This window comes from Phyllobates terribilis, unplaced genomic scaffold, assembly GCF_046119375.1.
Source record: "Phyllobates terribilis strain yellow unplaced genomic scaffold, ASM4611937v1 Scaffold_134__1_contigs__length_4944459, whole genome shotgun sequence".
Classification (NCBI taxonomy): Eukaryota; Metazoa; Chordata; class Amphibia; order Anura; family Dendrobatidae; genus Phyllobates; species Phyllobates terribilis.
Window position 1 is genome coordinate 2,253,029 of NW_027362894.1, and position 141,299 is coordinate 2,394,327.

Genomic DNA, 141,299 nt, shown 5'->3' on the forward strand with positions numbered 1-141,299 from the left:
TAGGGGAAGGAGGAAGAGGAAGTGGAATCCTCAGCAGGGGTGGCCGGGGTGGGGGGGGATTGGACAGGGGTGGCAGGGGGAGGGATCGAGAGAGGGGTGACAGAACTCTTACCCTCCTTTGACTTTTTCTTCTGCTTCGGAGCTGCTGGGACCGTCGCTGGGGCTTTGGCCACCGACTCCTTGACCGCTTTGGCCTTGGTCGTCTCGGCCTTGGCCGCTGGGGCCTTGGTCGTCGCGTCCTTGACCTTCACAGGCCTGGTCGTCGGGGCCTTGTCCTCCGGAGCTGGGGTCGTCGCAACCACCGATGCCCAGGATCTCTCACGCTTGGGGCAATCCTTGTACAGATGAGCCGCCAGCCCACACAGGTTGCAGGACGTCTTCTTCGGGCAGTCCTTCGAGCTGTGTCCCGTCACTCGACAAATCCTGCAGGCATCCTCCTTGCAGTTCTTCATCTCGTGGCCGTTCTTGCCGCATCTCCTGCAGTTCCGCGGCATGTCCGGGTAATAGATGAGGCCGTAGGAGTTGTCCAGGGAGAATGTCGGGGGCAGGTGCCGAAGTCCGTCTGAGTACGCCAGGTCCCTGTGAAGTCTAACGGTCACCGACCACTTACCTGTCCAGAAGCCGAGTCCATTCAGGATGTGAGAGGGTTCCTTCACAACCAAACAATAGCGTCTCAGGAAGGTACAGATGTCTTGGCCTGGGGTGTGCGGGTTGCGCATGGAGACCGTGATCCTCCTTTCGTCCCTCTGGATAGGGCAGCTACCTGTAAAGGCAGAGAAAGAATTATCCGGTCCTTTTGCGCTTACCATTTCCCAGAACCTCCTGCAGGTGTTCACAGTGGCGAAGGTGACAAAGAAGATCCCCGTCAAGAAGGTCTGGATGCTGAGGGTGTCCGACCTGGAGAAGCCTCGATCCAGCAGCATCTTCTGGCAGGACACGTCCGAGGACATGTCCGGCACCCTCCCATCCACTTCCTTCAGCTTCAGGGCCACCGTCTGCCGCACACATGGCTCCAGGGCTGGAGCTTCGTGGCGGGGCTTCTGGGGTCCCTTCTGCTGGCCAGTCGTGGAGGCAGAGTCCTTGGGGTCAGAATCGGCTCCTGGCTGGGCCCTCCTGGCTGTCCCCTGCTCCAGGCTCTTCTTTTCGGCCTTCCTCGCAGCGCTTGCCATGGCTTTCCTCCTGCAGTTACTTCTTGGAGCTGGATCTGGAACTCTTCCCGGAATGGGTGGAGCTATGCAGATTCTTCTCCCGTCGTGTTCTGGACAAATTCCCCGAAAGGTCTTTGTCTCGATGATTTTCTTCCTCGAAGATTCCACAGGACAGCCCGATTCTTCTCCGAGTCTTCGTCTTCTTCTGGATTCTTTAGAGCTTCTTCCTCCCACCGATATCCGCCTTCCTTCTCCGATGTTAGCTGGGCTCCGAAGCTCTTCTCCTTCCGAGTTCGATCGCTCTCGTCAAGTGTAGATCGTAGCTCTTGTGTTCTTAAAAGAACAGATACTACACTTGATCTTAGCCAAAAGGCCGAGAAGCGATAACCAGAATTGGTTTCGAACTACGGAGCCACCCAAGGATCCTGAAGAGTCCATTTGTGGAGATGAGCTCCTGGACTCCCGTTAAGAAGACATGTTGTCAACCTCTAGATCCCTTACATGCCTGCACTTTTCGGCTTGCTGCTGCTGCAATCCACGCGTTTTAGATCTGCATAACTCCACCTCTTTAAACACAGCACCCTCACCCCCTGCTGTTCCCACCCGCCTCAACACCGTTGGAAGGGAGGAGAACCAATTAAGGCCGGGGGGTGGGGTGGAACGAGCAGCTGTCTACCCTTAGCAGGAGGGCTGCTGATTACTTACCTCTCCTGCTGCTGCTGGCTGTCCAGCAGCAGACTGAAGGTGGCTGCTGCTGTGCGCAGGTATATAAAGGCTCAGAGCCTATTATGACACGCGCAGCCAGCGTTCCATTGCCACATTCCATCTACTGCAGGCAGGATACCTGGCTGGCTGAATGTCGCTGAGAAGCTCACAGAGACCGCCATAAGCAACAGTTTAACAGAATGCCACAGACTAATCAACCAAACTTTTTGGGTTGGGTTCTCTTTTATAGTCTGCAGGCATTAATTGAAAGAAGTCAGTGTTCCAGCAGAGGGAGACAACGTTTCAGAAAAGGCATTGTAGCAAACCAAAAAAGAAATTTTAAGCGCAGCAGAGTAACCAGCGCACATACCTGTTAGCTCAGGTGAGTTTAAAAGGCTGCTGTTGATAACAAGGGCATTTGCTAAATAGATGGTGTGTGTGCAACAATATACTGAAAGGTCAATTATATTGTGCAGCTTATCTCACCACTAGTGTTGAGCCACCCCCGTAGTGTTCGGGTTCGGTTCGGTTCGTCGAACACCGGGATGTTCGAGGAACTGTTCGTCGAACTGTTCATCGAACACCTTAGAACACCGTCGAACACCGTTAAAACCAATGGCAGGCAAACAAAAACACATAGAAACACATAGAAAACACCTGCAAAGGTGTCCAAAAGCTGACAAACTGCTCAGAAGACACTCTCTTTAAAAAAGCCGGCCGGCAAATTCAGCAGCGGCATACACCGGTACCCGACAATTTAGACAAGAAGGAATAGAGCATCACACATAGATTAGATAGATAGAAACATGTCAGTAACACATATAAGAAGCACAGTGACAGTGTTGGTTACTGCACTTGTCATTTAGTGTAAAGGATTTATTAAAAAAAATATTAGTGTTTTCATGCACCGTCTCTTTAAAAAAGCCGGCCGGCAATTCAGCATCTGTACCCGACAATTTAGAACAGAAAGAATAGAGCTTCACACATAGATTAGATAGAGAGAAACATGTCAGTCACATATATAATAAGTACAGTGATAGTGTTGATTACTGTACTTGTCATTTAGTGTAAAGGATTTATTTAAAAAAATAATAGTGTTTTCATGCACTGTCTCTTTAAAAAAGCCGGCCGGCAATTCAGCAGCTGTACCCGACAATTTAGAACAGAAAGATAGAGCATCACACATAGATTAGATAGATAGAAACATGTCAGTCACATATATATGAAGTACAGTGACAGTGTTGGTTACTGTACTTGTCATTTAGTATTAAAATAAAGGATTTATTATTAAAAAAATTGGCGTGGGGTTCCCCTTAATTTTAGGCTCTAGCGGAGGTTAAGCAGACGGCTGGGGCAGATGTTTGAAGCCTGGGAAGGGGGTAATACCCACGGAGCTTCCCAGGCTACTAATATCAGCCCCCAGCTGAATACATAGCCTTTACTAGCTATTAAAATGGGGGACCCCCCCAAAAAAATGACGTGGGGTCCCCCCTAATTTAATAGCTAGCAAAGGCTAGGCAGACAGCTGGGGGCTGATATTAATAGCCCAGGAAGGGAGCCATGAATATTGGCCCCCTCCCAGGCTAGAAACACCAGCCGTCAGCCGCCCCAGAAATGGCGCATTCATAGGATGCGCCAATTCTGGCACTTAGCCTCGCTCTTCCACGCTGCCCTGGTGCGGTGGCAGGGGGTAATAGGGTTGGGGTTGATGTCAGCTTATAATGCCAGCTGACATCAAGCCCAGGTTAGTAATGGAGTGGCGTCTATAAGACACCCCCATTACTAACCCCATAGTCAAAGTTAAAAAAAACACAAACACCCAGAATAAAGTCCTTTAATTGAAATAAAGACACAATCCTTTATTGTTCTAAATTAAACCATACTTACCATCACGCCCATTCCAGCTGAAGCCAACGATCTCCTGCAATAAAAGAAAAATAATAAAGCAACCTCATCCTTACCTTTCCATGGTTCCCACGACAGCTTCAGCTCTGCTACATCGAGATGACAGGCTGGACCGCAGCAGAACGCTGCCATCCAGCCTGTCATCCCGCAGACACTGAGAAGCGCAGGCTTGCTTGCGCTGCTCAGCGTCTCTCTGTGACGACATCCAGATGAGCCGAGTTCATGTCCAATGAACTCGGCTCACCTCATGCACGTCACTGACAGCGTGGGAAAATTCTCACGCTGAAGCGCTGATTGCAGGAGAATTTTCCCACGCTGTCAGTGACGTGCAGGAGGTGAGCTGAGTTCATTGGACATGAGCTCACCTCATGCACATCACTGACAGCGTGGGAGAATTCTCCTGCACTCAGCACTTCAGCGTGAGAATTTTCCCACGCTGTCAGTGACGTGCATGAGGTGAGCCGAGTTCATTGGACATGACCTCGGCTCATCTGGATGTCGTCACAGAGAGACGCTGAGCAGCGCAAGCAAGCCTGCGCTTCTCAGTGTCTGCGGGATGAGAGGCTGGATGGCAGCGTTCTGCTGCGGTCCAGCCAGTCATCTCGATGTAGCAGAGCTGAAGCTGTCGTGGGAACCATGGAAAGGTAAGGATGAGGTTGGTTTATTATTTTTCTTTTATTGCAGGAGATCGTTGGCTTCAGCTGGAATGGGCGTGACGGTAAGTATGGTTTAATTTAGAACAATAAAGGATTGTGTCTTTATTTCAATTAAAGGACTTTATTCTGGGTGTTTGTGTTTTTTTTAACTTTGACTATGGGGTTAGTAATGGGGGTGTCTTATAGACGCCTCTCCATTACTAACCTGGGCTTGATGTCAGCTGGCATTATAAGCTGACATCAACCCCAACCCTATTACCCCCTGCCACCGCACCAGGGCAGCGTGGAAGAGCGAGGCTAAGTGCCAGAATTGGCGCATCCTATGAATGCGCCATTTCTGGGGCGGCTGACGGCTGGTGTTTCTAGCCTGGGAGGGGGCCAATATTCATGGCTCCCTTCCTGGGCTATTAATATCAGCCCCCAGCTGTCTGCCTAGCCTTTGCTAGCTATTAAATTAGGGGGGACCCCACGTCATTTTTTTGGGGGGGTCCCCCATTTTAATAGCTAGTAAAGGCTATGTATTCAGCTGGGGGCTGATATTAGTAGCCTGGGAAGCTCCGTGGGTATTACCCCCTTCCCAGGCTTCAAACATCTGCCCCAGCCGTCTGCTTAACCTCCGCTAGAGCCTAAAATTAAGGGGAACCCCACGCCAATTTTTTTAATAATAAATCCTTTATTTTAATACTAAATGACAAGTACAGTAACCAACACTATCACTGTACTTCATATATATGTGACTGACATGTTTCTATCTATCTAATCTATGTGTGAAGCTCTATTCTGTCTGTTATAAATTGTCGGGTACCGCTGCTGAATTGCCGGCCGGCTTTTTTAAAGAGACGGTGCATGAAAACACTATTATTTTTTTTGATAAATACTTTACGCTAAATGACAAGTACAGTAAGCAGCACTTTCACTGTACTTCGTATATATGTGGCTGACATGTTTATATCTATCTAATCTATGTGTGAAGCTCTATTCTTTCGGTTCTAAATTGTCGGGTACCGGTGTATGCCGCTGCTGAATTGCCGGCTTTTCATGTTTCACTGTTGGCACTGTTCCCATCGATTTGGGCAATCACTGTAATGCCACAACCACCATGGCTGTGGCATTACAGTGAGTGGCAGACAATCCCTGCATGATTGGTGCTCTAAATAGCGCCAGACATGCAGGACACGCTTCTGGTGCACGAACAGTTATCGAACATAACCTCGAACAGCCGAATTTTTTGCAAATCGTTCGGGTTCGTCGAACAACTCGAACACCGCCCAAAACAGCTCGAATTTGAGATTGGCGAACAGTTCTAGTCGAACACCGCTCATCTCTACTCACCACCTGTAGTTAGTTAGGTGAAAGCTCCAAAATGCTTGCCTAATATGTCTGTTTATCCAAAAGGAAGTAAAGAGGGAGAGCTAGAAAGATAGCATTGCGTTACATTACATGGCAATGCAATGCACAGTTGCTGAAGTTGAACCAAAATGAGCTTGTCATCTGGCTTCTGCAACTTTGAACATGAAAAATCCAATGAGGAGAAGAAAAGCAAAGCCAAAGAGTCCATCCCAAAATCCGACAAACAAGCAAAATGAACAAAAAACATTGAATTCAATACTTTCTGATTTTAGAAACTGCATTAAAGAAGGGGTGCACCGGTCCTGGAGATACTGCAATACCAGGTCAATGCGTGGAGTGGACAGAGCAAGCTCTTTTTCCATCTCCCTGTTCTAAAAATCCATTTAATATATGGTCCCCAGATAGGGGACGTATCAGATATTAAACTGATAAGAACAGATACTACACTTGATCTTAGCCAAAAGGCCGAGAAGCGATAACCAGAATTGGTTTCGAACTACGGAGCCACCCAAGGATCCTGAAGAGTCCATTTGTGGAGATGAGCTCCTGGACTCCCGTTAAGAAGACATGTTGTCAACCTCTAGATCCCTTACATGCCTGCACTTTTTGGCTTGCTGCTGCTGCAATCCACGCGTTTTAGATCTGCATAACTCCACCTCTTTAAACACAGCACCCTCACCCCCTGCTGTTCCCACCCGCCTCAACACCGTTGGAAGGGAGGAGAACCAATTAAGGCGGGGGGTGGGGTGGAACGAGCAGCTGTCTACCCTTAGCAGGAGGGCTGCTGATTACTTACCTCTCCTGCTGCTGCTGGCTGTCCAGCAGCAGACTGAAGGTGGCTGCTGCTGTGCGCAGGTATATAAAGGCTCAGAGCCTATTATGACACGCGCAGCCAGCGTTCCATTGCCACATTCCATCTACTGCAGGCAGGATACCTGGCTGGCTGAATGTCGCTGAGAAGCTCACAGAGACCGCCATAAGCAACAGTTTAACAGAATGCCACAGACTAATCAACCAAACTTTTTGGGTTGGGTTCTCTTTTATAGTCTGCAGGCATTAAATGAAAGAAGTCAGTGTTCCAGCAGAGGGAGACAACGTTTCAGAAAAGGCATTGTAGCAAACCAAAAAAGAAATTTTAAGCGCAGCAGAGTAACCAGCGCACATACCTGTTAGCTCAGGTGAGTTTAAAAGGCTGCTGTTGATAACAAGGGCATTTGCTAAATAGATGGTGTGTGTGCAACAATATACTGAAAGGTCAATTATATTGTGCAGCTTATCTCACCACCTGTAGTTATTTAGGTGAAAGCTCCAAAATGCTTGCCTAATATGTCTGTTTATCCAAAAGGAAGTAAAGAGGGAGAGCTAGAAAGATAGCATTGCGTTACATTACATGGCAATGCAATGCACAGTTGCTGAAGTTGAACCAAAATGAGCTTGTCATCTGGCTTCTGCAACTTTGAACATGAAAAATCCAATGAGGAGAAGAAAAGCAAAGCCAAAGAGTCCATCCCAAAATCCGACAAACAAGCAAAATGAACAAAAAACATTGAATTCAATACTTTCTGATTTTAGAAACTGCATTAAAGAAGGGGTGCACCGGTCCTGGAGATACTGCAATACCAGGTCAATGCGTGGAGTGGACAGAGCAAGCTCTTTTTCCATCTCCCTGTTCTAAAAATCCATTTAATATATGGTCCCCAGATAGGGGACGTATCAGATATTAAACTGATAAGAACAGATTTTTTTTTTTTTTTTTTTTTTTCTTTTTTAACCAAATCAGATAGGCCGGAGCATAAGCTCAATCAAATCGACTTACAAAAGCCTTTCATTGACACTTAGCCTTTCATCACACTTGGTATATAATCAAAAATAAAACCAAACCTTATCATCAGGTACATTATACACTACTAATTAAACTTTACCAAAAACCTCCACTTTTTAAACTTCCAGATCCCTTCAGCATCTATAATACTTCCACGTTCCTGATCCCAGAGGTATATTACATACATGCGTGACAGAATCAATCTCAAACATTCATTAACTGACATTTTCTTCCTTTTAAAAACTAACAAATTCCTCGCATCCCACAAACTTTCAATTACACACACCACCAACAACCATAAAATCCTATCCTTAATTCTACTACATGCACCCATCCCAAACATAGCAAGTTTCCAATTAACATACTTTACACCCACCAATTCCTTGCAAAGTCCCCCTATACCCTTCCATACATCATATGCAAAATCACAATCCCATACCATATGTCTAACATGCTCTCTCAAACCACATCCATCCCTCGGGCATACCTCAGATTTAACTAAATCCCTCTTCTTTTGCACATCTCTAACAGGCAAAATGTCATGCAATATCATCCAAGCGATATCTCTCTGTCTGTTAGTCACACCATCTATACTTAATTTTCTCCACATCTCGGTTACTTCCTCCCCTCTCAACCCATTGATATTACATACCACCTCATGCTCACGCACCATCCTAATGACTTTCTTCTTTTGCCTAAAATCACTCATGTTAACGGACAACAAATCATACTTCCTTACAAATTTCTCAACACAACCATACCATACAGGACACTTAAAAGCAACAGGCACTCTAGCATCCCTTTTGACCCACTTTAAGCCATAAAGCATCCATCCAGCCGAATACTTCATCATATAAGCACACTTATTACTTTTCCCTAGAACCACCACCACCATTTTCACGTAACTAATCCCTAAAAAGAAATCAATATTTGGAAAATCCAAACCACCATTTACACATAACTTATAGACATATTCCCGTTTCAATTTCTCCATGCGACTTCCCCAAAGAAAATTAAAGATGAATTTCTCAGTTTTCCTAATTTTCTTAAAAGCAGCAGGATATACATTCGCAACAAACAACAAAATAGGCAAAATAACCGCCTTAATAATCAGAACTTTCCCAGTCAGAGTTAATTCTCTCATTCGCCAAAAATTCAACTTGCGCACCACTCTCACCCCACAATGTTCCCAACTCTCATTTCCTTTCAAATCATCATTAAACTTAATCCCAAGCACCTTTATTGCACCATCCTCACACCTCACACCATCCATCCGTTCATTCCTCTCACCAAAACATTTAAAGGAACTCTTAGTCCAATTGACCTTAAAAGCTGAGACACTACAAAACAAACTTAATATCAACCTTGCCCTACTCATCGCAGCCATATTCCCACTCACAATCACTACATCATCCATGTAACCTAGAATTCTCACATCCTTTCCATTACTCCCAGGAATCATCACACCTCTCATAACCTTATCCTTCCTAACCATACACATCAACACTTCAATCACACTAATAAACAAAAAAGGGGACATAGGGCACCCCTGACGCACTCCTGATTTAATTCTCACTTTCTCACTCAACCACCCATTCACCAAAAATTCACTTGAAACATTACAATACAAACTCCTAACACAGTTTACAAAATTCCTGGAATAACCCATCTTAGACAAAACCTTAAACATAAAGCTATGTGACACACGGTCAAAAGCTTTTTCAAAATCAACCGAAAACAACAAACATTTCTGCTTACGACTCATACAATCTCCAATCACATCACGCAACAACACCAAATTTTCAGTCATACTTCTCCCAGGCACTGCACACACTTGATCTTCATCCACCACACCGCCAATCACTTCCCGCATCCGGCTAGCCAACAATTTACTAAACACCTTATAGTCTGCATTCAAAAGGGTGATTGGCCTCCAATTCCCCAAATCCTTTTTATCACCTTTCTTATGAACCAAAACCACCATCCCATCTCTCATAGATTCACTCAACATATTCTCCGTGAACATAAACTGGCACACCTCCAATAAGTCATTTCCCATCGTGTCCCATTCCTTAACATATAACTCCACGGGCAGTCCATCCTTCCCAGGTGTTTTATTCTTACTCGCAGACATCACCACTTTTTTAACTTCATCCAACACAATTACATCATCCAATATTTCACGTTCATCCTCACCCAAACAACCTTCTAAACACCCCAAAGCATCAGTCAACATCCTATCATCAACCCATTTTTCCCCATACAACTCCTTATAAAACAACACCACCTCCTGCATCACATCCTTCCCACTCACACACACCCCATCACCATTCACCACCTCATCCATATCTACTTTCTTCCCAAAAACTTTTTTGAAAAAAAACCTTGTGCATTTCTCATTTTTCTCCAAATGTTCAATCTTAGAACGGTAAATAATTTCTTTCCCTTTACCCTCAATATATTTCTTAATCTCTTCTTTCACTTGACACATCAAAACATCCACATCCACTCCAATCATCCTTAACTTCCTCAGCCACTCCAGTCTAGAGCTTAAATCATTAAATTTTGCTCTATTCATTGCTGCTTTCCTCCTGCCCCTTTTTCTAAAGAAAAAAAAACAATCTCACTCTTCATCCAGTCCCACCACTCAAGCACATTCCTGTAATCACTTTTTTTATCCCTCCACCTAACATACATTCGCCTAAAATCACGCATGATCCTATTATCTTCCAGCAAACGCACATTAAGTTTCCACACGCCACCACCATATACAAAGGAAATCTTACCTTCTAGACGTGCCCTCAAACACACATGGTCAGAGAAGGGAACATCTTCCTGCTGGAAATTCCTACAAATAACATTTTGTGAAGAAAAGAAGATACGGTCTATTCTAGACTCTATGCCTCCCCTGTCGGCCTTATAGGTCGCAGGAGGTGGATTACCTAAAAAAACTTCCGCAGCATCCTGTAAGGAAAAATCCGCCACAAGACTCTTGAGTCTTTTACCTGTAACATCCATCTTATCCCCCTCCGTCACACAATTGAAATCTCCAACAAAAATTATTGGCATTTTGCCAGATAAAAAAAAACATAATTTCTCAAAAATTTCCAGCCTCTCCCCTTTATCTATTGGTGCATACATATTTACCACCCTAACCCTCCACCCCCTACAATTTAACTCACATATTACACACCTCCCCGCCTCCACCACCATGTAACTTTCTATCTTAACACTATAACCCTTCACCAAAACACCTACCCCACAATTTTTATTACATACAGAACCAGACCACACACTTTGACCTAAAGGCCATGCATTTTCACTTAAGGGATCGGAGATCCCACACTCCTGGACACAGTATACGTCCGCATCCAAGTTGCTCAAGTAGTCCAAAATTGCCACTCTTCTCGACTCAGATTTAATCAGCCGAACATTTAGCGACAAGATGCTGAGAGCAACTTGGGCACCCATCTATTAATTTGATGTGGCAGGTCACGACAACATGCCCACCTGTACATCATCCTAACCCTTCTGGGGGTAGGACGCTGGACGTGCAGATATCGTAGTTTGTGCCTTCCCCCAAAAAAGACACATCTTGGGGATCGGATGCAGTAGGGTACACCCGGGCTGGACTCACACTGCAGTCACTTAAAGGGGAAAAGGATGGTTCAGTTTTCTTCTTTTTCTTCACTGAAGCGCCTCCATCTTCATCTGAACTATAATCCCGCCGCTGGGGGTCAAAGTCCCCCTGACATCCCTCCTCCTCAAGGTCAGAAACGACATCGCTCCAGGCCACATGCGGTGTTCTGGTCAGATCAGACTCCTCTTCCCCCTGCAATGTAACCATCATGTCTGGAATTTCAGCCTCCAGATCCTCCACCGGGGCCACTTCCATGCCTATGCGATCATCAGTTATCGTCTCAGACTCACTGACATCTGAAGCCACAGACGCGGCCCTCTGCACCGGTGGCTCAGGTGCCAGCTCCATATTTCCTCTTACATTCACACGAACCAGTTCTGGAAAAGCAACCCGAGCCTCCTCCTCATCCAGGAAAGCCAGAGTAGATATCGGAGCAGTCGGAGTTGGAGCAGTCGGAGTTGTAGCTGTGGGTGCAGGAGATTCATTTCTTCTCCTTCCCCTTCCCGCTGCCCCCGCATATGAACCAGGATGGAATATACAGTCTCTGAAGGCATGCCCCTTCTCTCCGCAGAGGTTACAGACTATTTCATTTTTGCAATTATTGGAAGAATGACCCACCTCATTGCACTTCCTGCAAATAATCTGTCTGATGTCGCATGCTTCCTGAGTATGGCCATACCTCCTACAATGACGACAAAACCTGGGCGCATTGGGGAAGAACAGGTAACCCCGCTCACTCCCAATGGAAAAATTTGATGGAGGATAATGTATACCCCCTGGTTCATCAGGACTTTCCCGGAACTTGACCATGAAACGATATTTACCGGTCCATAGTTCCTCCTCATTCATGACTTTTACTGCCACCTTGGTAATATAGCAGTGCCTATTTAGAAAGGCATAAATCAAAGCCAAGTCCACATGTGAGTTGTACATGAAAACAGTCAAAGGTACCTCTTTGGAGCAATACAAGATGACAAAAGTCAGCCCATCCAAATATTGATTGTCCAGATTCTTTTTCAAACAATCATAGAAATTGTTGCAAACAGCCATAGAAGTAAATACAAGATTATACTTGCTTTTGAATTGCTGGAGGCACAAGATTTCTTCCTTCTTCACTTCAAGGAGTCCAAACAAAATCTCCTTCACCACGAAGCTGAGGGTAAAGATTCCTTCTTTGCCTTCTTCCACATCAATCTGGATTCCAAACTTCACTCGAGCCTCACCGGGCCCAGCGTATCGAATGCGTCCCATTATCGCTAGTCGTGTCTACTGGCCAACTCCTTATAGCAGCAAGTGGCTTAAGCCATAAAATGGCGATGCCACAGGGCCAAGAGTTAACGCACAGACAGCCAAATGACTAGACCCATTACAGATCTGAGCCAAAAGGCCGAGAAGCGATAACCAGAATTGGTTTCAAACTACGGAGCCACCCAAGGATCCTGAAAAGTCCATTTGTGGAGATGAGCTCCTGGACTCCCGTTAAGAAGACATGTTGTCAACCTCTAGATCCCTTACATGCCTGCACTTTTCGGCTTGCTGCTGCTGCAATCCACGCGTTTTAGATCTGCATAACTCCACCTCTTTAAACACAGCACCTTCACCCCCTGCTGTTCCCACCCGCCTCAACACCGTTGGAAGGGAGGAGAACCAATTAAGGCGGGGGGTGGGGTGGAACGAGCAGCTGTCTACCCTTAGCAGGAGGGCTGCTGATTACATACCTCTCCTGCTGCTGCTGCTGCTGGCTGTCCAGCAGCAGACTGAAGGTGGCTGCTGCTGTGCACAGGTATATAAAGGCTCAGAGCCTATTATGACACGCGCAGCCAGCGTTCCATTGCCACATTCCATCTACTGCAGGCAGGATACCTGGCTGGCTGAATGTCGCTGAGAAGCTCACAGAGACCGCCATAAGCAACAGTTTAACAGAATGCCACAGACTAATCAACCAAACTTTTTGGGTTGGGTTCTCTTTTATAGTCTGCAGGCATTAAATGAAAGAAGTCAGTGTTCCAGCAGAGGGAGACAACGTTTCAGAAAAGGCATTGTAGCAAACCAAAAAAGAAATTTTAAGCGCAGCAGAATAACCAGCGCACATACCTGTTAGCTCAGGTGAGTTTAAAAGGCTGCTGTTGATAACAAGGGCATTTGCTAAATAGATGGTGTGTGTGCAACAATATACTGAAAGGTCAATTATATTGTGCAGCTTATCTCACCACCTGTAGTTATTTAGGTGAAAGCTCCAAAATGCTTGCCTAATATGTCTGTTTATCCAAAAGGAAGTAAAAAGGGAGAGCTAGAAAGATAGCATTTCATTACATTACATGGCAATGCAATGCACAGTTGCTGAAGTTGAACCAAAATGAGCTTGTAATCTGGCTTCTGCAACTTTGAACATGAAAAATCCAATGAGGAGAAGAAAAGCAAAGCCAAAGAGTCCATCCCAAAATCCGACAAACAAGCAAAATGAACAAAAAACATTGAATTCAATTCTTTCTGATTTTAGAAACTGCATTAAAGAAGGGGTGCACCGGTCCTGGAGATACTGCAATACCAGGTCAATGCGTGGAGTGGACAGAGCAAGCTCTTTTTCCATCTCCCTGTTCTAAAAATCCATTTAATATATGGTCCCCAGATAGGGGACGTATCAGATATTAAACTGATAAGAACAGATACTACACTTGATCTTAGCCAAAAGGCCGAGAAGCGATAACCAGAATTGGTTTCAAACTACGGAGCCACCCAAGGATCCTGAAAAGTCCATTTGTGGAGATGAGCTCCTGGACTCCCGTTAAGAAGACATGTTGTCAACCTCTAGATCCCTTACATGCCTGCACTTTTCGGCTTGCTGCTGCTGCAATCCACGCGTTTTAGATCTGCATAACTCCACCTCTTTAAACACAGCACCTTCACCCCCTGCTGTTCCCACCCGCGTCAACACCGTTGGAAGGGAGGAGAACCAATTAAGGCGGGGGGTGGGGTGGAACGAGCAGCTGTCTACCCTTAGCAGGAGGGCTGCTGATTACATACCTCTCCTGCTGCTGCTGCTGCTGGCTGACCAGCAGCAGACTGAAGGTGGCTGCTGCTGTGCACAGGTATATAAAGGCTCAGAGCCTATTATGACATGCGCAGCCAGCGTTCCATTGCCACATTCCATCTACTGCAGGCAGGATACCTGGCTGGCTGAATGTCGCTGAGAAGCTCACAGAGACCGCCATAAGCAACAGTTTAACAGAATGCCACAGACTAATCAACCAAACTTTTTGGGTTGGGTTCTCTTTTATAGTCTGCAGGCATTAAATGAAAGAAGTCAGTGTTCCAGCAGAGGGAGACAACGTTTCAGAAAAGGCATTGTAGCAAATCAAAAAAGAAATTTTAAGCGCAGCAGAGTAACCAGCGCACATACCTGTTAGCTCAGGTGAGTTTAAAAGGCTGCTGTTGATAACAAGGGCATTTGCTAAATAGATGGTGTGTGTGCAACAATATACTGAAAGGTCAATTATATTGTGCAGCTTATCTCACCACCTGTAGTTATTTAGGTGAAAGCTCCAAAATGCTTGCCTAATATGTCTGTTTATCCAAAAGGAAGTAAAAAGGGAGAGCTAGAAAGATAGCATTTCATTACATTACATGGCAATGCAATGCACAGTTGCTGAAGTTGAACCAAAATGAGCTTGTAATCTGGCTTCTGCAACTTTGAACATGAAAAATCCAATGAGGAGAAGAAAAGCAAAGCCAAAGAGTCCATCCCAAAATCCGACAAACAAGCAAAATGAACAAAAAACATTGAATTCAATTCTTTCTGATTTTAGAAACTGCATTAAAGGAGGGGTGCACCGGTCCTGGAGATACTGCAATACCAGGTCAATGCGTGGAGTGGACAGAGCAAGCTCTTTTTCCATCTCCCTGTTCTAAAAATCCATTTAATATATGGTCCCCAGATAGGGGACGTATCAGATATTAAACTGATAAGAACAGATACTACACTTGATCTTAGCCAAAAGGCCGAGAAGCGATAACCAGAATTGGTTTCAAACTACGGAGCCACCCAAGGATCCTGAAAAGTCCATTTGTGGAGATGAGCTCCTGGACTCCCGTTAAGAAGACATGTTGTCAACCTCTAGATCCCTTACATGCCTGCACTTTTCGGCTTGCTGCTGCTGCAATCCACGCGTTTTAGATCTGCATAACTCCACCTCTTTAAACACAGCACCTTCACCCCCTGCTGTTCCCACCCGCCTCAACACCGTTGGAAGGGAGGAGAACCAATTAAGGCGGGGGGTGGGGTGGAATGAGCAGCTGTCTACCCTTAGCAGGAGGGCTGCTGATTACATACCTCTCCTGCTGCTGCTGCTGCTGGCTGTCCAGCAGCAGACTGAAGGTGGCTGCTGCTGTGCACAGGTATATAAAGGCTCAGAGCCTATTATGACACGCGCAGCCAGCGTTCCATTGCCACATTCCATCTACTGCAGGCAGGATACCTGGCTGGCTGAATGTCGCTGAGAAGCTCACAGAGACCGCCATAAGCAACAGTTTAACAGAATGCCACAGACTAATCAACCAAACTTTTTGGGTTGGGTTCTCTTTTATAGTCTGCAGGCATTAAATGAAAGAAGTCAGTGTTCCAGCAGAGGGAGACAACGTTTCAGAAAAGGCATTGTAGCAAACCAAAAAAGAAATTTTAAGCGCAGCAGAGTAACCAGCGCACATACCTGTTAGCTCAGGTGAGTTTAAAAGGCTGCTGTTGATAACAAGGGCATTTGCTAAATAGATGGTGTGTGTGCAACAATATACTGAAAGGTCAATTATATTGTGCAGCTTATCTCACCACCTGTAGTTATTTAGGTGAAAGCTCCAAAATGCTTGCCTAATATGTCTGTTTATCCAAAAGGAAGTAAAAAGGGAGAGCTAGAAAGATAGCATTTCATTACATTACATGGCAATGCAATGCACAGTTGCTGAAGTTGAACCAAAATGAGCTTGTAATCTGGCTTCTGCAACTTTGAACATGAAAAATCCAATGAGGAGAAGAAAAGCAAAGCCAAAGAGTCCATCCCAAAATCCGACAAACAAGCAAAATGAACAAAAAACATTGAATTCAATTCTTTCTGATTTTAGAAACTGCATTAAAGAAGGGGTGCACCGGTCCTGGAGATACTGCAATACCAGGTCAATGCGTGGAGTGGACAGAGCAAGCTCTTTTTCCATCTCCCTGTTCTAAAAATCCATTTAATATATGGTCCCCAGATAGGGAACGTATCAGATATTAAACTGATAAGAACAGATTTTTTTTTTTAATTTGGCTATCCCCCACATGGGGATAAAAACCGTTTATTTAAAATTTAACAAATTACAGAAATAAAACCATTACATCCACATTACACTTTCGGGACTTCAAAGAAAAATAAAAATTCCATCACAGCAAATTTTACAAGACGTCAAATATTCCATAGGTTAAAAAGCCATTTTCCTGCCAACGTTACATTCTTTTTCCTGTCCAATAAATAGTATATGTACATTTCACTTTTACAAAAGGCTAAAACATCATCTATTGGTAACATTTCATGTTTAAAAACAGCAATATTTCTAGCATTCCAGAGCGCTATCTTGGCACAATTCACTGTCTTCCACGCCATTATTTTTTGGTCCATTGTTGGGCATTCCAGAAGACCATATAACACTGATGCAAAATTAAAGTCCTTGAGGTCCACCATTTTCTCCAGCAGGGGGATTAATCTTCTCCAGAACTCTTTAGCAAAAGCACAAGTCCATAAAAGATGCTTCACTGTCTCTTCTTCTTGACAACCTTCTCTTGGGCAGATGGCAGACCTCACAAAACCTCTTCTGTACTGGAATGCCCGGCAAGGAAGACAGTGGTGTGCGCAGCTCCAAGACATGTCTTTCTGTACATTAAAAAGATAAGGGGCGTTAATCATTTTCCATATGTGTACAGTTTTGTCATCATCATAACGTTCAATATCACACAACGTCACATCAGTACTAATTTGTTTGAGTAGTGTCTTGCTGTTACATAGATCCCCTGTCTGTTTCTTATTCAAATTAAAATCAAGAATAATTTTCTTTAAAATCTCATAATGTGCAGGTAGGTTAAAAGCATAAGGAGAGGATAAAACCGTTTCAAACCAACCAAACCTTCTCATGAGAAAACCAGTGTTAAAACGCATAAAATAGGAAAGGTAATTATCTTTAAAAAGGGTTTTAAAACAGAAACAGAAAAAATGTATTAAAAGAAACTTATCTAAAACAGGGAAATCTTTCCCACCTTTAACCTTTGGCTTTGTCACAATTTCTCTTTTGAGTTTCTCCATTTTTGAGCCCCAAAAAAAGGTAAAACATACTTTTGTAATTCGTTTCAACAAATTTGTAGGAGGGGGGAACACCAAACTAAGATATAACAGGATAGGTAATATCACCATTTTTACAATCAGAACTTTACCTTCCATTGACAGCTTTCTCATATTCCACATGCAGATTTTCTGATTAATTTTCTGTGCTGCCGCATCCCAGCTATTAAAACCATTATTAGATTCATTAAAAGAAACACCTAAAATAGTAATGGAATCTGTAACTGCAATTGGTACATCATGTAAACTCATCCCCCCGACATTTAAAATTTTACATTTAGTAAGATTAATTTTAAAACCGGAAACTGTACAAAAAGACTGAATTTGGCTTATCGTTTTTTGTATTGAAGGTACATCACATCCAAACACTGCTACATCATCCATATAGCTTACAACTTTAACTTGTAGACCGTTCCCTCCGGGTAAGGGTACTCCACATATTTGCTTATCCCGGCGTATTGTACATAAAAGGGGTTCTATAGCACATATAAAAAGCAGGGGGGACAAAGGGCAACCCTGCTTCACCCCTGATTTTAAAACTACCTCTTTTGTTTTAAAACCATTAACTAAAATCTTACTCGTACAATCATTATAAAAAGCTTTAAGAGACAATAAAAACCCACCCGGAATGCCCATTTTTTCTAAAACTTTAAAAAGATAAAAATGAGACACGCGGTCAAAAGCTTTCTCAAAATCCACCGCTAGGATTGACATCTTTGTCTTTCTGGTTTTTACATCTTCAATACAATCTTTCACCAGGTTTAAATTGTCCCAGATACTACGCCCAGGTACCCCGCATACCTGATTTGCATGAATTACTTTATGTATCACTTTTTTCAACCGATTTGCACAGATCTTAGCCATAATTTTGTAATCACTATTTAAAAGAGTTATCGGCCTCCAGTTTTTAAGATCCGTTTTGTCACCTTTTTTGTATAGTAGTGATACCTCACCTTTCTTCCATGAGTTGAGTAAAACCTTATTATTAAAAACTTCGGAAAACAAATTAAACAAATCATCTTTTAAAATATCATAAAAACTTATATAAAACTCTATGGGGATACCATCAGGGCCGGGCACTTTACCATTTTTAAAACTCTTCATGGTTTCTAAAATCTCTTCCTCACATAGAGGTTGGGATAAAAAACTTTGGGCATCAGCATCTAGGGTGGACTTGATCTCCCCCAGGAAAGTGTGTATTAAATCATGGTCTACAGTTTTTACATTAAAAAGATCATTAAAATAGACATTTACCTTATCCAATATAACGTTGATATTATTATCTCCATCTATGTTATCAATTATTGTTTTCGCCTGTTTGTTTTTCTTAAAAAAATACCTGGAACAAGTCTCATCCTCTTCTACGTGTTTTACCTTTGAACGAAAAATCAGTTCTTTTCCTTTTTGTTCCAACCACTTTGAAATTTCTCCTTTAAGACTCAATATATCATTACCTACATCCAGACCATTGTCTTTGAATTTGTACAATGTCTGTAACCTGATATTAAGAAAATTATAGATCTCAAACTTTTCTTTAGCTTTTTGTATGCTTTTCTTTATAAAGAAATCTTTAATGCTTATTTTCATTCTATCCCACCAGGAGCTAAAAGAAATATTGGGGTTTTTCCTTTTTCTACAGTTTACATAAAACTCAATAAAATCCGATAAAATTTGTGGATCTTTTAAAAGGGACACATTCAATTTCCAAGATTTCTTACCACATTTCTTCTTTCCATTAATCCTCACTCTAAAAGATAAAACCTTGTGATCTGAGAGAATATTAGTTAAAACTTCACATTTCACTGGCAGTATTTTTTCTGAACCTAAAACAAAATCTATCCTGGAGCTACATGTAGAATTGCTCCAGGTGAAACCAGCGTCTATAGGGCTATCCTTGTTACATTCTTTATACACATCAGTTAATTTACAATCATTTATAATATTGCTTAACATTCCAGACGTTTTGTCATAATTTCTACTCACGGAACCGGAGCGTCGGCTTTCGCCTTTTAAAATACAATTAAAATCACCTGCCAGGATAAAAGGTTCTGAAATGTTAATAAATAAAGGTAAAATTTCCAGCATATCAGCCCTTTCATTTTTATCAGGTGACCCATAAAAATTTAAAAACTGCCATCTTGTCCCATCAATAAAAGCCTTAACTAAAAGAATACGACCCGGTAAAATATCTTGGATAAAATCAATAGACACATTTCCCTTAAAAAGTATAGCTACCCCGGCTGATCCGGTTGCATTTGATCCAGACCAGACCGATGGACCATGTTTCCACTCTTCCTTATATTTTTTGTAAGAAATCTTATGAGGGATATGACATTCTTGTAAAAAGAAAACAGAAGCTGTAAAACAGGTTAAAAAATGTAAAACAGTAGCTCTTCTGGTCTTGGATCCTATGCCTCTCACATTGAGGGAAACACCACTAATGTCAGCCATCATAACAAATGGTTAGGAAGAAACAAAAACTGGACTTTACCTATCCGATGGACGGATCAGACCACTTGGACTTTCACCAACGCCCTCTTCTGAATCCACCGTTATCAAAGAGTCTTCATCATCGGAGAAGGAACATTCACTTAAATTAAGACCCGACGCTACTGGGGTGTAGCTCGGAAGGATATTGTGAGAAAGGTTACACTGGGTCTCCATAGGCTGACCATTTAGGTCCTCGTCAGGTGGGTCTCCGAGAGGCTCCGCACTCCCCTGCTGACCCGCAGAGGGTCGTAACACAGGGGCAGGCTGCGCACATGGCGGAGCCTCAGAGTCCCCGGAGGCAGCCAGGTTCGGGGCCCCACCTGGGGCAGCAGAGCCCCGGGACCTCGGGATTCCAGAGTCTACACCCCCGTGAGGGGATGTATCCATCTCCTCCCTATTAGCCACCTCCACGGAACCATTCTTTTTCTTATTATGAGACCTCACCAAATGCCACGTACCGCCCTCGCTCTCGTGAGACCCAGTGGGAATTTTGGGCTCGGTGTCAGCCTTTTGGCGTTCTTTTTTGGCCTTACCGACCGCCCCTTTATGATCTTTCTCAGCCTTCCTTTTAGCCTCCTTATGGTCTTTCAGCCAGCTCCTGGGCTCCTGTGAGTTACCTGTCATTGACTCGGAGGGATTGTTACTAGTCGAAGCGCCCTTATCACCTCCCGAGGCTCCAGGTTGCTGTTCCTCCTCCTGAGGGGTGGTCTGATTGGCCCGTCCATTCCCGGATGTCTTGGACTTCTCCTTTTGTTTTTGTTCATCCTCTCTGAACCTGTGAGGGCAAGAAAAATAGAAATGACCAGGTGTCCGACAAAAAGAGCATTTTTTTTCATTTGGGCACTCCTTTGTGTCATGTTCAGTACTGGCACAATTTCTACAAGTGGCACCACAACTATCCTTAGAGTGCCCATAGAGACCACAATACCTACAGAAAAGTGGCATTCCTGAGAAAAAAAAATCCCCATTAGTTTGCCCTATTTTAAATCGAGATGGAGGAAGTCTCACACCTCCAGGGAATTTAGGGTCTCTTTCACATTTTACTAAAAACTTCCATTTTGAGGTCCAGATGTTAAACTCATTCAACACTTTCCCAATCAATTTCACACTTTTAAAATAAACTGACAAAAAGGAAATAACCTCTGGTGCTGTTATGAAGGGTGAGAAGATTTTCACAACCACCATCTTTACCTCATCCAGGACGTGCTCGATGATCTGAATCCCTTTTAGACCAGGGCTATTTTCTACCGACTTAACTCTGGACAAAACATCTTTGAAAATACCTTCGCCAGTAAAGGTTACATCATAATCTCCACGTCGAGGATAATCCTGGATAGAAAGGATTTCGTTGGTTCTGACGTGGAGCAGTTTCTCAAGCACGTCCTGGACTACATATCCCAGATTCCGCATATCGGAACCACCAGCCGTAAAGCGGACCCTTATGGTGTTCTTAAGCCTCGCATATAGAGGCACGAGGTTGGGGTCAACCTCCATGGTATGGCGCAACAAAATGCAAATTGCAACCGCCTGCAATCTGCGCCTTCAGAGCTTTGAGATAAAGCACCTGAAGGCTGGGGGATCGCTGCCCGTTACCCTAGGACTAATCCCTCTCCCTAATAGCAGCAGGCAGGTGAAGCCCACCGAAGTGGACGATCCTGCCAGGCCAAGGAGAGGGGTACCTGAGTGCCCTTCAACTGAAACCTCCTGCTGTGAAGCACTTGGTCTCAGCCAAAAGGCCGAGAAGCGATAACCAGAATTGGTTTCAAACTACGGAGCCACCCAAGGATCCTGAAAAGTCCATTTGTGGAGATGAGCTCCTGGACTCCCGTTAAGAAGACATGTTGTCAACCTCTAGATCCCTTACATGCCTGCACTTTTCGGCTTGCTGCTGCTGCAATCCACGCGTTTTAGATCTGCATAACTCCACCTCTTTAAACACAGCACCTTCACCCCCTGCTGTTCCCACCCGCCTCAACACCGTTGGAAGGGAGGAGAACCAATTAAGGCGGGGGGTGGGGTGGAACGAGCAGCTGTCTACCCTTAGCAGGAGGGCTGCTGATTACATACCTCTCCTGCTGCTGCTGCTGCTGGCTGTCCAGCAGCAGACTGAAGGTGGCTGCTGCTGTGCACAGGTATATAAAGGCTCAGAGCCTATTATGACACGCGCAGCCAGCGTTCCATTGCCACATTCCATCTACTGCAGGCAGGATACCTGGCTGGCTGAATGTCGCTGAGAAGCTCACAGAGACCGCCATAAGCAACAGTTTAACAGAATGCCACAGACTAATCAACCAAACTTTTTGGGTTGGGTTCTCTTTTATAGTCTGCAGGCATTAAATGAAAGAAGTCAGTGTTCCAGCAGAGGGAGACAACGTTTCAGAAAAGGCATTGTAGCAAACCAAAAAAGAAATTTTAAGCGCAGCAGAGTAACCAGCGCACATACCTGTTAGCTCAGGTGAGTTTAAAAGGCTGCTGTTGATAACAAGGGCATTTGCTAAATAGATGGTGTGTGTGCAACAATATACTGAAAGGTCAATTATATTGTGCAGCTTATCTCACCACCTGTAGTTATTTAGGTGAAAGCTCCAAAATGCTTGCCTAATATGTCTGTTTATCCAAAAGGAAGTAAAAAGGGAGAGCTAGAAAGATAGCATTTCATTACATTACATGGCAATGCAATGCACAGTTGCTGAAGTTGAACCAAAATGAGCTTGTAATCTGGCTTCTGCAACTTTGAACATGAAAAATCCAATGAGGAGAAGAAAAGCAAAGCCAAAGAGTCCATCCCAAAATCCGACAAACAAGCAAAATGAACAAAAAACATTGAATTCAATTCTTTCTGATTTTAGAAACTGCATTAAAGAAGGGGTGCACCGGTCCTGGAGATACTGCAATACCAGGTCAATGCGTGGAGTGGACAGAGCAAGCTCTTTTTCCATCTCCCTGTTCTAAAAATCCATTTAATATATGGTCCCCAGATAGGGGACGTATCAGATATTAAACTGATAAGAACAGATACTACACTTGATCTTAGCCAAAAGGCCGAGAAGCGATAACCAGAATTGGTTTCAAACTACGGAGCCACCCAAGGATCCTGAAAAGTCCATTTGTGGAGATGAGCTCCTGGACTCCCGTTAAGAAGACATGTTGTCAACCTCTAGATCCCTTACATGCCTGCACTTTTCGGCTTGCTGCTGCTGCAATCCACGCGTTTTAGATCTGCATAACTCCACCTCTTTAAACACAGCACCTTCACCCCCTGCTGTTCCCACCCGCCTCAACACCGTTGGAAGGGAGGAGAACCAATTAAGGCGGGGGGTGGGGTGGAACGAGCAGCTGTCTACCCTTAGCAGGAGGGCTGCTGATTACATACCTCTCCTGCTGCTGCTGCTGCTGCTGCTGGCTGTCCAGCAGCAGACTGAAGGTGGCTGCTGCTGTGCACAGGTATATAAAGGCTCAGAGCCTATTATGACACGCGCAGCCAGCGTTCCATTGCCACATTCCATCTACTGCAGGCAGGATACCTGGCTGGCTGAATGTCGCTGAGAAGCTCACAGAGACCGCCATAAGCAACAGTTTAACAGAATGCCACAGACTAATCAACCAAACTTTTTGGGTTGGGTTCTCTTTTATAGTCTGCAGGCATTAAATGAAAGAAGTCAGTGTTCCAGCAGAGGGAGACAACGTTTCAGAAAAGGCATTGTAGCAAACCAAAAAAGAAATTTTAAGCGCAGCAGAGTAACCAGCGCACATACCTGTTAGCTCAGGTGAGTTTAAAAGGCTGCTGTTGATAACAAGGGCATTTGCTAAATAGATGGTGTGTGTGCAACAATATACTGAAAGGTCAATTATATTGTGCAGCTTATCTCACCACCTGTAGTTATTTAGGTGAAAGCTCCAAAATGCTTGCCTAATATGTCTGTTTATCCAAAAGGAAGTAAAAAGGGAGAGCTAGAAAGATAGCATTTCATTACATTACATGGCAATGCAATGCACAGTTGCTGAAGTTGAACCAAAATGAGCTTGTAATCTGGCTTCTGCAACTTTGAACATGAAAAATCCAATGAGGAGAAGAAAAGCAAAGCCAAAGAGTCCATCCCAAAATCCGACAAGCAAGCAAAATGAACAAAAAACATTGAATTCAATTCTTTCTGATTTTAGAAACTGCATTAAAGAAGGGGTGCACCGGTCCTGGAGATACTGCAATACCAGGTCAATGCGTGGAGTGGACAGAGCAAGCTCTTTTTCCATCTCCCTGTTCTAAAAATCCATTTAATATATGGTCCCCAGATAGGGGACGTATCAGATATTAAACTGATAAGAACAGATACTACACTTGATCTTAGCCAAAAGGCCGAGAAGCGATAACCAGAATTGGTTTCAAACTACGGAGCCACCCAAGGATCCTGAAAAGTCCATTTGTGGAGATGAGCTCCTGGACTCCCGTTAAGAAGACATGTTGTCAACCTCTAGATCCCTTACATGCCTGCACTTTTCGGCTTGCTGCTGCTGCAATCCACGCGTTTTAGATCTGCATAACTCCACCTCTTTAAACACAGCACCTTCACCCCCTGCTGTTCCCACCCGCCTCAACACCGTTGGAAGGGAGGAGAACCAATTAAGGCGGGGGGTGGGGTGGAACGAGCAGCTGTCTACCCTTAGCAGGAGGGCTGCTGATTACATACCTCTCCTGCTGCTGCTGCTGCTGGCTGTCCAGCAGCAGACTGAAGGTGGCTGCTGCTGTGCACAGGTATATAAAGGCTTAGAGCCTATTATGACATGCGCAGCCAGCGTTCCATTGCCACATTCCATCTACTGCAGGCAGGATACCTGGCTGGCTGAATGTCGCTGAGAAGCTCACAGAGACCGCCATAAGCATCAGTTTAACAGAATGCCACAGACTAATCAACCAAACTTTTTGGGTTGGGTTCTCTTTTATAGTCTGCAGGCATTAAATGAAAGAAGTCAGTGTTCCAGCAGAGGGAGACAACGTTTCAGAAAAGGCATTGTAGCAAACCAAAAAAGAAATTTTAAGCGCAGCAGAGTAACCAGCGCACATACCTGTTAGCTCAGGTGAGTTTAAAAGGCTGCTGTTGATAACAAGGGCATTTGCTAAATAGATGGTGTGTGTGCAACAATATACTGAAAGGTCAATTATATTGTGCAGCTTATCTCACCACCTGTAGTTATTTAGGTGAAAGCTCCAAAATGCTTGCCTAATATGTCTGTTTATCCAAAAGGAAGTAAAAAGGGATAGCTAGAAAGATAGCATTTCATTACATTACATGGCAATGCAATGCACAGTTGCTGAAGTTGAACCAAAATGAGCTTGTAATCTGGCTTCTGCAACTTTGAACATGAAAAATCCAATGAGGAGAAGAAAAGCAAAGCCAAAGAGTCCATCCCAAAATCCGACAAACAAGCAAAATGAACAAAAAACATTGAATTCAATTCTTTCTGATTTTAGAAACTGCATTAAAGAAGGGGTGCACCGGTCCTGGAGAAACTGCAATACCAGGTCAATGCGTGGAGTGGACAGAGCAAGCTCTTTTTCCATCTCCCTGTTCTAAAAATCCATTTAATATATGGTCCCCAGATAGGGGACGTATCAGATATTAAACTGATAAGAACAGATTTTTTTTTTTAATTTGGCTATCCCCTGCAGAGGGATAAAACCGTTTATTAAAACTTTAACAAATTACAAGCATAATTAGACAAATACCAAACGTTAAAAGACAAATGAAATTTACAAAACAAAAAAATACAAAGATTTTAAATAATTAGGTTCCATTGGTCAACAAGCCATTTTTTGGAAATATGTACATTCTTCTTTTTGTCAATTAAATAATAAGTATACATTTCACATAAACATAAACTTAAAACATCATTCACTGATAAAACATCTTGTTTAAAAATAGCAATGTTGCGCGCTTTCCAGAGAGATGACTTGGCGCAGTTCACTGTCTTCCAAGCCATTGTGTACTGGTCCATTGTGGGGCATTCCATAAGTCCGTATAGCACAGTTTTATATGTAAAGTCCTTGAGGTCTGCCACCCTTTCCAGTAGGGGGAGCAGTCTTCTCCAGAAATCCTTTGCAAAATTACATGTCCATAATAGATGTTCCACCGTTTCCTCGTCTTGGCATCCGGTTCTTGGGCAGATGGCAGACCTCACAAATCCTCTTCTGTATTGGAATGCCCGGCAAGGAAGACAGCGGTGCATGCAACTCCAAGCCAGATCTCTCTGTTCATTAAAAAGATAAAAAACGTTAATCATTTTCCAGATAGACATAGATTTGTCATCATCATATCTGTCAACATTACATATTTCCTCACTTTTACGTATTTCTTTATTTAGTTTCTTACTATTTCTTAATTCCTCTATTTTCTTAGTCCCTAAATTAAAATCAGACACTATTTTCCTTAAAATCTCATAATGCGTCGACAAATTAAAAGCATGGGGCACAGATATATTAACTTCATACCATCCAAACTTTCTCATAAAAAATCCTGTATTAAAACGCATAAAAAAGGACCAATAGTGATTCTTAAAAAGGGCATTAAAACAGTAAACGAACAGATGGATTAAAAGAAACCTATTAAAATCTGGAAAATCTTTACCACCTTTTACTTTTGATTTCATCACGATTTCTCTTTTCAGCTTTTCCATTTTTGAGTTCCAAAAGAAGGTAAAACAGGTTTTGGTTATCTTTTTTAAAACATTAACAGGCGGGGGGAAAACCATGCTAAGATACAATAAAAGAGGTAAAATCACCATCTTTAAAACCAATACTTTACCCTCCATTGTAAGTCTCCTCATGTTCCACATACATATTTTCGTATTTACTTTCTGTGTAACTGTTTCCCAACTATTATAACCATCATTATTTTCAGTGAATGATATACCTAAAATGGAAATGGATTCGGAGACATTAATTGGTACATCACGTAAAATCATCCCCCCAACACTTAAAATGTTACACTTATTAAAATTGATTTTAAAACCAGAAGCTAGACAAAAGGATTGCACTTGATGGAGAGTGGCCGTAAGTGATGGTGCATCTGTACACAAGACCGCCACGTCATCCATGTAGCCTACAACCTTGGCCTCCAAACCACCGCTTCCAGGCAGAGGGACACCGCATATCTGTTTATTTTGGCGTATTGCACATAACATTGGTTCCAGTGCACAGATAAACAGTAGGGGGGACAGAGGGCATCCCTGTTTCACCCCTGACCGTAAAAATACCTCTTGTGTCTTAAAACCATTCACTAAAATCTTACTTGTACAATCCTTGTAAAATGCTTTAAGCGATAGTAAAAACCCTTCTGGTATGCCCATTTTCTCTAAAACTTTAAAAAGATAAAAGTGTGAGACACGGTCAAATGCTTTTTCAAAATCAATAGATAAAATCGCCATTTTCCCCTTTCTGTCTTTCACATCCTCAATACAGTCTTTCACTAAATTCAGATTGTCCCATATACTGCGCCCCGGCACCCCACACACTTGATTAGAATGAATAACTTTGCTGATGACTTCTTTTAGACGATTTGCACAAATTTTAGCCATTATTTTATAGTCACAATTTAAAAGTGTTATTGGTCTCCAGTTTTCTAATTTTGATTTATCGCCTTTTTTGTATAGGAGGGAGACTTCACCTTTCTTCCAGGAATTTAATAAAACCTTATTATTAAAAACCTCAGTAAACAAATAAAACAAATCATCTTTTAAAATATCATAAAAACATACATAAAATTCTATTGGGATGCCATCAGGACCAGGGACCTTTCCAGTTTTAAAACTTTTAATAGTTTTTAACACTTCTTGTTCCGTTAAAACTTGGGATAAAAACTCTTGGGATGCGGGATCTAAAACAGCTGTTAGTCCTTGCAGCGAATCATCCATTAATTTATTATCTATATTTTTTCCATTAAAAAGATTAGAAAAAAAAACCTCAACTTTACCCAGCATATTTTTTATATTATTCTCACCATCTATATGGTCAATTATCACTTTTTCTTTTTTATTTTTCCTAAAAAAATATCTGGAACACTTTTCATTTTCTTCTATATGTTGTACTCTAGAACGAAAAATTATCTCTTTTCCTTTTTGTTCTAGCCATTTTGAAATCTCTTCTTTTAAGTTTGAAATATCAAGTTGTACATCTATCCCATTGTCTCTGAGCTTAAATAATGTTTGTAGGCGGGTATTTAAAATTCTATATTCTTCATATTTTTCTTTGGCTCTACATATACTCTTTTTAATAAAAAAGTCTTTTATTTTTACTTTCATTCTATCCCACCATACACTCATAGTCTCATTTGTTTTTTTCCCTTTTCTACATTTCCTATAAAACTCAATAAAATCTGATAAAATCTGCGGGTCGGTTAAAAGGGATACGTTCATTTTCCAGCTTTTCTTACCACATTTTTTGTTGTCATTTACTTTTATGGTAAAGGATAAAAGTTTATGGTCTGAAAATATATTAGTTAAAACTTCACATTTGGCAGGTATTGTTTTATCTGAACCAAAAATAAAATCAATCCTAGAGCTACAATTAGCATTGCTCCAAGTGAAACCGGCGTCCTCTGGGCTGTCACTATGACACTCTTTATATATGTCTATCAATTTAGCATCTTTGACTATATCATGTAGCATACCTGAGGTTTTATCGTGGTTCCTGCTTACAGAGCTGGAGCGCCGGTTTTCACCTTTTAAAACACAATTAAAATCCCCTGCTAAGATAAAAGGTTCAGAGTTATTAATGAATAATGGTAAAAGATCAAGCATTTCGGCTCTTTCATTTTTCTCTGGGGATCCATAAAAATTTAAAAACTGCCATCTAATACCATCAATAAAAGCTTTCACTAATAAAATACGACCTGGTAAAATTTCCTGAATAAAATCAATTAAAACGTTCCCTTTAAAAAGTATGGCTACACCCGCTGATCCTGCAGCATTCGATCCGGACCAGACAGATGGCCCACACTTCCACTCATCTTTATATTTTTGATATGACATTTCATGTGGGATATTACATTCTTGCAGAAAAAATACAGATGCAGTAAAACACGTAAAAAAATTAAAAAGAGCAGTTCTTCTCGTGTTAGATTTTATGCCTCTCACGTTGAGGGAAATACCTTTGAGTTCAGCCATCATTAGAAAATGTAAAAATTTTACTTAGGTAACTAAGAGCAACGGATTTACCTGTCCGATGAACCTGATCAGACCACTGGGCTTGCGCCTCCCTCCTCATCTGATAGTATCGTCACGAGAGTCTCCGTGGAGGAGGAAAGATTACCACATTTATATAAACCCGACGCTACACTGGCATAGCTCGGAGGGCTGGCTGGCAGGACCCGCTGGGTCTCCATTGGCTGGCCATGCAGTTCCTCATCAGGTGGGTCCCCGAGGGGTTCCGCCGCCCCTGTTTGACCTGTAGAAGGTCGTCCTATAGGAGGAGGTTGCGCACAAGGCAGAGCCTCTGACTCTTCAGAGGCAGCAAGATCCCGGTCCCCACCTGTAGCAGCGGAGACCGAAACCCCTGAGGGTCCAGCGTCCACGTCCCCTTCTGGAGAAGTGTCCATCTGTTCACCTCCTGCTGCCTCCTCCGAACCACCCTTTTTCTTTTTCTTAGGACCCACCTTTATCCACTCAGCGCCCTCAGCCCTAGGAGACCCAGACTGGGCATGGGCTTCTGTGTCGGCCTTTTGCCGGTCCCTTTTGACCTTACCAGTAGTGCCCTTCTGCTCCTTCTCAGCCCTCCTTTTGGACTCCCGCAGGTCCTGCAGCCAGGTTTTGGGATTTGGTATTTTACCTGTCATAGACTCTGGAGACACTTCACTATTTGGTACGCCCTTATTGTCTCCAGAGGCTCCAGGTTGTTGTTCCTCCTCCTGAGGGGTGGTCTGATCTTTTGGTCCTTGGTCGGACGTCTTGGACTTCCCCTTTTGCTCATCTTCCCGAAATCTGTGAGGGCAAGAAAAATAAAAGTGACCTGGAGTCTGGCAAAAACTGCATTTCTTTTCCTTAGGGCATTCTTTTGTCTCATGTTCTTCACTAGCACAATTTCTACATGATACATGACAGTTTTCTTTTGAATGACCATAGCGCCCACAGTTTCTGCAATATTCTGGCATCCCAGAAAAGAAGAAATCCCCATTTGTTTGCCCAATTTTGAAACGGGCAGGGGGGAGCCGTATACCACCTGGTGTATTTGGATCTCTTGTACACTTCACAAGGAATTTCCACTTAGATGTCCATATGTTATATTCGTTTAATATCTTCCCAATACATTTAACACTTTTAAAATAAATTGCTAGAAATGACATTACTTCTGGAGCAGAAACAAAGGGCGAAAATACTTTTACAATAACCAGTCTTACCTCATCCAGGACGTGCTCAACAATTTGTATCCCTTTCAAAACAGGACTATTTTCAACTTTTTTAAACTTTTCTAGTACATCTCTAAAAACACCTTCTCCGGTGAATGTGATGTCATAGTCACCTCTTCTGGGATAATCCTGGATGGAGAGAATTTCATTCCTTTGTACGCCAAGAAGGTTCCTGAGCACGTCCTGGACTACATACCCTAATTTCCTCATATCCGAGCCACCCGCCGTGAAGTGAACTCGGATAGAGTTTTTTAGCCTCGCATAAAGAGGCACGAGGTTAGGGTCAACCTCCATGGAAAAACGCAACAAGGTTGCAAATTGCAGCCGCTTGCAAACTGCGCTCCCAGTGTTCTTGCAGCGAAAAACACCTGGAAGCTGGGGGATCGCAACTCGTTACCCTGGGACTAAGCCCTCTCCCTAATAGCAGCAAGCAGGTTAAGTCCACCAAAGTGGACGATCCTGCCAGGCCAAGGAGAGGGGTACCCGAGTGCCCTTCAACCACAATCTCCTGCAATAAAGCACTTGATCGTAGCCAAAAGGCCGAGAAGCGATAACCAGAATTGGTTTCGAACTACGGAGCCACCCAAGGATCCTGAAGAGTCCATTTGTGGAGATGAGCTCCTGGACTCCCGTTAAGAAGACATGTTGTCAACCTCTAGATCCCTTACATGCCTGCACTTTTCGGCTTGCTGCTGCTGCAATCCACGCGTTTTAGATCTGCATAACTCCACCTCTTTAAACACAGCACCCTCACCCCCTGCTGTTCCCACCCGCCTCAACACCGTTGGAAGGGAGGAGAACCAATTAAGGCGGGGGGTGGGGTGGAACGAGCAGCTGTCTACCCTTAGCAGGAGGGCTGCTGATTACTTACCTCTCCTGCTGCTGCTGGCTGTCCAGCAGCAGACTGAAGGTGGCTGCTGCTGTGCGCAGGTATATAAAGGCTCAGAGCCTATTATGACACGCGCAGCCAGCGTTCCATTGCCACATTCCATCTACTGCAGGCAGGATACCTGGCTGGCTGAATGTCGCTGAGAAGCTCACAGAGACCGCCATAAGCAACAGTTTAACAGAATGCCACAGACTAATCAACCAAACTTTTTGGGTTGGGTTCTCTTTTATAGTCTGCAGGCATTAATTGAAAGAAGTCAGTGTTCCAGCAGAGGGAGACAACGTTTCAGAAAAGGCATTGTAGCAAACCAAAAAAGAAATTTTAAGCGCAGCAGAGTAACCAGCGCACATACCTGTTAGCTCAGGTGAGTTTAAAAGGCTGCTGTTGATAACAAGGGCATTTGCTAAATAGATGGTGTGTGTGCAACAATATACTGAAAGGTCAATTATATTGTGCAGCTTATCTCACCACCTGTAGTTATTTAGGTGAAAGCTCCAAAATGCTTGCCTAATATGTCTGTTTATCCAAAAGGAAGTAAAGAGGGAGAGCTAGAAAGATAGCATTGCGTTACATTACATGGCAATGCAATGCACAGTTGCTGAAGTTGAACCAAAATGAGCTTGTCATCTGGCTTCTGCAACTTTGAACATGAAAAATCCAATGAGGAGAAGAAAAGCAAAGCCAAAGAGTCCATCCCAAAATCCGACAAACAAGCAAAATGAACAAAAAACATTGAATTCAATACTTTCTGATTTTAGAAACTGCATTAAAGAAGGGGTGCACCGGTCCTGGAGATACTGCAATACCAGGTCAATGCGTGGAGTGGACAGAGCAAGTTCTTTTTCCATCTCCCTGTTCTAAAAATCCATTTAATATATGGTCCCCAGATAGGGGACGTATCAGATATTAAACTGATAAGAACAGATACTACACTTGACCTTAGCCAAAAGGCCGAGAAGCGATAACCAGAATTGGTTTCGAACTACGGAGCCATCCAAGGATCCTGAAGAGTCCATTTGTGGAGATGAGCTCCTGGACTCCCGTTAAGAAGACATGTTGTCAACCTCTAGATCCCTTACATGCCTGCACTTTTCGGCTTGCTGCTGCTGCAATCCACGCGTTTTAGATCTGCATAACTCCACCTCTTTAAACACAGCACCCTCACCCCCTGCTGTTCCCACCCGCCTCAACACCGTTGGAAGGGAGGAGAACCAATTAAGGCGGGGGGTGGGGTGGAACGAGCAGCTGTCTACCCTTAGCAGGAGGGCTGCTGATTACTTACCTCTCCTGCTGCTGCTGGCTGTCCAGCAGCAGACTGAAGGTGGCTGCTGCTGTGCGCAGGTACATAAAGGCTCAGAGCCTATTATGACACGCGCAGCCAGCGTTCCATTGCCACATTCCATCTACTGCAGGCAGGATACCTGGCTGGCTGAATGTCGCTGAGAAGCTCACAGAGACCGCCATAAGCAACAGTTTAACAGAATGCCACAGACTAATCAACCAAACTTTTTGGGTTGGGTTCTCTTTTATAGTCTGCAGGCATTAATTGAAAGAAGTCAGTGTTCCAGCAGAGGGAGACAACGTTTCAGAAAAGGCATTGTAGCAAACCAAAAAAGAAATTTTAAGCGCAGCAGAGTAACCAGCGCACATACCTGTTAGCTCAGGTGAGTTTAAAAGGCTGCTGTTGATAACAAGGGCATTTGCTAAATAGATGGTGTGTGTGCAACAATATACTGAAAGGTCAATTATATTGTGCAGCTTATCTCACCACCTGTAGTTATTTAGGTGAAAGCTCCAAAATGCTTGCCTAATATGTCTGTTTATCCAAAAGGAAGTAAAGAGGGAGAGCTAGAAAGATAGCATTGCGTTACATTACATGGCAATGCAATGCACAGTTGCTGAAGTTGAACCAAAATGAGCTTGTCATCTGGCTTCTGCAACTTTGAACATGAAAAATCCAATGAGGAGAAGAAAAGCAAAGCCAAAGAGTCCATCCCAAAATCCGACAAACAAGCAAAATGAACAAAAAACATTGAATTCAATACTTTCTGATTTTAGAAACTGCATTAAAGAAGGGGTGCACCGGTCCTGGAGATACTGCAATACCAGGTCAATGCGTGGAGTGGACAGAGCAAGCTCTTTTTCCATCTCCCTGTTCTAAAAATCCATTTAATATATGGTCCCCAGATAGGGGACGTATCAGATATTAAACTGATAAGAACAGATACTACACTTGATCTTAGCCAAAAGGCCGAGAAGCGATAACCAGAATTGGTTTCGAACTACGGAGCCACCCAAGGATCCTGAAGAGTCCATTTGTGGAGATGAGCTCCTGGACTCCCGTTAAGAAGACATGTTGTCAACCTCTAGATCCCTTACATGCCTGCACTTTTCGGCTTGCTGCTGCTGCAATCCACGCGTTTTAGATCTGCATAACTCCACCTCTTTAAACACAGCACCCTCACCCCCTGCTGTTCCCACCCGCCTCAACACCGTTGGAAGGGAGGAGAACCAATTAAGGCGGGGGGTGGGGTGGAACGAGCAGCTGTCTACCCTTAGCAGTAGGGCTGCTGATTACTTACCTCTCCTGCTGCTGCTGGCTGTCCAGCAGCAGACTGAAGGTGGCTGCTGCTGTGCGCAGGTATATAAAGGCTCAGAGCCTATTATGACACGCGCAGCCAGCGTTCCATTGCCACATTCCATCTACTGCAGGCAGGATACCTGGCTGGCTGAATGTCGCTGAGAAGCTCACAGAGACCGCCATAAGCAACAGTTTAACAGAATGCCACAGACTAATCAACCAAACTTTTTGGGTTGGGTTCTCTTTTATAGTCTGCAGGCATTAATTGAAAGAAGTCAGTGTTCCAGCAGAGGGAGACAACGTTTCAGAAAAGGCATTGTAGCAAACCAAAAAAGAAATTTTAAGCGCAGCAGAGTAACCAGCACACATACCTGTTAGCTCAGGTGAGTTTAAAAGGCTGCTGTTGATAACAAGGGCATTTGCTAAATAGATGGTGTGTGTGCAACAATATACTGAAAGGTCAATTATATTGTGCAGCTTATCTCACCACCTGTAGTTATTTAGGTGAAAGCTCCAAAATGCTTGCCTAATATGTCTGTTTATCCAAAAGGAAGTAAAGAGGGAGAGCTAGAAAGATAGCATTGCGTTACATTACATGGCAATGCAATGCACAGTTGCTGAAGTTGAAGCAAAATGAGCTTGTCATCTGGCTTCTGCAACTTTGAACATGAAAAATCCAATGAGGAGAAGAAAAGCAAAGCCAAAGAGTCCATCCCAAAATCCGACAAACAAGCAAAATGAACAAAAAACATTGAATTCAATACTTTCTGATTTTAGAAACTGCATTAAAGAAGGGGTGCACCGGTCCTGGAGATACTGCAATACCAGGTCAATGCGTGGAGTGGACAGAGCAAGCTCTTTTTCCATCTCCCTGTTCTAAAAATCCATTTAATATATGGTCCCCAGATAGGGGACGTATCAGATATTAAACTGATAAGAACAGATACTACACTTGATCTTAGCCAAAAGGCCGAGAAGCGATAACCAGAATTGGTTTCGAACTACGGAGCCACCCAAGGATCCTGAAGAGTCCATTTGTGGAGATGAGCTCCTGGACTCCCGTTAAGAAGACATGTTGTCAACCTCTAGATCCCTTACATGCCTGCACTTTTCGGCTTGCTGCTGCTGCAATCCACGCGTTTTAGATCTGCATAACTCCACCTCTTTAAACACAGCACCCTCACCCCCTGCTGTTCCCACCCGCCTCAACACCGTTGGAAGGGAGGAGAACCAATTAAGGCGGGGGGTGGGGTGGAACGAGCAGCTGTCTACCCTTAGCAGGAGGGCTGCTGATTACTTACCTCTCCTGCTGCTGCTGGCTGTCCAGCAGCAGACTGAAGGTGGCTGCTGCTGTGCGCAGGTATATAAAGGCTCAGAGCCTATTATGACACGCGCAGCCAGCGTTCCATTGCCACATTCCATCTACTGCAGGCAGGATACCTGGCTGGCTGAATGTCGCTGAGAAGCTCACAGAGACCGCCATAAGCAACAGTTTAACAGAATGCCACAGACTAATCAACCAAACTTTTTGGGTTGGGTTCTCTTTTATAGTCTGCAGGCATTAATTGAAAGAAGTCAGTGTTCCAGCAGAGGGAGACAACGTTTCAGAAAAGGCATTGTAGCAAACCAAAAAAGAAATTTTAAGCGCAGCAGAGAAACCAGCGCACATACCTGTTAGCTCAGGTGAGTTTAAAAGGCTGCTGTTGATAACAAGGGCATTTGCTAAATAGATGGTGTGTGTGCAACAATATACTGAAAGGTCAATTATATTGTGCAGCTTATCTCACCACCTGTAGTTATTTAGGTGAAAGCTCCAAAATGCTTGCCTAATATGTCTGTTTATCCAAAAGGAAGTAAAGAGGGAGAGCTAGAAAGATAGCATTGCGTTACATTACATGGCAATGCAATGCACAGTTGCTGAAGTTGAACCAAAATGAGCTTGTCATCTGGCTTCTGCAACTTTGAACATGAAAAATCCAATGAGGAGAAGAAAAGCAAAGCCAAAGAGTCCATCCCAAAATCCGACAAACAAGCAAAATGAACAAAAAACATTGAATTCAATACTTTCTGATTTTAGAAACTGCATTAAAGAAGGGGTGCACCGGTCCTGGAGATACTGCAATACCAGGTCAATGCGTGGAGTGGACAGAGCAAGCTCTTTTTCCATCTCCCTGTTCTAAAAATCCATTTAATATATGGTCCCCAGATAGGGGACGTATCAGATAATAAACTGATAAGAACAGATACTACACTTGATCTTAGCCAAAAGGCCGAGAAGCGATAACCAGAATTGGTTTCGAACTACGGAGCCACCCAAGGATCCTGAAGAGTCCATTTGTGGAGATGAGCTCCTGGACTCCCGTTAAGAAGACATGTTGTCAACCTCTAGATCCCTTACATGCCTGCACTTTTCGGCTTGCTGCTGCTGCAATCCACGCGTTTTAGATCTGCATAACTCCACCTCTTTAAACACAGCACTCTCACCCCCTGCTGTTCCCACCCGCCTCAACACCGTTGGAAGGGAGGAGAACCAATTAAGGCGGGGGGTGGGGTGGAACGAGCAGCTGTCTACCCTTAGCAGGAGGGCTGCTGATTACTTACCTCTCCTGCTGCTGCTGGCTGTCCAGCAGCAGACTGAAGGTGGCTGCTGCTGTGCGCAGGTATATAAAGGCTCAGAGCCTATTATGACACGCGCAGCCAGCGTTCCATTGCCACATTCCATCTACTGCAGGCAGGATACCTGGCTGGCTGAATGTCGCTGAGAAGCTCACAGAGACCGCCATAAGCAACAGTTTAACAGAATGCCACAGACTAATCAACCAAACTTTTTGGGTTGGGTTCTCTTTTATAGTCTGCAGGCATTAATTGAAAGAAGTCAGTGTTCCAGCAGAGGGAGACAACGTTTCAGAAAAGGCATTGTAGCAAACCAAAAAAGAAATTTTAAGCGCAGCAGAGTAACCAGCACACATACCTGTTAGCTCAGGTGAGTTTAAAAGGCTGCTGTTGATAACAAGGGCATTTGCTAAATAGATGGTGTGTGTGCAACAATATACTGAAAGGTCAATTATATTGTGCAGCTTATCTCACCACCTGTAGTTATTTAGGTGAAAGCTCCAAAATGCTTGCCTAATATGTCTGTTTATCCAAAAGGAAGTAAAGAGGGAGAGCTAGAAAGATAGCATTGCGTTACATTACATGGCAATGCAATGCACAGTTGCTGAAGTTGAAGCAAAATGAGCTTGTCATCTGGCTTCTGCAACTTTGAACATGAAAAATCCAATGAGGAGAAGAAAAGCAAAGCCAAAGAGTCCATCCCAAAATCCGACAAACAAGCAAAATGAACAAAAAACATTGAATTCAATACTTTCTGATTTTAGAAACTGCATTAAAGAAGGGGTGCACCGGTCCTGGAGATACTGCAATACCAGGTCAATGCGTGGAGTGGACAGAGCAAGCTCTTTTTCCATCTCCCTGTTCTAAAAATCCATTTAATATATGGTCCCCAGATAGGGGAAGTATCAGATATTAAACTGATAAGAACAGATACTACACTTGATCTTAGCCAAAAGGCCGAGAAGCGATAACCAGAATTGGTTTCGAACTACGGAGCCACCCAAGGATCCTGAAGAGTCCATTTGTGGAGATGAGCTCCTGGACTCCCGTTAAGAAGACATGTTGTCAACCTCTAGATCCCTTACATGCCTGCACTTTTCGGCTTGCTGCTGCTGCAATCCACGCGTTTTAGATCTGCATAACTCCACCTCTTTAAACACAGCACCCTCACCCCCTGCTGTTCCCACCCGCCTCAACACCGTTGGAAGGGAGGAGAACCAATTAAGGCGGGGGGTGGGGTGGAACGAGCAGCTGTCTACCCTTAGCAGGAGGGCTGCTGATTACTTACCTCTCCTGCTGCTGCTGGCTGTCCAGCAGCAGACTGAAGGTGGCTGCTGCTGTGCGCAGGTATATAAAGGCTCAGAGCCTATTATGACACGCGCAGCCAGCGTTCCATTGCCACATTCCATCTACTGCAGGCAGGATACCTGGCTGGCTGAATGTCGCTGAGAAGCTCACAGAGACCGCCATAAGCAACAGTTTAACAGAATGCCACAGACTAATCAACCAAACTTTTTGGGTTGGGTTCTCTTTTATAGTCTGCAGGCATTAATTGAAAGAAGTCAGTGTTCCAGCAGAGGGAGACAACGTTTCAGAAAAGGCATTGTAGCAAACCAAAAAAGAAATTTTAAGCGCAGCAGAGTAACCAGCGCACATACCTGTTAGCTCAGGTGAGTTTAAAATGCTGCTGTTGATAACAAGGGCATTTGCTAAATAGATGGTGTGTGTGCAACAATATACTGAAAGGTCAATTATATTGTGCAGCTTATCTCACCACCTGTAGTTATTTAGGTGAAAGCTCCAAAATGCTTGCCTAATATGTCTGTTTATCCAAAAGGAAGTAAAGAGGGAGAGCTAGAAAGATAGCATTGCGTTACATTACATGGCAATGCAATGCACAGTTGCTGAAGTTGAACCAAAATGAGCTTGTCATCTGGCTTCTGCAACTTTGAACATGAAAAATCCAATGAGGAGAAGAAAAGCAAAGCCAAAGAGTCCATCCCAAAATCCGACAAACAAGCAAAATGAACAAAAAACATTGAATTCAATACTTTCTGATTTTAGAAACTGCATTAAAGAAGGGGTGCACCGGTCCTGGAGATACTGCAATACCAGGTCAATGCGTGGAGTGGACAGAGCAAGCTCTTTTTCCATCTCCCTGTTCTAAAAATCCATTTAATATATGGTCCCCAGATAGGGGACGTATCAGATATTAAACTGATAAGAACAGATTTTTTTTTATCGAAAGCCCGAATTCGTGTACAAAACCCGAGTGCGCTTAAAAAAGTGACAAGTGCCACAAAAAAAGTGCACTAGGATGCTGGTCTTCTTGAAACCCTCTCCAAAAGGAGAAGGGTCCCCCAAACCATTCCCCGTCCCTCCGAGCCAAAAGGCCACAGCGAGGAACAGGGACAAAAAGCCACCTCCAGCAGAAGCCAGAGGCGACCCAATCTTACCCCCAGCACCTGCCCGAGTTCTCACCCGAGCAAGGCACTGGGAGCCAAAGACTGTGCTCCCCTCCCGGAAGAGGGGAGCCAACAACGCTCTCCTCCCGAAAGAGGAGAGCCAGGGGGGTTCAGGGGGGAGCGGAACCTGATGGCCACACACTCCCCCCCTAGACCTGCCAAGAGAGGAACCCGTAAGGGAACCGCATCCCGACAAAATCCTAGTAGGACGTGACACACGTGAATAAGTGGACACACAGTGACAAAGAAATTAAATAAATAGTGAAGGTTTCACAGTATAATACTGCCCGGACCTTCGACCGGTAATTAAAAAATTCCCCATCCTAAGGCCAGAAGGCCCGGAATAAGGGTGTGTGCGAAGAAAGAAAATTTGAAGTGCTTGTGCAAATGTGCCATAAACTCAAGTGGGGTTCCCAATCCCAGTGAGTTAAGGCACCCCAGGGTCACCACTCCTGGGGCACTTCACACTTCGGGCTTTCGATCTTCCCCGGCCCAATGGCGTCGATCCTGGGGGGCCATGCTTTCCACCAGATGACTATATTAGCCATCTGGCGTACTAACAAGCGCCTAAACCCCAGTGTGCATAATGTATCAATCTACTAGGGCGGCCAACATCCAAAACCGCCTTTTCGAAAGATACTACACTTGATCTTAGCCAAAAGGCCGAGAAGCGATAACCAGAATTGGTTTCGAACTACGGAGCCACCCAAGGATCCTGAAGAGTCCATTTGTGGAGATGAGCTCCTGGACTCCCGTTAAGAAGACATGTTGTCAACCTCTAGATCCCTTACATGCCTGCACTTTTCGGCTTGCTGCTGCTGCAATCCACGCGTTTTAGATCTGCATAACTCCACCTCTTTAAACACAGCACCCTCACCCCCTGCTGTTCCCACCCGCCTCAACACCGTTGGAAGGGAGGAGCACCAATTAAGGCGGGGGGTGGGGTGGAACGAGCAGCTGTCTACCCTTAGCAGGAGGGCTGCTGATTACTTACCTCTCCTGCTGCTGCTGGCTGTCCAGCAGCAGACTGAAGGTGGCTGCTGCTGTGCGCAGGTATATAAAGGCTCAGAGCCTATTATGACACGCGCAGCCAGCGTTCCATTGCCACATTCCATCTACTGCAAGCAGGATACCTGGCTGGCTGAATGTCGCTGAGAAGCTCACAGAGACCGCCATAAGCAACAGTTTAACAGAATGCCACAGACTAATCAACCAAACTTTTTGGGTTGGGTTCTCTTTTATAGTCTGCAGGCATTAATTGAAAGAAGTCAGTGTTCCAGCAGAGGGAGACAACGTTTCAGAAAAGGCATTGTAGCAAACCAAAAAAGAAATTTTAAGCGCAGCAGAGTAACCAGCGCACATACCTGTTAGCTCAGGTGAGTTTAAAAGGCTGCTGTTGATAACAAGGGCATTTGCTAAATAGATGGTGTGTGTGCAACAATATACTGAAAGGTCAATTATATTGTGCAGCTTATCTCACCACCTGTAGTTATTTAGGTGAAAGCTCCAAAATGCTTGCCTAATATGTCTGTTTATCCAAAAGGAAGTAAAGAGGGAGAGCTAGAAAGATAGCATTGCGTTACATTACATTACATGGCAATGCAATGCACAGTTGCTGAAGTTGAACCAAAATGAGCTTGTCATCTGGCTTCTGCAACTTTGAACATGAAAAATCCAATGAGGAGAAGAAAAGCAAAGCCAAAGAGTCCATCCCAAAATCCGACAAACAAGCAAAATGAACAAAAAACATTGAATTCAATACTTTCTGATTTTAGAAACTGCATTAAAGAAGGGGTGCACCGGTCCTGGAGATACTGCAATACCAGGTCAATGCGTGGAGTGGACAGAGCAAGCTCTTTTTCCATCTCCCTGTTCTAAAAATCCATTTAATATATGGTCCCCAGATAGGGGACGTATCAGATATTAAACTGATAAGAACAGATTTTTTTTTTTTTTTTCGAAAGCCCGAATTCGTGTACAAAACCCGAGTGCGCTTAAAAAAGTGACAAGTGCCACAAAAAAAAAGTGCACTAGGATGCTGGTCTTCTTGAAACCGTCTCCAAAAGGAGAAGGGTCCCCCAAACCATTCCCCGTCCCTCCGAGCCAGAAGGCCACAGCGAGGCACAGGGACAAATAGCCACCTCCAGCCGGAGCCAGAGGCGACCCAATCTTACCCTCAATACCTGCCCGAGTTCTCACCCGAGCAAGGCACTGGGAGCCAAAGACTGTGCTCCCCTCCCGGAAGAGGGGAGCCAACAACGCTCTCCTCCCGAAAGAGGAGAGCCAGGGGGGTTCAGGGGGGAGCGGAACCTGATGGCCACACACTCCCCCCCTAGACCTGCCAAGAGAGGAACCCGTAAGGGAACCGCATCCCGACAAAATCCTAGTAAGGACGTGGACACACGTGAAAAAGTGGACACACAGTGACAAAAAAAAATTAAATAAATAGTGAAGGTTTCACAGTATAATACTGCCCGGACCTTCGACCGGGAATTGAAAAATTCCCCATCCTAAGGCCAGAAGGCCCGGAATAAGGGTGTGTGTGAAGAAAGAAATATTGAAGTGCTAGTGCAAATGTGCCATAAACTCAAGTGGGGTTCCCAATCCCAGTGAGTTAAGGCACCCCAGGGTCACCACTCCTGGGGCACTTCACACTTCGGGCTTTCGATCTTCCCCGGCCCAATGGCGTCGATCCTGGGGGGCCATGCTTTCCACCAGATGACTATATTAGCCACCTGGCGTACTAACAAGCGCCTAAACCCCAGTGTGCATAATGTATCAATCTACTAGGGCGGCAAACATCCAAAACCGCCTTTTCGAAAGATACTACACTTGATCTTAGCCAAAAGGCCGAGAAGCGATAACCAGAATTGGTTTCGAACTACGGAGCCACCCAAGGATCCTGAAGAGTCCATTTGTGGAGATGAGCTCCTGGACTCCCGTTAAGAAGACATGTTGTCAACCTCTAGATCCCTTACATGCCTGCACTTTTCGGCTTGCTGCTGCTGCAATCCACGCGTTTTAGATCTGCATAACTCCACCTCTTTAAACACAGCACCCTCACCCCCTGCTGTTCCCACCCGCCTCAACACCGTTGGAAGGGAGGAGAACCAATTAAGGCGGGGAGTGGGGTGGAACGAGCAGCTGTCTACCCTTAGCAGGAGGGCTGCTGATTACTTACCTCTCCTGCTGCTGCTGGCTGTCCAGCAGCAGACTGAAGGTGGCTGCTGCTGTGCGCAGGTATATAAAGGCTCAGAGCCTATTATGACACGCGCAGCCAGCGTTCCATTGCCACATTCCATCTACTGCAGGCAGGATACCTGGCTGGCTGAATGTCGCTGAGAAGCTCACAGAGACCGCCATAAGCAACAGTTTAACAGAATGCCACAGACTAATCAACCAAACTTTTTGGGTTGGGTTCTCTTTTATAGTCTGCAGGCATTAATTGAAAGAAGTCAGTGTTCCAGCAGAGGGAGACAACGTTTCAGAAAAGGCATTGTAGCAAACCAAAAAAGAAATTTTAAGCGCAGCAGAGTAACCAGCGCACATACCTGTTAGCTCAGGTGAGTTTAAAAGGCTGCTGTTGATAACAAGGGCATTTGCTAAATAGATGGTGTGTGTGCAACAATATACTGAAAGGTCAATTATATTGTGCAGCTTATCTCACCACCTGTAGTTATTTAGGTGAAAGCTCCAAAATGCTTGCCTAATATGTCTGTTTATCCAAAAGGAAGTAAAGAGGGAGAGCTAGAAAGATAGCATTGCGTTACATTACATGGCAATGCAATGCACAGTTGCTGAAGTTGAACCAAAATGAGCTTGTCATCTGGCTTCTGCAACTTTGAACATGAAAAATCCAATGAGGAGAAGAAAAGCAAAGCCAAAGAGTCCATCCCAAAATCCGACAAACAAGCAAAATGAACAAAAAACATTGAATTTAATACTTTCTGATTTTAGAAACTGCATTAAAGAAGGGGTGCACCGGTCCTGGAGATACTGCAATACCAGGTCAATGCGTGGAGTGGACAGAGCAAGCTCTTTTTCCATCTCCCTGTTCTAAAAATCCATTTAATATATGGTCCCCAGATAGGGGACGTAGCAGATATTAAACTGATAAGAACAGATACTACACTTGATCTTAGCCAAAAGGCCGAGAAGCGATAACCAGAATTGGTTTCGAACTACGGAGCCACCCAAGGATCCTGAAGAGTCCATTTGTGGAGATGAGCTCCTGGACTCCCGTTAAGAAGACATGTTGTCAACCTCTAGATCCCTTACATGCCTGCACTTTTCGGCTTGCTGCTGCTGCAATCCACGCGTTTTAGATCTGCATAACTCCACCTCTTTAAACACAGCACCCTCACCCCCTGCTGTTCCCACCCGCCTCAACACCGTTGGAAGGGAGGAGAACCAATTAAGGCGGGGGGTGGGGTGGAACGAGCAGCTGTCTACCCTTAGCAGGAGGGCTGCTGATTACTTACCTCTCCTGCTGCTGCTGGCTGTCCAGCAGCAGACTGAAGGTGGCTGCTGCTGTGCGCAGGTATATAAAGGCTCAGAGCCTATTATGACACGCGCAGCCAGCGTTCCATTGCCACATTCCATCTACTGCAGGCAGGATACCTGGCTGGCTGAATGTCGCTGAGAAGCTCACAGAGACCGCCATAAGCAACAGTTTAACAGAATGCCACAGACTAATCAACCAAACTTTTTGGGTTGGGTTCTCTTTTATAGTCTGCAGGCATTAATTGAAAGAAGTCAGTGTTCCAGCAGAGGGAGACAACGTTTCAGAAAAGGCATTGTAGCAAACCAAAAAAGAAATTTTAAGCGCAGCAGAGTAACCAGCGCACATACCTGTTAGCTCAGGTGAGTTTAAAAGGCTGCTGTTGATAACAAGGGCATTTGCTAAATAGATGGTGTGTGTGCAACAATATACTGAAAGGTCAATTATATTGTGCAGCTTATCTCACCACCTGTAGTTATTTAGGTGAAAGCTCCAAAATGCTTGCCTAATATGTCTGTTTATCCAAAAGGAAGTAAAGAGGGAGAGCTAGAAAGATAGCATTGCGTTACATTACATGGCAATGCAATGCACAGTTGCTGAAGTTGAACCAAAATGAGCTTGTCATCTGGCTTCTGCAACTTTGAACATGAAAAATCCAATGAGGAGAAGAAAAGCAAAGCCAAAGAGTCCATCCCAAAATCCGACAAACAAGCAAAATGAACAAAAAACATTGAATTTAATACTTTCTGATTTTAGAAACTGCATTAAAGAAGGGGTGCACCGGTCCTGGAGATACTGCAATACCAGGTCAATGCGTGGAGTGGACAGAGCAAGCTCTTTTTCCATCTCCCTGTTCTAAAAATCCATTTAATATATGGTCCCCAGATAGGGGACGTAGCAGATATTAAACTGATAAGAACAGATACTACACTTGATCTTAGCCAAAAGGCCGAGAAGCGATAACCAGAATTGGTTTCGAACTACGGAGCCACCCAAGGATCCTGAAGAGTCCATTTGTGGAGATGAGCTCCTGGACTCCCGTTAAGAAGACATGTTGTCAACCTCTAGATCCCTTACATGCCTGCACTTTTCGGCTTGCTGCTGCTGCAATCCACGCGTTTTAGATCTGCATAACTCCACCTCTTTAAACACAGCACCCTCACCCCCTGCTGTTCCCACCCGCCTCAACACCGTTGGAAGGGAGGAGAACCAATTAAGGCGGGGGGTGGGGTGGAACGAGCAGCTGTCTACCCTTAGCAGGAGGGCTGCTGATTACTTACCTCTCCTGCTGCTGCTGGCTGTCCAGCAGCAGACTGAAGGTGGCTGCTGCTGTGCGCAGGTATATAAAGGCTCAGAGCCTATTATGACACGCGCAGCCAGCGTTCCATTGCCACATTCCATCTACTGCAGGCAGGATACCTGGCTGGCTGAATGTCGCTGAGAAGCTCACAGCGACCGCCATAAGCAACAGTTTAACAGAATGCCACAGACTAATCAACCAAACTTTTTGGGTTGGGTTCTCTTTTATAGTCTGCAGGCATTAATTGAAAGAAGTCAGTGTTCCAGCAGAGGGAGACAACGTTTCAGAAAAGGCATTGTAGCAAACCAAAAAAGAAATTTTAAGCGCAGCAGAGTAACCAGCGCACATACCTGTTAGCTCAGGTGAGTTTAGAAGGCTGCTGTTGATAACAAGGGCATTTGCTAAATAGATGGTGTGTGTGCAACAATATACTGAAAGGTCAATTATATTGTGCAGCTTATCTCACCACCTGTAGTTATTTAGGTGAAAGCTCCAAAATGCTTGCCTAATATGTCTGTTTATCCAAAAGGAAGTAAAGAGGGAGAGCTAGAAAGATAGCATTGCGTTACATTACATGGCAATGCAATGCACAGTTGCTGAAGTTGAACCAAAATGAGCTTGTCATCTGGCTTCTGCAACTTTGAACATGAAAAATCCAATGAGGAGAAGAAAAGCAAAGCCAAAGAGTCCATCCCAAAATCCGACAAACAAGCAAAATGAACAAAAAACATTGAATTTAATACTTTCTGATTTTAGAAACTGCATTAAAGAAGGGGTGCACCGGTCCTGGAGATACTGCAATACCAGGTCAATGCGTGGAGTGGACAGAGCAAGCTCTTTTTCCATCTCCCTGTTCTAAAAATCCATTTAATATATGGTCCCCAGATAGGGGACGTAGCAGATATTAAACTGATAAGAACAGATACTACACTTGATCTTAGCCAAAAGGCCGAGAAGCGATAACCAGAATTGGTTTCGAACTACGGAGCCACCCAAGGATCCTGAAGAGTCCATTTGTGGAGATGAGCTCCTGGACTCCCGTTAAGAAGACATGTTGTCAACCTCTAGATCCCTTACATGCCTGCACTTTTCGGCTTGCTGCTGCTGCAATCCACGCGTTTTAGATCTGCATAACTCCACCTCTTTAAACACAGCACCCTCACCCCCTGCTGTTCCCACCCGCCTCAACACCGTTGGAAGGGAGGAGAACCAATTAAGGCGGGGGGTGGGGTGGAACGAGCAGCTGTCTACCCTTAGCAGGAGGGCTGCTGATTACTTACCTCTCCTGCTGCTGCTGGCTGTCCAGCAGCAGACTGAAGGTGGCTGCTGCTGTGCGCAGGTATATAAAGGCTCAGAGCCTATTATGACACGCGCAGCCAGCGTTCCATTGCCACATTCCATCTACTGCAGGCAGGATACCTGGCTGGCTGAATGTCGCTGAGAAGCTCACAGAGACCGCCATAAGCAACAGTTTAACAGAATGCCACAGACTAATCAACCAAACTTTTTGGGTTGGGTTCTCTTTTATAGTCTGCAGGCATTAATTGAAAGAAGTCAGTGTTCCAGCAGAGGGAGACAACGTTTCAGAAAAGGCATTGTAGCAAACCAAAAAAGAAATTTTAAGCGCAGCAGAGTAACCAGCGCACATACCTGTTAGCTCAGGTGAGTTTAAAAGGCTGCTGTTGATAACAAGGGCATTTGCTAAATAGATGGTGTGTGTGCAACAATATACTGAAAGGTCAATTATATTGTGCAGCTTATCTCACCACCTGTAGTTATTTAGGTGAAAGCTCCAAAATGCTTGCCTAATATGTCTGTTTATCCAAAAGGAAGTAAAGAGGGAGAGCTAGAAAGATAGCATTGCGTTACATTACATGGCAATGCAATGCACAGTTGCTGAAGTTGAACCAAAATGAGCTTGTCATCTGGCTTCTGCAACTTTGAACATGAAAAATCCAATGAGGAGAAGAAAAGCAAAGCCAAAGAGTCCATCCCAAAATCCGACAAACAAGCAAAATGAACAAAAAACATTGAATTTAATACTTTCTGATTTTAGAAACTGCATTAAAGAAGGGGTGCACCGGTCCTGGAGATACTGCAATACCAGGTCAATGCGTGGAGTGGACAGAGCAAGCTCTTTTTCCATCTCCCTGTTCTAAAAATCCATTTAATATATGGTCCCCAGATAGGGGACGTAGCAGATATTAAACTGATAAGAACAGATACTACACTTGATCTTAGCCAAAAGGCCGAGAAGCGATAACCAGAATTGGTTTCGAACTACGGAGCCACCCAAGGATCCTGAAGAGTCCATTTGTGGAGATGAGCTCCTGGACTCCCGTTAAGAAGACATGTTGTCAACCTCTAGATCCCTTACATGCCTGCACTTTTCGGCTTGCTGCTGCTGCAATCCACGCGTTTTAGATCTGCATAACTCCACCTCTTTAAACACAGCACCCTCACCCCCTGCTGTTCCCACCCGCCTCAACACCGTTGGAAGGGAGGAGAACCAATTAAGGCGGGGGGTGGGGTGGAACGAGCAGCTGTCTACCCTTAGCAGGAGGGCTGCTGATTACTTACCTCTCCTGCTGCTGCTGGCTGTCCAGCAGCAGACTGAAGGTGGCTGCTGCTGTGCGCAGGTATATAAAGGCTCAGAGCCTATTATGACACGCGCAGCCAGCGTTCCATTGCCACATTCCATCTACTGCAGGCAGGATACCTGGCTTGCTGAATGTCGCTGAGAAGCTCACAGCGACCGCCATAAGCAACAGTTTAACAGAATGCCACAGACTAATCAACCAAACTTTTTGGGTTGGGTTCTCTTTTATAGTCTGCAGGCATTAATTGAAAGAAGTCAGTGTTCCAGCAGAGGGAGACAACGTTTCAGAAAAGGCATTGTAGCAAACCAAAAAAGAAATTTTAAGCGCAGCAGAGTAACCAGCGCACATACCTGTTAGCTCAGGTGAGTTTAGAAGGCTGCTGTTGATAACAAGGGCATTTGCTAAATAGATGGTGTGTGTGCAACAATATACTGAAAGGTCAATTATATTGTGCAGCTTATCTCACCACCTGTAGTTATTTAGGTGAAAGCTCCAAAATGCTTGCCTAATATGTCTGTTTATCCAAAAGGAAGTAAAGAGGGAGAGCTAGAAAGATAGCATTGCGTTACATTACATGGCAATGCAATGCACAGTTGCTGAAGTTGAACCAAAATGAGCTTGTCATCTGGCTTCTGCAACTTTGAACATGAAAAATCCAATGAGGAGAAGAAAAGCAAAGCCAAAGAGTCCATCCCAAAATCCGACAAACAAGCAAAATGAACAAAAAACATTGAATTCAATACTTTCTGATTTTAGAAACTGCATTAAAGAAGGGGTGCACCGGTCCTGGAGATACTGCAATACCAGGTCAATGCGTGGAGTGGACAGAGCAAGCTCTTTTTCCATCTCCCTGTTCTAAAAATCCATTTAATATATGGTCCCCAGATAGGGGACGTATCAGATATTAAACTGATAAGAACAGATCAGGTTTCAACATAATTTATTAAGTGCGTAAAAGATGGTTTACAATCAAAAACAACAACACAAACAGTACATTATTAAAACACAGAATTCCACCCATAAAAACCCCATATACGATTGGCATCCCTCCTCCCAATACATTTGACATCCCTTAAGTAATAAATATACATCTGGCTAAAAGCAATTTTAAGACAATCCTTCACAGAAATAGCATCACGTTTAAAAAGTAAAATATTGCGTGCCTTCCAAAGGGCGTCTTTAAAACAGTTAATCATACACCAACATATACAATACTGTTGAGGGGTCGGACATTTAAAAAGGCCATATAAAACATATTCATGGTTAAAATCTCTTAAACCGCAAGTCCATTTTAAAAGAATCCCAACTTTGTGCCAAAGTTCCTGTGCAAATGGGCAATTCCACATAAGGTGCAAGGTGGTTTCGTCATTAACACATGAGTCTCTGGGGCATTTGGCTCTGGCCACCAGGCCTCTCCTGTGTTGAAACTCTCTGGTGGGGAGGCACTGGTGGACCACCATCCATGCGATGTCCTTATGTCCATTTGCTAAGAATTTCCCGAAGACATTCTTCCAAACTTGCTTCGATCTCTCTTCTGAGAAATTTACTATGGGGGTCACATCTTCATTCCTCCTCAGAAAAGATAAAAGCTTCTTGCGGTCTTTAAAAATGTCCATATTAAAATCACCAAGGCTATAAAATCGAACAGTCTTTTCTAAGATTGCTTGGTGTTTGGGGGGGCATAGTAAAACAGGGGAATTCAACGACAACTTGAACCATCTTTTAAAAATCATCCCACAAGTATATTTTAAAAAATAACTTAGCGCACTATTACCATTAAAATGTTTGAAACAAAAGCAGAAATAATTTAAATACAAATAAATATGTAAGTCGGGGACATCCCTTCCGCCGTTCATTTTATTCTTCCTCATTATTTCTCTCCTTAATTTTTCCATTTTGGAGTTCCATAAAAACATAAAGATCATCCTAGTCATTTTTTTAATTAAAACATCAGAGGGGGGGTACACCATAGCTATATACAGTATGAGGGGTAACAACACTGATTTTATAATTAAAATTTTCCCCTCCATTGTTAGGGACCTCAAACCCCAAAATGATATTTTCTTTGACATTTTTTCTATGACATTCTCCCAGCTTTGAGTTCCCACATTCTCCTCGTTAAAAACAACTCCAAGAATTTTTACATTGTCTCGTTTTATAGTGAGCTGCGGGAGTTGGGCGGTGTCCCAGGATCCCAAAGTCAGACATTCAGATTTATTTAAATTAAGTTTAAAACCGGATGCCTGGGAAAAAAAATCAATGCGCAACACCGCCCTCCGGAGGGAAGCAGGGTTCACGCACACAACCGTCACGTCATCCATGTAGCCAAAGACTCTCACATCACTGCCACCTCCGCCTGGAACAGGAACCCCTCTAATCACTTTGTCTTTCCTTATTGCGCTCAGCAGGGGCTCCATGGCGCAGATGAACAGGATGGGCGACAAGGGGCATCCCTGCTTCACTCCGGACTCAAGGGGAACTCCATCTGTTAAAAATCCATTAAGAGAAATTTGACTAAAACAATTTTTATATAAAATCTTAATACAATTTAAAAGCATATTAGGGATACCCATTCTTTTTAAAACTCTAAAAAGAAATCTATGAGAGACTCTATCGAAAGCTTTTTCAAAATCTAGGGCTAAAAGAGCTACATTTTGACCCCGGTCTCTGGAATACCAAATTACATCCCTTAATACGTTTAAAACCTCTGAAATACTTCTGCCTGGTACACTACAAACCTGCTCAGGCTGGATTAGTTTGGCAATGACACTCCTGAGCCGGTCTGCAACCACCTTAGCAAGTACCTTGTAATCAACATTTAGGAGAGTTATGGGTCTCCAATTCGCTAGAGTACTGCGGTCACCTTTTTTATATATCAAAGACACCACTCCTCTCCTCCACGAAAATGGCAACTGTTCACAAATAAAAACTTCTTTAAAAAGCATAAAAAGGTCCTCTTTTAAAATGTCCCAAAAAGTAAGGTAAAATTCTACAGGTAGTCCGTCACACCCAGGTGCTTTACCCTTAGAGAAACTTTTAAAAACATAAAATAATTCCTCTAAAACAATATCGCGTTCTAAAAACTCCTGGTCTGTAAAATTTAACTTAAAATCGAGATCATTAAGAGCATCAGATAAAAAGGACTCATCTATACACTTTTTACTAAAAAGATGCTTATAAAAGTTAAAAGTAGCATTCAACATTCCCTGCATAGATGTTTCACCCTCTAGATTTGTGATCACTTCTCTTTTATCCATGACTTTTTTGAAGAAGAAGCGAGAGCACTTCTCCCCCTCCTCCAAGTGCTGCACTCTAGAGTTAAAAATAATCTCTTTCCCCTTTGTGTCTATGCAGTTCTGAATTTCAGTTTTTAGGCTAGCAATATCATCTCCCACCTCCACCCCTAGCTCTTTGAATTTAAAAAGTGTTTGTAGTTTGGTGTTAAGATCACTAAAACATCTTTTTTTCTCTCTAGCTTTACGTCTCCCTGCTTTTATAAAAAACATTCTGACTTTTTTTTTCAAATTTTCCCACCAGGTTACCATAGGGGCATCAGAAGGATTTTGTCGCCGCCAGGCTTGATAGGCTTTACCAAAGTCTTGTCGAATCAGAGGGTCCTCCAGCAGGTAAGTACTTAGACGCCAGAGGCCCCTGTTGACCCTCTGTTCATCCCGGTATTCTAGATGCACCTCCAAGCCCTTATGGTCAGAAAATATATTTGATGTTAAAACACATTTTACAGGGTTAAAATCATCTGATAGGAAAATAAAATCGATCCTGGAGGACACCCCTCTTCCGGACCACGTATAACCAGGGTCCGTCGGCAGGAGTGACCTCCACGCATCGCATAATTTAAAATCAGTTATAAAATCTTTCAATAGATGACATGACTTATCCAATTTGCGTAAAGGGTCACCCCCTGCTCGTTGTTCACTAGCACAAAGACAATTAAAATCACCCCCTACGATCAGGGGAGATGACCCAGTACAGTACAATGGCAATATCCCAAATAAATTAATTCTCTCTTGCTTATCAGGGGGGGCATAAATATTCATTACACGTAGGGTAAAACCATTAAATTTAAAATGCACTAAAACCACTCTGCCTGGTACTATTTCTGTGACAGCATTTATAGTAATATTTCTCCCACGACAGAGGAAGCCCACCCCCGCTGACTTGTTGTCATTGGAGCCAGACCAGATGGAGGGCCCCAGTCTCCAATCTGTCTTGATATCATTATAATTTAGTGCATGTTGTATCCCGCATTCCTGTAATAAACATATGTCAAAGTCAGTGGTTTCTAAATACTTGAATAAAGCAGCCCTACGAACTGGGCTCTTTAATGACCTCACATTCAGTGAGACAAGTCTTAATGTGGGCATTCATAGGTCAGGGTGGTGGATCTTCCATGAGGACACCTGACTCAAAGCCCTGTATATCAAATTGCTCCAGGACATCCGGGCTAGAGGACCCAAACGACTCGATATTCTGTGAGCCGGCGGTTGCCCCCTCGTAGGTCACGGTTCCCAGCCACATTCCAGGAGACGCTGGGGCTTCGACATTCCGTCTCTTTTTCGGGGCAGACTCCACTAGGTCACTGGTGCAGTCCTCCTCTTCCTCCACCTCCTCCAGGGGGGGAGACTGGTCCATCAGGACAAGATCAGCAACACAGATTTCCTGATGTTCGCCACCTAGAAGCAAAGCCCCCTCATCTGGCTGGCTAATCGCCCTGGAAGATCCTGAGGCCATCGCTGCATGGTCCCCTGTAGCCAACCGCACAGGGGCACCACCCTCCAGCCCAACAGGATCGGTATCGGGAACCATCGATACGGAGGATACCCTCCCAGAAGGAGGACCCCCCCGCTCCGGTCCATGCGAGGTCCGCCCATCGTTAAGGGACTTCGATGCAGGTGCCGCCCCAGAGGGGCCTCCGGCTCCCTGCTCCATCCCAGCCTTCTCGCCCTTCAAACCGCCCTCCGACGCCGGCCTGCCAGTGAAGACCGGTGGGCGCATCGGCTCAGCTTCAGAAGATGCAGCTTCTGCGTAGGTCCTGGTCCTGGTCCTGTTGGGGCATCCTCGGAACATGTGCCCCACCTCACCGCAGAGATTACATTTCCTCCCAGTGGGACAGTCCTTCATTAAATGTCCGTAACAGCTGCAATTATTGCAGCGGTCTACTTTCCTGCCCGTGCAGGACGTTTGGGTATGACCCATTTGTCCACAGTTCCTGCAACATACTGGCATTCCAGGATAAAATAAGTAGCCTCTGCTCTTACCGATTACGAAGGTTGAGGGAGGGTGTAGCATTCCTCCCACTCCACTAAGGTCCCTCTTTAGACGGGCCATATACCTTCTCTTGCCGCACCAGAAGCCTACCGCGTTCTTCACAGTACCCAGGTATCTCAGATCATCACAATAGCGGGTAAGGTAGGTCGAGATGTCTGCAGCTTCCACAAAGGGGTTCGGGAAATGCACCACGATGGGGATCTCGTCATAAGCATACAAGAGACAAAAGGTTAGTCCATCCAATTCATCTAAGTAGTTTTTCTCGTTTACCTTTTGTACGAGTTGCTGACAGCATCCCTGGCTCTTGAAGGTGATGGTGTATGTCCCCTTGTACTCGTTGTCCTGGAAGCAGAATATGTCTTCCCGCCGAAACTCCAGAACTCCAAGAAGAATCCTATGGCAGATGTAGTCCAAATTCTTCTCCATCCTCGATGCTGCTCCAACTTCAATCCTCACGGTGTTCCGCATCCGGGCATCACCCGATGAATATGTGAGCGTTGCCGGCATCCTTCACTCAGGAACGTACCGACTCTTCTCTCTGAAAGGCGCAAGCCTTCATGGGATCCCTTCCCGTTGCTCCCGGACTAATCCTTCCTCCCAATAGCAGCAGGGGGGTTAAGTCCCTCCGAAGAGGAACGATCCCCCCAGGCCGAGAGAAAGGGTACCAAGAGCACCTCACAGGCAAGACCACACAGCCAAAAGGCCGAGAAGCGATAACCAGAATTGGTTTCGAACTACGGAGCCACCCAAGGATCCTGAAGAGTCCATTTGTGGAGATGAGCTCCTGGACTCCCGTTAAGAAGACATGTTGTCAACCTCTAGATCCCTTACATGCCTGCACTTTTCGGCTTGCTGCTGCTGCAATCCACGCGTTTTAGATCTGCATAACTCCACCTCTTTAAACACAGCACCCTCACCCCCTGCTGTTCCCACCCGCCTCAACACCGTTGGAAGGGAGGAGAACCAATTAAGGCGGGGGGTGGGGTGGAACGAGCAGCTGTCTACCCTTAGCAGGAGGGCTGCTGATTGCTTACCTCTCCTGCTGCTGCTGGCTGTCCAGCAGCAGACTGAAGGTGGCTGCTGCTGTGCGCAGGTATATAAAGGCTCAGAGCCTATTATGACACGCGCAGCCAGCGTTCCATTGCCACATTCCATCTACTGCAGGCAGGATACCTGGCTGGCTGAATGTCGCTGAGAAGCTCACAGAGACCGCCATAAGCAACAGTTTAACAGAATGCCACAGACTAATCAACCAAACTTTTTGGGTTGGGTTCTCTTTTATAGTCTGCAGGCATTAATTGAAAGAAGTCAGTGTTCCAGCAGAGGGAGACAACGTTTCAGAAAAGGCATTGTAGCAAACCAAAAAAGAAATTTTAAGCGCAGCAGAGTAACCAGCGCACATACCTGTTAGCTCAGGTGAGTTTAAAAGGCTGCTGTTGATAACAAGGGCATTTGCTAAATAGATGGTGTGTGTGCAACAATATACTGAAAGGTCAATTATATTGTGCAGCTTATCTCACCACCTGTAGTTATTTAGGTGAAAGCTCCAAAATGCTTGCCTAATATGTCTGTTTATCCAAAAGGAAGTAAAGAGGGAGAGCTAGAAAGATAGCATTGCGTTACATTACATGGCAATGCAATGCACAGTTGCTGAAGTTGAACCAAAATGAGCTTGTCATCTGGCTTCTGCAACTTTGAACATGAAAAATCCAATGAGGAGAAGAAAAGCAAAGCCAAAGAGTCCATCCCAAAATCCGACAAACAAGCAAAATGAACAAAAAACATTGAATTCAATACTTTCTGATTTTAGAAACTGCATTAAAGAAGGGGTGCACCGGTCCTGGAGATACTGCAATACCAGGTCAATGCGTGGAGTGGACAGAGCAAGCTCTTTTTCCATCTCCCTGTTCTAAAAATCCATTTAATATATGGTCCCCAGATAGGGGACGTATCAGATATTAAACTGATAAGAACAGATTTTTTTTTTTTTTTATCGAAAGCCCGAATTCGTGTACAAAACCCGAGTGCGCTTAAAAAAGTGACAAGTGCCACAAAAAAAGTGCACTAGGATGCTGGTCTTCTTGAAACCCTCTCCAAAAGGAGAAGGGTCCCCCAAACCATTCCCCGTCCCTCCGAGCCAAAAGGCCACAGCGAGGAACAGGGACAAAAAGCCACCTCCAGCCGAAGCCAGAGGCGACCCAATCTTACCCCCAGCACCTGCCCGAGTTCTCACCCGAGCAAGGCACTGGGAGCCAAAGACTGTGCTCCCCTCCCGGAAGAGGGGAGCCAACAACGCTCTCCTCCCGAAAGAGGAGAGCCAGGGGGGTTCAGGGGGGAGCGGAACCTGATGGCCACACACTCCCCCCCTAGACCTGCCAAGAGAGGAACCCGTAAGGGAACCGCATCCCGACAAAATCCTAGTAGGACGTGACACACGTGAATAAGTGGACACACAGTGACAAAGAAATTAAATAAATAGTGAAGGTTTCACAGTATAATACTGCCCGGACCTTCGACCGGGAATTGAAAAATTCCCCATCCTAAGGCCAGAAGGCCCGGAATAAGGGTGTGTGCGAAGAAAGAAAATTTGAAGTGCTTGTGCAAATGTGCCATAAACTCAAGTGGGGTTCCCAATCCCAGTGAGTTAAGGCACCCCAGGGTCACCACTCCTGGGGAACTTCACACTTCGGGCTTTCGATCTTCCCCGGCCCAATGGCGTCGATCCTGGGGGGCCATGCTTTCCACCAGATGACTATATTAGCCACCTGGCGTACTAACAAGCGCCTAAACCCCAGTGTGCATAATGTATCAATCTACTAGGGCGGCCAACATCCAAAACCGCCTTTTCGAAAGATGCTACACTTGATCTTAGCCAAAAGGCCGAGAAGCGATAACCAGAATTGGTTTCGAACTACGGAGCCACCCAAGGATCCTGAAGAGTCCATTTGTGGAGATGAGCTCCTGGACTCCCGTTAAGAAGACATGTTGTCAACCTCTAGATCCCTTACATGCCTGCACTTTTCGGCTTGCTGCTGCTGCAATCCACGCGTTTTAGATCTGCATAACTCCACCTCTTTAAACACAGCACCCTCACCCCCTGCTGTTCCCACCCGCCTCAACACCGTTGGAAGGGAGGAGAACCAATTAAGGCGGGGGGTGGGGTGGAACGAGCAGCTGTCTACCCTTAGCAGGAGGGCTGCTGATTACTTACCTCTCCTGCTGCTGCTGGCTGTCCAGCAGCAGACTGAAGGTGGCTGCTGCTGTGCGCAGGTATATAAAGGCTCAGAGCCTATTATGACACGCGCAGCCAGCGTTCCATTGCCACATTCCATCTACTGCAGGCAGGATACCTGGCTGGCTGAATGTCGCTGAGAAGCTCACAGAGACCGCCATAAGCAACAGTTTAACAGAATGCCACAGACTAATCAACCAAACTTTTTGGGTTGGGTTCTCTTTTATAGTCTGCAGGCATTAATTGAAAGAAGTCAGTGTTCCAGCAGAGGGAGACAACGTTTCAGAAAAGGCATTGTAGCAAACCAAAAAAGAAATTTTAAGCGCAGCAGAGTAACCAGCGCACATACCTGTTAGCTCAGGTGAGTTTAAAAGGCTGCTGTTGATAACAAGGGCATTTGCTAAATAGATGGTGTGTGTGCAACAATATACTGAAAGGTCAATTATATTGTGCAGCTTATCTCACCACCTGTAGTTATTTAGGTGAAAGCTCCAAAATGCTTGCCTAATATGTCTGTTTATCCAAAAGGAAGTAAAGAGGGAGAGCTAGAAAGATAGCATTGCGTTACATTACATGGCAATGCAATGCACAGTTGCTGAAGTTGAACCAAAATGAGCTTGTCATCTGGCTTCTGCAACTTTGAACATGAAAAATCCAATGAGGAGAAGAAAAGCAAAGCCAAAGAGTCCATCCCAAAATCCGACAAACAAGCAAAATGAACAAAAAACATTGAATTCAATACTTTCTGATTTTAGAAACTGCATTAAAGAAGGGGTGCACCGGTCCTGGAGATACTGCAATACCAGGTCAATGCGTGGAGTGGACAGAGCAAGCTCTTTTTCCATCTCCCTGTTCTAAAAATCCATTTAATATATGGTCCCCAGATAGGGGACGTATCAGATATTAAACTGATAAGAACAGATACTACACTTGATCTTAGCCAAAAGGCCGAGAAGCGATAACCAGAATTGGTTTCGAACTACGGAGCCATCCAAGGATCCTGAAGAGTCCATTTGTGGAGATGAGCTCCTGGACTCCCGTTAAGAAGACATGTTGTCAACCTCTAGATCCCTTACATGCCTGCACTTTTTGGCTTGCTGCTGCTGCAATCCACGCGTTTTAGATCTGCATAACTCCACCTCTTTAAACACAGCACCCTCACCCCCTGCTGTTCCCACCCGCCTCAACACCGTTGGAAGGGAGGAGAACCAATTAAGGCGGGGGGTGGGGTGGAACGAGCAGCTGTCTACCCTTAGCAGGAGGGCTGCTGATTACTTACCTCTCCTGCTGCTGCTGGCTGTCCAGCAGCAGACTGAAGGTGGCTGCTGCTGTGCGCAGGTATATAAAGGCTCAGAGCCTATTATGACACGCGCAGCCAGCGTTCCATTGCCACATTATATCTACTGCAGGCAGGATACCTGGCTGGCTGAATGTCGCTGAGAAGCTCACAGAGACCGCCATAAGCAACAGTTTAACAGAATGCCACAGACTAATCAACCAAACTTTTTGGGTTGGGTTCTCTTTTATAGTCTGCAGGCATTAATTGAAAGAAGTCAGTGTTCCAGCAGAGGGAGACAACGTTTCAGAAAAGGCATTGTAGCAAACCAAAAAAGAAATTTTAAGCGCAGCAGAGTAACCAGCGCACATACCTTTTAGCTCAGGTGAGTTTAAAATGCTGCTGTTGATAACAAGGGCATTTGCTAAATAGATGGTGTGTGTGCAACAATATACTGAAAGGTCAATTATATTGTGCAGCTTATCTCACCACCTGTAGTTATTTAGGTGAAAGCTCCAAAATGCTTGCCTAATATGTCTGTTTATCCAAAAGGAAGTAAAGAGGGAGAGCTAGAAAGATAGCATTGCGTTACATTACATGGCAATGCAATGCACAGTTGCTGAAGTTGAACCAAAATGAGCTTGTCATCTGGCTTCTGCAACTTTGAACATGAAAAATCCAATGAGGAGAAGAAAAGCAAAGCCAAAGAGTCCATCCCAAAATCCGACAAACAAGCAAAATGAACAAAAAACATTGAATTCAATACTTTCTGATTTTAGAAACTGCATTAAAGAAGGGTTGCACCGGTCCTGGAGATACTGCAATACCAGGTCAATGCGTGGAGTGGACAGAGCAAGCTCTTTTTCCATCTCCCTGTTCTAAAAATCCATTTAATATATGGTCCCCAGATAGGGGACGTATCAGATATTAAACTGATAAGAACAGATACTACACTTGATCTTAGCCAAAAGGCCGAGAAGCGATAACCAGAATTGGTTTCGAACTACGGAGCCACCCAAGGATCCTGAAGAGTCCATTTGTGAAGATGAGCTCCTGGACTCCCGTTAAGAAGACATGTTGTCAACCTCTAGATCCCTTACATGCCTGCACTTTTCGGCTTGCTGCTGCTGCAATCCACGCGTTTTAGATCTGCATAACTCCACCTCTTTAAACACAGCACCCTCACCCCCTGCTGTTCCCACCCGCCTCAACACCGTTGGAAGGGAGGAGAACCAATTAAGGCGGGGGGTGGGGTGGAACGAGCAGCTGTCTACCCTTAGCAGGAGGGCTGCTGATTACTTACCTCTCCTGCTGCTGCTGGCTGTCCAGCAGCAGACTGAAGGTGGCTGCTGCTGTGCGCAGGTATATAAAGGCTCAGAGCCTATTATGACACGCGCAGCCAACGTTCCATTGCCACATTCCATCTACTGCAGGCAGGATACCTGGCTGGCTGAATGTCGCTGAGAAGCTCACAGAGACCGCCATAAGCAACAGTTTAACAGAATGCCACAGACTAATCAACCAAACTTTTTGGGTTGGGTTCTCTTTTATAGTCTGCAGGCATTAATTGAAAGAAGTCAGTGTTCCAGCAGAGGGAGACAACGTTTCAGAAAAGGCATTGTAGCAAACCAAAAAAGAAATTTTAAGCGCAGCAGAGTAACCAGCGCACATACCTGTTAGCTCAGGTGAGTTTAAAAGGCTGCTGTTGATAACAAGGGCATTTGCTAAATAGATGGTGTGTGTGCAACAATATACTGAAAGGTCAATTATATTGTGCAGCTTATCTCACCACCTGTAGTTATTTAGGTGAAAGCTCCAAAATGCTTGCCTAATATGTCTGTTTATCCAAAAGGAAGTAAAGAGGGAGAGCTAGAAAGATAGCATTGCGTTACATTACATGGCAATGCAATGCACAGTTGCTGAAGTTGAACCAAAATGAGCTTGTCATCTGGCTTCTGCAACTTTGAACATGAAAAATCCAATGAGGAGAAGAAAAGCAAAGCCAAAGAGTCCATCCCAAAATCCGACAAACAAGCAAAATGAACAAAAAACATTGAATTCAATACTTTCTGATTTTAGAAACTGCATTAAAGAAGGGGTGCACCGGTCCTGGAGATACTGCAATACCAGGTCAATGCGTGGAGTGGACAGAGCAAGCTCTTTTTCCATCTCCCTGTTCTAAAAATCCATTTAATATATGGTCCCCAGATAGGGGACGTATCAGATATTAAACTGATAAGAACAGATACTACACTTGATCTTAGCCAAAAGGCCGAGAAGCGATAACCAGAATTGGTTTCGAACTACGGAGCCACCCAAGGATCCTGAAGAGTCCATTTGTGGAGATGAGCTCCTGGACTCCCGTTAAGAAGACATGTTGTCAACCTCTAGATCCCTTACATGCCTGCACTTTTCGGCTTGCTGCTGCTGCAATCCACGCGTTTTAGATCTGCATAACTCCACCTCTTTAAACACCTCACCCTCACCCCCTGCTGTTCCCACCCGCCTCAACACCGTTGGAAGGGAGGAGAACCAATTAAGGCGGGGGGTGGGGTGGAACGAGCAGCTGTCTACCCTTAGCAGGAGGGCTGCTGATTACTTACCTCTCCTGCTGCTGCTGGCTGTCCAGCAGCAGACTGAAGGTGGCTGCTGCTGTGCGCAGGTATATAAAGGCTCAGAGCCTATTATGACACGCGCAGCCAGCGTTCCATTGCCACATTCCATCTACTGCAGGCAGGATACCTGGCTGGCTGAATGTCGCTGAGAAGCTCACAGAGACCGCCATAAGCAACAGTTTAACAGAATGCCACAGACTAATCAACCAAACTTTTTGGGTTGGGTTCTCTTTTATAGTCTGCAGGCATTAATTGAAAGAAGTCAGTGTTCCAGCAGAGGGAGACAACGTTTCAGAAAAGGCATTGTAGCAAACCAAAAAAGAAATTTTAAGCGCAGCAGAGTAACCAGCGCACATACCTGTTAGCTCAGGTGAGTTTAAAAGGCTGCTGTTGATAACAAGGGCATTTGCTAAATAGATGGTGTGTGTGCAACAATATACTGAAAGGTCAATTATATTGTGCAGCTTATCTCACCACCTGTAGTTATTTAGGTGAAAGCTCCAAAATGCTTGCCTAATATGTCTGTTTATCCAAAAGGAAGTAAAGAGGGAGAGCTAGAAAGATAGCATTGCGTTACATTACATGGCAATGCAATGCACAGTTGCTGAAGTTGAACCAAAATGAGCTTGTCATCTGGCTTCTGCAACTTTGAACATGAAAAATCCAATGAGGAGAAGAAAAGCAAAGCCAAAGAGTCCATCCCAAAATCCGACAAACAAGCAAAATGAACAAAAAACATTGAATTCAATACTTTCTGATTTTAGAAACTGCATTAAAGAAGGGGTGCACCGGTCCTGGAGATACTGCAATACCAGGTCAATGCGTGGAGTGGACAGAGCAAGCTCTTTTTCCATCTCCCTGTTCTAAAAATCCATTTAATATATGGTCCCCAGATAGGGGACGTATCAGATATTAAACTGATAAGAACAGATACTACACTTGATCTTAGCCAAAAGGCCGAGAAGCGATAACCAGAATTGGTTTCGAACTACGGAGCCACCCAAGGATCCTGAAGAGTCCATTTGTGGAGATGAGCTCCTGGACTCCCGTTAAGAAGACATGTTGTCAACCTCTAGATCCCTTACATGCCTGCACTTTTCGGCTTGCTGCTGCTGCAATCCACGGGTTTTAGATCTGCATAACTCCACCTCTTTAAACACAGCACCCTCACCCCCTGCTGTTCCCACCCGCCTCAACACCGTTGGAAGGGAGGAGAACCAATTAAGGCGGGGGGTGGGGTGGAACGAGCAGCTGTCTACCCTTAGCAGGAGGGCTGCTGATTACTTACCTCTCCTGCTGCTGCTGGCTGTCCAGCAGCAGACTGAAGGTGGCTGCTGCTGTGCGCAGGTATATAAAGGCTCAGAGCCTATTATGACACGCGCAGCCAGCGTTCCATTGCCACATTCCATCTACTGCAGGCAGGATACCTGGCTGGCTGAATGTCGCTGAGAAGCTCACAGAGACCGCCATAAGCAACAGTTTAACAGAATGCCACAGACTAATCAACCAAACTTTTTGGGTTGGGTTCTCTTTTATAGTCTGCAGGCATTAATTGAAAGAAGTCAGTGTTCCAGCAGAGGGAGACAACGTTTCAGAAAAGGCATTGTAGCAAACCAAAAAAGAAATTTTAAGCGCAGCAGAGTAACCAGCGCACATACCTGTTAGCTCAGGTGAGTTTAAAAGGCTGCTGTTGATAACAAGGGCATTTGCTAAATAGATGGTGTGTGTGCAACAATATACTGAAAGGTCAATTATATTGTGCAGCTTATCTCACCACCTGTAGTTATTTAGGTGAAAGCTCCAAAATGCTTGCCTAATATGTCTGTTTATCCAAAAGGAAGTAAAGAGGGAGAGCTAGAAAGATAGCATTGCGTTACATTACATGGCAATGCAATGCACAGTTGCTGAAGTTGAACCAAAATGAGCTTGTCATCTGGCTTCTGCAACTTTGAACATGAAAAATCCAATGAGGAGAAGAAAAGCAAAGCCAAAGAGTCCATCCCAAAATCCGACAAACAAGCAAAATGAACAAAAAACATTGAATTCAATACTTTCTGATTTTAGAAACTGCATTAAAGAAGGGGTGCACCGGTCCTGGAGATACTGCAATACCAGGTCAATGCGTGGAGTGGACAGAGCAAGCTCTTTTTCCATCTCCCTGTTCTAAAAATCCATTTAATATATGGTCCCCAGATAGGGGACGTATCAGATATTAAACTGATAAGAACAGATTTTTTTTTTTGATTGAATATATCTTTTATTAGCACAAAAAATAAGTTAACAGACAGTGTACAGTGCCGCAGCCCAGTACACACAGAATTCTACATCATATTTACATAGCATGAGGATACGACGCACTAACTAGACACATCACACCCCTATGCTACACAAAACACTCAATCTGAAAGAAAAAGCATGTCAATCAATACAGTACGACGAACCGTGATAAGGGATGGGGATTGGGAAAAAGGGGATGGGGAGGGGAAAATCACAGGCCCGAAGCTTTATTGAAAGACAAGACACATAAGGGGAGAGGGGGAGGAGGGGTTTAGTCCTCGTCCTCGTCCTCCGGACCGTCCATGATGGAATAGTCTCTGAGCAGGCTGTGGATCAGCCTGCGGCAGTCCTGGATGGACATCCTCTCCCTCCTCAAGATGAGCCGGTTCCTGGCGACCCAAACGGCATCCTTGAAGCAGTTCATAAGGCGCCAAGCCTCCTGGATGGCTCCGACGGTATGAACCCCAGGGAAGAGTCCGTAAAGCACAGAATGGTGCGATAGGCTCGCCCTGGGGACAGAGTTCCTCCAGTCGTCCTCAAGTGCAGTCAATAGGCGCTGTGCAAATCCGCAGTCCCAAAAAGTGTGCAAAGATGTTTCCTCCACGAAGGGGCACCTTGGGCAGTACCGGGTCTTGCACAGGTTCCGGGCATGCATGAATGACCGGACGGGCAGTCCGCCCTGAATCGCCATCCACGACAAGTCCTTGTGCCCGTTGGTCAGCCTGTCAGACGACACATTTGTCCACACAGTCTCCAGCGTGTCCTGGTGAAGTCCTGTGATGTTCTCCACGTCATCCTTGGCTCTGATTAGCTTGTGGATAGTTTTGGGCTTCCACAAGTCGGGCTTGAGTCCCTCCAGTTGATGCTCCCCCACAAATCGAACGACGTCTCCGTAGAACCATGGCGTCGTCCAGTTGTAGGGGAAGGAGCTGTCCCACTTGTCCCAGCCGAGTCGCCTCCAAAGAGGAAGCAGGAAGAAGCGAGACATGGACCTGCCCGCGGAGCCATTCTTGACTTGCAAAGTCCGGCGGACACAATCACACACAAAAGAGGATCGCAGGAGGGTGGGGATATCTGGAACGCCCTTCCCACCCTTGAGAGGCTCCTTGTACATGACGGCCCGCCTGACTCTGTCCATCTTGGATCCCCAGACAAAGTGAAACACTGTCCTGGTAATGGCCCTGCACACAGTGACGTGTGGGGGCCAGGCCTGCGCCGTGTACTGCAAGACGGGCAGGACCTCATTACGCAGGATGAGTGCCTTACCCTCACAAGTGAGGTGTCTGAGGCTCCACAGTCCGATCCGTTGCTTCACCTTGGCCAAGCGTTCTTGCCAGGACTTGAGGGCCGCTCCTTCCTTCCCGAACCAGACTCCCAGCACCTTGAGGAAATCCGGTTGAATGTTGAAGGGGAAGGGGGCGGAGGAGGCCGGCTGCCAATCCCCGAAGAGCATGGCTTCCGACTTCCTGCAGTTGACTTTGGCCCCTGAAGCCCGGCCGAACCTCTCACACGTCTGGACGAGGGCGTCGACTGAACCACGATCAGCGCAGAAGACGGTGACGTCGTCCATGTAGAGCGAGCACTTGACCTCGTGTCGTCCCGGACCCGGTGCGGTGATCCCTCTGATCTCTCCATTCTGCCGGATAGCCTCTGCGAAGAGTTCTATAACACAAACAAAAAGAAGAGGTGATAGAGGGCAGCCTTGTCTGACCCCAGAGAGGACAGGGAAGGGGTCAGTCTTCCAGCCGTTCACCAACACCGAGCTATGGATATCAAAATACATCAGACGGACATACGAACAAAACATGTTACGCAAACCTAACCGGTGCAGAGCTCGGCCCATGAACTCGTGGGAAACCCGGTCGAAGGCCTTCTCCTGATCCAAGGAGACCAGGGCCGCGTGTGCGCGGCGGACCTTGATGTACTCGACCGTGTCCCGCACGAGAGCGAGGCTGTCTGCGATGCGACGTCCAGGGATGCCGCAGGTCTGGTCCGGGTGGATGATCCGTCCGATGACCGTCTTAAGTCGTGTCGCCATCGTCTTGGCCAGGATCTTGTAGTCCACGTTGAGCAGAGTGATGGGACGCCAATTCCTCAGGTCGCACCTCTCTCCCTTCCGCTTGTACAGGATCGTGACCATTCCTTCCCTCAAAGATGGAGGCATTCTACCCTCCACCACCATCTCCTCGTACAGGTCCAACAGGTCCGGACAGATGAGGTCTCCCAGCGCTACATAGAGCTCCGCTGGAAGACCATCACTGCCCGGGGTCCTGCCGGTCCTAAAGGATTTAGCGGCAGAGAGCAATTCGCCCACCATCAGAGGTTTGTCCAAGGCTGCCGTGCCTGCAGGATCAAGATGGTTAGTGATACCTGACAGGAACTTATCAGCAGCGTCGGGGTCGGTAGTCTTGTGGGAGTAGAGTTCGCTGTAGAAGTCGCTGACGACCCTCATCACGTCCTCCTTCCCACGTCGCATGTTTCCGCTCTCGTCTCGCAGCTCGTTCAGGGGCGTGTGACCGGCATGAAGTTTCCTGAAAAAGAATGAGTTACATTTCTCACCCTTCTCCAGATTCTCCACTTTGGAACGGAAGATGATTCGCTTGGACTCCTCCTCAAAGTGCCTTTTCAGGCTCTTCTTGGTCTCCTCCAGCTCCTCCCTCACGTCCCAGCCGCAGTGAAGAAGGTCCTGCAGCGACCGCAGCTCGCGCTGCAGCCCTCTGAAGTCCCTCCTCTTCTCACACGCCTGTTGTCGACCCTTGGCCTGAAAGAAACAGCGAAACTCAAGTTTAACATATTCCCACCAATCAGAGACTGTTTGGAAGCTACCCTTGTAGGACTGCCACATTGCGTAGGCTGCTCTCAGCTCCTCCACGACTTCATCCTGAGCCAGCAGAGCACAATTCAGCTTCCAGGAGCCGGGGCCGGACGGAAAACCGTCGCCGAGGACACCTTGTAAGTGAATGGCTCTGTGGTCGGAGAAGAAGCAGGAGACCATCGAGTGCCTACTCTGCCTGACTGCCCGAGAGGTGAACACAAAGTCAATCCTGGAGCGGAGTGAGCCATCGGGTCGGCTCCACGAATAGTTCGTGGAGCCTCTCCCCATGGAGCCCACCACGTCCTGAAGAGAGGCCTCGGTTACCATCTCGATGAGCAGCTTGGACGTGATGTCCAACTTGGCAGATGTGCCAGAACTACGACCGTCCTCCTCGATGGGGCAGTTGAAATCCCCGGCCATCACTAAGGTCCTGGTGGTGGCAAGCTGAAGCCGCAGGGTCTGGAAAAGCTCCAAACGCTCATTCTTCAGTGGGGACGCATACACGTTGATGAACCTGACAGGTTCTCCCGCCCAGTTGCCATCTACAACAAGAGCCCTGCCGCAGATGAGCTCCTGGACGGACTCAAGCGTGAATGCGCCCCCCCTGATCAGAATTGCGACCCCCGCAGACTTGCAGTCACCCCCACCGGACCAGTAGGATGGACCGTGGGACCACTCCCTGGCCAGATGTTTGAAGGACCTAGAGGAGGGAAGGGAACATTCCTGCAACATATAAACATCACACAACTGGGAAGTAAGGAAGGCATAAATAGTCTGACGTCTGAACTTGTCCTTGATGCTCCTGACATTAATGGAAAATAAGTTAATATTAGCCATCATGTAGGGAAAAAAGAAAAAGTTAGCGCAGGCAATACACCTTAGTTACCACTCCGGTCGGGTGGTCCCTCGTCGGTGTTGACTGCTGGTGACGGGATCACCAGCAGGCCCTCTTCCTCCATCTGGTCAAGCAGCGCGGCCTCGATCTCGGCGACCACCAGTTCCTCCTCTTCTGGCTCGGCCACCAGGGTCTCAACCATGTGCTCCATCTCTTCTGGCTCAGGGAGGGTATCCTCCTTTTCGCCTACGAAATCCAGAATCTTCTTTTTGGAGGATTCAGTAGCAGGGCTGTCCTCCACCTTCCTCTTTCCCCGGGTTGGAACTGGGGAGACAAGAAGGGGAAAATCCTCCTCGGAATAGATAGCGGCGGGTGGAGGAAAGGTTAATTCCACCGCTACCATGGTCTGGGGAGGGAGAGTGGCTGCCGGGGCAGGGGAAAGGACACCTGCTGAGGAGTAGGGGAAGGAGGAAGAGGAAGTGGAATCCTCAGCAGGGGTGGCCGGGGTGGGGGGGGGATTGGACGGGGGTGGCAGGGGGAGGGATCGAGAGAGGGGTGACAGAACTCTTACCCTCCTTTGACTTTTTCTTCTGCTTTGGAGCTGCTGGGACCGTCGCTGGGGCTTTGGCCACCGACTCCTTGACCGCTTTGGCCTTGGTCGTCTCGGCCTTGGCCGCTGGGGCCTTGGTCGTCGCGTCCTTGACCTTCACAGGCCTGGTCGTCGGGGCCTTGTCCTCCTTAGCTGGGGTCGTCGCAACCACCGATGCCCAGGATCTCTCACGCCTGGGGCAATCCTTGTACAGATGAGCCGCCAGCCCACACAGGTTGCAGGACGTCTTCTTCGGGCAGTCCTTCGAGCTGTGTCCCGTCACTCGACAAATCCTGCAGGCATCCTCCTTGCAGTCCTTCATCTCGTGGCCGTTCTTGCCGCATCTCCTGCAGTTCCGCGGCATGTCCGGGTAATAGATGAGGCCGTAGGAGTTGCCCAGGGAGAATGTCGGGGGCAGGTGCCGAAGTCCGTCTGAGTACGCCAGGTCCCTGTGAAGTCTAACGGTCACCGACCACTTACCTGTCCAGAAGCCGAGTCCATTCAGGATGTGAGAGGGTTCCTTCACAACCAAACAGAAGCGTCTCAGGAAGGTACAGATGTCTTGGCCTGGGGTGTGCGGGTTGCGCATGGAGACCGTGATCCTCCTTTCATCCCTCTGGATAGGGCAGCTACCTGTAACGGCAGAGAAAGAATTATCCGGTCCTTTTGCGCTTACCATTTCCCAGAACCTCCTGCAGGTGTTCACAGTGGCGAAGGTGACGAAGAAGATCCCCGTCAAGAAGGTCTGGATGCTGAGGGTGTCCGACCTGGAGAAGCCTCGATCCAGCAGCATCTTCTGGCAGAACACGTCCGAGGACATGTCCGGCACCCTCCCATCCACTTCCTTCAGCTTCAGGGCCACCGTCTGCCGCATCCATGGCTCCAGGGCTGGAGCTTCGTGGCGGGGCTTCTGGGGTCCCTTCTGCTGGCCAGTCGTGGAGGCAGAGTCCTTGGGGTCAGAATCGGCTCCTGGCTGGGCCCTCCTGGCTGTCCCCAGCTCCAGGCTCTTCTTTTCGGCCTTCCTCGCAGCGCTTGCCATGGCTTTCCTCCTGCAGTTACTTCTTGGAGCTGGATCTGGAACTCTTCCCGGAATGGGTGGAGCTATGCAGATTCTTCTCCCGTCGTGTTCTGGACAAATTCCCCGAAAGGTCTTTGTCTCGATGATTTTCTTCCTCGAAGATTCCACAGGACAGCCCGATTCTTCTCCGAGTCTTCGTCTTCTTCTGGATTCTTTAGAGCTTCTTCCTCCCACCGATATCCGCCTTCGTTCTCCGATGTCAGCTGGGCTCCGAAGCTCTTCTCCTTCCGAGTTCGATCGCTCTCGTCAAGTGTAGATCGTAGCTCTTGTGTTCTTAAAAGAACAGATACTACACTTGATCTTAGCCAAAAGGCCGAGAAGCGATAACCAGAATTGGTTTCGAACTACGGAGCCACCCAAGGATCCTGAAGAGTCCATTTGTGGAGATGAGCTCCTGGACTCCCGTTAAGAAGACATGTTGTCAACCTCTAGATCCCTTACATGCCTGCACTTTTCGGCTTGCTGCTGCTGCAATCCACGCGTTTTAGATCTGCATAACTCCACCTCTTTAAACACAGCACCCTCACCCCCTGCTGTTCCCACCTGCCTCAACACCGTTGGAAGGGAGGAGAACCAATTAAGGTGGGGGGTGGGGTGGAACGAGCAGCTGTCTACCCTTAGCAGGAGGGCTGCTGATTACTTACCTCTCCTGCTGCTGCTGGCTGTCCAGCAGCAGACTGAAGGTGGCTGCTGCTGTGCGCAGGTATATAAAGGCTCAGAGCCTATTATGACACGCGCAGCCAGCGTTCCATTGCCACATTCCATCTACTGCAGGCAGGATACCTGGCTGGCTGAATGTCGCTGAGAAGCTCACAGAGACCGCCATAAGCAACAGTTTAACAGAATGCCACAGACTAATCAACCAAACTTTTTGGGTTGGGTTCTCTTTTATAGTCTGCAGGCATTAATTGAAAGAAGTCAGTGTTCCAGCAGAGGGAGACAACGTTTCAGAAAAGGCATTGTAGCAAACCAAAAAAGAAATTTTAAGCGCAGCAGAGTAACCAGCGCACATACCTGTTAGCTCAGGTGAGTTTAAAAGGCTGCTGTTGATAACAAGGGCATTTGCTAAATAGATGGTGTGTGTGCAACAATATACTGAAAGGTCAATTATATTGTGCAGCTTATCTCACCACCTGTAGTTATTTAGGTGAAAGCTCCAAAATGCTTGCCTAATATGTCTGTTTATCCAAAAGGAAGTAAAGAGGGAGAGCTAGAAAGATAGCATTGCGTTACATTACATGGCAATGCAATGCACAGTTGCTGAAGTTGAACCAAAATGAGCTTGTCATCTGGCTTCTGCAACTTTGAACATGAAAAATCCAATGAGGAGAAGAAAAGCAAAGCCAAAGAGTCCATCCCAAAATCCGACAAACAAGCAAAATGAACAAAAAACATTGAATTCAATACTTTCTGATTTTAGAAACTGCATTAAAGAAGGGGTGCACCGGTCCTGGAGATACTGCAATACCAGGTCAATGCGTGGAGTGGACAGAGCAAGCTCTTTTTCCATCTCCCTGTTCTAAAAATCCATTTAATATATGGTCCCCAGATAGGGGACGTATCAGATATTAAACTGATAAGAACAGATTTTTTTTTTAATTTGGCTATCCCCCACATGGGGATAAAAAAACGTTTATTTAAAATTTAACAAATTACAGAAATAAAACCATTACATCCACATTACACTTTCGGGACTTCAAAGAAAAATAAAAATTCCATCACAGCAAATTTTACAAGACTTCAAATATTCCATAGGTTAAAAAGCCATTTGCCTGCCAATGTTACATTCTTTTTCCTGTCCAATAAATAGTATATGTACATTTCACTTTTACAAAAGGCTAAAACATCATCTACTGGTAACATTTCATGTTTAAAAACAGCAATATTTCTAGCATTCCAGAGCGCTATCTTGGCACAATTCACTGTCTTCCACGCCATTATTTTTTGGTCCATTGTTGGGCATTCCAGAAGACCATATAACACTGATGCAAAATTAAAGTCCTTGAGGTCCACCATTTTCTCCAGCAGGGGGATTAATCTTCTCCAGAACTCTTTAGCAAAAGCACAAGTCCATAAAAGATGCTTCACTGTCTCTTCTTCTTGACAACCTTCTCTTGGGCAGATGGCAGACCTCACAAAACCTCTTCTGTACTGGAATGCCCGGCAAGGAAGACAGTGGTGTGCACAGCTCCAAGACATGTCTTTCTGTACATTAAAAAGATAAGGGGCGTTAATCATTTTCCATATGTGTACAGTTTTGTCATCATCATAACGTTCAATATCACACAACGTCACATCAGTACTAATTTGTTTGAGTAGTGTCTTGCTGTTACATAGATCCCCTGTCTGTTTCTTATTCAAATTAAAATCAAGAATAATTTTCTTTAAAATCTCATAATGTGCAGGCAGGTTAAAAGCATAAGGAAAGGATAAAACCGTTTCAAACCAACCAAACCTTCTCATGAGAAAACCAGTGTTAAAACGCATAAAATAGGAAAGGTAATTATCTTTAAAAAGGGTTTTAAAACAGAAACAGAAAAAATGTATTAAAAGAAACTTATCTAAAACAGGGAAATCTTTCCCACCTTTAACCTTTGGCTTTGTCACAATTTCTCTTTTGAGTTTCTCCATTTTTGAGCCCCAAAAAAAGGTAAAACATACTTTTGTAATTCGTTTCAACAAATTTGTAGGAGGGGGGAACACCAAACTAAGATATAACAGGATAGGTAATATCACCATTTTTACAATCAGAACTTTACCTTCCATTGACAGCTTTCTCATATTCCACATGCAGATTTTCTGATTAATTTTCTGTGCTGCCGCATCCCAGCTATTAAAACCATTATTAGATTCATTAAAAGAAACACCTAAAATAGTAATGGAATCTGTAACTGCAATTGGTACATCATGTAAACTCATCCCCCCGACATTTAAAATATTACATTTAGTAAGATTAATTTTAAAACCGGAAACTGTACAAAAAGACTGAATTTGGCTTATCGTTTTTTGTATTGAAGGTACATCACATCCAAACACTGCTACATCATCCATATAGCTTACAACTTTAACTTGTAGACCGTTCCCTCCGGGTAAGGGTACTCCACATATTTGCTTATCCCGGCGTATTGTACATAAAAGGGGTTCTATAGCACATATAAAAAGCAGGGGGGACAAAGGGCAACCCTGCTTCACCCCTGATTTTAAAACTACCTCTTTTGTTTTAAAACCATTAACTAAAATCTTACTCGTACAATCATTATAAAAAGCTTTAAGAGACAATAAAAACCCACCCGGAATGCCCATTTTTTCTAAAACTTTAAAAAGATAAAAATGAGACACGCGGTCAAAAGCTTTCTCAAAATCCACCGCTAGGATTGACATCTTTGTCTTTCTGGTTTTTACATCTTCAATACAATCTTTCACCAGGTTTAAATTGTCCCAGATACTACGCCCAGGTACCCCGCATACCTGATTTGCATGAATTACTTTATGTATCACTTTTTTCAACCGATTTGCACAGATCTTAGCCATAATTTTGTAATCACTATTTAAAAGAGTTATCGGCCTCCAGTTTTTAAGATCCGTTTTGTCACCTTTTTTGTATAGTAGTGATACCTCACCTTTCTTCCATGAGTTGAGTAAAACCTTATTATTAAAAACTTCGGAAAACAAATTAAACAAATCATCTTTTAAAATATCATAAAAACTTATATAAAACTCTATGGGGATACCATCAGGGCCGGGCACTTTACCATTTTTAAAACTCTTCATGGTTTCTAAAATCTCTTCCTCACATAGAGGTTGGGATAAAAAACTTTGGGCATCAGCATCTAGGGTGGACTTGATCTCCCCCAGGAAAGTGTGTATTAAATCATGGTCTACAGTTTTTACATTAAAAAGATCATTAAAATAGACATTTACCTTATCCAATATAACGTTGATATTATTATCTCCATCTATGTTATCAATTATTGTTTTCGCCTGTTTGTTTTTCTTAAAAAAATACCTGGAACAAGTCTCATCCTCTTCTACGTGTTTTACCTTTGAACGAAAAATCAGTTCTTTTCCTTTTTGTTCCAACCACTTTGAAATTTCTCCTTTAAGACTCAATATATCATTACCTACATCCAGACCATTGTCTTTGAATTTGTACAATGTCTGTAACCTGATATTAAGAAAATTATAGATCTCAAACTTTTCTTTAGCTTTTTGTATGCTTTTCTTAATAAAGAAATCTTTAATGCTTATTTTCATTCTATCCCACCAGGAGCTAAAAGAAATATTGGGGTTTTTCCTTTTTCTACACTTTACATAAAACTCAATAAAATCCGATAAAATTTGTGGATCTTTTAAAAGGGACACATTCAATTTCCAAGATTTCTTACCACATTTCTTCTTTCCATTAATCCTCACTCTAAAAGATAAAACCTTGTGATCTGAGAGAATATTAGTTAAAACTTCACATTTCACTGGCAGTATTTTTTCTGAACCTAAAACAAAATCTATCCTGGAGCTACATGTAGAATTGCTCCAGGTGAAACCAGCGTCTATAGGGCTATCCTTGTTACATTCTTTATACACATCAGTTAATTTACAATCATTTATAATATTGCTTAACATTCCAGACGTTTTGTCATAATTTCTACTCACGGAACCGGAGCGTCGGCTTTCGCCTTTTAAAATACAATTAAAATCACCTGCCAGGATAAAAGGTTCAGAAATGTTAATAAATAAAGGTAAAATTTCCAGCATATCAGCCCTTTCATTTTTATCAGGTGACCCATAAAAATTTAAAAACTGCCATCTTGTCCCATCAATAAAAGCCTTAACTAAAAGAATACGACCCGGTAAAATATCTTGGATAAAATCAATAGACACATTTCCCTTAAAAAGTATAGCTACCCCGGCTGATCCGGTTGCATTTGATCCAGACCAGACCGATGGACCATGTTTCCACTCTTCCTTATATTTTTTGTAAGAAATCTTATGAGGGATATGACATTCTTGTAAAAAGAAAACAGAAGCTGTAAAACAGGTTAAAAAATGTAAAACAGTAGCTCTTCTGGTCTTGGATCCTATGCCTCTCACATTGAGGGAAACACCACTAATGTCAGCCATCATAACAAATGGTTAGGAAGAAACAAAAACTAGACTTTACCTATCCGATGGACGGATCAGACCACTTGGACTTTCACCAACGCCCTCTTCTGAATCCACCGTTATCAAAGAGTCTTCATCATCGGAGAAGGAACATTCACTTAAATTAAGACCCGACGCTACTGGGGTGTAGCTCGGAAGGATATTGAGAGAAAGGTTACACTGGGTCTCCATAGGCTGACCATTTAGGTCCTCGTCAGGTGGGTCTCCGAGAGGCTCCGCACTCCCCTGCTGACCCGCAGAGGGTCGTAACACAGGGGCAGGCTGCGCACATGGCGGAGTCTCAGAGTCCCCGGAGGCAGCCAGGTTCGGGGCCCCACCTGGGGCAGCAGAGCCCCGGGACCTCGGGATTCCAGAGTCTACACCCCCGTGAGGGGATGTATCCATCTCCTCCCTATTAGCCACCTCCACGGAACCATTCTTTTTCTTATTATGAGACCTCACCAAATGCCACGTACCGCCCTCGCTCTCGTGAGACCCAGTGGGAATTTTGGGCTCGGTGTCAGCCTTTTGGCGTTCTTTTTTGGCCTTACCGACCGCCCCTTTATGATCTTTCTCAGCCTTCCTTTTAGCCTCCTTATGGTCTTTCAGCCAGCTCCTGGGCTCCTGTGAGTTACCTGTCATTGACTCGGAGGGATTGTTACTAGTCGAAGCGCCCTTATCACCTCCCGAGGCTCCAGGTTGCTGTTCCTCCTCCTGAGGGGTGGTGTGATTGGCCCGTCCATTCCCGGATGTCTTGGACTTCTCCTTTTGTTTTTGTTCATCCTCTCTGAACCTGTGAGGGCAAGAAAAATAGAAATGACCAGGTGTCCGACAAAAAGAGCATTTTTTTTCATTTGGGCACTCCTTTGTGTCATGTTCAGTACTGGCACAATTTCTACAAGTGGCACCACAACTATCCTTAGAGTGCCCATAGAGACCACAATACCTACAGAAAAGTGGCATTCCTGAGAAAAAAAAATCCCCATTAGTTTGCCCTATTTTAAATCGAGCTGGAGGAAGTCTCACACCTCCAGGGAATTTAGGGTCTCTTTCACATTTTACTAAAAACTTCCATTTTGAGGTCCAGATGTTAAACTCATTCAACACTTTCCCAATCAATTTCACACTTTTAAAATAAACTGACAAAAAGGAAATAACCTCTGGTGCCGTTATGAAGGGTGAGAAGATTTTCACAACCACCATCTTTACCTCATCCAGGACGTGCTCGATGATCTGAATCCCTTTTAGACCAGGGCTATTTTCTACCGACTTAACTCTGGACAAAACATCTTTGAAAATACCTTCGCCAGTAAAGGTTACATCATAGTCTCCACGTCGAGGATAATCCTGGATAGAAAGGATTTCGTTGGTTCTGACGTGGAGCAGTTTCTCAAGCACGTCCTGGACTACATATCCCAGATTCCGCATATCGGAACCACCAGCCGTAAAGCGGACCCTTATGGTGTTCTTGAGCCTCGCATATAGAGGCACGAGGTTGGGGTCAACCTCCATGGTATGGCGCAACAAAATGCAAATTGCAACCGCCTGCAATCTGCGCCTTCAGAGCTTTGTGATAAAGCACCTGAAGGCTGGGGGATCGCTGCCCGTTACCCTAGGACTAATCCCTCTCCCTAATAGCAGCAGGCAGGTGAAGCCCACCGAAGTGGACGATCCTGCCAGGCCAAGGAGAGGGGTACCTGAGTGCCCTTCAACTGAAACCTCCTGCTGTGAAGCACTTGGTCTCAGCCAAAAGGCCGAGAAGCGATAACCAGAATTGGTTTCGAACTACGGAGCCACCCAAGGATCCTGAAGAGTCCATTTGTGGAGATGAGCTCCTGGACTCCCGTTAAGAAGACATGTTGTCAACCTCTAGATCCCTTACATGCCTGCACTTTTCGGCTTGCTGCTGCTGCAATCCACGCGTTTTAGATCTGCATAACTCCACCTCTTTAAACACAGCACCCTCACCCCCTGCTGTTCCCACCCGCCTCAACACCGTTGGAAGGGAGGAGAACCAATTAAGGCGGGGGGTGGGGTGGAACGAGCAGCTGTCTACCCTTAGCAGGAGGGCTGCTGATTACTTACCTCTCCTGCTGCTGCTGGCTGTCCAGCAGCAGACTGAAGGTGGCTGCTCCTGTGCGCAGGTATATAAAGGCTCAGAGCCTATTATGACACGCGCAGCCAGCGTTCCATTGTCACATTCCATCTACTGCAGGCAGGATACCTGGCTGGCTGAATGTCGCTGAGAAGCTCACAGAGACCGCCATAAGCAACAGTTTAACAGAATGCCACAGACTAATCAACCAAACTTTTTGGGTTGGGTTCTCTTTTATAGTCTGCAGGCATTAATTGAAAGAAGTCAGTGTTCCAGCAGAGGGAGACAACGTTTCAGAAAAGGCATTGTAGCAAACCAAAAAAGAAATTTTAAGCGCAGCAGAGTAACCAGCGCACATACCTGTTAGCTCAGGTGAGTTTAAAAGGCTGCTGTTGATAACAAGGGCATTTGCTAAATAGATGGTGTGTGTGCAACAATATACTGAAAGGTCAATTATATTGTGCAGCTTATCTCACCACCTGTAGTTATTTAGGTGAAAGCTCCAAAATGCTTGCCTAATATGTCTGTTTATCCAAAAGGAAGTAAAGAGGGAGAGCTAGAAAGATAGCATTGCGTTACATTACATGGCAATGCAATGCACAGTTGCTGAAGTTGAACCAAAATGAGCTTGTCATCTGGCTTCTGCAACTTTGAACATGAAAAATCCAATGAGGAGAAGAAAAGCAAAGCCAAAGAGTCCATCCCAAAATCCGACAAACAAGCAAAATGAACAAAAAACATTGAATTCAATACTTTCTGATTTTAGAAACTGCATTAAAGAAGGGGTGCACCGGTCCTGGAGATACTGCAATACCAGGTCAATGCGTGGAGTGGACAGAGCAAGCTCTTTTTCCATCTCCCTGTTCTAAAAATCCATTTAATATATGGTCCCCAGATAGGGGACGTATCAGATATTAAACTGATAAGAACAGATACTACACTTGATCTTAGCCAAAAGGCCGAGAAGCGATAACCAGAATTGGTTTCGAACTACGGAGCCACCCAAGGATCCTGAAGAGTCCATTTGTGGAGATGAGCTCCTGGACTCCCGTTAAGAAGACATGTTGTCAACCTCTAGATCCCTTACATGCCTGCACTTTTCGGCTTGCTGCTGCTGCAATCCACGCGTTTTAGATCTGCATAACTCCACCTCTTTAAACACAGCACCCTCACCCCCTGCTGTTCCCACCCGCCTCAACACCGTTGGAAGGGAGGAGAACCAATTAAGGCGGGGGGTGGGGTGGAACGAGCAGCTGTCTACCCTTAGCAGGAGGGCTGCTGATTACTTACCTCTCCTGCTGCTGCTGGCTGTCCAGCAGCAGACTGAAGGTGGCTGCTGCTCTGCGCAGGTATATAAAGGCTCAGAGCCTATTATGACACGCGCAGCCAGCGTTCCATTGTCACATTCCATCTACTGCAGGCAGGATACCTGGCTGGCTGAATGTCGCTGAGAAGCTCACAGAGACCGCCATAAGCAACAGTTTAACAGAATGCCACAGACTAATCAACCAAACTTTTTGGGTTGGGTTCTCTTTTATAGTCTGCAGGCATTAATTGAAAGAAGTCAGTGTTCCAGCAGAGGGAGACAACGTTTCAGAAAAGGCATTGTAGCAAACCAAAAAAGAAATTTTAAGCGCAGCAGAGTAACCAGCGCACATACCTGTTAGCTCAGGTGAGTTTAAAAGGCTGCTGTTGATAACAAGGGCATTTGCTAATAGATGGTGTGTGTGCAACAATATACTGAAAGGTCAATTATATTGTGCAGCTTATCTCACCACCTGTAGTTATTTAGGTGAAAGCTCCAAAATGCTTGCCTAATATGTCTGTTTATCCAAAAGGAAGTAAAGAGGGAGAGCTAGAAAGATAGCATTGCGTTACATTACATGGCAATGCAATGCACAGTTGCTGAAGTTGAACCAAAATGAGCTTGTCATCTGGCTTCTGCAACTTTGAACATGAAAAATCCAATGAGGAGAAGAAAAGCAAAGCCAAAGAGTCCATCCCAAAATCCGACAAACAAGCAAAATGAACAAAAAACATTGAATTCAATACTTTCTGATTTTAGAAACTGCATTAAAGAAGGGGTGCACCGGTCCTGGAGATACTGCAATACCAGGTCAATGCGTGGAGTGGACAGAGCAAGCTCTTTTTCCATCTCCCTGTTCTAAAAATCCATTTAATATATGGTCCCCAGATAGGGGACGTATCAGATATTAAACTGATAAGAACAGATTTTTTTTTTTTTTATCGAAAGCCCGAATTCGTGTACAAAACCCGAGTGCGCTTAAAAAAGTGACAAGTGCCACAAAAAAAGTGCACTAGGATGCTGGTCTTCTTGAAACCCTCTCCAAAAGGAGAAGGGTCCCCCAAACCATTCCCCGTCCCTCCGAGCCAGAAGGCCACAGCGAGGAACAGGGACAAATAGCCACCTCAAGCCGAAGCCAGAGGCGACCCAATCTTACCCCCAGCACCTGCCCGAGTTCTCACCCGAGCAAGGCACTGGGAGCCAAAGACTGTGCTCCCCTCCCGGAAGAGGGGAGCCAACAACGCTCTCCTCCCGAAAGAGGAGAGCCAGGGGGGTTCAGGGGGGAGCGGAACCTGATGGCCACACACTCCCCCCCTAGACCTGCCAAGAGAGGAACCCATAAGGGAACCGCATCCCGACAAAATCCTAGTAGGACATGACACACGTGAATAAGTGGACACACAGTGACAAAGAAATTAAATAAATAGTGAAGGTTTCACAGTATAATACTGCCCGGACCTTCGACCGGGAATTGAAAAAGTTCCCCATCCTAAGGCCAGAAGGCCCAGAATAAGGGTGTGTGCGAAGAAAGAAATATTGAAGTGCTTGTGCAAATGTGCCATAAACTCAAGTGGGGTTCCCAATCCCAGTGAGTTAAGGCACCCCAGGGTCACCACTCCTGGGGCACTTCACACTTCGGGCTTTCGATCTTCCCCGGCCCAATGGCGTCGATCCTGGGGGGCCATGCTTTCCACCAGATAACTATATTTGCCACCTGGCGTACTAACAAGCGCCTAAACCCCAGTGTGCATAATGTATCAATCTACTAGGGCGGCCAACATCCAAAACCGCCTTTTCGAAAGATACTACACTTGATCTTAGCCAAAAGGCCGAGAAGCGATAACCAGAATTGGTTTCGAACTACGGAGCCACCCAAGGATCCTGAAGAGTCCATTTGTGGAGATGAGCTCCTGGACTCCCGTTAAGAAGACATGTTGTCAACCTCTAGATCCCTTACATTCCTGCACTTTTCGGCTTGCTGCTGCTGCAATCCACGCGTTTTAGATCTGCATAACTCCACCTCTTTAAACACAGCACCCTCACCCCCTGCTGTTCCCACCCGCCTCAACACCGTTGGAAGGGAGGAGAACCAATTAAGGCGGGGGGTGGGGTGGAACGAGCAGCTGTCTACCCTTAGCAGGAGGGCTGCTGATTACTTACCTCTCCTGCTGCTGCTGGCTGTCCAGCAGCAGACTGAAGGTGGCTGCTGCTGTGCGCAGGTATATAAAGGCTCAGAGCCTATTATGACACGCGCAGCCAGCGTTCCATTGCCACATTCCATCTACTGCAGGCAGGATACCTGGCTGGCTGAATGTCGCTGAGAAGCTCACAGAGACCGCCATAAGCAACAGTTTAACAGAATGCCACAGACTAATCAACCAAACTTTTTGGGTTGGGTTCTCTTTTATAGTCTGCAGGCATTAATTGAAAGAAGTCAGTGTTCCAGCAGAGGGAGACAACGTTTCAGAAAAGGCATTGTAGCAAACCAAAAAAGAAATTTTAAGCGCAGCAGAGTAACCAGCGCACATACCTGTTAGCTCAGGTGAGTTTAAAAGGCTGCTGTTGATAACAAGGGCATTTGCTAAATAGATGGTGTGTGTGCAACAATATACTGAAAGGTCAATTATATTGTGCAGCTTATCTCACCACCTGTAGTTATTTAGGTGAAAGCTCCAAAATGCTTGCCTAATATGTCTGTTTATCCAAAAGGAAGTAAAGAGGGAGAGCTAGAAAGATAGCATTGCGTTACATTACATGGCAATGCAATGCACAGTTGCTGAAGTTGAACCAAAATGAGCTTGTCATCTGGCTTCTGCAACTTTGAACATGAAAAATCCAATGAGGAGAAGAAAAGCAAAGCCAAAGAGTCCATCCCAAAATCCGACAAACAAGCAAAATGAACAAAAAACATTGAATTCAATACTTTCTGATTTTAGAAACTGCATTAAAGAAGGGGTGCACCGGTCCTGGAGATACTGCAATACCAGGTCAATGCGTGGAGTGGACAGAGCAAGCTCTTTTTCCATCTCCCTGTTCTAAAAATCCATTTAATATATGGTCCCCAGATAGGGGACGTATCAGATATTAAACTGATAAGAACAGATTTTTTGATTGAAGCTGCATCCAAGGCACTGAAAAATGTGACCGAAGTTACACCAAAACAGCGCACGAGGCGAGGATTCATGTGGACCCTTCCCGGAGGAGAGGGTCCCCAATAAACCATCCCCATCCCTCCGAGCCAGAAGGCCACAGCGAGGGTCAGGGATCTCCGATGCTCTCCCTAGCCGAAGCCGGAGAAGAGCCGTTTTCGTGCTCCCAGCTTCCATCTAGGCTGCCACCCTAGTGGAGCTGGAGCCTGTGTTGGTTTCTCAGCCCAAAGCTGACCGGACCTCCGACCGGGTTTATAAAAATTCCCCTTCCTAGCCCGGAGGCCAGGAATAGGGGGGGTTGCTCAGAAAGTATGATTGGCAAAGGTGCGGCGTGCTACGAAGCCAAGTCTTTCTGGGGTTCCCAGTCCCAGTAAGCTTGGACTCCCACCAGGGCGCCTACTCCTGGGGCACATTGCTCCAAAGCCCTCACACTTACCCAGCCTAGTGACTTCGATCCTGGAGGGCCATGTTTTCCATCAGATAACTCTATGAGCCACCTGGCGTACTAACAAGTGCACCAAACCAGTGTGTAATATGCGTCAATTTACTAGGGCAGCCCAAGGACAAAACTGCCTTTTCAAAAGATACTACACTTGATCTTAGCCAAAAGGCCGAGAAGCGATAAGAACAGATTTTTTTTGATTGAATATATCTTTTATTAGCACAAAAAATAAGTTAACAGACAGTGTACAGTGCCGCAGCCCAGTACACACAGAATTCTACATCATATTTACATAGCATGAGGATACGACGCACTAACTAGACACATCACACCCCTATGCTACACAAAACACTCAATCTGAAAGAAAAAGCATGTCAATCAATACAGTACGACGAACCGTGATAAGGGATGGGGATTGGGAAAAAGGGGATGGGGAGGGGAAAATCACATTCCCGAAGCTTTATTGAAAGACAAGACACATAAGGGGAGAGGGGGAGGAGGGGTTTAGTCCTCATCCTCGTCCTCCGGACCGTCCACGATGGAATAGTCTCTGAGCAGGCTGTGGATCAGCCTGCGGCAGTCCTGGATGGACATCCTCTCCCTCCTCAAGATGAGCCGGTTCCTGGCGACCCAAACAGCATCCTTGAAGCAGTTCATAAGGCGCCAAGCCTCCTGGATGGCTCCGACGGTATGAACCCCAGGGAAGAGTCCGTAAAGCACAGAATGGTGCGATAGGCTCGCCCTGGGGACAGAGTTCCTCAGGTCGTCCTCAAGGGCAGTCAACAGGCGCTGTGCAAATCCGCAGTCCCAAAAAGTGTGCAAAGATGTTTCCTCCACGAAGGGGCACCTTGGGCAGTACCGGGTCTTGCACAGGTTCCGGGCATGCATGAATGACCGGACGGGCAGTCCGCCCTGAATCGCCATCCACGACAAGTCCTTGTGCCCGTTGGTCAGCCTGTCAGACGACACATTTGTCCACACAGTCTCCAGCGTGTCCTGGTGAAGTCCTGTGATGTTCTCCATGTCATCCTTGGCTCTAATGAGCTTGTGGATAGTTTTGGGCTTCCACAAGTCGGGCTTGAGTCCCTCCAGTTGATGTTCCCCCACAAATCGAACGACGTCTCCGTAGAACCATGGCGTCGTCCAGTTGTAGGGGAAGGAGCTGTCCCACTTGTCCCAGCCGAGTCGCCTCCAAAGAGGAAGCAGGAAGAAGCGAGACATGGACCTGCCCGCGGAGCCATTCTTGACTTGCAAAGTCCGGCGGACACAATCACACACAAAAGAGGATCGCAGGAGGGTGGGGATATCTGGAACGCCCTTCCCACCCTTGCGAGGCTCCTTGTACATGACGGCCCGCCTGACTCTGTCCATCTTGGATCCCCAGACAAAGTGAAACACTGTCCTGGTAATGGCCCTGCACACAGTGACGTGTGGGGGCCAGGCCTGCGCCGTGTACTGCAAGACGGGCAGGACCTCATTACGCAGGACGAGTGCCTTACCCTCACAAGTGAGGTGTCTGAGGCTCCAGAGTCCGATCCGTTGCTTCACCCTGGCCAAGCGTTCTTGCCAGGACTTGAGGGCCGCTCCTTCCTTCCCGAACCAGACTCCCAGCACCTTGAGGAAATCCGGTTGAATGTTGAAGGGGAAGGGGGCGGAGGAGGCCGGCTGCCAATCCCCGAAGAGCATGGCTTCCGACTTCCTGCAGTTGACTTTGGCCCCTGAAGCCCGGCCGAACCTCTCACACGTCTGGACGAGGGCGTCGACTGAACCATGATCAGCGCAGAAGACGGTGACGTCGTCCATGTAGAGCGAGCACTTGACCTCGTGTCGTCCCGGACCCGGTGCGGTGATCCCTCTGATCTCTCCATTCTGCCGGATAGCCTCTGCGAAGAGTTCTATAACACAAACAAAAAGAAGAGGTGATAGAGGGCAGCCTTGTCTGACCCCAGAGAGGACAGGGAAGGGGTCAGTCTTCCAGCCGTTCACCAACACCGAGCTGTGGATATCAAAATACATCAGACGGACATACGAACAAAACATGTTACCTAAACCTAACCGGTGCAGAGCTCGGCCCATGAACTCGTGGGAAACCCGGTCGAAGGCCTTCTCCTGATCCAAGGAGACCAGGGCCGCGTGTGCGCGGCGGACCTTGATGTACTCGACCGTGTCCCGCACGAGAGCGAGGCTGTCTGCGATGCGACGTCCAGGGATGCCGCAGGTCTGGTCCGGGTGGATGATCCGTCCGATGACCGTCTTAAGTCGTGTCGCCATCGTCTTGGCCAGGATCTTGTAGTCCACGTTGAGCAGAGTGATGGGACGCCAATTCCTCAGGTCGCACCTCTCTCCCTTCCGCTTGTACAGTATCGTGACCATTCCTTCCCTCAAAGATGGAGGCATTCTACCCTCCACCACCATCTCCTCATACAGGTCCAACAGGTCCGGACAGATGAGGTCTCCCAGCGCTACATAGAGCTCCACTGGAAGACCATCACTGCCCGGGGTCCTGCCGGTCCTAAAGGATTTAGCGGCAGAGAGCAATTCGCCCACCATCAGAGGTTTGTCCAAGGCTGCCGTGCCTGCAGGATCAAGATGGTTAGTGATACCTGACAGGAACTTATCAGCAGCGTCGGGGTCGGTAGTCTTGTGGGAGTAGAGTTCGCTGTAGAAGTCGCTGACGACCCTCATCACGTCCTCCTTCCCACGTCGCATGTTTCTGCTCTCGTCTCGCAGCTCGTTCAGGGGCGTGTGACCGGCATGAAGTTTCCTGAAAAAGAATGAGTTACATTTCTCACCCTTCTCCAGATTCTCCACTTTGGAACGGAAGACGATTTGCTTGGACTCCTCCTCAAAGTGCCTTTTCAGGCTCTTCTTGGTCTCCTCCAGCTCCTCCCTCACGTCCCAGCCGCAATGAAGAAGGTCCTGCAGTGACCGCAGCTCGCGCTGCAGCCCTCTGAAGTCCCTCCTCTTCTCACACGCCTGTTGTCGACCCTTGGCCTGAAAGAAACAGCGAAACTCAAGTTTAACATATTCCCACCAATCAGAGACTGTTTGGAAGCTACCCTTGTAGGACTGCCACATTGCGTAGGCTGCTCTCAGCTCCTCCACGACTTCATCCTGAGCCAGCAGAGCACAATTCAGCTTCCAGGAGCCGGGGCCGGACGGAAAACCGTCGCCGAGGACACCTTGTAAGTGAATGGCTCTGTGGTCGGAGAAGAAGCAGGGGACCATCGAGTGCCTACTCTGCCTGACTGCCCGAGAGGTGAACACAAAGTCAATCCTGGAGCGGAGTGAGCCATCGGGTCGGCTCCACGAATAGTTCGTGGAGCCTCTACCCATGGAGCCCACCACGTCCTGAAGAGAGGCCTCGGTTACCATCTCGATGAGCAGCTTGGACGTGATGTCCAACTTGGCAGATGTGCCAGAACTACGACCATCCTCCTCGATGGGGCAGTTGAAATCCCCGGTCATCACTAAGGTCCTGGTGGTGGCAAGCTGAAGCCGCAGGGTCTGGAAAAGCTCCAAACGCTCATTCTTCAGTGGGGACGCATACACGTTGATGAACCTGACAGGTTCTCCCGCCCAGTTGCCATCTACAACAAGAGCCCTGCCGCAGATGAGCTCCTGGACGGACTCAAGCGTGAATGCGCCCCCCCTGATCAGAATTGCGACCCCCGCAGACTTGCAGTCACCCCCACCGGACCAGTAGGATGGACCGTGGGACCACTCCCTGGCCAGATGTTTGAAGGACCTAGAGGAGGGAAGGGAACATTCCTGCAACATATAAACATCACACAACTGGGAAGTAAGGAAGGCATAAATAGTCTGACGTCTGAACTTGTCCTTGATGCTCCTGACATTAATGGAAAATAAGTTAATATTAGCCATCATGTAGGGAAAAAAGAAAAAGTTAGCGCAGGCAATACACCTTAGTTACCACTTCGGTCGGGTGGTCCCTCGTCGGTGTTGACTGCTGGTGACGGGATCACCAGCAGGCCCTCTTCCTCCATCTGGTCAAGCAGCGCGGCCTCGATCTCGGCGACCACCAGTTCCTCCTCTTCTGGCTCGGCCACCAGGGTCTCAACCATGTGCTCCATCTCTTCTGGCTCAGGGAGGGTATCCTCCTTTTCGCCTACGAAATCCAGAATCTTCTTTTTGGAGGATTCAGTAGCAGGGCTGTCCTCCACTTTCCTCTTTCCCCGGGTTGGAACTGGGGAGACAAGAAGGGGAAAATCCTCCTCGGAATAGATAGCGGCGGGTGCAGGAAAGGTTAATTCCACCGCTACCATGGTCTGGGGAGGGAGAGTGGCTGCCGGGGCAGGGGAAAGGACACCTGCTGAGGAGTAGGGGAAGGAGGAAGAGGAAGTGGAATCCTCAGCAGGGGTGGCCGGGGTGGGGGGGGATTGGACGGGGGTGGCAGGGGGAGGGATCGAGAGAGGGGTGACAGAACTCTTACCCTCCTTTGACTTTTTCTTCTGCTTCGGAGCTGCTGAGACCGTCGCTGGGGCTTTGGCCACCGACTCCTTGACCGCTTTGGCCTTGGTCGTCTCGGCCTTGGCCGCTGGGGCCTTGGTCGTCGCGTCCTTGACCTTCACAGGCCTGGTCGTCGGGACCTTGTCCTCCGGAGCTGGGGTCGTCGCAACCACCGATGCCCAGGATCTCTCAGGCTTGGGGCAATCCTTGTACAGATGAGCCGCCAGCCCACACAGGTTGCAGGACGTCTTCTTCGGGCAGTCCTTCGAGCTGTGTCCCGTCACTCGACAAATCCTGCAGGCATCCTCCTTGCAGTCCTTCATCTCGTGGCCGTTCTTGCCGCATCTCCTGCAGTTCTGCGGCATGTCCGGGTAATAGATGAGGCCGTAGGAGTTGCCCAGGGAGAATGTCGGGGGCAGGTGCCGAAGTCCGTCTGAGTACGCCAGGTCCCTGTGAAGTCTAACGGTCACCGACCACTTACCTGTCCAGAAGCCGAGTCTATTCAGGATGTGAGAGGGTTCCTTCACAACCAAACAGAAGCGTCTCAGGAAGGTACAGATGTCTTGGCCTGGGGTGTGTGGGTTGCGCATGGAGACCGTGATCCTCCTTTCGTCCCTCTGGATAGGGCAGCTACCTGTAAAGGCAGAGAAAGAATTATCCGGTCCTTTTGCGCTTACCATTTCCCAGAACCTCCTGCAGGTGTTCACAGTGGCGAAGGTGACGAAGAAGATCCCCGTCAAGAAGGTCTGGATGCTGAGGGTGTCCGACCTGGAGAAGCCTCGATCCAGCAGCATCTTCTGGCAGAACACGTCCGAGGACATGTCCGGCACCCTCCCATCCACTTCCTTCAGCTTCAGGGCCACCGTCTGCCGCATCCATGGCTCCAGGGCTGGAGCTTCATGGCGGGGCTTCTGGGGTCCCTTCTGCTGGCCAGTCGTGGAGGCAGAGTCCTTAGGGTCAGAATCGGCTCCTGGCTGGGCCCTCCTGGCTGTCCCCTGCTCCAGGCTCTTCTTTTCGGCCTTCCTCGCAGCGCTTGCCATGGCTTTCCTCCTGCAGTTACTTCTTGGAGCTGGATCTGGAACTCTTCCCGGAATGGGTGGAGCTATGCAGATTCTTCTCCCGTCGTGTTCTGGACAAATTCCCCGAAAGGTCTTTGTCTCGATGATTTTCTTCCTCGAAGATTCCACAGGACAGCCCGATTCTTCTCCGAGTCTTCGTCTTCTTCTGGATTCTTTAGAGCTTCTTCCTCCCACCGATATCCGCCTTCCTTCTCCGATGTCAGCTGGGCTCCGAAGCTCTTCTCCTTCCGAGTTCGATCGCTCTCGTCAAGTGTAGATCGTAGCTCTTGTGTTCTTAAAAGAACAGATCAGGTTTCAACATATTTTATTAAGTGCGTAAAAGATGGTTTACAATCAAAAACAACAACACAAACAGTACATTATTAAAACACAGAATTCCACCCATAAAAACCCCATATACGATTGGCATCCCTTCTCCCAATACATTTGACATCCCTTAAGTAATAAATATACATCTGGCTAAAAGCAATTTTAAGACAATCCTTCACAGAAATAGCATCACGCTTAAAAAGTTAAATATTGCGTGCCTTCCAAAGGGCGTCTTTAAAACAGTTAATCATACACCAACATATACAATACTGTTGAGGAGTCGGACATTTAAAAAGGCCATATAAAACATATTCATGGTTAAAATCTCTTAAACCGCAAGTCCATTTTAAAAGAATCCCAACTTTGTGCCAAAGTTCCTGTGCAAATGGGCAATTCCACATAAGGTGCAAGGTGGTTTCGTCATTAACACATGAGTCTCTGGGGCATTTGGCTCTGGCCACCAGGCCTCTCCTGTGTTGAAACTCTCTGGTGGGGAGGCACTGGTGGACCACCATCCATGCGATGTCCTTATGTCCATTTGCTAAGAATTTCCCGAAGACATTCTTCCAAACTTGCTTCGATCTCTCTTCTGAGAAATTTACTATGGGGGTCACATCTTCATTCCTCCTCAGAAAAGATAAAAGCTTCTTGCGGTCTTTAAAAATGTCCATATTAAAATCACCAAGGCTATAAAATCGAACAGTCTTTTCTAAGATTGCTTGGTGTTTGGGGGGGCATAGTAAAACAGGGGAATTCAACGACAACTTAAACCATCTTTTAAAAATCATCCCACAAGTATATTTTAAAAAATAACTTAGCGCACTATTACCATTAAAATGTTTGAAACAAAAGCAGAAATAATTTAAATACAAATAAATATGTAAGTCGGGGACATCCCTTCCGCCGTTCATTTTATTCTTCCTCATTATTTCTCGCCTTAATTTTTCCATTTTGGAGTTCCATAAAAACATAAAGATCATCCTAGTCATTTTTTTAATTAAAACATCAGAGGGGGGGTACACCATAGCTATATACAGTATGAGGGGCAACAACACTGATTTTATAATTAAAATTTTCCCCTCCATTGTTAGGGACCTCAAACCCCAAAATGATATTTTCTTTGACATTTTTTCTATGACATTCTCCCAGCTTTGAGTTCCCACATTCTCCTCGTTAAAAACAACTCCAAGAATTTTTACATTGTCTCGTTTTATAGTGAGCTGCGGGAGTTGGGCGGTGTCCCAGGATCCCAAAGTCAGACATTCAGATTTATTTAAATTAAGTTTCAAACCGGATGCCTGGGAAAAAAAATCAATGCGCAACACCGCCCTCCGGAGGGAAGCAGGGTCCACGCACACAACCGTCACGTCATCCATGTAGCCAAAGACTCTCACATCACTGCCACCTCCGCCAGGAACAGGAACCCCTCTAATCACTTTGTCTTTTCTTATTGCGCTCAGCAGGGGCTCCATGGCGCAGATGAACAGGATGGGCGACAAGGGGCATCCCTGCTTCACTCCGGACTCAAGGGGAACTCCATCTGTTAAAAAGCCATTAAGAGAAATTTGACTAAAACAATTTTTATATAAAATCTTAATACAATTTAAAAGCATATTAGGGATACCCATTCTTTTTAAAACTCTAAAAAGAAATCTATGAGAGACTCTATCGAAAGCTTTTTCAAAATCTAGGGCTAAAAGAGCTACATTTTGACCCCGGTCTCTGGAATACCAAATTACATCCCTTAATACGTTTAAAACCTCTGAAATACTTCTGCCTGGTACACTACATACCTGCTCAGGCCGGATCAGTTTGGCAATGACACTCCTGAGCCGGTCTGCAACCACCTTAGCAAGTACCTTGTAATCAACATTTAGGAGAGTTATGGGTCTCCAATTCGCTAGAGCACTGCGGTCACCTTTTTTATATATCAAAGACACCACTCCTCTCCTCCACGAAAATGGCAACTGTTCACAAATAAAAACTTCTTTAAAAAGCATAAAAAGGTCCTCTTTTAAAATGTCCCAAAAAGTAAGGTAAAATTCTACAGGTAGTCCGTCACACCCAGGTGCTTTACCCTTAGAGAAACTTTTAAAAACATAAAATAATTCCTCTAAAACAATATCGCGTTCTAAAAACTCCTGGTCTGTAAAATTTAACTTAAAATCGAGATCATTAAGAGCATCAGATAAAAAGGACTCATCTATACACTTTTTACTAAAAAGATGCTTATAAAAGTTAAAAGTAGCATTCAACATTCCCTGCATAGATGTTTCACCCTCTAGATTTGTGATCACTTCTCTTTTATCCATGACTTTTTTGAAGAAGAAGCGAGAGCACTTCTCCCCCTCCTCCAAGTGCTGCACTCTAGAGTTAAAAATAACCTCTTTCCCCTTTGTGTCTATGCAGTTCTGAATTTCAGTTTTTAGGCCAGCAATATCATCTCCCACCTCCACCCCTAGCTCTTTGAATTTAAAAAGTGTTTGTAGTTTGGTGTTAAGATCACTAAAACATCTTTTTTTCTCGCTGGCTTTACGTCTCCCTGCTTTTATAAAAAACATTCTGACTTTTTTTTTCAAAATTTCCCACCAGGTTACCATAGGGGCATCAGAAGGTTTTTGTCGCCGCCAGGCTTGATAGGCTTTACCAAAGTCTTGTCGAATCAGAGGGTCCTCCAGCAGGTAAGTACTTAGACGCCAGAGGCCCCTGTTGACCCTCTGTTCATCCCGGTATTCTAGGTGCACCTCCAAGCCCTTATGGTCAGAAAATATATTTGATGTTAAAACACATTTTACAGGGTTAAAATCATCTGATAGGAAAATAAAATCGATCCTGGAGGACACCCCTCTTCCGGACCACGTGTAACCAGGGTCCGTCGGCAGGAGTGACCTCCACGCATCGCATAATTTAAAATCAGTTATAAAATCTTTCAATAGATGACATGACTTATCCAATTTGCGTAAAGGGTCACCCCCCGCTCGTTGTTCACTAGCACAAAGACAATTAAAATCACTCCCTACGATCAGGGGAGGTGACCCAGTACAGTACAATGGCAATATCCCAAATAAATTAATTCTCTCTTGCTTATCAGGGGGAGCATAAACATTCATTACACGTAGGATAAAACCATTAAATTTAAAATGCACTAAAACCACTCTGCCTGGTACTATTTCTGTGACAGCATTTATTGTAATATTTCTCCCACGACAGAGGAAGCCCACCCCTGCTGACTTGTTGTCGTTGGAGCCAGACCAGATGGAGGGCCCCAGTCTCCAATCTGTCTTGATATCATTATAATTTAGTGCATGTTGTATCCCGCATTCCTGTAATAAACATATGTCAAAGTCAGTGGTTAAATAGAGCAGCCCTACGAACTGGGCTCTTTAATGCCCTCACATTCAGTGAGACAAGTCTTAATGTAGGCATTCATAGGTCAGGGTGGTGGATCTTCCATGAGGACACCTGACTCAAAGCCCTGTATATCAAATTGCTCCAGGACATCCGGGCTAGAGGACCCAAACGACTCGATATTCTGTGAGCTGGCGGTTGCCCCCTCGTAGGTCACGGTTCCCAGCCACATTCCAGGAGACGCTGGGGCTTCGACATTCCGTCTCTTTTTCGGGGCAGACTCCACTAGGTCACTGGTGCAGTCCTCCTCTTCCTCCACCTCCTCCAGGGGGGGAGACTGGTCCATCAGGACAAGATCAGCAACACAGATTTCCTGATGTTCGCCACCTAGAAGCAAAGCCCCCTCATCTGGCTGGCTAATCGCCCTGGAAGATCCTGAGGCCATCGCTGCGTGGTCCCCTGTAGCCAACCGCACAGGGGCACCACCCTCCAGCCCAACAGGATCGGTATCGGGAACCATCGATACGGAGGATACCCTCCCAGAAGGAGGACCCCCCCGCTCCGGTCCATGCGAGGTCCGCCCATCGTTAAGGGACTTCGATGCAGGGGCCGCCCAGAGGGGCCTCCGGCTCCCTGCTCCATCCCAGCCTTCTCGCCCTTCGAACCGTCCTCCGACGCCGGCCTGCCAGTGAAGACCGGTGGGCGCATCGGCTCAGCTTCAGAAGATGCAGCTTCTGCGTAGGTCCTGGTCCTGGTCCTGTTGGGGCATCCTCGGAACATGTGCCCCGCCTCACCGCAGAGATTACATTTCCTCCCAGCGGGACAGTCCTTCATTAAATGTCCGTAACAGCTGCAATTATTGCAGCGGTCTACTTTCCTGCCCGTGCAGGACGTTTGGGTATGACCCATTTGTCCACAGTTCCTGCAACATACTGGCATTCCAGGATAAAATAAGTAGCCTCTGCTCTTACCGATTACGAAGGTTGAGGGAGGGTGTAGCATTCCTCCCACTCCACTAAGGTCCCTCTTTAGACGGGCCATATACCTTCTCTTGCCGCACCAGAAGCCTACCGCGTTCTTCACAGTACCCAGGTATCTCAAATCATCACAATAGCGGGTAAGGTAGGTCGAGATGTCTGCAGCTTCCACAAAGGGGTTCGGGAAATGCACCACGATGGGGATCTCGTCATAAGCATACAAGAGACAAAAGGTTAGTTCATCCAATTCATCTAAGTAGTTTTTCTCGTTTACCTTTTGTACGAGTTGCTGACAGCATCCCTGGCTCTTGAAGGTGATGGTGTAAGTCCCCTTGTACTCGTTGTCCTGGAAGCAGAATATGTCTTCCCGCCGAAACTCCAGAACTCCAAGAAGAATCCTATGGCAGATGTAGTCCAAATTCTTCTCCATCCTCGATGCTGCTCCAACTTCAATCCTCACGGTGTTCCGCATCCGGGCATCACCCGATGAATATGTGAGCGTTGCCGGCATCCTTCACTCAGGAACGTACCGACTCTTCTCTCTGAAAGGCGCAAGCCTTCATGGGATCCCTTCCCGTTGCTCCCGGACTAATCCTTCCTCCCAATAGCAGCAGGGGGGTTAAGTCCCTCCGAAGAGGAACGATCCCCCCAGGCCGAGAGAAAGGGTACCGAGAGCACCTCACAGGCAAGACCACACAGGTAAACCTGATAGATCGTGCCAAAAGGCCGCGAAGCGATAACCAGAATTGGTTTCGAACTACGGAGCCACCCAAGGATCCTGAAGAGTCCATTTGTGGAGATGAGCTCCTGGACTCCCGTTAAGAAGACATGTTGTCAACCTCTAGATCCCTTACATGCCTGCACTTTTCGGCTTGCTGCTGCTGCAATCCACGCGTTTTAGATCTGCATAACTCCACCTCTTTAAACACAGCACCCTCACCCCCTGCTGTTCCCACCCGCCTCAACACCGTTGGAAGGGAGGAGAACCAATTAAGGCGGGGGGTGGGGTGGAACGAGCAGCTGTCTACCCTTAGCAGGAGGGCTGCTGATTACTTACCTCTCCTGCTGCTGCTGGCTGTCCAGCAGCAGACTGAAGGTGGCTGCTGCTGTGCGCAGGTATATAAAGGCTCAGAGCCTATTATGACACGCGCAGCCAGCGTTCCATTGCCACATTCCATCTACTGCAGGCAGGATACCTGGCTGGCTGAATGTCGCTGAGAAGCTCACAGAGACCGCCATAAGCAACAGTTTAACAGAATGCCACAGACTAATCAACCAAACTTTTTGGGTTGGGTTCTCTTTTATAGTCTGCAGGCATTAATTGAAAGAAGTCAGTGTTCCAGCAGAGGGAGACAACGTTTCAGAAAAGGCATTGTAGCAAACCAAAAAAGAAATTTTAAGCGCAGCAGAGTAACCAGCGCACATACCTGTTAGCTCAGGTGAGTTTAAAAGGCTGCTGTTGATAACAAGGGCATTTGCTAAATAGATGGTGTGTGTGCAACAATATACTGAAAGGTCAATTATATTGTGCAGCTTATCTCACCACCTGTAGTTATTTAGGTGAAAGCTCCAAAATGCTTGCCTAATATGTCTGTTTATCCAAAAGGAAGTAAAGAGGGAGAGCTAGAAAGATAGCATTGCGTTACATTACATGGCAATGCAATGCACAGTTGCTGAAGTTGAACCAAAATGAGCTTGTCATCTGGCTTCTGCAACTTTGAACATGAAAAATCCAATGAGGAGAAGAAAAGCAAAGCCAAAGAGTCCATCCCAAAATCCGACAAACAAGCAAAATGAACAAAAAACATTGAATTCAATACTTTCTGATTTTAGAAACTGCATTAAAGAAGGGGTGCACCGGTCCTGGAGATACTGCAATACCAGGTCAATGCGTGGAGTGGACAGAGCAAGCTCTTTTTCCATCTCCCTGTTCTAAAAATCCATTTAATATATGGTCCCCAGATAGGGGACGTATCAGATATTAAACTGATAAGAACAGATAAGGTTTCAACATAAATTTATTCAGATATAAAAAAGTACAAAAACACATTATTCTTATTTACTGCATTAATAGAGCTCTTTCCACAGACATTATTAGTACAAAATAGTATTCCACATGTAAAAACACCATCTTCTATTCGCTTCGTGTTTACCCACATCTTTGACATCTTTCAAATAATAAATATACATTTCGCTAAAAACCATTCTAATACAATCATTGATGGAAATACAGTCACGTTTGAACAACAAAATATTCCTCACTTTCCACATAGCACTTTTTGCACAATTTATTATACACCAGCATATTTTGGTTTGATGTAAAGTTGGGCAATTAAAAAGTCCGTATAAAACATATTCGTGACAAAAGTCTTTCAGACCACAAACCCATTTCAAAAGCACCCCCAGTCTCCGCCAAAGTTCTTGCGCATAAAAACAGTTCCAAAACAGATGTAAAACCGTCTCATCACTTCCACACGAGTCTCTAGGACATTTTGCCCGCGCCGCCAGGCCTCTCCTGTGCTGAAAGTCTCTAGTTGGGAGGCACTGGTGGACGGACATCCAGGCAAGGTCTTTATGAATATTTGCGAGAAACTTTCCAAACACATTCCTCCAGACTCGCTTGGATCTGCTCCAGGAAAAGTTGATTACTTCAGATACTCTTTCTTCCCTTCTCAGATGAGTTATCAATTTCCTTCGGTCTTGAAGAATATCAGTATCCAAGTCTCTTAATTTATAATTTCTACATACTTTCTCTAAGATAAGATGCTTTGGGGGACATAATAAAACAGGCGAAGATAAGGATGGCCGTAGCCATCTCTTAAAAACATAACCACAAGTATATTTTAAAAACAGACTAAAAACACTGTTAGAATTAAGAAGCTTAAAACAGAAACAGAAGAAATTTATATACAAAAACATGCTCAAATCCGGAACATCCTTTCCACCATTTTGATGCCTTTTATACATTTCTGTGCGTTTTACTTTTTCCATCTTCGAGCCCCAAATAAATATAAACATGCAGCGAGTCAGCTTTTTGAGCATTAAGTCGGAGGGAGGGTACACAATTGCAACATATAACATCATTGGCAATAATACAGACTTAATAATTAGAACTTTCCCTTCGATTGACAAACTACGCAAATTCCAAAAGGATAGTTTCTTCACCATTTTCTCCTGGACCTCCCCCCAACTCACAACCCCGTCATTTTCTTTATTAAAAGTAATGCCCAAAATTTTAACTTTATCACACTTCATTTTGACTGCTGGTAGGTCCACTGTATCCCAGGAACCAATTGTCAAACACTCAGTTTTATTAAAATTCAACTTAAAACCTGAAGCCTGACTAAAAAAACTGGTACACCTCACCACCCTCCGGAGGGAAGCAGGATCCGTGCAGATGGCAGTAACATCGTCCATATACCCGAAGACTTTAATTTGGGCCCCCCCTCCACCCGGAACAGGGACCCCACGGATCACTTTATCTTTCCTAATTTGGCATAATAAAGGCTCCATAGCACAAATAAACAGGATCGGGGACAAAGGGCAGCCCTGCTTCACTCCGGATTCCAGCGGTATTTCACCTGTTAAGAAGCCATTAACAGAGATTTGACAATATGAATCTTTATACAAAATCTTAATTAGAGACATGATAAAATCCGGGATCGCCATCTTCTTTAAAACACTAAAAAGATACTTGTGCGATACCCTGTCGAACGCCTTCTCAAAGTCCAGCGCCAACAGGGCTAAATTCTGACCACGATCCCTAGTATACCATATTGCATCTCTTATGACATTTAACACCTCCGCAATACTCCTTCCCGGTACACCACAAACTTGTTCTGGTTGTATCAACTTATCAATTATCATTTTAAGCCGGCATGCAATAAATTTGGCTAATACTTTATAATCCATGTTGAGGAGGGTGATAGGCCTCCAATTTGCAAGGTCCTCACGAGCCCCTTTCTTTTTAAAGATCAAGGACACTATTCCCCTCCTCCATCCCTTGGGCAACCGTTTACACTTAAAAACCTCCTTAAAAAGTGCTAAAAGATCATCCTTTAAAATATCCCAGAAAGTCAGATAAAATTCGACGGGGAGACCGTCTGCTCCTGGAGCTTTGCCCTTTGAAAAACTTTTAAAAATGTTAAAAAGTTCCTCTAAGCTAAAATCCCGTATTAAAAACTCCTGATCTGACATTCAACTTAAAATCTAGGACATTAAGAGCATCTTGTAAAAAGGAATCATCCACACTTTTCTCACTAAAAAGGAGTCGGTAAAAATCAAAAGCCACGTTCTTCATGCCCTGTATAGTGGATTCTTCACCTAAACAAGTAATCGCATCTTTCCTCTCCATTGCTTTTTTAAAAAAGAAGCGTGTACATTTTTCATCTTCTTCTAACTGCTTTACCTTTGAATTAAAAATAACCTCTCTCCCCTTCTGCTCCAAAAGTGTATGTATTTCTGCTTTTAGGCTGACAATGTCTTCCTCCACCTCCAACCCAATCTCTTTAAATTTATAAAGTGTCTGCAGCCTAGTATTTAGATTTGAGAAAAATTGTTTTTTCTGTCTTGATTTCTTCCTCCCTGCCGTGATAAAAAAAAGCCTAATTTTATTTTTAATCTTTTCCCACCAAGACAACATTTTTATATAAGGAGGCCTATGTTGTCTCCATTCCTGGTAGGCTGTACAAAAATCCGACCTTATCTGAGGATCCTCCAGCAGATGTGTCCCCAAACGCCACAGTCCTTTGTTTATTCTCTGCTCTCCTTGGTATTCTAACTGTAATTTTAACATTTTGTGATCGGAAAATAAATTAGACATTAGATCAAACATCACCGGCTTAAAATCCACAGATATAAACATAAAATCGATCCTGGAGGCCACTCCCCGACCGGACCATGTAAATCCAGGGTCCGTCGGTGAAAGAGACCTCCAGGCATCGCATAGCTTAAAATCAGTTTGAAAATTTTTTAGCAGAAAACATGACTTATCCAACTTACGGAGAGGGTCCCCTCCTACTCGTTGTTCGCCGACACTAAGGCAGTTGAAATCCCCACCTATCAGGAGGGGAGAAGACCCAACACAAAATACAGGCAAAATTTCAAACAATTGGATGCGCTCTTGCTTGTCGGGAGGAGCATACACATTAATTATGCGAAAACTAAAATTATTAATATGCAAATGTACTAACATTGCCCTGCCTGGTGTAATCTCTGTAACAGAGGAAAACACGATGTTATTACCACGACAGAGCAAACCCACTCCAGCAGACCTATTCACATTTGAGCCGGACCACACTGACGGTCCCGACTTCCAATCCTTTTTAAGCTCGTCATAATTAATTGAGTGTTGTAGTCCACATTCCTGCAATAAACACACATCAAAGTCTAAAGTCTCTAAATATTGAAAAAGAGCAGCCCTGCGAACAGGGCTCTTTAAAGATCTCACATTCAGTGAGAGGCATTTTATGGACGGCATTAAAGTCAAGGTGGGAGGGAGTCATCCAGAATCATCTTGACCTGTTCAGGACTATGATCCAACAGTGCCTCCAAGATCCCTGACTCCGGGGAAAAGGAAATGTTCATTGGATCCGAGGCAGTGACCGGGTATCCAGCTCCTGCTCCCTGCAGCCACAAATCACCGACACCCAAGGAAACATCCGGTGAATCCGGACAGACATCCGCACGCATCTTTTTCCCGCTGGGTTCAGGTAGGTCACTAGTGCAATCTTCTCCCACTACTGCCTCATGGTCTCTCTTCTCGAGGTCGTCACCTAGGGAAAAACACACTGCGTCCTGCTGGCTCGACACTTGAATAGCATCTGGGGCCTTCGCAGCAGGGCCCACCAGTGCCAACATACTGGGGGCACCCTGCTCCAGCACACCAGAAACACACACATCTTCAGGGGCCATCGACACAGAGACACCCTCCCGAACAGAAGAGCATCCCTGCTCCGGTCCCTGGACGGACCGCCCATAGTCCCCTTTTTGCGGGGGCTTCTTCTTTGCCACCTCCACTACAGAGGGGCCAGTAGAGCTTAGCTCAGTCCTGTCAAGGAGATCCTACCCGACGGACACTGAGGGGCGAGCTAGAGATTGTCTTCGCCAGGGACCCCCAGTTGCCTCTGCATATGTCCGTACCTTGGTTCTCTGGGGGCAACTCCGGAATACATGTCCATCCTCCCCGCACAGATTACACTGTTTCTTGTGAGGACAGTCTTTCGTCAAGTGTCCATACTGGCTGCAATTATTACAACGGGCAGCCCTCCTCTCCTGGCAAGCGTCTTGGGTATGCCCCATTGTGCCACAATTCCTACAATACAAGGGCATACCTTGATAGAAGAGGTATCCTCGGCTCCTCCCGATTGTGAAGGTGGAGGGAGGGTGCTGTGTTCCTCCGACTCCCGTTGGATCCTTCTTTAATCGTGCCAGGAACCTCCGCTTCCCACACCAAAACTTAACTGCATTTTTAATTTTTCCTAAAAAGGACACGTCATCGCAATAGCGACGCAAGAAAGTCAAAATATCCAGCACTTCCACAAAAGGGTTAGGGAAGTGAACCACAATCTGGACTTCTTCATAAACAAATAATAAGGAAAAAATCAAACCTTCCATTTCGTCCATGTGGCTATTTTCGTTCACTTTCTGGACCAGTTGTTGGCAGCACCCTTGACTCCTAAAAGTGATGGTGTAGGTACCTTTCGATTCGTTGTCCTGGAAGCAGAAGATGTCCTCTCTACTAAATCCCAGAAGTCCAAGAAGGATGATGTTGCAAACATACTGGATGTTTTTCTCACAGCGAAACTTCTCCAAAACGTCAATTCGCACTGTATTTCTCATCCGGGGTTCACCCGATGCATATGACAGCACAGCCGGCATCTCTTCCAAAAAAAGTACGCCAACTACGGAAAGAAAGAAAAGGCATATGCCTTTTTAGGGGATCACTTCCCGTTGCTCCCGGACTAAGCCTCTCTCCCTATAGCAGCAGGGGGGTGAAGTCCCTCCGAAGAGGAACGATCCCCCCAGGCCGAGAGAGAGGGTACCGGAAGCACCCAGATAGACAACAACCAAACAGACAAGCTGTAAGATCGAAGCCAAAAGGCCGAGAAGCGATAACCAGAATTGGTTTCGAACTACGGAGCCACCCAAGGATCCTGAAGAGTCCATTTGTGGAGATGAGCTCCTGGACTCCCGTTAAGAAGACATGTTGTCAACCTCTAGATCCCTTACATGCCTGCACTTTTCGGCTTGCTGCTGCTGCAATACACGCGTTTTAGATCTGCATAACTCCACCTCTTTAAACACAGCACCCTCACCCCCTGCTGTTCCCACCCGCCTCAACACCGTTGGAAGGGAGGAGAACCAATTAAGGCAGGGAGTGGGGTGGAACGAGCAGCTGTCTACCCTTAGCAGGAGGGCTGCTGATTACTTACCTCTCCTGCTGCTGCTGGCTGTCCAGCAGCAGACTGAAGGTGGCTGCTGCTGTGCGCAGGTATATAAAGGCTCAGAGCCTATTATGACACGCGCAGCCAGCGTTCCATTGCCACATTCCATCTACTGCAGGCAGGATACCTGGCTGGCTGAATGTCGCTGAGAAGCTCACAGAGACCGCCATAAGCAACAGTTTAACAGAATGCCACAGACTAATCAACCAAACTTTTTGGGTTGGGTTCTCTTTTATAGTCTGCAGGCATTAATTGAAAGAAGTCAGTGTTCCAGCAGAGGGAGACAACGTTTCAGAGAAGGCATTGTAGCAAACCAAAAAAGAAATTTTAAGCGCAGCAGAGTAACCAGCGCACATACCTGTTAGCTCAGGTGAGTTTAAAAGGCTGCTGTTGATAACAAGGGCATTTGCTAAATAGATGGTGTGTGTGCAACAATATACTGAAAGGTCAATTATATTGTGCAGCTTATCTCACCACCTGTAGTTATTTAGGTGAAAGCTCCAAAATGCTTGCCTAATATGTCTGTTTATCCAAAAGGAAGTAAAGAGGGAGAGCTAGAAAGATAGCATTGCGTTACATTACATGGCAATGCAATGCACAGTTGCTGAAGTTGAACCAAAATGAGCTTGTCATCTGGCTTCTGCAACTTTGAACATGAAAAATCCAATGAGGAGAAGAAAAGCAAAGCCAAAGAGTCCATCCCAAAATCCGACAAACAAGCAAAATGAACAAAAAACATTGAATTCAATACTTTCTGATTTTAGAAACTGCATTAAAGAAGGGGTGCACCGGTCCTGGAGATACTGCAATACCAGGTCAATGCGTGGAGTGGACAGAGCAAGCTCTTTTTCCATCTCCCTGTTCTAAAAATCCATTTAATATATGGTCCCCAGATAGGGGACGTATCAGATATTAAACTGATAAGAACAGATTTTTTTCTTTTATCGAAAGCCCGAATTCGTGTACAAAACCCGAGTGCGCTTAAAAAAGTGACAAGTGCCACAAAAAAAGTGCACTAGGATGCTGATCTTCTTGAAACCCTCTCCAAAAGGAGAAGGGTCCCCCAAACCATTCCCCGTCCCTCCGAGCCAGAAGGCCACAGCGAGGAACAGGGACAAATAGCCACCTCCAGCCGGAGCCAGAGGCGACCCAATCTTACCCCCAATACCTGCCCGAGTTCTCACCCGAGCAAGGCACTGGGAGCCAAAGACTGTGCTCCCCTCCCGGAAGAGGGGAGCCAACAACGCTCTCCTCCCGAAAGAGGAGAGCCAGGGGGGTTCAGGGGGGAGCGGAACCTGATGGCCACACACTCCCCCCCTAGACCTGCCAAGAGAGGAACCCGTAAGGGAACCGCATCCCGACAAAATCCTAGTAAGGACGTGGACACACGTGAAAAAGTGGACACACAGTGACAAAAAAAATTAAATAAATAGTGAAGGCTTCACAGTATAATACTGCCCGGACCTTCGAACGGGAATTGAAAAATTCCCCATCCTAAGGCCAGAAGGCCCGGAATAAGGGTGTGTGTGAAGAAAGAAATATTGAAGTGCTAGTGCAAATGTGCCATAAACTCAAGTGGGGTTCCCAATCCCAGTGAGTTAAGGCACCCCAGGGTCACCACTCCTGGGGCACTTCACACTTCGATCTTCCCCGGCCCAATGGCGTCGATCCTGGGGGGGCCATGCTTTCCACCAGATGACTATATTAGCCAACTGGCGTACTAACAAGCGCCTAAGCCCCAGTGTGCATAATGTATCAATCTACTAGGGCGGCCAACATCCAAAACCGCCTTTTCGAAAGATACTACACTTGATCTTAGCCAAAAGGCCGAGAAGCGATAACCAGAATTGGTTTCGAACTACGGAGCCACCCAAGGATCCTGAAGAGTCCATTTGTGGAGATGAGCTCCTGGACTCCCGTTAAGAAGACATGTTGTCAACCTCTAGATCCCTTACATGCCTGCACTTTTCGGCTTGCTGCTGCTGCAATCCACGCGTTTTAGATCTGCATAACTCCACCTCTTTAAACACAGCACCCTCACCCCCTGCTGTTCCCACCCGCCTCAACACCGTTGGAAGGGAGGAGAACCAATTAAGGCGGGGGGTGGGGTGGAACGAGCAGCTGTCTACCCTTAGCAGGAGGGCTGCTGATTACTTACCTCTCCTGCTGCTGCTGGCTGTCCAGCAGCAGACTGAAGGTGGCTGCTGCTGTGCGCAGGTATATAAAGGCTCAGAGCCTATTATGACACGCGCAGCCAGCGTTCCATTGCCACATTCCATCTACTGCAGGCAGGATACCTGGCTGGCTGAATGTCGCTGAGAAGCTCACAGAGACCGCCATAAGCAACAGTTTAACAGAATGCCACAGACTAATCAACCAAACTTTTTGGGTTGGGTTCTCTTTTATAGTCTGCAGGCATTAATTGAAAGAAGTCAGTGTTCCAGCAGAGGGAGACAACGTTTCAGAAAAGGCATTGTAGCAAACCAAAAAAGAAATTTTAAGCGCAGCAGAGTAACCAGCGCACATACCTGTTAGCTCAGGTGAGTTTAAAAGGCTGCTGTTGATAACAAGGGCATTTGCTAAATAGATGGTGTGTGTGCAACAATATACTGAAAGGTCAATTATATTGTGCAGCTTATCTCACCACCTGTAGTTATTTAGGTGAAAGCTCCAAAATGCTTGCCTAATATGTCTGTTTATCCAAAAGGAAGTAAAGAGGGAGAGCTAGAAAGATAGCATTGCGTTACATTACATGGCAATGCAATGCACAGTTGCTGAAGTTGAACCAAAATGAGCTTGTCATCTGGCTTCTGCAACTTTGAACATGAAAAATCCAATGAGGAGAAGAAAAGCAAAGCCAAAGAGTCCATCCCAAAATCCGACAAACAAGCAAAATGAACAAAAAACATTGAATTCAATACTTTCTGATTTTAGAAACTGCATTAAAGAAGGGGTGCACCGGTCCTGGAGATACTGCAATACCAGGTCAATGCGTGGAGTGGACAGAGCAAGCTCTTTTTCCATCTCCCTGTTCTAAAAATCCATTTAATATATGGTCCCCAGATAGGGGACGTATCAGATATTAAACTGATAAGAACAGATTTTTTTTTTTTTTTTTTAAAACCATTCAGGTTGTTGTAAACAACAGTATGAAAGTCCGCCAAAACCTTCAAATAGTTGCTCAACTATAACTCATCATCATGGTTAATCTTTATTCTTTTTATAAATTTATGTTTCCAAAATCAGAGTTAGTATATTTGTGCTATATTACTCTCATGAAGGTACATAAAATTACTGGTACTTTACCAGATGACGCCATTTCATGACCTTCCAAATGCCCTCAGCGTCCAATCCACCACCTCTACTCTTGTCCCATTTATATATAAGGTACAACCTAGATAGAATTAACCGAATACAGTCATTAATAGGTACAGTTTTTCTTTTGAACAAAGCCAGGTTTCTCACATCCCAAAGGCTTTCCATGACACACACCATTATTAACCACAAAATCCTTTCATTCACCTTTCCACATGCACCAATACCAAACATAGCCACTCTCCAGTTAATATAACTCACACCTGCTAATTCCTTACATAGACCACCCACACCTTTCCACACACTATATGCATAATCACAATCCCACATCACATGTCTCACAGTCTCACTCGCTCCACACCCTTCTCTTGGACATACATTCGTTCTGATCAAATCTCTTCTCTTTTGCACATCTCTCACAGGCAGTATATCATGCAAAGCCATCCACACCACATCCTTCTGTTTATTCGACATACCATGCGTACCCAATTTTTCCCATGCATCCGCCACTTCATTAAATCTTAAATCATTAATATTACATTCAATCTCATTTGCTCTCATTTTTCCCATCACCGCTTTTGGTTTCTCAAACTCACACATAGACACAGCCAGCAAATCATTCTTTCTAACAAACCTTTCAATCACCTCATACCACACAGGACATTTAAAAGCCACAGGCACACTTCCATCTTTTTTCACCCAGCATAACCCATACAACATCCATCCAGCCATATATCGCAACATATATGCACCTTTGTTCTTTTTACCCATTAGCACTACCACTGTTTTAATATAATTAAGGCTCAGGAATATTTCAATATCAGGAAAATTCAGACCACCATTCTGATATGTTTTGTATAAATATTCTCTCTTTAATTTTTCCATTTTACTCCCCCAAAAAAAAGTAAAAATTAATTTTTGTACTCTTTTTATTTTTTTGTATGGGGACGGAAAGACCCCAGCAACATAAAGTAATATTGGAAGTATTACTGCCTTAATTATAAGTACCTTTCCATTCAATGTCAACTCACGCATTCGCCAAAAATTCAGTTTCTTCTCTATCCGTAACCCACACTCATCCCAACTTTCAGTACCCTTCAGATCATCATTCAGCAATATACCCAAGACTTTAATCGACCCTTCCATACATGTCACACCATCCATCTTAATCCTACTATCACCAAAACACTTAAAACAACATTTATCCCAGTTTACCCTAAAAGCAGACGCACCACAGAAAAAATCCAATAATAACTTCACTCTACTCATAGACGCAATACTCTCACTCACAATCACCACATCATCCATATATCCCAGCACCTTGACATTCATTCCTTTACTCCCAGGTATTAGCATTCCTCTTATCGCTTTCTCTCTCCTAATCATACATAACAAAGGTTCAATCACACTAACAAACAAAACAGGGGAGAGAGGGCACCCCTGTCTAACACCTGATTTAATCAGGAATTTATCACACAACCAACCATTCACTAAAACTTCACTCGTCACATCATCATACAAACATCTCACACCATCTAGGAACTTCTTAGGGAAACCCATTTTTTCTAACACTTCAAACATAAACACATGCGACACTCTATCAAACGCCTTCTCAAAATCTAAAGCCAACAACATACACTTCTGCTTTCTATCTCTACAGTCTCCCAGCACATCTCTCAACAACAACAGATTATCACTTATACATCTCCCAGGCACAGCACACACTTGATCATCCTTGACAACCTTCCCAATCACTTCACGCATACGGTTTGCTAAAATCTTGCTATACACCTTGTAGTCGGAATTTAGAAGCGTTATTGGCCTCCAATTCCCCAGTTTTTTCTTTTCACCTTTTTTATAGATTAACACAACCACACCTTCTTTCATAGATTCACACAGTTCTCCATTCTCCCACATATACTTACATACTTCCGTCAGATCCGCACCCATGCACTCCCACGCTTTCACATACAACTCTACTGGTATACCATCTTTACCTGGTGTTTTGTTTTTCTGAGCACTGAACACCACCTTTCTCACTTCATCCAGAATCACATCCTCACACAAGTTCTCACATTCATCATTATCCAATTTATCTTCCAAGCTACCTAACACTTCACCCATCAAACCAGAATCAATCCATTTATCCCCATACAGTCTACTATAGAAACCATTCACCTCCTCAATCACACCCTCTCCAGTTATACTCACATCATTCTCATCCAGTAATTCATCCATATCCATTTTTTTCCCATTCATTTTTTTGAAAAAGTATCTGGTACATTTTTCGTTTTTTTCCAGGTGTTCTATTTTGGTTCTGTACATTATTTCTTTCCCCTTTTTCTCAATCACACGTTTTAACTCATTCTTTGCTTCCACTAACAAATCACTCACATCAATCCCAGACATACTGCATTTTTTCAACCATTCAATCCTCATATTTAATTCTTTGAATTTATTTCTATATATGGCAGCTTTCTTGTAGCCCCATTTTCTGAAAAATTTTTGGATTTCTTGCTTCACCCAATCCCACCATTCTAACACACATGCAAACCTGTTTTTATAGTATCCCCACCTTTCATACTTCTTTTTAAACTCACTCATCACTCTTTCATCCTCTAGCAACCTCACATTCAGCTTCCATACACCCCTCCCATGCACAAAGCTCCCTTTCTGTCTGAACATACCCCTCAAACACTCGTGGTCCGAGAAGGGGACCGCACACTGCTTAAAACTAATGCACTCCAGATTTTTGGAGAAAAGCATCCTGTCAATACGTGATTCGATCCCCCCTCTGTCCGCCCTATATGTAGGTGGTGGATTGTCCGACCTTAAAGTAGCGGCATCTGAAAAAGAAAAATCTGAAATTAAATGGGATAATTTTTTCCCGGTTACATCACCGGTTTCATCCGTAACACAATTAAAGTCACCAACAAAAATGGTAGGAATCTTTCCTGGCAAAAATAACTGAACCTTTTCCAAGAGAGCAAGACGCTCCTCTTTTCCGGTAGGACTATAGATGTTAACTATTCTTACCCGCCACCCCCTATATTTCACTATGGCAATAATGCACCTCCCCACCTCCACCACTGTGTAGCTGTCCATGCTGCACTCTGCGTTCCCCAGCAGGATCCCCACACCATCGTTCTTATTTACATTAGACCCAGACCAGATGTGCTGTCCATGAGGCCAGTCCTGATTGTCCGGCACTTCTGATAATCCGCACTCCTGCAGGCAGTAAATATCTGCTCCCAATGATCTGATATACCTGAGCACAGTACACCTGCGTCCTTTAGATTTCATCTGCCTCACATTTAAGGATAGGACATTAAGTGAAGCTTTGGAAGCCATATCAGAACTTTCTTATGGAGATTTCTACATGTCCCCCATTTCTGTATCAGCCTTGTCCTTCTGGGGGCTGGCAGCCGGACTGGTAACAGGTGAGGGCAGGAACCCCCTCTAAAAAATCGCAATCAGGGGAGAAAACCAAGTCTGGATAAGCCCGCTCACTCATGGGACTTTCACTGCCCTCATCTGCATAATGATAAGCGAGGCGGGGTTTCTTCACAGCATTCCCCCTGGTCTCTTCAGAGGACCTTGCTGCTGCTGTGAAATCCCCCTGCTCCTTTATTTCACACTTAGTGCCACTGGCACTGACACTCTGCTCCTCCTCATCATCTGCCTGCAGCTTGTCCCAGGAGACATGGGGCGTTCTGCTCAGTGCCTCCTCCATATCTCCTTCACCACAGGCAGACACAAGTACTGGGAGTTGCTCGCTGAGCTCCATGTCTAGCTCCGCCCCCTCCGACGTCACTGGCTCTGTAGCTCCGCCCCCCACTCTCACTGCAGATGCAGAGGCTGCTGCTGGAGCGCTCTGAGTCACAGGGATGGCAGCACTCACAGGTGTCAGATTCAGCAGCTGATTGCCTGAGGGCAGCTGATTACCTGCAGCTGAGGAGGCAAGTAACTCTTCGCTGACAATGGAGTCAGCTCCATGAGGTCGGCTCTGCTGCAGAGCATTGCTACCAGGCATTACAGGGCTGGCAGAGGCAACCTGGGCATACAGCCTGGCTCCACCAGTGCGTGCCCTGCAATCCCTGTACACATGTCCAGACTCCCCACAGCCATTACATACAACAGGGTTGGGGCAGTCCTTTGCACGGTGCCCAGGTAGATTACATTTTCTGCAGAGCATTGCTTCAGGGCAGTTCTCCTGCATGTGGCCATAGGAGTTACATTTGCGGCAGTAAAAGGGGGCTTCAGGGAAAAATAAATATCCATTATTCCTGCCAATGCTGAAATTTAAAGGGGGATAGTGGAAACCCCCAGGGCCCTGAGGGTCTATCCCAAAACGGACAAAGAACTTGTGCTTCCCAGTCCACAGTCCAGACTCCATGCTAACTACTCTGTGGGCATACTGTACATAGGAACAATGTCTTTTAAGGAAATCTGCTATTTCTTCCAGGGGGACAAAGGGATTATGCATGAAAACGACTAAGGGTATGTCCCCTCTGGAATAAAGGACTGTGAAAGTAAGTCCTGAAAGCAAGTCATTGTCAGCATTTTCCCTGAGGGCTCTGTACAGGTTCTGGCATGCACCAACAGAAGAAAAAACAAGCACATACCGTCCCTCTCTCCTGAATTCCTGCAGGCATACGATCTCCTCCTTCTTTACCTTCAGTATGTCATAAAGCACCATATTGACCAGGTATCCCAGTGAAAAATGCATTCTCTTCTCCTGCGCGACCTCGATCCTGAAACCATTACGGACCCGGGCATCCCCGGTCCCTGCGAAGTGGACAACTACTCCCATCCTTTCCAGGTTCACCTTCTCTCTCCACCACTCCTTTTAGTACAGCATAGCTGTACTAGCCTTTAAATGACCAGACCAGGCATACTGCACTTGATCTTAGCCAAAAGGCCGAGAAGCGATAACCAGAATTGGTTTCGAACTACGGAGCCACCCAAGGATCCTGAAGAGTCCATTTGTGGAGATGAGCTCCTGGACTCCCGTTAAGAAGACATGTTGTCAACCTCTAGATCCCTTACATGCCTGCACTTTTCGGCTTGCTGCTGCTGCAATCCACGCGTTTTAGATCTGCATAACTCCACCTCTTTAAACACAGCACCCTCACCCCCTGCTGTTCCCACCCGCCTCAACACCGTTGGAAGGGAGGAGAACCAATTAAGGCGGGGGGTGGGGTGGAACGAGCAGCTGTCTACCCTTAGCAGGAGGGCTGCTGATTACTTACCTCTCCTGCTGCTGCTGGCTGTCCAGCAGCAGACTGAAGGTGGCTGCTGCTGTGCACAGGTATATAAAGGCTCAGAGCCTATTATGACACGCGCAGCCAGCGTTCCATTGCCACATTCCATCTACTGCAGGCAGGATACCTGGCTGGCTGAATGTCGCTGAGAAGCTCACAGAGACCGCCATAAGCAAGAGAGAAGCACAAGAGGGGGGCTCTGAGGGGGCTCCTACCGGCCGGGCCCCATACTGGAGTCAGGGCAGTCATGCCCTGATGGCGGCCCTGCTGGAGGCTGGAGGGGCCCCCTCTCCCCGCGGACCGGCTGAAAAACCCCAACGGCCCGGTCCTGGTCCGCGGACCGGCGGTTGGGGACCTCTGAACTAATTGACAACTCTGGAGTTGTTTGCACAAAAAACAATGAATGGGAACCGAGCAGAGCTGAGTGGCCAAACTGTGGTATTAGCCCAAAAGTATTGACTGGGTTAGATGCAGAAAAAAATTATTTTGAATTTGCAACCTGGTGGAGGTTAGTATAGATGGACTAATAGAACAAGTCCCACACACTGCTACAAGCCAAAATATTTTTTTTTCAGAGCAAGATGCAGATAAAAATTATTTTGGATTTCCAACCTGGTGTAGGTAAGTATAGATGGACTAATAGAATGATGCTATGCCCAAAAGGTTTTCCTTCACTAGGTGCAGTAAAAAAATTTGCATTCTATACACAGGTGGTGTAGCTTGCAACACAGATAGGCTACTCCACTGACTAACACACACTGCAAGAGGCCAAAAAGGATTTGCTTTGCTAGATTTAGCCAAATGCTGTGAAAAAAACTTGCACAGCACTAGTACAGACCTGCCTGGCAAAAAGTGATAGGAACTGATGTAACCTAGTCCTCAAAAGGACTGCAATCACAACTATTCCCTACTCCCAAGCTATCTGTAGATTTGTGCGAAAATTGGCTTGAAATTAACACAAAGTATAGCGCACACAGCAACAGCAGTGCAGTCTAACACGCAGCTGCAGCAGTGAGAAAATGGTGGTGACGGGGAAAATGGCTGGGTCTTATAGGGCAAGGACATGTGACATACACTGCCAATGACACATGCCCTTGCTTGTGTGAAAAAAAGCAGTTCGCTCCGTGTGTGCGCTGCTGATAGGCTGACAGATTGCACCTCCCTACTGTAAATGCGGGAAAGAGAAAAAAAAATGGAGATCTTCATTATTTATGCAGAGATCCATCCCCTGCCCCCCCCCCACCCCACTGTACACTCAAACTGCGTATTAACATTAATTTTCATCATTACTGAGAAAAAATCCAGTTATGATTTTGGTGCACGAACAGTTATCGAACATAACCTCGAACAGCCGAATTTTTCTCAAATTGTTCGTGTTCGCCGAACGGCTCGAACACCGCCCAAAACAGCTCGAAGTTGAGATTGGCGAACAGTTCGAGTCGAACACCGCTCCTCTCTACTGAAAAGGAGTCAGCCAAGTCCTTGTGGCATAGCTGTGGCCTGGCCATACACTATTTGGCTAGCAGCCATCTCTCCCAACATACAGATGAGTTCTCATGTGTTCTGTGGGGAGGAGGGTAATCGCCTGCCTCTAAGCAATTTGTGCCTAGAGAACAAGGAGCGGGTATTTGAACTGAACATTTGTTAGGGCAGCTAGATTAGCCAGATATTAGCCCACTTTAATCAAACAGAAAACAATGGGACTTGTAATTGTGGTGCCCCTGATGGTTCAGTCACCACAGAGATAGTGCACCTCACCCAGAGGTGTGGAGTCTCCTTCTCTCAGGTGAGGAGTGTTAGAACCTTGCTCTTAGGTTTTTTCCTTTGCTGGTCACATGACCTTGTTGGCCTATATTATCCTGCTCCGCCCTTCTGGCTTTGCTGGACTTCATTGTATAACTACTTTCTAGCTAGCCTGTGCTCTGTATCTAACTCTGTTAGTTTGCTTGGTCTACGGACCTCTATGTTCTATATATTTTGTTTGTTCGTCTGTCTGCTATTATTTCTGTTAGGAGGTGTCCCATTTTCCTCCCAGTCCTTAGTACTTGTAGGGATTCCTTCCCCACATCTATAGGTCTCCGTACAGACTAGCTTAGGACTTTAGCAGGTCTGATCGCAGGATCAGGTTCCCTGTTACATCGTAGGGATTCAGCTGAGTTCTATCGTAGGGACAGATCTCCTCTCTTTCCTTAGCTCTGGTAGCAGAACATAACAGTAAGTCCAGCCTGCAAATTCTCTAAGGAAAGATTTTTCTGTTCCATCATGGTGTCGGTTCAGGATTTGGCTAAACACCTGCAGGGACTCTCTCTGGAGGTGGCCGAGCTCCGTCAGCACGTGAGTAACTGTCCTGGAGCACATTTCTTGGAGCCTAAGGTATGTTTGCTGGATTTATTTTTTGGTGAACACCGAGAATTTTTTTCATTTAAAAATGCTTGCTTATTGTATTTTCGTTTGAGACCCAAGTCCTCTGGGGATGAATCCCAGCGCATAGGGTTCATAATGTCACTTTTGCGCAAAGAGCCTCAGGAGTGGGCCTTTTCTTTGCAACCTAGTGATACATGCTTCAGATCAGTGGATAGTTTTTTTTCTGCTTTGGGACTATTATATGATGATCCTGACCGTGTCGCATCAGCTGAGACTGAGTTGAGACGTTTGAAACAGGGATCAGGTAATGTGGAAAAATATTGTACTCATTTCCGTCGATGGTCTACTCAAACAGGGTGGAACGATTCTGCTCTGAAAAGTCTATTTCTTGCTGGGCTCAATGAAATGGTTAAAGACCTGCTAATTGCTTATCCTACACCTGAAGATTTGCAACAGGCTATGCAATTAGCTATACGGGTGGATAGGAGACTGCGTGCAAGGGTTAATGAGAGCAAATCCTCTGCTATGTCAGTTTCTGGTTATGAGAATGTGTGTACTAACAGTGGTGAACCGATGGAGATTGGATCGGTGGCACCTCGCTCTCAAGAAAAAGACCGTCGATTTTCTGAAGGCTTGTGTTTCTATTGCGGAAAATCTGGTCATTTGATTAAAGGCTGTGAGCTTCGTATGAAGAAAGAAAAAAAAATGGTCAGTCATGCCCGTATTGCCTGTTTAAATTCCAAGGGTGTATTTTTAGCTGCTTCCACGATTGCTCAGGAAAAATTAATGGAATTTCGGGTGTTTGTTGATTGTGGGTCTACTCTGAATGTAATTGATGGGGGATTCTTGGAAAGACTCCATTTAAAACCCGAACCTTTATCATCCCCCATTGCTGTGGTTTCTGTGGATGGTTCCCCTTTGAAGAATATTACTCTCAAGGTCTGTGAATTTCCTCTCACTATTAATGGTGTTCACCATGAGAAATTGGATTTGGTAGTTTTGAATAACTTGCCTTCTCCAGTAATATTGGGATTGCCCTGGTTAAAATTTCACAATCCTGTACTGGATTGGTCTACCAGTGAAATTAAATCCTGGAGCCATAAATGTTATGACAAGTGTTGTAACGGGCGTATTGCAGCTTTGGATAGGGGAGAATTGCCTGTTCCTATTCAGGATTTTTGGAGAGTTTTTTCTGAGAAGGAATCGCAGGTTTTGCCTCCCCATAGAGACTATGATTGTTCTATTGAATTTGTCCCTGGAGCGACTCTTCCTAAAAGTCGTTTATTTAACCTTACTATTCCTGAGAGGAAGGCTTTGGAGGAATACATACAGACAAGTTTGGCCGCCGGTCACATTAGGCCCTCTAAGTCTCCTGTGGCGGTTGGATTTTTTTTTGTAAAAAAAAAGGACGGCGGTTTACGTCCTTGTCTGGATTTTCGTGAGATTAACAAAATTACTGTACGCAATCCTTACCCACTGCCATTGATTCCTGATCTGTTTAACCAGTTAATGGGGGCCAAGTGGTTCTCTAAAATTGACCTTAAGGGGGCATACAATCTGTTGCGCATGAAGGAGGGTGATGAATGGAAGACTGCTTTTAACACTCCTGTGGGTCATTTTGAGAACCTGGTTATGCCTTTTGGTCTTACTAATGCTCCTGCATTTTTTCAGAATCTTATTAATGACATCCTTAGACCTTTGATCGGCAAAAATGTGGTTGTGTATTTGGATGACATTTTGATTTATTCGCCGGATCTGGAGTCTCATTGGCGGAGCGTACGTGAGGTATTACAGTTATTAATGGACAATTCGCTTTTTGCTAAGCTGGAGAAATGCGAGTTCGCTGTACAGAGAATCAGTTTTTTGGGTTACATTATCTCCAGCGAAGGTTTTGAGATGGACCCGGTTAAAGTTCAAGCTGTACAGGAATGGCCTAGGCCTATTGGTTTGAAATCGATACAGAGGTTTTTGGGTTTCGCCAATTATTACAGAAAATTCATAAAAAAAAATTTTCTAGTATTGTCAAACCTCTGACCGATCTCACCAGGAAAGGTGCTGATGCGGTTCAGTGGTCTTCTGAGGCCATTGAAGCTTTTGTGTATCTCAAGGAGAGGTTCACCTCTGCTCCCATCCTTATGCAGCCTGATGTGACTAAGCAGTTTTTGGTTGAGGTTGATGCTTCCTCTGTGGGGGTTGGCGCAGTATTGTCTCAGGATAACGGGGATGGATTACATCCCTGTGCCTTTTTTTTCAAAAAAATTTTCGGAGACTGAACTGAATTACGATATTGGTAAATCGGGAATTTTTGGCTATTAAACTCGCATTTGAACACTGGCGCCACTTCTTGGAAGGTGCGGAATTTCCCGTTCAGGTTCTTACGGATCATAAAAATCTGATATATCTTGATGCTGCCAAGCGCCTGAATGCCCGTCAGGCTAGGTGGGCACTGTTTTTCTCGCGGTTTAATTTCTCCGTTACTTACATCCCTGGTACTAAATGTTAAGGCGGATGCCTTGTCTCGCAGTTTTTCTCCCATAGTCGGTGCTGAGAAAGAGGAGAACATTTTACAAAAAGGTGTTGTGATAGCTGCTTTGGACTCCGTTTTGGAAGATGAGATTCTTAAAGCACAGGAGAATGCCCCATCTAACACTCCTCATGGGAGGTTGTTTGTGCCTGGGACCTTTAGGAGAGATTTGTTTGTTGAGTGTCACGAATCTCGGTTGGCAGGTCATCCCGGAATCTCTGAGACCAAGAGACTGGTGGGTCGCAGTTTTTGGTGGCCTGGATGGCAGAAGGAAGTCATTAAGTGGGTGCGTCAATGTACTATATGTGCTAGATCTAAGTCCTCACATACTCCTGCTGCGGGGTTGCTTTGTCCTTTGGAGGTTCCCAGTGCTCCTTGGACACATTTGGCTATGGACTTTATAACTGACCTTCCCCCCTCTGAGGGTTTTACTGTCATCTGGGTGGTCGTGGACCGTTTTAGCAAGATGTGTCACTTGGTTCCCTTCGTCAAACTGCCCTGCGCTAAAACTCTCGCTAAGGCCTTTGTCAAGGAAATTGTCAGACTTCATGGCGTTCCTACTGACATTGTTTCTGATAGGGGTCCTCAGTTCGTGGCTCGTTTTTGGCGTGCCTTTTGTGACAGGTTGGGAGTTCATTTGTCGTTCTCGTCCGGATATCATCCTGAATCTAATGGCCAGACAGAAAGGAAAAACCAGGATGTTGAGCAGTTCTTGCGTTGTTTTGTGGCAGACAATCAAGAGGGGTGGTCTGAGTTTCTGCCACTTGCTGAATTTGCTCTGAACAATCATACATCTTCTTCTGCTGGTTGTTCGCCTTTTTTTTGTTGTTCTGGGAGACATCCGTCGTTTGGGTCGTTCTCCAAGTTGGGATCTGCCGTGCCTGAGGAGGAGAATTTTTCCGGTGATTTGGAGAGAGTTTGGACGGATGTGCGTGGTAATCTTCAGGAGGCCAACAGAAAATCTAAAGACTACTTTGATAGGAAACGACAGGAGGTTTTGTTCGCTGTTGGTGACATGGTCTGGTTGTCCTCTAGGAATCTGCGGTTGAGGATTCCTTCTAAGAAATTGGGTCCCAAGTTTGTATGGCCCTTTAAAGGTGCTCCAGGTTGTCAACCAATCTGCTGTTAGGTTGGAGGTTCCTACCTCCTGGAGAATTAATCCGGTATTTCATGTCTCTCTGTTAAAAAAAGCTGTTGTGTTGGATGGTGACGCCTCTGCCTCTGTTCCTCCGGTGGTGGTGGACGGGGAATATGAAATTTCTCGCATCCTTGACTCTAGACGGTATAGAGGTAGCTTGCAGTATCTTGTGGCCTGGAAAGGTTTCGGACCCGAGGATAACTCTTGGGTGAGGTCAGATGATGTTTCCGCGTCCAGACTTATCAGAGCGTTTCACAGGAGATTTCCTGATAAGCCTGGTCCTAGGGGATCCGGAGGATCCTCTTAGAAGGGGGGGTACTGTTAGAACCTTGCTCTTAGGTTTTTTCCTTTGCTGGTCACATGACCTTGTTGGCCTATATTATCCTGCTCCGCCCTTCTGGCTTTGCTGGACTTCATTGTATAACTACTTTCTAGCTAGCCTGTGCTCTGTATCTAACTCTGTTAGTTTGCTTGGTCTACGGACCTCTATGTTCTATATATTTTGTTTGTTCGTCTGTCTGCTACTATTTCTGTTAGGAGGTGTCCCATTTTCCTCCCAGTCCTTAGTACTTGTAGGGATTCCTTCCCCACATCTATAGGTCTCCGTACAGACTAGCTTAGGACTTTAGCAGGTCTGATCGCAGGATCAGGTTCCCTGTTACATCGTAGGGATTCAGCTGAGTTCTATCGTAGGGACAGATCTCCTCTCTTTCCTTAGCTCTGGTAGCAGAACATAACAAGGAGGGAGTGCTGCCCAGAACCCCAACACCCGCATTCAACACTACACTGCTCCAGGCCGGCTGGAGGGGCAACATGCATGAGCGCAACTGCTGAGCCCTGTCCCAGGCTGGAGTAGGGGGAACCCAGAGGTAGGGGGAACCAGTAGTGGGTGTGGGTGGAGGAAGTAGTTTAAGGGAGCACTATAGTAGTAGGTATATAAAGGGGAGCCATTTTAGGGTGGCAGGAGAGTTCGGTAGAGGAGTCAGTGGAGAACAGTCAGGGATCAGAGTCTCTTTAGGAGCTCTGCTCCACAAGCAGGGCCCAGTGCTAGAGGCCCAGGAGGGGAGCAGAGGAGTAGGCTCCGATCTAAGGAAGGGATCCTAGGGGGTACGGCGAGTGCAGGACGGCACCCGTATGCCCCGCATCTGTCAGAAGACAGGGATCGTAAGCCGCAGGAAGGGGACGGACCCCTGGTCCAGCCGTGTAACTCCAGGTCTTAGCTGGGAGGCTTCTGGCTTATATAGTCAGTTGCTGAAGCCTCATTCTAATCCCCGTGAGGGACAAGCAGGTCCGGGAACTCCAACGTACAGGAGGGGCTTCAGAGCACCCAAATGGGATTGAGAGTGGGAAGCACAGGGCAGGAGGGAGACAGACCCAGTGTGAAGACTGTCTAGCTAGGAACACAGAAAGTGGAGTTCTGTCAGGTGCTCCTAATCTACCTGAGGAAGTGCTGAACCCCTGCCTGGTGAACGCAGCGCGACGTGGGGAGGCTGACAACTGTACAGTGCACCAATGGAACTGTCATAAGAAATGTGAGAAAAGACTCGGATGACTGCATCACACTGCCTCCGTCCATTCTTTATCTGCGCCATCTTTCCCTCCCTGCACTACAACGCCCAGTGCAACTTTCACCGCCTTACACTGCCCAGGAGCAATCTCTACCTGTGGAGAGCCACACCATCCCTGCTGCCGTAACATCAGCTCCAGAGGACTGCTCCGCAGCGGCAGCTCCCTTTGGCTGCATTCCACAGGTGGCGTCACAAACACTTTCCCCAGATCCTCCAATATCTTCCCCTTTTTACTGACCGCCCTGGGTCACGGACCGGGCCAGCCACGGTGATATCCCCTATACCGGCATCCATAGGCCCAGCTGCCAGGGGGCGCGTTAGCTCTGGAGTCATGAACAAGATAAGTGACCAACCCGTTATCGGTGGGTGAAGTGTGCCTAAAGAACTGTGTAATGATACTGAATGTGGTGCCCGCCCCAGAAGAACGGGCGCCATTATGTGCGTGATCAAAGACAACAGTATGGAACCTCCCATCGTGGGCCAGGTCCCAGAATGGCGCCAAAAGCATACCCTGCCCCTTGCAACTGTGACTGTCCGCATAGATGTGTCCGTCAAGGCAGGGAGGCCGTCACAAGGAGTGACCGACAGCAGATTGCCATGGGACCGCCCCCGAAAGAGGAGGAGGAGGAGGAAAGAAGGAATGGAGACAGGGTGTGGTCTTAACCAGTCTAGACAGACCGCACCCGGCAGACAACATGGACGGAAGTCAGGATCAAGCCTCCGCCTCTGGCCTGCTGCCGTGGCAAGCGACCCCCCTCACCCTGGAGGGAGAAGCCAGTAAGTTATCCCCGGAGGACGCGGAGTTCCTCCAGAGTGAGATTCTGGAGCTGAGCCAACAAGTGGACCGGGCCCAGCAAGCAGCAGTTACCAAGTGGAGGAGCGAGCTGTTGGAGAAGTTTGCAGCACGGTGTAGAGCAGCACAGGATGCCAGCAGCGGCAACCCAGCGGAACCCGCTGAATACCAGGAGGCCGTGTGCAGCACAGGAGCAGGTGGGAAGAAATCCCCTGTCCCGGGCGCTGCAAGCGCCGACCTGCTCCTGGGCTTCCTACACCAACACTCTCCGTACCCCGCCATGCCCTCCCTGGAGCAGCTGCTCAGCCCGGAACCTCCACCCCCGGGCACTGACTGAGGACCTTCCACTTGTTGCCCTCCCGGAACCTCCACTCCCGGGCACTGAAGTCAGGAACCTTCTGCTGGGTTCCCTCGCGGAGCCTCCACCTCCGGCACCTGAGTGGGTGTACGGCGCGCCAGGCTTCGATTGGTCCACCCGGTTTGAGGACCAGCAGCCGTGCACGCTAGTGTTGATCGAGCACTAAAATGCTCGGGTGCTCAAATCTCGGGCCGAGCTCGCCGTGATACTCGGGTGCTCGACCCGAGCAACGAGCCCAATGTTAGTCTATGGGAGACCTGAGCATTTTTGGCGCGGCACTGACGGCAGTCTTTTAAAACATTCAAAAATGAAACTGAAACTGCTTTACTGTGAAATATGTTAAGGAACTTCCTTTCCAGGGTAAAGACTTGTGTATAAGGTAAAATAAATAACCCCCCCCAAAAAATACTCCTCCACACCTTGGGCTATGTTAACAAGTAGCATTTTTTAGACGTTTTTGCACTTTTGTATTGCTTTCAACCGTGACAAATGCATTCACCGGGAAATGTCATTTTAACATTTTACAACCTTATCTGACCATGTGCTGTGTGACACATGCATACAGTGCTGAAAATACATGGGAACAGCATGGGGAATACCCCTGGAAGCATCTCTGACACCCAGGTCACTGCCTAAAAGTGTGCCCATCAGAAATGATCCTTGCCGCGTCAGAAGATGCAGACTAGCAACTATCCCCGTGCAAGTTCTTGTCCCAGGGTATTGTTCAATTGTACCTCCCCCATTCCTTGCAATGCAAGCGCAAGTATGCAGTCTGCCACCCACCCACCCCCAGGCTGCAATACCATACTGCTTGCTTGATTTCACTTGAAATTGGGCCTTTTAGGCATATGGAGGCGAAATCTGGCCACCACGTCATGGCTGCGTTGGCGGCCTGGAATCCATACTCAGTCCCCAGCCGCCAGGTAGCCGGGCATCCACACTGGGTCCCCAGCCGCCCCGCGGCCGGGTGTCCACACACGGTCCCCAGCCGCCTGGGGGCAGCCGGGTGTCCATAAACGTTCCCCAGCCGCCCCTATTTCTCCTGTCAACTTCCCCCCACACACTTTTCTTAGCCCAGCCTGCTTTAGGGCAGCATTGGACTAGACCACCAGAGAACCAGACTCCTCTGGTAGGCCCTGGCTTCTCCATCAGGGGAGTTGAGAGTGCCAAGGTGAGGAGCAGGATGATGATGAAAGTTAGCATCTGCTTTGTTTTCTTGGAATGCAAGCATAAGTGTGCAGCCTGCCACCCACCCACCCCCAGGCTGCAATGCCATACTGCTAGCTTGCACTTGAAATGGGGCCTTTTAGTTTGGAGGAGGCCGAAGCTGGCCACTACCTCATGGCTGCTTCGGCAGCGAGGTATTCAAACTCAGTCCCCAGCCGCCCCTATTTTTCCCTCTGTGCCTTATACATAAGATTAAGCGCGTATACCAAAACATTACCTGTGCCCTCCCCAGTGCATTTAGTGGGAAGGACAGCCTATTCCGCTGTAGTGTGTGCATGCCAAACCCCTGTTCATGGTACATGCGAAGATGCCTCCCACCCTGCACCTGTCGTTGCAGACTTGCAACTATACCCGTTCAAGTCCTTGTCCCAGGGCAGTGTTCAATTGTACCTCTCCCATTCCTTGCAATGCAAGCGCAAGTATGCAACCTGCCACCCACCCACCCCCCCAGGCTGCAATACCATACTGCTTGCTTGCATAAACGGTCCCCAGCCGCCCCTATTTCTCCTGTCAACTTCCCCCCACACACTTTTCTTAGCCCGGCCTGCTTTAGGGCAGCATTGGACGAGACCACCAGAGAGCCAGACTCCTCTGGTGGGCCCTGGCTTCTCCATCAGGGGAGTTGAGAGTGCCAAGGTGAGGACCATGATGATGATGATACAAGTTAGCATCTGCTTTGTTTTCTTGGAATGCAAGCGCATGTATGTAGTAGCGGCTAGGCCTGAGGTGGTCAGCGTTTTGGCGCATATCCTACCTTCTCCGAGGATTTCTGGATGTTTTCCTGCTACTATCACAGTTCTATGACTCCCATTAAAACAAAGCTTCAGGTGATAAATGATGGATGAGGTAGTGGCAAAGGAGAAGGAGCAGGAGGAACAGGGACCATTCACATCAATATCAGGCCAGTCAACCACATATGTCTTGTAGGATATGTTTCTGTAACAAAAAGGAGCAGTTCGGCTACACAGTTATAGGGCATACAGTGAGTGCAATGCCTACCAAAAATTTTGAGGCACTCCAATGCCCCTTGGAAATGACATGGAGGTCAGAGGGCCTTAACTAAACAGTTTTTTCCATTTATACCAACTGGGTCTCCTGTACACTGTTAGCCTAAGCAGTGAATGGAAGGCTTTCCAAAAATTATGAGGAACTTGCAATGCCCCTTACAAGAGCCATGCAGCACAGCATATTACAAACATAAGTCCCATTATTGGGGAGTGGGTCTCCCATAGTATTTGCTTATGCCTTCCAAGCAAAAGCTTCAAAAAATTAGGAGGAAATGCAGAGCCCGTTCAAAGACTCGTGGAGGTCCCAGTAGCTTAACAAGACGGTTTTAATGCCCCTTACAAGAGACGTGGAGGTCAGAGTGGTATAACAAGACGCTGTTAATGCCCCTCAGAAGAGACGTGGAGGTTAGAGTGGTATAACAAGATGCTTTTAATGCCCCTTACAAGAGCCAGACAGTACAGCATCTTAAAAATAGTATTCCCATTATTGGGGAGTGGGTCTCCCACAGTCTTTGCTTATGCCTTCCAAGCAAAAGCTGACAAAAATAAGGACGGAGGAACTTTCAATAATGGCAACACGGACCACGGTCACCCTGGTGGTATAGTGGTGGTGGAGGCTGAGGATAAGGAGAACATAAAACAGCCGAAATGAGGAAGCGTATACCCATGTGTGGGTGTGAAGTGGTGCATGGGAATACACCTCCCGAAATAACACCATGGATTTGACTTTATGTTACTCTGCTGTCATTTGGTGGTGATGAGAAGTCTGGCCCAATCTTGTTCATTTTGATAAGGGTCAGCTTGTCAGCATTGTTAGTTGACAGGAGAGTGTGCTCAGTTATAATTCCCCCAGCGGCACTAAAAACAAGCTCCAATAACATGCTAGCGGCAGGGCAGGCCAGTACCTCCAAGGCGTACAGAGCGAGTTCATTCCAAGTGTCCAGCTTGGATACCCAATAATTAAAAGGCACGAAGGACGCTGGTACGGTCGGCAAGGTACTCCCTCACCATCTTTTGAAACTTTCCACTCCTTGTGAGAGTACCCCACGCCTCAGGGTCTGAGAAAACTGTCCCAGAACGTTGACAGTGTTCCCCTGCCTCTACTAGATTGGAGTTGCCTCTCTCTCGCTTGTACGCTTTGGTTGGTCAACGAACTGTGACCTCTGCCGCTAGCGTGTTCAGATAGGAATTTTTTTTTTTTTTTTAACAGTTCTGCAGCAAGGGCCTTCTGGTACAGGCCCATTTTTGTAGACCTCTCCACCTCAGAAATAAGACAGTGAAAGTTCTCCTTGTAGCGGGGGTCTACAAGTGTCACCAACCAGTAATGACTGTCACCCAACATTTTGACAACGCGAGGGTCACAGTTAAGGCAGCGCAACATAAAGTCAGCCATGCGTGCTAGACTGGTAATGGGCAAGATTTCCTTGTCCTCACCAAGATGACGACGGACCATGCTCTCCTCCTCCCCCCTGTCCTCAGGCCACCCACGCTGAACCAACGGTATAACACTTGTACAGGTACTACCATCTACAGCGCTTGATAGCAGCTCCTGTTCCTCCTCTCCCTCTGTCCCCCAATGCACGTTGGGATGAGATGAGGCTGGGCTGTGTGTAATCGCCCACTACGGCTTCTTGATCCATCTCATCATACTCTGGCTGCAATGCCTCCTCTTTAATTCTCTGCAGAGAGCGTTGCAAAAGACAGACAAGTGGGATGCTGACACTAATGATGGCGTCATCGCCACTCACCATCTTGGTGGCCTCCTCAAAGTTTGTCAGGATGGTACATATGTCAGACATCCAGGTCCACTCCTGAGGTCTTATGTGTGGAGTCTGACCTGAACATCGACGGCCTTGTTGTATCTGGTACACCACAACTGCTCTCTTCTGCTCACAAATCCTTTGCAACATGTGGAGGGTAGAGTTCCAACGTGTGGGGACATCACACACCAGTCGGTGTGCTGGAAGCTGCAAACGCTGCTGCAACACAGCAAGGGCGGCGGAAGCTGTAGCAGACTTGCGAAAATGAGCTGACAGGCGGCGTACTTTCACGAGCAGATCTGGCAACTCGGGGTATGATTTAAGAAACCGCTGAACCACGAGGTTAAGCACATGAGCCAGGCATGGTACGTGTGTGATCTCACCTCAGAGCCGCCACCAGGTTACGGCCATTGTCACACACGACCATGCCGGGATGTAGGTTCAGCAGTCTCAGCCACAGATCTGCCTGCTCTTTCACAGCTGTCCACAACTCACAAGCAGTGTGAGGTTTATCACCTGAGCTTATGAGTTTCAGCACAGCCTGTTGCCACTTGGCGGAGGCAGTACTGCAGTGCTTCCAGCTTGTAACTGATGTGGTGATATCTGAGATGGAGATGGAGGCTGAACAGAAGGAGGAGATGGAGATGGAGATGGAGGCTGAACAGGAGAAGGAGATGGAGATGGAGACTGAACAGGAGGAGGAGATGGAGATGGAGGCTGAACAGGAGGAGGAGATGGAGATGGAGGCTGAACAGGAGGAGGAGATGGAGGCTGAACAGGAGGAGGAGGAGGAGGAGAAGGAGGAGGAGGCGGAGATGGAGGAGGAGGCTGAACAGGAGGAGGAGATGGAGATGGAGGAGGAGGCTGAACAGGAGGAGGAGATGGAGGAGGAGATGGAGGAGGAGGCTGAACAGGAGGAGGAGATGGAGGAGGAGGAGATGGAGGAGGAGGCTGAACAGGAGGAGGAGATGGAGGAGGAGGAGATGGAGGAGGAGGCTGAACAGGAGGAGGAGATGGAGATGGAGGAGATGGAGGAGGAGGCTGAACAGGAGGAGGAGGAGATGGAGGCGGAGATGGAGGAGGAGATGGAGGCGGAGGAGGAGCTATACACTATGGGGGCAACTATGACTGACATAGGGCCCGCAATCCTCGGTGTGGGGAGGATGTGTTCCGTCCCAAGGTCCGACTGGGTCCCAGCTTCCACTATGTTTACCCAGTGTGCCGTCAGAGAGATGTACTGTCCCTGGCCACAAGCACTTGTTCATGTGTCTGTTGTCAGGTGGACTCTCCCAGTAACTGCGTTGTTGAGGGCACGGCAGATGCTTTGGGACACGCGCTTGTGTAGTGCGGGGATGGCACACCGGGCAAAATAGTGTCGGCTGGGGACCGAGTACCGAGGGACGGCCACCGCCATAAGATTGCGGAAGGATTCCGTCTCCACCAGCCTAAAAGGCAGCATTTCCAACGCAAGCAGTCGTGAAATGTGCGAATTTAGGACTGTGGCCTGTGGGGCGTTAGCTGCGAATTTCCGCTTTCGTTCAAAGGTCTGGGATATGGACAACTGAACGGTGCGGTGGGAGGTGGACGTGGATGCTGTTTCTTGAGAAACTGCCATAACAAGTGAAGACTGAGAGGAGGGGGAATCTTTACATGCAGTATGGACAAGGGATTGCCTTGCACACACAACAGTAGAAGAAGCAGTGGTGACACCCGCTGACACTGGTCGTGGACCCTGGGTTTCGCCCCACAAAGTCGGGTGCTTTGCTGCCATGTGCCTGATCATGCTGGTGGTGGTCAGGCTGGTAGTTTTGTCACCCCTGCTGATGCTGGCATGGCAGGTGGAACATATGACCTTTTTGGGGCTATCAGCAGAGTCTTTAAAAAAATTCCAGACTCTGGAAGACCTACCGCTTGTACTGGCAACGTCCCTCGTGTTGGTGTTACGGGGAACGGTTGCCTGCCTTCTGTCTGCGGCCACCACACTGCTTCTTCCTGCCTGTTGAGGTACTCTGCCTCCCTCCTCCTGTGTGCTGCTGGCCTCACTCTGCATGTCCTCCTGCCACGTTGGGTCAGTTACTAGATCATCCACCACCTCCTCCTCTTCCACTTGCGCACCACGATGCTCCTCCTCACTTCCTGGCAATTGTGTCTCGCCATCGTCCACCTCTTGTGACAAATTGGCAGCGTCGACTTCCTCTGGCCGTGGCTGTTCAAATATTTGGGCATCGCTACATGGGATCTCCTCTTCCACCACAAGCGTATCAGGTGAGGGGCACAAATATGGAAATGGACCAGTGAACAGCTCTTCAGAGTGTCCAAGTGTGGGATCAATTGCTGTCTGACGACACTCAGCATGGTGGGAGGAAGGAGCATCAGGGTGAGGAGGAGTATGCGGTCGAGACTCACGGCTACTAAGAGCTGACCGTGTGGAAGACAGAGCGGAGGTGGTGGTGCCCATGTAACTGGAAGTATTATCTGCTATCCAATTAATAACCTGTGCACACTGATCAGTTCTCAATACTGGTGTTGTTCTGTGCTTCATTAATAATTCGGTCAAGAAGTGGGAGCGAGAAGATGTGGCGTTGGTTGTGGCACGTTTTCACCTTGGCCACGGCCCCGTCCTCTGCACGAACCATCACCAGAACGTCCAGTTCCACGTCCCTTGCCACGCGCCTTGCCCATTGTAAAGGAAGTAAAATAGCTTACACTCACACTATCAATGGAAAAAGGGTAATAAAAAGTAGATTAGATCCGTGGAAGAGGAAAACCACAGTTCTATTTCTCTGGCCTACACCCAACTCTTTTAAACAATCTGAACAATCAGGGAGAAACTATTACTGTTTTTCTTTACGTAAAAACTACTAAAACCTGAATAATAGAGATTTTTTACCGTGGGATGGCAAAACCACAGTTATTGTTTACTGGGGTATACCAGACTTTTTTAAATAGATATAATTGCGGCTGAACAGTGAGCGACACACTCAAACCATGTTTTTTTTTTAGATACAAATGGGCCAAAGTGGATAATACAGAGGTTTGAACCGTGGAAGTGCAAAACACTTCTGTTTCTCTAGCCTACACCTGACTATTTTCAACAGATATATTTGTGTCTGAAAAATCAGACACGCTTTTTTTTTTGGGGGGGGGGGGGGAACAAAAGGTTAATAAGACGGGTATTTGTACAGTGTGAAGGAGGAAAAAAAAAAAAAAAAGGATTTTTCCTGTCCCCTGAGACCTGGAGCTAAGTCCAGCAATTTCAGCAACAGGAGCACACAGGACTGTAATGCAGCGTTTGCTGGTAGAACCATTGTGTCTCCTATACAGCCTGCCTGCCTGGTATCTGGGATGGATATTAGTCCTGAGAAGGACTGTTTGTTTGCTTTTGCAGGCTTTACAGACCCTACACTAACTATTTCGCAGTTTATATCTCTCCCTAAATCAGCAGCGCTGTCTCTACACTGTCTGATCCGGAGCGACTGTGTCCAAGATGGCGGCGCCCGGTTTTAAATACTCGAGGTGACGCTGTGCGGCCAACCAATCACTGTAATGCCCACAAACAACATGGCTGCGGCATTACAGTGACTGGCTGGCAATCCCTGCATGTTCATTGGCTCTGTAAAGAGCGCCAAACATACAGGGCGGAGATCCGAGCTCCCGCCCGAGTAACCCGGAAATGCTCGGTGCTCGCCGAACATCCCGAGTAGTGAGATGCTCGGGCGAGTACTGAGCAGTGTCGAGCATGCTCGCTCAACACTAAAAATGACCTCTTGAACAAATTGAAGTTCAATAACAATAGGACAAATTTCATCAGAATTTCTTCCTTTGTTTTTATATTATAAAATACTCATCTGAAGACTTAATAATACAGATACATCGATACAATCAGAATAAAAGTCATCCCAATTTCTATTATGGACATATTGATACGATCAAATGAAATGAACTTTGAGGAAATAGACGTCCGCAAGCGTTTGCTGGTGCGGAAGCAGTGACATGGCCAGATGGCATTTGTCACGATGAAAGGAAGTTCTGCATCGATGTAAGTGTAGGTGGGACGAGGTAGCACATGAAACAGGCAGATCTGTCTGTAAACAAAACAAATGACAAACTACGAACAAACACTATTAACAACTCATATCGCAACAAACTGGTAGAGACTACATTATAAGATGCAATGCAATATACCAGTCTCCTTCCCTAGATATAAAAGACATATTAATACTGTGAGATCGCAGTGCAGCCAAGACATCTCTGTGAGAAAAAGATCCTACTGGAAGAATGAGACGAGTCCCTGCATGATTATATGATCGCAACATGATACGCCTGCAACGCACCTGAGTCACTCGATTGGATGACAGAAGGGGGGGTGCACAAGAGGGGGCACCAACTTTCCTATAAAGTCACGCTGGTTTAGCCGCCAGACGCTGCCGGCAACCCTGCCAATAAGTTTATTACAAAACCATCGTACTATCAAACCAAAAAAGATCATAGACTGTGAGCCCCTGATGACCATGAGAGTCTCATAAGAATGATGAAACGCGTAGGGCTGAGCATTTCTATAGAAAGTCCTACAAGAGATGATTAGCCAGGCTACCTCAATATAAAGCTCCTAGATCAGGAGAAACAAGCACCGCACCGGTATATGACGGCAGCACTATAAAGCCGTTCTGAAGAGAATAGCACAGGACATGGTAAAATGAAGATTATTAATGCCATTATCAGACTGCAGACTCACAATGAGGAGAAATGAGATGTCATGATTTCTAATAGCCAGAGGCCAAATTGAAAAGGGAGTTATACATATAAATAAAGAGATACCCCTAGGAATTTTGACTAATCCCTGGCCTCCCAACAAGACAATATATATAAATGGTTAGCCGGTGAGATAAATTAAAACCATTCACAATAGTCCTATGTTTAGGATAATTTTAGGAAATTTGTGACGGATTTTGGACACTTAAAATCTTTTTAAAATATTGAATAAAGGTTATTTTTTATATTTTACTCCCATTGGATTTGACTGTGAAATACTGCAGAATTATCTTGGAGCATATTTATACTACACTGCTCAATAAAATAAAGGAGACACTCAAATAACACCTCCTAGATCTGAATGAATGAAATATTCTCATTGAATACTTAGTTCTGTACAAAGTTGAATGTGCTGACAACAAAATCACACAAAATTCATCAATGGAAATCAAATTTATTAACCAATAGAGGCCTGGATATGGAGTCACCCCCAAAATTAAAGTGGAAAAACACACTACAGGCTGATCCAACTTTGATGTAATGTCCTTAAAACAAGTCAAAATGAGGCTCAGTATTGTGTGTGGCCTCCACGTGCCTGTATGACCTCCCTACAACGCCTGGGCATGCTACTGATGAGGTTGCGGATGGTCTCCTGTGGGATCTCCTCCCAGACCTGGACTAAAGCATCCTCCAACTCCTGGACAGTCTGTGGTGCAACGTGACGTTGGTGGATGGAGCCAGACATGATGTCCCAGATGTGCTCAATCTGATTCCGGTCTGGGGAATGAGCGGGCCAGTCCATAGCTTCAATGCCTTCATCTTGCAGGAACTGCTGACACTCCAGCCACATGAGGTCTGGCATTGTCCTGCATTAGGTTTCACCCAGGGCACCAGCATAAGGTCTCACAAGGGGTCTGAGGATCTCATCTCGGTACCTAATGGCGGTCAGGCTACCTCTGGCGAGCCCATGGAGAGCTGGTAGGTCCTTTCACAAGCATTTTGGTCGTACTATCACTTCTGGTTGGCCTGGGCTCGCGTCATTGTCGTGCACCAGCTGTGCCAAGGCCTGCATTTTGTCATGGAAGCGTAAGACATTCAATGACTGACACTCCAGGGGAGGCCAAGTCCCCTTCCCAGACCTCCTTCACCAGAGCCAGGCGCCCCGCGCACGCCAGTCGTACAGGAGCTCAAAAGGGAGAACCCCGTTGAGGCCCGTGGAACCTCCCGGTAGGCAAGGAGCAGGTGTGGGAGGTACCGCGCCCAGTCGTGCCCCTAGGAGTCAACCAACATCTTAAGCATCTGCTTCAGAGTGCCAGTTCGCACAGGCCATTGGTCTGTGGGTGGTATGGGCTGGTCACCAGATTTTGCACCTGTATTTGCTTACAGAGGGTCTCCATCAGCTGCGACATGAACTGGGTTCCCCGGTCGGTGAGCATTTCCTGGGGAAAACACACTCGGGAGAACATCTTCAGTAAGGCGATAGCCACCTTGTCTGCCCGAATGGATGACAAGGCTACCGCTTCCGGGTACCGGGTGGCATAGTCTACTACCATCAGTATGAAGCGTTTCCTTGAGCTGCTGGGAGTGGCCATTGGGCCAGCCAAATCCACAGCCACCCTCCTGAAAGGCTCTTCGATGATGGGCAGAGTTACCAGTGGGGCTTTGGGCCACCGCCCCACCTTCCCCACCCTCTGACAGGTGTAACACGAACGGCAGTAGACAGTTACCTCAGCCCCCAACCTTGGCCATTAGAAATGCTGGGCTAGCCTGGCCTTGGTCTTATGGATCCCTAGATGTCCAGCCATCGGAATTTCGTGTGCCATCTGCAACAAACTCCACCCTGAACGGATAGGGTACCACTAACTGTCGATCCCTGGGCCACGCCTCCGGTGAGCCTCGCTGGACTGCTACCCGGTATAGCCATCCTTGGTCCCAGACCACCCACTGGAGGACCGAGTTCGAGGGAGGCTGTGTCGCCCGCTCCTCACGAGGCTTCAGGCTGTCAGTCTCTAGCGCCACCTGAAACCCCTGACTGGACATGGCCAGAATAGACAAACCTGCCACGTCTCCTGGCCTCCGTCTGACCCGGCAGCCACTTGGTCGGAAGGGGAGAAGCAGTCGGACTCCCGAGGGGCCACTAGGGCCCGGGTGCCGCCACTGCAAGCAACAGTGGCTACGGCCGCTGAGACCGCGGGTAGCGCCCGTTTCTCCTCTGCTTCTGACCAAGCATCTGGTCTAAAAGGACTACCCTGGCCCTCTAACATCCTGGTTGTGGAGGAACCCTACCATGCGGCCTTACCTGGGAGCCCTATCTCTCCTGGAACTGCCCCGCCCTCCATGGCATGCTCCCCCTCTGCAGCTGTTTGCCCCTTGTCTGCCCCCTCTGCAACAACCTCACAGGACAAATTTCTCCAGCCTGCCGTATGGCCACATTCTGAGGCCTCATCACAGCTGACTTGATTGATCTCGTCCCCCATGGGGAGAGAGGTGTTAGGGGCTCAGGGTGGTAGTTGTGGTGAGGGGCTGCTGTGTTCCCACACTCTGGCTCCCTGATAAAGACACATGTCCCAATTCTCCTGTGCTCTGTATGTGGTGTGTAACACTCACGTTTTGGTCGCAGATCTCTGCTGTCTTCGGTTCTTCCACCTCAGGAACCACCGCACACACATTAGGGAACTTCCACTCCATTTTATAAAAAAGAACTTTACTTGAACGTTTGAATACAACTTCATACAGCATTGATCACATACACCTTGGCGATGGACAGCGCCGGCTTGATGCCTCCAATCCCGGAGCCGGCAAAAGTTTTATCAGGTATCAAATCCTAGGGTGACAACAGTTCGGGCCGCACAAGGGTCATCTCAGCACCAGTGTCTCAGTCCCATTGCTCTGGCGTGGCCTATGGTAACAGTCTGAAAGTTGTCAAGGGACCTCCCACCACCCCCACTCACACACAAAACAGTGGACAGATTCTGGGACGAGGATCAACTGCTCTCATTAGGGCCCACATGTGATCGACCCAGCAGTCTGCAGGACACCACTGCATACTCTGGAGCTTCTTCCGGTATGACTCAGGAGTCAAGTTGTACTGCCAGACCAGAGCCTGCTTGAAGTCCTCATAGCTCAGGGTGGTCTCACTGTGCAAGTACCCAAAGATTTCCAGGGCCTTACCCCTAAGCTGAGGGGTTAGGAACCGGACCCACTGTTCCTCAGGCAGATGGTACTGATGGCAGTTTTTTTCAAATGCCAGCAAGAAAGTGTCCAAGCCCCCTCCTTTGTGCAGAAGGGAGAAGTCATTCGTCCATAGCTTCGGGACTCGGATCTCAGGGGACTTGCGACTGGCTGGGGCCTGCAGTTGGAGCTGGAACACATCTTTCTGGTGCTCGTGCTCCCGCTGACGTTCTGCCATGAGGGTCTCATAGGTGGCCCTGTCTCCAACCTGGAGACTCGCTAGGGAAACTTGTATGAGGGGGTCAGGTGGTGGGTAGCCCACTGCGGGACCGACCACTGGTGAATCTCTCTCTGGGGGGCCTAAGTTGGACTCCCCTTCTCTTAGAGTAACATGGTCTTCCACCTCCTCAACACCATATGGTGCATTGGCCATCTCCTTGGTTTTGGCCCTGGTGCCACTGGCCATCCTTGCACTCTATGGTCAGTGACACCGAACTGCCACCTGATGCACCCACACACACCTTACAGTATTTGCACTCGGACTGTCTAGTGCTGAGCTGATCTTAAGTGTCTGAGTAGGCGTTACACACACACACACACACACTATTATCTTGATCCCACCGCTTGCCACCAATGCAAAGAAATTGGCAGCAGGAGGGACCCCGCAGAATCCTACCACTGCCGGAACTGATGAATCCACACCCCACCACCTGCCTGACGTCACAATTACGTCAGACGGAGCACGTGGTACGGATCTGTCATTTGCACCATCGTGACATTCCGCACCCCCTCGAGGACGTGTAAGGTCAGATTGGTACAGTTCTACACAGACAATGGGACCTCTGCTTATAAAATATATAATTCCCGGCATGACTATATTCTCAACTACAGCTGGAACTTTTATGCTGAAAGGGGCCCTGCCCACACATTCCCCTGTCATGACTTCACTGTGGGCTTGGCACCACTTCATGGTTTTATTAAGATCTCTAACTTCCACAATAACTCCTCGCTGGTTGATCGCAGAAGTTTCCATGTAATATCACATTTATTACAAATTTACCTTTCTTTAGAGACTAGACATGACATATCTTCGGTTGGTCATTCCTGCCTTCTTGCATCATAGCGCACCCGTACTGTTCTCAGATAAGGAAAAATATGTATATTGTTCCTTAGCTAACCCTGCCACTAAAAATATGTATCCTATCACAATCAGTGTTATAGAAACTCTGATATTCCATATTTCATTTCAGTGCCTACCAGACTGCAGCTTGAATACATGTGCAAATGGAGATGAGCTAAGCTTCAAAGGAATTCTAGGAGCTGTATCCTTTTCACCCAGGTGTCAATTCATCACTCCTGTCTCCATTTTATATGGTGATTAGCCTGAACACTTGGTGGATCCCGCTATTTGCATATGGGCAATTGGGAAGAGTGTAAGCTCTTGCTCCTTTGACAAATGGTAGATAGGGGAGGAGGGAAGAGTGAGTGGGATTTCGGAGGGGGAGAAAGATTCTCAATATTTCTATGACCGTGACATTTCCCATTCTCTTGGGATCTCGAAAATCTAGATTATGAATAACTAGGACATGCTATAATTCAATACAGAGTTATGGGAATACTGTATCTGACACAAAGGGCATGCTGCATGGCTGGGGTCCAAAGGGGGTCTTGCTGTGGCAGCTTCTTGGCTGAGAGCTGCTGTGAGACATTTGTCACTCGCTGCCTCTCTGCCCCCTCCCTTCTTAGCTGCAGAAGTGTCCAGTTACAACTGTATGCTGTAGACCTCTATAATCCCGCCAAACAGGGCACAATGATTGACATGGGGTTAAATTTTCAATATTCTTCTCAAGGCAAAATCACATTAAAAAAAGATGGCATCACTTGCTAACTTCTGTGATCAACCAGTGAGAAGTTATTGCAGAAATTATAGATTTCATAAAACCATGATGGACAGAGATGAGCCCACGTGAGGTCATCACAGGGGAGTGTGTGGGCAGGGCCACCCCTTCAGCATAAAAGATCCAGCTGAATATGGGTCTATACTCATGCCGTGAGATACATATTTGTAAGCACAGGTCCTGCTCCATAACAGTCCATTGGAGCACCTCTCCTCCAGGTAAATTGAATAGTCTCTGATCTGTCTAGTAAGTTCTTCCATTAATACCTTTTATTTTGTGTAACTGTATATGTATTGTACTGTCCCTCTTTGTAAAATCCTTTGTATATTTTTTCATAAACCCTGCCTCCTTTTGGATTAAATATAAAATGTATTAGTCCTGTTTCTTCTGTTCTGTAATCGTTCCTCCCCCGAAGCCATACGCTACCAGAAAGCAGGAGTCCGATCAGGCCTGTATTTAGAACTGATCGGTGGTGGCAGTGAATACTATTAATTGGGTTATCGTGAAGCTGGCAATGATCGTATGGGGGCATATACACATTCAATGCGTTGAAATTCGGAGGCGTGTACGCCATACGCTCACGGCTTGCTTGCCGGTAACTACATAGTGAGTAATCAGGATAGTCTGTTTGTGCAAATCCCTGACAAATTGGTGGCAGCGGTGGGATATTGTAAGATCTCGCCGATGCCTTCCCCCATAGTTCACTATCCAGCTACATCTAATTTTCCTACTTGTCAACTGGGCATTCTGCATATGGGCTGCTTAGATTGCCCTCTTTTGTCCTATTGCAGAAGAGGAGGTGAGAGGGGTGAAGGAATGCTCCTTTACTAGTGGCTTCAGAAATTGCAATATTTTCTATGACACGGTGCAATACCACATTATTATGCTATATAGTGAAAATACCAGTTTCCTTCAAAGCTCTGATTCAGATCAGTTCAAATATAGTCGAGACAGGGACCTTCAGCATGCCACCAGCTTTCATTTTAACTCATCGGCCTCATCCCAGAGCGCCAATGGGAGCCAGCGGCATTTAAATGGTTAAGAGCTGCGGCCGAAACGAAGCTCTGACTGCGACTGTTAGAGATAAAATGTCAGCTATATAGAAAGGGTTGTCCACTACTCAAACAGCTCTCAATCACAATATTTCCTACATATAAAACAGCTATAATCACCTTTTGTGCTGTTGCTGTTCTACCCAAGTCTGCGCTTAGTCTCCCAGGACTCGAGTGACCTCATATCACGCAGTCAGTAGCCATTTCACTCTCACTTCCTTCAGACGAAAGGGACACCCTAAAGAAGTGTAATCTGCTGCTGCTCTCTGGCTGTCAGTTCTGTTCAAAGGATGAGAGAGTGATGCAGTTGTAGCGCCCAGAGGGTTCGGTCGCTACAGGGGTATTGCACCTTAACCAGAGGTGTGATATTCCACTCCCAGGTAAGGATGGAGTATGGACCAAGGCTCAGTTAGCTGCATACACACACTCCTCATTTCCGGGGGACAGTTCGCAGATGCTCCCATTTATTGCAGGCACAACTGACCATGTCCCTGGCTGGAGTGGGGAGGGGGGAGAGAACCCGGTGATGCAGGAGCAGAAGGGGACGGTTTCTGGAGCATAGGAAGGAGCTCATTGGTTGCAGGTCACCTGAGCTCAGACACAGTGAAGCAGATAAAAGGTGGGGGCCATCTTAGGAGAGTGTTCAGTCGGTTAGTTCAGAGAGGGAAGAAGTTCAGCCAGAGAGGGCTGACAGGGAGCTGAGGCTCAGCTTGGGCTCAGCTCCACGAGGCAGGCCTAGAGAAGAGGCCGGGGCCAGGAAGGAGAAGAGGAGAAGGAGAAGGAAGGTGGAGAGAAAGAGGAGTAGAAAGGCTCCAGAAACAAGAAGGCAGAAGGGACCCTGAGAGAGAGAACTACATAACCGGACACTGGGATCCGAGGCTGTCAGGGTTGCAAGCCCGGCAGCAGATAACCTACCTGCGAGGGATTTTAGATCCCTGGGCCTGAGAAGCCTGGAGGCTCCGCCACACAGAGGGACTGGTACAGCACAGAGAAGCAACAGGTACCTAAGGCCCGAGTTGCAAGCCATACAGGCGTAGTACACGGCCAGCTCAGGGACGTGGGCTATCACACCACTAAAGGGGGAGATAGTCAGCAAGGGCAGAGAGAACGGTAGGCCTACCCACTCACCCTGACCAGTGGGGCTCGCCTGAATGTTCTCAGACACCCAGGCCCATTCCTACCCTGTACTCCTGTTGGGTCATAAGTACCACCTACAATAAAGACCCTGGACTGTTTGAAGTAGACTCTGGACCTTTATTATTGCGGCCTGCACCATCACCCCCAGCATCCTATTACCTGCTCTGAGGCTACACTCTTCCCGTGGGGAGTTATCCTATCCCTGTGCTGCATATCTACATCAGCCTCAGCGGTCTGCCTTGCAGCGGCGGTCCTCCCTGACCGCAATCCACAGGTGGCGTAGTCTGACATTCAAAACCCTACAAATAGATTGTCACAACATTTGGTCTGACCACCCTGAGCCACGGGATCAGGTTGCCACTACTACCCCCATCATCACACTGAAGCCCGGTTCCAAGTGCCCCACGGCCCAGGGGGTGAGTCACAGTCACTGATTGGCTGCAGGGATCCTATGATTAGTCATGCATGTGACTCGCCCCCTGAGCCGTGGGGTACCCGGAACTAGGCCTTCTAGTGTACGGTGCTGATGGGGGTAGTAGTGGCAACCCGATCCCGTGGCTCAGGGTGGTCAGACCAAATGCTGTGGCAGTCTATTTATAGTTTTGTGAATGTCCAACTACGCCACCCGTGGATTGCGGTCAGAGATAACCGCCGCTGCGAGGCAGACCGCTGAGGCTGGTATTAGTGTGCAGCACAGGGATAGGATAACTCCCCATGGGAAAAGTGTAGCCTCAGGGCAGTGAAAGTGAATGCTGGGGGTGATGGTGCACGCGCAGCATAAATCACACAGAGTCCAATGATTCAGTCCAGGGTGTTTTACTCACAGTTGATATCCAAGTCACTTCTGTCAGCAAGGACTGCCCGAGCCGTGCTGTGTCCACCAGGTGAGGAGCTCGGTCAACCCCCAGGCAATTCAGGAGTATGGCACAGGACCCCCTTCTGTCCTTTCTCTGGCCTCTCGTGCCCCACCAGTGTCCTGACTTCTGTCCGGCTACCGCGGACCGTGTCGGGTAAGCATTGGCCTTCACTTCCCGCTATCCTATATGGTGCCTCCCTAGCAGGTTTAGCGGGGGGTCACACCAATAAATGGTCACAACCTCCGGTTCTTGGCTGAGGGTAGATTCGCCTCCACCAACTTAGGGATCCGGTACCTTTCCACGGCCTGACCCTTTCACCCGGTATAATGGGGTTTGCAATGGTTGCTGGCCGTTCTGCACTCTTAGGATCCCTCCTGCCTTCTTGTTTCTGGAGCCCTTCCACTCCTCTGTCTCTTCTCCTTCCTTCCTTCTTCTCTTCTTCTCTCTGGCCCTGGCCTTCTCTCTAGGCCTGCCTCATGGAGCTGAGCTCAGGCTGAGCTGCTGCTCCCTGTCAGCTCTCTCTCTTACTACTCCTACTATTCTCCTAGACTTGAGATGGCTCCCACCTTATATCTGCTTCTCTGTGCTGAGCTCAGGTGACCTGCACCCAATGCGCTCCTTCCTATGCTCCAGAAACCGTCCCCTTCTGCTCCTACACCACTGGGTTCTCTACCCCCTCCCCACTCCAGCCAGGGACATGGTCAGTTGTGCCTGCAAAAATGGGAGCACCATCGAGCTTTCCCCCGGAAATGGGGAGTGTGCGTGTGCAGCTAACTGAGCCCTGGTCCACACTCCATCCTTACCTGGGAGTGGAATATCACACCTCTGGTTGAGGTGCAATACCCCTGTAGCAACCGAACCCTCGGGGTGCTACACATGCCCCAGGAGACCAGACACAGACATCACTGGAATGGCGTTGGCTGCAGGGTTCCCGTGATATGTCATGCATGCTCCAGGAGACCAGACATAGACATCACTGAAATGGCGCCCGCACCAGAGGAGAGCATAGCTGCTATTTCACATGATTGAAACCGTAATTAAGAAGGGGTTGTCTGAGTAATGGACAACCCCTTTATTTCAGTCTGCATCAGACACGTGTGGAAGGAGTTCAGCTCCTGAGCCGCCTCCACATGCAGTCACCTCAGCGCGGACGTACAGTTACGCCCATATATGCAAAGGGGTCAAATTCATATAAAACATTAAATGTTATTCTGAATTTATCTGCCTTTCATTCATTTCTAACAGTAAATCCTCATAGTAGTTGGTGCTCAGTTTTTCAGATTCAGAGCTCCAAATTTTCATAAGCAAAATTAAAGGGGAGGCATCATAAAAAAAGTTTACTTTAAATGCATTCAAAAAAATTGGCAATATTTTCCCATATCAAAATTTATATTTAAAATTAGAAATCTTAGAATTTTTTACACTGACCACTGAGGCTATTCTATGTTCATATGTCCTGTTCTTTCAGGAAATCTACATTAACAGCAATAAACTCACTTAGACACTATGGGCCTCATTCAAAGCCAGAATACTAGTGTAAAAAGCTTTGAAAAGTCACAAAGTTTTAGCGCAACTCGAAGCTGGGCTGAAATTGTGACTTTTTAGCGTTCACACTCCATTTTCACCCAGCCCTGATAAAGTGGGCACCAGCAAAATTTTATAAGCTGTGGCATTCTCTGTGCGACATATCTTACTCCAGTCACTGACTGGAGTAAGATTATTGGCAATGCACACATGGAGACACACAAGGCGCTCGCTAGTTCTCGGATAGTCCTGATTCATTGACCTCTGCATGACTCTAGCACACCGACCTCATCAAGATTAGCATGAACACCACCGGTCTGAAGTCAGGGCCTCTGTTTTGCATTGAAGCGTCCAATGAGCTTGTACAAAGATCATTGGGTGAAGGGGAGTAAGGTCAGGTGTGACATCAACTGTGATTGGTGGAACCTGCGTTATCAGCTGTATGTTACCGGTCATTGTAATCCGGCCTCTGATAAAAAGCTTTGCTGAAAATTCTTCCAGAAAGGACAGAAGTAAATGTGTAAAATAGCCCTGGTGGCCAGTGTGAAAACTGCAAGATTGTGAGAAGAAAGTATGAAAACATTAAAAAAACACACGGAAAACAAACTAATTTAAACATTTTCTGATGACTAGATCTGAGCGACTCGATTCAACGGGAATCAAATTCATGTTGAATTTTTGTGCCTAAAATGAATGTCACCTTTTGAGACATTGCAGAAGATTGCATCAGTCAGAGAAGACGGGCTTTCCCAGAATGCCTTGCTGCCATCATATTAGGTCTCATCTGCATTGCACGCACGAGTTGTAGCAGTTTTAATGGATAGAACGTGTACTCAATGTATGGTGCTATTCACACACCAGTGTTTTTACACACCCCTTGTGTCCATACAGAACACACAGAGCCATGTCCATTTTTTTTCCGGCAGCACGGATGACACAGAGGTCCAATAGTGGTCTATCGGTCTGTCAGTGTGCCATCAGTGTCCTGTACAAGTTTAACATTGTATAGGAGAAGCTTTGTAATTTCTTTATCCATCGGTGAAAAACACTGATCGAAAACTGAGGACACCGGTACCATTTTTTCACGTACAGGTTTAAACCCTGCACATGTGAATGAGGCCTAACATAGTATAGCTCAGACAATTAAGAAGGACTATTATAGCAAGTATAAAAGCAGAAGCAGGAAAGGAAGCAGCCATTTTGTGGTGAACCTGGATAGAGAAAAGTACATCACAGCTCACAGCCTAGCCATAGAAATAGGGAGAGAAAGCCATGAAACATGATAGAAAACAGACAGAGAGAGAGGGCGACATCAATGCAGTGAAGGGGATTAGTGTGTTAAGGAAAAAAGGGAATGGCGTCATACATGTTTTTCAGGGCAAGTAGAGGCTTTGGAAGACATTTGCAGAGAATGGAATTTCCTGGGAAAACTCTGCAAATGTAAGTTTCAAAAGTCTTGCTCATCTTTACTGATCGGTCATTATCCATTGGTGGCAGTTTTACCTATAGTACGTTCCCCTCCATACAGGGCAGTAACTCCCCTGTGGGCCTCATTGTTCCAGTTACCTTACACATCTTCCTTCCGTGTAGTGCACATTCCCATCATCTTCATGCTTTCCCATCCTGCACAGCCGGCTGCAGCGGAGGAGGATCAGGACAAATTCCTATCCTCCTCCTTGAGGGATAAGAGGGAATGTGGAGCCATCACCCTGCTCCATGCTGCTCTGCTCCTCCAAGCTAATTACTCTAAAGGCAAAACCTGTGACTGAGCTTTATATTAACTCTTCTCCTCCCGCCTTCTGGATGCTACATAGCTAATCTGTTGGGTTAACCCTGTAGTGTGTAAAGTGCTGAATTATACAACAGTGATATGTCTTCTACTCACAAAAATGGTGTAAGTGTGATGAGTGTTTTTGATCAGTTTCATCACAGTTTGGTCAGGGTTCATTAGCTTTTCTCAGCTGAAAATAAAACTGATGAATGTTTCTCCCCCTTCTCATAACCAACAGTCCATTTCATGACTGGCACACAGATGACATCCAAATGCTGTCCACATTTTTTGCGGCCTAATAGACTTGCATTGGTGATACTGTATATAATTTTGTGTGGACCACTTAGGCCTCATTCAGACATCAGGTTTTTTCATGTACGAGAAAAATGGAGCGAGTTTAATCAGTGATTTTTACCTTAGGTTGGTCAGAATTACATCAGTACTTTTCCCATCGGTCAGTCAAACACGGACAAACTTCATCCGAGTTCTGGCCCATCTTTTAACAGACCCGGACACTTTCATTGATGAATTTGATCTGACACTTGAATCAATATAAAACATATCTCAATGAAAAATCATGGACATGTGAGCATCCCCATAGACTGTCATAGGTACACATGCTACCTGTGAAAAAAATAAAAAATAGCACAGAAACTAACAGGTGAATGAGCCCCAAGACTGTGAAAATACACTGGCATGTAAACAGGCCCATAGACATGGGTGTACATAGAAATCATGAGATCCCATAGCAGAAGTGCTAGTTGCCCCCCACCCAACAAAAAAAATAACATTCGACGGGGTCACAGAAGAGCATATCTCACAACTTTCCAGCCTTTAGAAAGTAATTTTCCTCCTACTGAAGCCCCAGATTCCTCTTTCATTGCATGTTTAAAGTATGATACCAACAAAAGTGCCCAACAAACACAGTATGTGAATTCTTTCACAGTACCCTGGACATGCACATAATGATGACCCTACTGTACTCGACTTCAACTCCCCCGGCAAAGTATGGTGACCCTGACACAGTGTGATCCCCCAGCTTTGGCCCCCACACGGCCCTCTATAAAGTATAATAGGTCATCATACAGTATAATGGCCCCACACCTCGCCATGCTGTATAATGGCCCCCACTAGCTCTCCAAACAGTACAACCAAACAGTGCAATGACCCCCACGGCCCTCCACATGGTATGATGGTCCCCACTCAAACCTTCACACTGTATAATTGCTTGCATACAGTATATTGGCCCTCACATAGCCCTCCACAAAGTATAAAGGCTCCCACATAGCCCTCGAAATATTATAATAGCCCCCACATAGCCCTCTATATACTATAATGGGCCCCATATTCCTCCATATTGTATAATGCAAAATCATAATCTTTTATATAGTGTGCTGAACCCTATAGTCCTCCATATAGTATCATGCACTCCCCATAGTCTTCCATATAGTATAATGCACTCCCCATAGTCCTGCATATAGTATAATGCAATCCACACAGTCCTCCATACAGTATAATGCACCCCATATTCCTCCATATACTATAATGCACTTCCCATAATCCTCCATATAGTATAATGCACTCCCCATTGTTCTCCATATAGCATAATGCACTCTCCATAGTCCTCCATATAGCATAATGCACTCCTCCATATAGTAAAATGCACTCCTCATAGTGCTCCATACAGTAAGATGCACTCCTCATAGTCCTCCATATAGTATAATACACTCCCCATAGTCCTCCATACAGTATATGGCACTGCCGATAGTCCTCCATGTAGTATAATGCACTTCCCATAATCCGCCATATAGTATAATGCACTCCCATAGTCCTCCATATAGTATAACACACTCCCCATAGTCCTCCATATAGTATAATGCACTCCCCATGGTCCTATATAGTCCATACAGTATAATGCACTCCTCATAGTCCTCTATACAGTACTATGACCACCACAATGTGTTCATTGATTTAAAAAAAAAATACTCACCTCTCCTCCATGTTCTCCGCTGCTCAGGTCTATGCAGCAAGCATTCTGAAGTGCTTGCACATCTCAGGGCAGTGGATGCCATGTAATGATGTCATAGGGCCCGCTGTACTGAGACGTCAGATGCTGAGGAAGAATGACGAAGTAGGAAGTCACAGGCCCCATAGTACTCGCGTGGCCTATGTTCCAACAATGAGCTTTTGGTTTGCTTTTGACACTAATTATTTTCTGTGGCAAAAACTGAGTGTTTTACAATTCAAGCAAAGTGGATGGAATTTATAGAAACCTCATGGCCACTGTGCTTTAATTTTATTCAGCGTAAACTGAGCTGCGGTGTGTGTATCAAATCCACATCATGTCAATTTCTCTTGTGAGTATGCTGAGTTTTATGTGTGGATTTTCCCCATAGATTTTCATTAGATGCCGAAAATCTGCAGGTAAAAACGCACATACATAGTCCTGCATATAGTATAGTGCAATCCACATAGTCCTCCATACTGTATAATGCACTCCACATAGACCTCTATATAGTATAATGCACCCCATATTCCGCCATATAGTATAATGCACTCCCCATAGTCCTCCACATAGTATAATGCACTCCCATAGTCCTCCACGTAGTGTAATGCACTCCCCATAGTCCTCAATGTAGTATAATGCACTTCCATAGTCCTCCATATTGTATAATGCACTACCCATAGCCCTCCATACAGTATAATGCACTACCCATAGTCCTCCATATAGTATAATACACTCCCCATAGTCCTCCATATAGTATAATGCACCTCCATCATCCTCCATACAGTATAATGAATTCCCCATGGTCCTCTATTACATTACTATGACTACCAAAATGTGCTCATTGATTTAAAAAAAAAAAAATACTCACCTCTCCTCCTTGTTCCCCGCTGCTCCGGTCTATGCAGCAAGCATTCTGAAGCGCCTGCACATCTCAGGGCAGTGGGTGCCATGTAGTGATGTCATCAGGCCCGCTGTGCTGAGACGTCAGACGCTGAGGAAGAATGATAGAGGAGGAAGTCACAGGCCCCATAGTACTCTTGGGGGTTATGTTCCCACAATGAGCTTTCGGTTTGTTTTTGACAATATTTATTTGCTGTGGCAAAAACAGAGTGTTTTGCAGTTCAAGCAAAGTGGATGGGATTTTATAGAAACCTCATGGCCACTGTGCTTTAAAGGGGTTGTCCACTACTTTCACATTGATGCCCTATCCATAGGATAGGGCATCAATTTATGTTTGCCCGGGGTCCCGCACACAGCACCCCCGCCATCAGCTGTTATCGGTGCCGGCGGTGGCCGCCGGCCGGAAGTGCTTACCTTCCGGTGACTGGTCGCCATGTTGTAGTGGTCGGCACTTGTTAGTGCACATCAAACTGCCATTCAATTGAATGGGAGGCGGATGTGCAGTACCCCGCGGCGGCCACTACAGATGGATGGCCAAACACCGCAGGCAAGTACTTCCGGCCGGTGGCCGCCGCCGCCAGCACCGATAACTTCTGATCGGCAGGGGTGCTGCGTGCAGGACCCCGGCCGATCATACATTGATGCCCTATCTTATGGATATGACTCGCCCCCTGGGCCGTGGGTTACCCGGGACCGGGCAATAGGGCAATAATGGGGGTAGTAGTGGCAACCCGGTCCATGGCTCAGGGTGGTCATACCAAATGTTGTGGCAGTCTATTTGTAGGGTTTTAATTGTCCGACTACGCCACCCGTGGATTGCGGTCAGGGTTAACCGCCGCTGCAGTGCAGACCGCTGGGGCAGATGTAGGTGTGCAGCACTAAGTAGTATAACTCCCCACGGGAGGAGTGTGGCCCCAGGGCAGTATATAGATGGATGATGGAGGGGATGATTCTGACCGCAATAGCCAGGAAACGGAGGCCTCTTAAACAGTTCAGGGTCTTTATTAGAACAGGTGAGACGACCCAAAAACAGTCCCGGCTAGGAGGGGGCCTGGATGTCTGAGAACAAGTGGGAAGCTGGCCCTGGTCAGGGTGAGGGTGAAGGCCTACCATGCTCTCTGCGCTCTTTCTGGCTATTTCCCTCCTTGTGGTGTAACAGCCCACGTTCCTGAGCTCACCGTGTCTTCTCGCCCGTATGGCTTGCAACTTGGGTCCCTTTCTACTCTTGGCCTGGTGCAGCTTTGCTGGTCCCTTCTGCTGTGGCGGAACCTCCGGGCTTCTTAGGCCAAGGAACATACAGTCCCCTGCGGGCTGGTTATTTGCTGTAGGACTTGGATTCCTAACAGCCTCGGACACCAAGTCCGGTAGATCAGTTTCTCTCTCAGCCAGGACAGGCTCTCCTCGCCTTCCGTCCCTGGCTCGTGGCTCCTCTACTGCCACACGACCTCCTCAGCTTCAGCTGAACTGGCTCTCCCTTCTCTGGGACACCTCTCACTCCAGAGACAGGTCGTCCAGAACTCTCTAACCCTGCCCCCAGTTCCAGCTTTTATAGGGTCAGCCTGCTCCCCCTACTGACTTGGGACAGGAGGTGCTGCATGCTAATGGTCCCTGACCAGAGAACCTCCCCCTTGCTCTCAGACACAGCTTTATTATACATTTGTGGCATCCAGGCCAGGGTGACACATTCCCCCCTAGTAAAACTTAGTACTCCGGGACTAACAGGAAACACAAATATAGGTTATAAACAACAACATAACATATGTACAAGTGCATTTTGTCCTTAAGGAAACGGCGCTTCCGCGACCGGGTGTCCATTTCACCCAACAAGGCGAAGTCTTTGAGCGATGTGGGGACCTGTCCAAAGCAAACCCCAAACGTTGGGCGTGGCTGCAAGGCAAAACTACCTACTTTGGACCACACGGGGCCACGCCAGACAGGTTTTTCTTCCGTGGCCGTCTTCGCAAGAGGCACCAACTGCAACTATCTACATGATAGTTCCGGTTATTCATCGTCCATAACCTGTCAGTCCATGAGCTAGAAAAACTAGAAAAACATAATTAATAACCAGGGTACAACATAACACATTAAATACATACATTATCCACTTAGATCTTCCAGCGAGCTGGCATTTGCCCCTTAGTGCTTCGGGTTGACCTACGTAACCCACTGTCTGGTGGTGGTCTAACCTGGTTTTTCTCACTAGCGCTCGCGGTGCAGTCACTGGCTAAACTTACAGGCAGGGCAGGCAGCTGTCTGCGGGTCCTCTGGCTTACCGCAGGCATGGCAGGCTCACTGTCAGCAGAGGGTTGACTCTCCTGGGCTGCTGGTACAGGCCCTTCTGCCTCTGGAACTGCTTGTTCTTCTCCACCTTCCTGCTCTGGTGTAGGTTGTTGCTGAGCCGGTTGCAGGAAATGCAGGACGGGTACCACTATGGCACCGTTTATTCGAGTCCAGGACTGAGGGAATTCTCCGAGAATGGTGCTGATCATTTCTTCCTTGTCCTCTGCGGGTTCAAGGTCACTTTGATCCTCTTCTGCACTACGGAGTTGCTCGGGGCACATTTTTAGGTGGTCTCTGGAGACGGTACTAGTGGTTTCTCCTCCATCCTTAGTGACCACGCACACCTTCGGGTTGTCGTGATCAGACTGCAGTACTGTGTAGGGTTCCCTTTCCCACTGGTCATCCAGCTTGTGTAGCCTTCTCTTTCGCTTCAGAACCTGCTCACCAGGTTCCAGGGGACAAGCAGGGACGTGTTGGTTGAAGAGCCTCTCTTGCTTTTGTCTCGCCTGGGCCAGGCTCTTCTCCACACTCTCCTGTACCTTCTTGTACTGCAGTCGCCTTTCCGTATCCCAGTCGGCATCTGGGGAGGTGTCCTTGGGTGTTAGGACTCCCATCTCCAGGTCTATGGGCAGCTTACCTGGTCTGGCTCTCATCAGGTAAGCCGGGGTGCAGTTTGTAGCATTCACCGGGATATGGTTGTATAAGTCTATCAGGTCCGGCAGTTTTTCTGGCCACAGGCTGCATTCCTCCAGGGGCAACGTCTTCATGAGATCAATGACTATATTGTTCATTTTCTCACACATCCTGTTGGTTTGTGGGTGGTAAGGCGTTGTCCGAATCTTCTTACAGCCATAGAGGTTGCAGAACTCTTGGAAGATTTTGGCCTCGAATGCAGGACCTTGGTCTGTCAGGACCTGTTCTGGATACCCGTGTGGGTGGCAGAAGGTTTGCTGGAAGGCTCTGGCCGCCGTTTGAGCTGTCAAGTCTTTTACCGGGACCACCACTAGAAATCGGGAATAGTGGTCCATGATTGTCAGGGCATAAACGTATCCTGACCGGCTTGGAGCCAATTTGACGTGGTCCAGAGCTACCAGCTCAAGAGGCTGCTTGATGACGATGGGCCTCAAGGGTGTCTTCTGGCTGGTGCGGTCCTTCCTCCTTAGATTACAAAGGCCACAGTCTCTGCACCACTTCTCTACAGCCCCTCTCATGCTGATCCAGAAGAACCGTCCTCTTAGCAGGAACTCCAGTTTCTTCCAGCCGAAGTGCCCCGCTCTGTCATGGTAAGCCTCCAGGACCATAGCTGCATCTCGCCTTGGGACGACTTGCCAGGTCAGCTCGTGCGTCCGGTGGTTGACGAGTCTTCTGCACAGCTTACCTTCATAGAGGAACAGCCTGCTCTTCTCTTTCCATAGCTGCTTGGCTTCCTCTGGGGCATCCGGATCTAGACG

General features: G+C 46.5%; 30 non-coding genes and 11 pseudogenes across 30 annotated transcripts; all 41 read right to left on the minus strand.

Moving 5' to 3' along the window:
- Positions 1-1,455: 1,455 nt before the first annotated feature.
- LOC141204410 (U2 spliceosomal RNA) lies at positions 1,456-1,533 on the minus strand (annotated as a pseudogene).
- Positions 1,534-6,050: 4,517 nt separating this feature from the next.
- Positions 6,051-6,241, minus strand: LOC141204902 (U2 spliceosomal RNA). The gene has a single exon (XR_012275751.1). It is a non-coding gene; the product is annotated as a U2 spliceosomal RNA (small nuclear RNA).
- Positions 6,242-7,350: 1,109 nt separating this feature from the next.
- On the minus strand, positions 7,351-7,546 carry LOC141204342 (U2 spliceosomal RNA). Its single transcript, XR_012275281.1, has one exon. It is a non-coding gene; the product is annotated as a U2 spliceosomal RNA (small nuclear RNA).
- Positions 7,547-13,740: 6,194 nt separating this feature from the next.
- On the minus strand, positions 13,741-13,931 carry LOC141204903 (U2 spliceosomal RNA). Its single transcript, XR_012275752.1, has one exon. It is a non-coding gene; the product is annotated as a U2 spliceosomal RNA (small nuclear RNA).
- A 1,115-nt stretch (positions 13,932-15,046) lies between these two features.
- Positions 15,047-15,237, minus strand: LOC141204084 (U2 spliceosomal RNA). The gene has a single exon (XR_012275056.1). It is a non-coding gene; the product is annotated as a U2 spliceosomal RNA (small nuclear RNA).
- Positions 15,238-16,352: 1,115 nt separating this feature from the next.
- LOC141204334 (U2 spliceosomal RNA) lies at positions 16,353-16,542 on the minus strand. Its single transcript, XR_012275277.1, has one exon. It is a non-coding gene; the product is annotated as a U2 spliceosomal RNA (small nuclear RNA).
- Positions 16,543-22,938: 6,396 nt separating this feature from the next.
- On the minus strand, positions 22,939-23,129 carry LOC141204904 (U2 spliceosomal RNA). Its single transcript, XR_012275753.1, has one exon. It is a non-coding gene; the product is annotated as a U2 spliceosomal RNA (small nuclear RNA).
- Positions 23,130-24,250: 1,121 nt separating this feature from the next.
- On the minus strand, positions 24,251-24,441 carry LOC141204906 (U2 spliceosomal RNA). Its single transcript, XR_012275755.1, has one exon. It is a non-coding gene; the product is annotated as a U2 spliceosomal RNA (small nuclear RNA).
- Positions 24,442-25,556: 1,115 nt separating this feature from the next.
- Positions 25,557-25,746, minus strand: LOC141204312 (U2 spliceosomal RNA). Its single transcript, XR_012275263.1, has one exon. It is a non-coding gene; the product is annotated as a U2 spliceosomal RNA (small nuclear RNA).
- A 6,384-nt stretch (positions 25,747-32,130) lies between these two features.
- LOC141204225 (U2 spliceosomal RNA) lies at positions 32,131-32,321 on the minus strand. The gene has a single exon (XR_012275193.1). It is a non-coding gene; the product is annotated as a U2 spliceosomal RNA (small nuclear RNA).
- Positions 32,322-33,430: 1,109 nt separating this feature from the next.
- Positions 33,431-33,621, minus strand: LOC141204907 (U2 spliceosomal RNA). The gene has a single exon (XR_012275756.1). It is a non-coding gene; the product is annotated as a U2 spliceosomal RNA (small nuclear RNA).
- A 1,109-nt stretch (positions 33,622-34,730) lies between these two features.
- Positions 34,731-34,921, minus strand: LOC141204908 (U2 spliceosomal RNA). Its single transcript, XR_012275757.1, has one exon. It is a non-coding gene; the product is annotated as a U2 spliceosomal RNA (small nuclear RNA).
- Positions 34,922-36,030: 1,109 nt separating this feature from the next.
- On the minus strand, positions 36,031-36,221 carry LOC141204174 (U2 spliceosomal RNA). The gene has a single exon (XR_012275144.1). It is a non-coding gene; the product is annotated as a U2 spliceosomal RNA (small nuclear RNA).
- Positions 36,222-37,330: 1,109 nt separating this feature from the next.
- Positions 37,331-37,521, minus strand: LOC141204128 (U2 spliceosomal RNA). The gene has a single exon (XR_012275100.1). It is a non-coding gene; the product is annotated as a U2 spliceosomal RNA (small nuclear RNA).
- Positions 37,522-38,630: 1,109 nt separating this feature from the next.
- LOC141204267 (U2 spliceosomal RNA) lies at positions 38,631-38,811 on the minus strand (annotated as a pseudogene).
- A 789-nt stretch (positions 38,812-39,600) lies between these two features.
- Positions 39,601-39,692, minus strand: LOC141204439 (U2 spliceosomal RNA; annotated as a pseudogene).
- A 1,114-nt stretch (positions 39,693-40,806) lies between these two features.
- On the minus strand, positions 40,807-40,987 carry LOC141204362 (U2 spliceosomal RNA; annotated as a pseudogene).
- An 800-nt stretch (positions 40,988-41,787) lies between these two features.
- On the minus strand, positions 41,788-41,879 carry LOC141204437 (U2 spliceosomal RNA; annotated as a pseudogene).
- A 1,109-nt stretch (positions 41,880-42,988) lies between these two features.
- Positions 42,989-43,179, minus strand: LOC141204186 (U2 spliceosomal RNA). Its single transcript, XR_012275156.1, has one exon. It is a non-coding gene; the product is annotated as a U2 spliceosomal RNA (small nuclear RNA).
- Positions 43,180-44,288: 1,109 nt separating this feature from the next.
- LOC141204187 (U2 spliceosomal RNA) lies at positions 44,289-44,479 on the minus strand. The gene has a single exon (XR_012275157.1). It is a non-coding gene; the product is annotated as a U2 spliceosomal RNA (small nuclear RNA).
- A 1,109-nt stretch (positions 44,480-45,588) lies between these two features.
- LOC141204189 (U2 spliceosomal RNA) lies at positions 45,589-45,779 on the minus strand. Its single transcript, XR_012275158.1, has one exon. It is a non-coding gene; the product is annotated as a U2 spliceosomal RNA (small nuclear RNA).
- A 1,109-nt stretch (positions 45,780-46,888) lies between these two features.
- On the minus strand, positions 46,889-47,079 carry LOC141204190 (U2 spliceosomal RNA). The gene has a single exon (XR_012275159.1). It is a non-coding gene; the product is annotated as a U2 spliceosomal RNA (small nuclear RNA).
- Positions 47,080-48,188: 1,109 nt separating this feature from the next.
- On the minus strand, positions 48,189-48,378 carry LOC141204298 (U2 spliceosomal RNA). Its single transcript, XR_012275252.1, has one exon. It is a non-coding gene; the product is annotated as a U2 spliceosomal RNA (small nuclear RNA).
- A 6,150-nt stretch (positions 48,379-54,528) lies between these two features.
- Positions 54,529-54,715, minus strand: LOC141204348 (U2 spliceosomal RNA). Its single transcript, XR_012275284.1, has one exon. It is a non-coding gene; the product is annotated as a U2 spliceosomal RNA (small nuclear RNA).
- Positions 54,716-56,705: 1,990 nt separating this feature from the next.
- LOC141204909 (U2 spliceosomal RNA) lies at positions 56,706-56,896 on the minus strand. The gene has a single exon (XR_012275758.1). It is a non-coding gene; the product is annotated as a U2 spliceosomal RNA (small nuclear RNA).
- A 1,109-nt stretch (positions 56,897-58,005) lies between these two features.
- Positions 58,006-58,196, minus strand: LOC141204072 (U2 spliceosomal RNA). The gene has a single exon (XR_012275045.1). It is a non-coding gene; the product is annotated as a U2 spliceosomal RNA (small nuclear RNA).
- Positions 58,197-59,305: 1,109 nt separating this feature from the next.
- Positions 59,306-59,496, minus strand: LOC141204910 (U2 spliceosomal RNA). Its single transcript, XR_012275759.1, has one exon. It is a non-coding gene; the product is annotated as a U2 spliceosomal RNA (small nuclear RNA).
- Positions 59,497-60,605: 1,109 nt separating this feature from the next.
- On the minus strand, positions 60,606-60,796 carry LOC141204911 (U2 spliceosomal RNA). The gene has a single exon (XR_012275760.1). It is a non-coding gene; the product is annotated as a U2 spliceosomal RNA (small nuclear RNA).
- Positions 60,797-61,905: 1,109 nt separating this feature from the next.
- On the minus strand, positions 61,906-62,103 carry LOC141204262 (U2 spliceosomal RNA). Its single transcript, XR_012275228.1, has one exon. It is a non-coding gene; the product is annotated as a U2 spliceosomal RNA (small nuclear RNA).
- Positions 62,104-67,668: 5,565 nt separating this feature from the next.
- On the minus strand, positions 67,669-67,746 carry LOC141204409 (U2 spliceosomal RNA; annotated as a pseudogene).
- A 1,109-nt stretch (positions 67,747-68,855) lies between these two features.
- LOC141204269 (U2 spliceosomal RNA) lies at positions 68,856-69,054 on the minus strand. Its single transcript, XR_012275230.1, has one exon. It is a non-coding gene; the product is annotated as a U2 spliceosomal RNA (small nuclear RNA).
- A 6,381-nt stretch (positions 69,055-75,435) lies between these two features.
- On the minus strand, positions 75,436-75,626 carry LOC141204912 (U2 spliceosomal RNA). Its single transcript, XR_012275761.1, has one exon. It is a non-coding gene; the product is annotated as a U2 spliceosomal RNA (small nuclear RNA).
- Positions 75,627-76,734: 1,108 nt separating this feature from the next.
- On the minus strand, positions 76,735-76,920 carry LOC141204327 (U2 spliceosomal RNA). Its single transcript, XR_012275273.1, has one exon. It is a non-coding gene; the product is annotated as a U2 spliceosomal RNA (small nuclear RNA).
- Positions 76,921-77,710: 790 nt separating this feature from the next.
- Positions 77,711-77,802, minus strand: LOC141204462 (U2 spliceosomal RNA; annotated as a pseudogene).
- A 1,109-nt stretch (positions 77,803-78,911) lies between these two features.
- LOC141204232 (U2 spliceosomal RNA) lies at positions 78,912-79,093 on the minus strand. Its single transcript, XR_012275199.1, has one exon. It is a non-coding gene; the product is annotated as a U2 spliceosomal RNA (small nuclear RNA).
- Positions 79,094-79,617: 524 nt separating this feature from the next.
- LOC141204416 (U2 spliceosomal RNA) lies at positions 79,618-79,733 on the minus strand (annotated as a pseudogene).
- An 11,849-nt stretch (positions 79,734-91,582) lies between these two features.
- LOC141204279 (U2 spliceosomal RNA) lies at positions 91,583-91,765 on the minus strand. The gene has a single exon (XR_012275237.1). It is a non-coding gene; the product is annotated as a U2 spliceosomal RNA (small nuclear RNA).
- A 6,193-nt stretch (positions 91,766-97,958) lies between these two features.
- Positions 97,959-98,142, minus strand: LOC141204254 (U2 spliceosomal RNA). Its single transcript, XR_012275221.1, has one exon. It is a non-coding gene; the product is annotated as a U2 spliceosomal RNA (small nuclear RNA).
- A 785-nt stretch (positions 98,143-98,927) lies between these two features.
- LOC141204440 (U2 spliceosomal RNA) lies at positions 98,928-99,019 on the minus strand (annotated as a pseudogene).
- A 1,109-nt stretch (positions 99,020-100,128) lies between these two features.
- LOC141204311 (U2 spliceosomal RNA) lies at positions 100,129-100,307 on the minus strand (annotated as a pseudogene).
- A 4,946-nt stretch (positions 100,308-105,253) lies between these two features.
- LOC141204468 (U2 spliceosomal RNA) lies at positions 105,254-105,428 on the minus strand (annotated as a pseudogene).
- Between the last annotated feature and the right edge of the window lie 35,871 nt (positions 105,429-141,299).